Source organism: Engystomops pustulosus, chromosome 3, assembly GCF_040894005.1.
Source record: "Engystomops pustulosus chromosome 3, aEngPut4.maternal, whole genome shotgun sequence".
Classification (NCBI taxonomy): Eukaryota; Metazoa; Chordata; class Amphibia; order Anura; family Leptodactylidae; genus Engystomops; species Engystomops pustulosus.
Window position 1 is genome coordinate 19,927,320 of NC_092413.1, and position 144,179 is coordinate 20,071,498.

Below are 144,179 nucleotides of genomic sequence, written 5' to 3' on the forward strand. Positions count from 1 at the left end.
TCTCACAGCCATTGCTACAGGAATAGTCACATTTTACAATATGATGTAGAAGAATAAGAATAAAAATTAAAGGGGTTTTCCAATTTTAGAAAAAAACGGATTCATTATATAAAAAAATAAAATTTTATTTACAATTGAATTGTTTCTGCTTGCAGTCAATGTGCAGTCATCATATACATTAGAGAGAGGAATCACTCCTGCTCATGGATTCATGTAAGGACATGGCACATAGACATATGTAGGAGTAGCCCTGCCCCCCACAGTGGATGATTGTACATCATGAGTGGGAGATCTTTCTCAGTATACGGTGCCACACCAAGGGTCCATACAATATAAAAGATCTGGTAAATGTAAAGAGCACTTCCTGAGCAGATATTTATTCTACATAAAGAAATCTACCATCAATATACATCATGATAAATCAGGGACACTTACTCATAGATCCAGGCACCTTGACAATAGTAATCTTCTCCTATTTCTTCTAAAATCGACTTCTGACATTATGCTAATGAGCTAGAAGGCCTCTTGGGGTGTTACCAGAGCCCCTCTGTTCTGAAGCTTCACAGGCTGTTACACTATGTTTCCGTCTGCTCTCTCAGCACTTCCCCCATCCCTCCGCCTGCTGTAATTTAAAATATAGGGGGGGGGGGGGATAAGTGCTTCTGCATGGTTTAACAGCCTGTGAAGCTACAGCAAGGAGGAGCTCGGATAACAACACCAAGGAGCCTTCTGGCTCATAAGTATAATTTTAAAACATGATGTCCCTGGTTTATCAGGATGGATTTTGATGTAGATTTCCTTTAATGAAGATAAATACATCAGGGACAGAAAATTGTCACGATGAGCATCATAATGGGGCTCATTTACTAAGGGTCCGAATCGCGCACTTTCGTCGGGTTCCCCGACGATTTGTGGCGAATTGCACTGGGATTTTGGCGCATGCGATCGGATTTTGTCGCCCCCATGCCGGCTTGCATGCGACGGAAATTGGGGGCGTGGCCGCCTGAAAACCCGACAGATTCGGAAAAACTGCGGTATTTAAAAAAAAATTGTGTCGCTTGACAAGCATTTACAAGCACCAGGAAGAAGATGGTGAACTCCGGCGGACCTCGGCGCAGCAGCAACACCTGGTGGATATCGGGCCCACGACCTTAGTGAATCCCGGCAGGACGCAAATCCACGTCGAACAACGCGCCGCGGGATCGCGAATGGACCGGGTAAGTAAATGTGCTTCATTCTGTCCTTCTCAGAAGCAGGTGAAACTTTCGAGTCCAGCCTAGTGCTGCTGAGGTTACTAAATAGCCAAAGTGGGTCCTGTGACCCCTAACACTTTTGGCTGGCCAGAGGTTCCTAAACGCCTGGAGACCATTGTGTCGCTGGAACCTGTAGTACACTTTTTTTCTGTTACCTCTGTCTGGACCGCTAGGGCTTTTCCAGAATAGGGATAACTCACTAGTCCATGAGGTTTCCACTACTGAGACCCCCACAGATCATTAGAACGGGAGTCTGGAAAACCAGGCCCGGATTTCCCCTTTAGCACCAAAGAGATGAATAGAGCAATGGGTCACTGCATGTGCGCCCAGCTTGTCTATTTATTTTGGAGTACATCAGACACCCCCCTTACCCGTTCTTGTGATCAGTGGAACCCCCAGTTATTTCCTATCTGGAATACCACTTTAACAACACATGTCTCCCCTAGAGATCAGTGGGGTCCCAATAAGTGGTGGGACGTGGCACCAGCATCTACTGGGGGGGCATGCTTGTGACCCCAAAAATACCAAGTGTGCCTCCAGACACAGATGGCACATGTCTGTAAGTCAGACATCATAATAATACAATAGTAAAAAAAAATTGATTTTAGCTTCACCTTCAACAAAAATATGTGTATAGTCGAATTAAAAAAAAGGTATTTTTCATCTTGTGGCATGAAAAAAAAGGAAAAAAATGTTTTAATATTTTTTATTATTATACAACTGTAAATATATATATATATATATATATATATATATATATATATATATATATATATATATATATGTTAATGATTACATGACAATGAAACCAAATATACTTCAAATAGAAAAGAGGCACAGATTAATAAAATACTGATTAAACAATTAAAGTAAAAAATCAAGTAAATAACAAGTAAAATGCGCCTCAGGATGTTTTGTTTAAAAAAAAGTCGTTACCAATAAAGTTTATATAGAAAAAAAAAAAAAATATAGCAGATGGGCGTGTCTGCTTGGGCGGAGCCAGAGTAGGAGGAGGAGGCAGGAGCGGCAGGAGGAAGAGGCGCAGCCACATAACCCGCAGTAGTGTGCACGGCGTCCAGCTCCCGCAGCGGCCGCACAGCGTCCAGCGCCCCCCAGCGGCCGCACAGCGTCCAGCGCCCCCCAGCGTGCGGGGTGAATGAGAGACACTCCCCAGCTCAGCCCCATCCAGGAAGCCGCCGCATCCTGCCCGCCTGCCGCAGCCCCGCAGCACACACACAGCGCCGCCAGCCAGCAGCACAAGATGGACGGGTTCGCCGGCAGCCTGGGTGAGTGCGGCTGCATGTGCAGTGTGTACAGGTGCCGAGGCTGTCACCGGCAGACACGGGGGGAGGGGCCAGCGCTGATGTGTATACACTGGTATATAGGTGTATATACTGATGTATATATACTGTATGCATGTGTGTGTATATACTGTATATAGATGTGTACTGTACACAGACTGTGTATATACTGTATGCATGTGTGTATATAGGAGATGTGTATACTATGTAAATAGGAGGTATATACTGTACATAGACTGTATGCATGTATGTGTATACACTGTGTAGGAGATGTATATACTGTATACATGTGTGTATAGTACCTGCAGTGCGCTGTATGTACATCTCTATGATGTGTCCGCTGATAGATGCCTGTATTTAGTGTCTGCATGTTACACGTGTGTGTGCGTGCTCTGATACTTGTGTATACTGTATACATGATGTGTGCACTCTCCTACACACTGTGTATATAATGTGTATATGATTATATATTCTTGGAGAAGGCCATATGTAGTGCAGAGATGGTGTGTATATATATATATATATATATATTTACTATGATGATGTATGTAGTCTATTTATAATGTATGTACTGTATAGGTAGTGTATACATGCTTATGTTACTATAGTGTATGTATATACACACACACTGGTATGAACTGATAGGTCTGAATACACATGTACATACACTGATATAAACCCAGGAGGGGGCGCTATGTGCTGTATAACTAATGTATTACCTGGAAAGGGCTGTATGTAGTTTATCTATCTATATATCTCACACTGTATGTATACAATATCATATCACTAATATAGGTCTGTATACACTAGTTACTGTATATAAGTGAAAGTGCTGTATAGATAATGTATATGCTGGAAGATGGATATATCCTATGTAGTGTATATATGAGGTACTCACTAATATATGTGTGCTAATATGGAACCTTGAGTGGACTGTATGTAATATATATGTATATCATGTCTGTACACTTGTGTATATACCCCTGTGAGGCCTGTATGTAACATGCATGTACTTTCACACCTGATGGACATCAGTCATCCTGTTGCGCTATTACATACACGCAGACTGATACATTGTAGCAGAACCCCAGCTGTTTTCTGTACAGTCTATGCGGTGACGTTGTTTTTTTGCCACCATAATCAGTATTTGTGTTGTCCTTCTATAAGGTCACACAGCGGGAATATTTCCTATGTATTTCTGTTGGCAGTATTGTCCTGGCACGTGTCCACTCGGTGTGTGCGGGCGCCCGCCGCCGGCCTGGCACAGGGATAAAAGGGCAGGAGGCTTCTAGTGTTTAGTTTAGGATAAAAAATGGTGAAAAAAAATCTGCGCTGTGTGTATGAGCTCATATCATGTGCAGCAACGTGTCGCTCGACCGAACCATTGCCGCGCGTTCCCCTGGACTCTACGCCAATGTTCGGAGTTCTGCCGCCTTCCATCTATCTTCTACACTGGACAAATTGGGGGACAATGTGTGATCACTTGATTTAGTCAGAAATGATGTAATCACTGATGAACATTTGATGTATTATTTGTTAGGGGGTCGCCATCCCATTGTTACAATGTTTCACACAATTACCAAAGTATCAACATAAAACTTTCACGTGATGATTGTGATTGGATAAGAGCTGTAGCACAGAGGAAGATTAGAAGGACATTTTCTGTAGTTTCCATTGCCCTCAGGACATCACTAGTCTCTGCTGGGGTTCTGCTCCGCTCTCCTTCCAGTCTCTTCTACAGTTCTGTGACTGTTGTGGGTTTTTTGGCCATGACCTTGTCACCAAGGATTCCTGTGCTCTGGCCATTTCATTGTTACAATGTTTTCTGTTTCAAGGATCTGCTCTCCCCAATTTGCAGGGTGACAGGGGGCATTGTCCAGCATGAATATTGCTGGATAATTGAGTGGAGAATGCAATAAAGGAACCACAAGATGTTGAAGAAGGTTCTGATCCACACTTGTTTTCACTCTGCCCTGTAGCTGTATGAAAAGTCAGACTTCTAGAAATCGGACTTGGAACGACCAACTTCTCTTGCTATGGCTGATGGGGGTCACCCCTTTGGCCTTCACCTGGACAAAATGCTGCCGGAGGGTTTCAGTCACTTTGGAACGATGCTACATTTTTGCAAAGTCGGTGAAAACTGGAAAGTTGGGGGCCAGTTACAGATAATTACCGTATTTTTCGGACTTGCATATGAACCGTACTTACAGACAACAGCTGCCTTGAGCTGTGCACAGGTCTGCCACCTGCTGGTCATTCATCCTTATAATCAGGTGCGCCTTATAGTCCGGTGCGCCTTATATATGAACCGTACTTACAGACAACAGCTTCCCTGAACTGTGCACAGGTCTGCCACCTGCTGGTCATTCATCCTTATAATCCGGTGCGCCTTATAATCCTGTGCGCCTTTATAGTACGAAAAATACGGTCAGGAAATTGGCACCAGGTGCCAGATTAACACCAGTATCATGTGGGTACCTGAAGGTGTTATCTTATTTTGATCAGTGTTCTGTTGATGTTCAGTGTTCATTGATCTCATTTACATTTTTATTCTGTGCTTGCGAATATACACAATTTATGAAATAAGCTAAAAATACTTGTGTATTACTCATGTTGGGATATAGTTGCATAGGACGAGACTTTCAAGCGCATCTCAACAACTGAGACGAGGAGATTTGCCTTGCTGTCAGCATTGCGTTTACAAAAAACATATGCAGTAACGCAATGTTAGGCTGCATTCACACTGCCGTTGCCCGCCGTACCGTAGCACAGCAGGCAACAGCAGCGTACGGGGAGAGGAGGAGGTGAGCGCAGCTCACTCCTGCTCCTCTCCATAGGAACATATTGCTCACGGCGCCATACTATGGAAAAAGATAGGACATGTCCTATCTTTCTATGGGGTACAGTGCGGTACCGCTCCCGTTTGGCGCCGTGCGCCCATTGCCGTCTATGGGGGACGTATATAGGCCGTATATCCATCCCCCATACGGTAGTGTGAATGTAGCCTTAATGTATGCGTTAACTACATGCGTTGACACATTGGTTTTGTAAACGCAATGTTGACCGCCATGTAATAGGGCAAAAAAAAATTCCTCTTCTCGGCTGTTGTGATTCTCTTGTAACGCACCCTGGCTGCGATCTCCAGTGCGTATTAGACTACACGTGCGGGCGTCCTCTCTGCGCTGCAGGCAGTAGTAATGGATGGCGGATAATCTTCTTGGTGGTGATTTATGGTAGGAAGCCGTCTGTATACACTGTATATATTAATTTCCTGTTCTCCTCTCTATAACGTCCGCACATTGTCCCCGCTCGCACCAGTCTCGCCCTATCATTTCCCTCCATCACACCCCTACACTCTGTACAAGTACAGGACCAGGCGTTGTGCATGGTGAATGTAAGGTTCCTGACCCTAATAATCCGCTGCTGGGGCCTTACATACTGGGGGTCTTCCTATACTTCCTATATAGGTAGGTCTTCTGGCTATCACCACAGTGGGTGGGTCTTTGATTCCCCTTGTGAATGAAGCAATGTTATTCCTCCATAGACACCCCCCACCTTTTGGTTCCCGCTTGGGGATATAGATGTCACTGGATAGAACAGGAAGTTACTGTAAGACCCCATTCTGGGGGGAGAGGGGAGACGTGCGCTCAGCATATGTGACGGGTAAAGTCTGGTCATGTGGCGCCATGTATGTAGCGCGTTTACATCTGGTGACACTGGAGCATGTGCTGTGACTGCTGGTGCTGGTGTATATGGGAAGTTATAATTATCAGGTCTGATGGCGTCTCATCCTTGCCCCTATGTACACGTGCCTCAGGGAGGATGGAACCGCTGGACTAGTGACAGCACATGAGATGTAGGTGTAATCTGTGGCAGATACAGATGGAAACTTTGTGCTATAATGTAACAATGTATATAATGAGAGGAGGAGCAGGACGATTGTTACATTGTGTTCTTCTCAGAGTAGTAGTTCTCGATTCTCTTGGGTACAGTCTTTCCCAATATGTGCAAAAACGTCAGATATTTTGCCTTTCCTGCGTTTCTGAACCACCCGAGGCCTCCTAAGACCCTGAGTATTCAGACTACACTAGATCAGGGACTAAACGTGGACCGTTCACTACAGATCTAACCATCTGAAGAGTTCTTCTAGGACTACAACTCCCAGCATGCACACTTTCTTTCCTGCTCTCTGAACTCCCATGGATGTGACCGGAACATGCTGAGAGTTGTACTCTTGTAATGAATGGAGTACTGATGCTGGTTGTCATTTTTTTTATGGGTGGGAGATCTATTTTCTTGTGTAATGAAAGGGTTAATACACAAGTTGCACGTCTGCTCTGACCTCTGGATTTTCCATACTTCCTGTAGGGCTGTTCTGCTCTAAAGGGATAGATGGGGTCTATTTGGTTGGAGGTTGACCTTTGACCTGGGCTGCAGGACCCTGGATGTAGACGGGTCACATCATATCCTCTGTGAACAAGTAGAAAAACCTGGGTATGTAGATATTGCAGCTCATCCCAATGCACGTTTCTAAAAAGGAGCTGGTTGAAATCCCCTTTAAGGTAGGCCAATTCTTAAAAGGGGTTTTACATTAATAGAAACTGCATCACACCTGTGCTCCAGCTATGTCTAATATTCCAGCTCATCTCCATTGAATGGAATGGAACTTAGCTGCAATACCAAATGCCTCCTGTGGGCTGGGGTGGCGCTGTTTCTGTAAGAAAGCTGTGATGCTTCTCTGATAATACATTTGCCTGTCAGAGCTAATATGGATTATTGTATTGGTTGCTGTGTATATTCCCAGCTCACTGCCCCCAAATTCGGTTATGTGCGTGACGCCTGAGGCCACGTTCACATGTGGCATCTCACACCGTTCATCTTGCATGGCGAGGAGCTTCACCTTTTTGCATATGCCTAAACGCATGCGACTGGGAATGAGCACCGCAAATGCAAATAGGTGGTGCTGGTTACCGATCCTATTTGTTCCAGCGGGAACGCAATTTTCGATCAGGACAAGCCCCTCCCTCGTTGTGAAACGTAACTTTTTGTGCCTGAAAATCTGCGATCTAGGAAAACTTTATACTTCAATATTCTGCTGAATCCAAACCCAATGTATTGTAGGTGGGGGGCAGTAGCATGAGGCATAGGTGTGAACAGAGCCCAGTGCATCCCACACCCCTTTTTACTACATTGCCAAAAAGTGAATTCTTGCAACTTTAGTCCAAACTTTAGCGACTTAGGATGCCTATAGGTTGTGTATAAGCGGTGGCTTTATATTATCACATGGGATGTTAATAATCGCTCCGGGCTGTGTTTGCGTTTCTTCCTACTCGTCTACAGGATATCCCCCCCCCCCCCCCCCTCCTAGGTTTTATGGATCTGTCAGTACGGAGCAATTATCTGTCTCTGGCTTTACTTCAGATATCGATCTCTGTGACTTGTAAACATCAAAAACCCCCGAGTGATCATCATCGTCATTTCCAGCTCGTAATCGGAGCTCATCATTTACTCCTCTTTATCTCCGGACCTTTTCTACTCATCACTTACTGAGCGTTTGTAATAGTCTCGGCCCAATTTGAGAATTAGAAAGAAGTTGTGGGTGCAGAAAGCTGGGTGCACGGTCTAGTACCTGTGTCCTCTGCTTCCGGGACTGTATACTGAGCAGATCTATGATCCAGGATACTCCACGCCACCGTAACCTCTGCAGTTCATAAGCACAAAGGAGAGATAACGTCTTTATTTAGTTATGGTTAAAAGTTTAGGTAAAGGCAGTGTAGGGATTAGTAATAATAATAATTCCTTTATTTATATGGCGCACACAGATTACGCAGCGCTGCACAAAGCTTCAAAAATCTTTCCCTGTCCCCAATGGGGCTCACAATCTAATCAACCTCCCAGTATGTTTTGGAGTGTGGGAGGAAACCAGAGGACCCGGAGGAAACCCACACAAACACAGAGAGAACATACAAACTCTTTGCAGATGTTGACCTGGGTGGAAATTGAACCCAGGACCCCAGCGCTGCAAGGCAGAAGTGCTACCCACTCAGCCACTGTGCTGCCCTAAATAGAAAACCTTGGGTGTATTCTTGATGGTAGGTTTTCTTTAATCAACTACTTACGATGCTTTAGGAGCCTTCGAGAACCCTTTAAAGGCAACCTGCCACCAGATTTTACCGTCTCTAAACTATTAGTCCCCTCAGGTAGGGTGTAAAATGTCCTTTCTAGAATTCCCTTTTTATGTAAAATCTCACCCATTTACCTATATTAAAAAAAAAAAATCTCCTCCAAAGTCAAGCAAATATGACTCTTCTCATTGCATGAAATAACTCAAGTTTAGTGGTTGTAGGAGTATTGTCACTACTATGTTCTATAGCACCTAGAAACTTGCCTTTTTGTGTCATATTAAAGATAAGACTCTCATTTTTCAGTGCCCATCAGGCTTATGGTTCTGTGAGCTACAGAACTGGACATACAGGTAGTAACTGGATCTTTTATCTGCAGCTTGCATTCAGAACAATGTAGTTAGCTCCCTGTATCTCCAGTTAAGTAGCTTATAGAAACATGAAGGTATCCAAGCCCTATAGAAAAGAAGAAAGGGTCTATTGAAGTGACGCTGCAACTGCTAAACATGACTCATCTCATGTGAAAATGGGATGAGAAGAGTCATATTTGCTTATGACTTTTGGAGGTGATGTTTCATAGCTAAACGGGGAGATTTTACATAAAAGAAGAAATAGTAGAAAGAACATTTCATCTCCTACCTGAGGGGGGGCTAGTAGATCAGAGGGGTAAATCTTGGTGACAAATTTTGGCAAACCCATTAAGGTATTTTTTTAATTTTTTCTCCTTTGAATTTATTTTGCAAGCCTCATTTTGATGAATGGGACTGATGCCAAAAAGTTCGTTCTGATCATATAAACTGAGGCCCCGCTCCATGTATGGTGGGGTAGGTGCAGATTTTCTCTTGCTGATCTCTGGACAGATGTTGTCATAATCGGGGTGTTTTGATGCTTTATGTGGTTTTTATTAAGTCTATGTGACTGTAAATGCATAGTATGAGGAATACCCGGCCTCCAAAATGACTATATAATGAGAGCTGTCTATACCGGCGGATATAATACCGCCACTCGGTTACCACTTACTTTTATCTCATGGTGTTGATACCTGTGCATCGCCCTTGCTGTATGATGAGGTCCATACAAGACATCACATTACTGCTTTACCACCAGCATCTCATGTTACGCCTATAACCATATAACGTGCGCTAAGCCTCGGTTCTATCACTAGTGCGAAGTTCATATACTGCATTTTGTATTGTCGCCACCAGGTGGCGCTTGTTGACCTAATGTATCTTCATTGTAATGAATTACGGATCAGCACCCGTGCTGTTCTTATATACCGGTATAGAACATGGTGCGGGTGCCTGCGGTATTATAAAACCACGCAATATAATGTATAATACTGTGTAAGAGACGTCAGATTTGTATATACAGGCAGTCCCCGGGTTTCCTACAAGATTGGTTCCAAAGGGTTTGTTCTTAAGTTGAATGTGTATGTAAGTTGGAACTGTATATTTTATAATTGTAGATACAGACGAAAAAAATTTTGGCCCCAGTGACAATTGGAGTTTCAAAATTTTTTGCTGTAATGGGACCAAGGATTATCAATAAAGCTTCATTACAGACACCCTACAGCTGATCATTGCAGTCTGGGAATATAGTAACATCCAGAGAGGTCACCAGAGGTCGCAGAGGGGACCGTCTTTAACTAGGGGTCTGGTGTCCTTAAGTAGGGGGACCGCCTGTATTCCGTTGTGATTCTGTATCATCTTCTTCTAGTTATTTTGTAATGAAATATCTTTTCTCTAGGAACAGATGTCCTATTGATGTGATCCATATCAGTCTGAGACCCCTAGTTGGGGGCGCGCATCAGTTTCACGATTTTGGGACATGTCCATTCATCAATTGGCCTGTTTTACAAGACCAGTCCTCATTCAAGTGCAATACCAAACTCCACCACTATACAGTAAATGGCGCTACAAAAAAAGCAAAGAGACCGCACCGCTCTTCCAAGCACGGCTGCCTCGTCACGTAGTAAGACTGCCCCCCCCCCCCCTGCATATATGATATTGGCCATCTGTCTTAATTCTAGGTGATCAATTAAAAAAAAAATCTGTAAAAATCCTGAAAGTTAAAAAATAGAATAAGGAGCAGCCATGTGTTTCTAATCTCCTAAAGTTCATTTATCTCTTCCAGTAAAAACATGAAGGCGGTATATGGCAACGTGCAGACATAGACCCCGCACCGTTCCCGCTCCCATGTCCTGCACAAGCCAAAAACTGTCTGTGCCATTCTGTAAAAACACAAAGTTGGCAGCGCCGCATATAATTAATAATGGCGTCCGCCTCGTATAACGCAGACTGGACCGGGCTCAGCCAGACAGAACAGAGCCGGCCTTTGTGCTATAGCAATTTCTTTACATTTTCTGCTTTGGGTTCCAGCTCATTGCACTTTATGTTGGACGTCGTCTGTAGGGTTGAAAAAAAACGATACTATTATCGAGTGTGTATGTGTATCCGGAGATGGCAGTTTTGACCATACAAAGCTAAATACGGTGTTGGGTATTGTCCCTGGAGATCTGTGTCACCATCCTACCTTTGTGGGTGGTGTTGGTAGCAGTAGCACTTTGAAAAATGTATTTATATTCTAGGATTGTAGCTGGACTTGGAGCACCATAGTGCACAGGTGTGTGAGATCTCTTCACTGTACTGCTGCACAGCCCTTCCCCGTGAGTAACCGCTGCAGAATTCTGAGGCTGTGCTATGGGGGAGGTCTCACGCTAGTCCAGCTGCAATCCTGAAATATAAATGCAATTATTTTTTTCACAGTCCTGCCGTTACGAACGAATGACCTAGTGCTATGGTCACACAGATCTCGAAGGACAGTGCCCAAAATTGTCTGCAACCTTACTTGTTTAAAGGGTTTTCTCAAACTTGCTGATAGTTGGGGGTCTCGGTGATGGGATCCCCACAGAACACAAGAATGGGGGTCCCTCATGTACCCCCTTGTCGCACCACTGATATGGCCGGAGCAGTGGCTCACATATGCATGGGCTTCCCCGTTCATCTCTATGAAAGTGACAGAGATTTGTGAGCACCGTACTCAGCAATCCCCGGCAACATTCCCTTTTTAATGTGTAATCTTGCCCGTTTACCTATAAATAAAATTTCCCCCAAAGTCGGGCAAATGTGACTCTTCTCCCGTTTCCACATGAGATGAGTCAAGTTTAGTGGATGCAGGGGGAGTGTCCCTTCAGAAGTCCCTATCTTTTGTTCCATATTACCTAGAAACCTGTTGCTGGTGTCATATTAAAGATAAGACTCTCATCTTTGAGATCACAGGCTTGGGGTTCTGTGAGCAACAGAACCTGAGATACAGACAAGAAATGCAAGCTGCAGATAAAGCTTGAGTCCTCGCCTTTATTATAACGGCCTGTGTGTCCAGTTCTGTAGTGTACAGAACCAGAAGCTTGATGTGGTCTGAAAGATGGGATTCTTATCTCTAAAACAGCCCTGCAACCACTAAAAATGGCTCATCTTATGTGAAAACTGTAAGAGAAGAGTCATATTTGCCTGACTTTGTGAGATTTCACATCATTCTAATTCTAAAACGGACATTTAAGACTCCACCTGAAGGGCCAGTAGTTTAGTGGGGTAAAACCTGCTGACAGGTTCTCTTTAAAGGACAAATCTCCCTCTATAGGTTACTGTGCTGAGGCTTTCACCATGCCATGGCTTGGTATACCGTATTGTACGGACTCTGTCTTGGCCTCCATTAGTTAAACGGATAGCTGTATTCGGAAGAGTTGGGTCCGAGATGTCCTGTGAGATGTTTTTGGGCTGCTTATACCAATTTTTGAGGAAGGACAATTCCCCTTTTTGTAATGTAGCACCCAACTAACAGGACCAAGGTCCTGCAGACCTGCCTACACTCATGGGACTCCAGGAAGCCCCCCACAATATATAGTAAGCAAATGTTCTGGGTGGTCATAGCTTTAAGAAGGGGGTCCGGCATTTAAGCCCAATATCAATATTCATTTATTACAAGGCCAGTCTATATGATGTGCTGTAATTCCCTCTTGCACCTGTGGTGGCGCTGCAAGGGGACTTGATACTTAGTGCTGATCTATTCACTTCTGAGAGGTTCTGATTGTATTGGATGCGTCCGTCTCCTGTCAGATCGCGGCGTGGACCTGTGCGTGGACACGAGGAGCGATGCGTCTGGCTGGGGTCGCGCACCCGCTGATCTGTAAGCCATGTGTTTCGGCTTACTCCGACTGCCAGGGATTCCTGTCTCCGCTTTTAATGTTCTTCTTGCCAAGAATTGCACTTGCTGTTTATTTCCAAAACGTTATCATAATCGTTTTCTTCTGTCTCTGAGGTTCGTGCATTGGGCGATGTGGTCCGCTCTAGCACGGTTTCTTCTTAACTTGGGGTCTTTACACCCCCCTGTGTAACGAATGGACAGAATAAATGATAAAAAAATGTGTTTAAAGGGGGTTCTCCAGTCATAGCAAGTTAGTGGGTAGAACCTAAAATTCTAATCGGTGGGGTAAAACGGGGGTCCATTGTACCCCTGTTGCGCTTCAGCCGTCCGTGCAATTGCCAGGTGTTCCACTGATGGAAATAACCGAGCGCCGTACTTGGCAATCTTCATCAGTCCATAGAGATGTGTAGAGCAACTGGAACATGGGCGACCGGCTGCTCTCTTTATCTGGAGTGCAACAGGAGTAACAGCAGACCCCCAATCTTGAGATTTGTGGTGTTCCCACCACCGATTAGCAAGTTAAGCCCTATCTTGTACTGTAGATGGCATATAACTTGCTATGACTGAAGCAGAACCCCTTTAAGGCAGATTAGGGGAACAGGTCCTTGACGGGCAAAGCTACATAAGCTGCCAGTTCCTGGAATTTAACTACAAAATTTTTGCTGAAACGGTAATAAGATAATTTATTATCCCTTGCAGGGGAAAACAGAATGTCATGTTCCATTAAAACAAGAGAACCTACCACATCACATGCACACGCAAAGATAAAAATGTAAAAATGACATACAAAATAGATATAAAAGAAACTTTGAAACCTACAGTAATACAAATTTCTGCCAAACTTAACAACGGTCAATATAATGAATTCACAATGTACAATTCAAGCGCATGAAGTGCACGATCACCTGTGCTATAGGTGAGATGGATGGAAGTTCCTGGGCTGTACCAAGTTTGTTTGTCCCCCGCCCCTCCATCCACATGAAAGGGGATAGCAATCTGATCGGCGGAGGTCCTACTGCTGGGACCCTTGCTGATCACGAGAACGTTTGGGTCCTGTTCTCACTAATTGCTGAAGCGTCGGGTTGTAGCAAAGAGCGGTACCAGGCCGTGGAACCACCGACCACAAAAATCTTTAACATATCTCTACGTCAAATTTTTATTAGCTCTCGGAAATTTTTGTTGCCATAGGTTACCCAACATCAAGTGTTGTTTTTGGGTGTTGGGTGTATTTGTTTCGAGTTTGAGGGCTGTGGGGGAGTTTTTTTATATAGTTTTCTAAGCACCTCTTGCTCTCGGGTGCAGGTGTGAATAGGCCCTTCAGTATCGCCCGGCATGACAAGGCTGGTTCTGTAGTGGAGCACAATGTGTGGCTGAGGATTGCACGCTCTGTACTGTTTACTGTTCCACGCCATTTACAAAGAACAGGAAAACGGTGACAAGGTAAGCACAGATGGTGCCGCTGACCGCGCTGCTCCGGGATCTGGCAAACATCGTACAGCTGGGCTCCTCTGAGTAAGCAACGTCTCCCGGGCAGGGGCGTGAGGACTGTCTACAGATCTCAGTATAGAAGTAAGGGTGAAGACACACGTGGCGTTTTTAGGCCGTATTTTGGCCGTTTTTAGTGCATTTTCAGATTCTAAAAAAAAAATTGTGCGATTTTGACAGGTTTGACTAATGATCTTAATTCAAACTGCTCAAAAACCCATGCGTTTTTTAACGATCTAAAAACGCTCTACTAAAAACGGCCTAAAACCGCCACGTGTGTCTTCACCCTTACAAAGACCCCCCCCCTTCCTTGTGGGTTATAGATCATGAGTGGCCCCCCCATAGTGGTCAATGATTTTGTGGTCAATCCATGGGACGGATTGGGGCTTTCCAAGATCAGGCCATTGAAATGTTAGATACACCTCTTGTTAACCCACCAATTATCTATTTAAAGGAAACCTGTCACCAGGAGACCCCCTTTTTTGCAACCCCCCTGTCCTCATAGAGCATTGCACATACACTGCTAAACATTTTTTGTATGAAAAATCTGTATTACAGAACAAAAGATATCTTATATACTGTATTACCTTTCAATTACATGTACTGTGTGACTAGTCTAGTCGCCCCCTGGGCGGAGCTGGAGAGGAGTAGTTTCCGCCCACCCTTGGAAAACCGCTCCTCCGTGTGTGAGATTTTCAAAAGTATACACCCGCCCCCTTCTTTATTCTTCTGGCCCCTGGCTCGCCCCACCCGCACATCTCACCTACCCAGATCCCGCCCGCTGTCCTGAATTCTCGCTGACCGCCAGGCATTCTCGCGTCTGCGCGGTCAGCGTGTCTCGTACTATTCGCACGGACATGCGCAGATGAGGCGGTGCTGGTGGCAAGGTCCCTGCATCTGTCTGCGCTGGCTTGGCTACGTAGACGAGGCACCGGGAGCTACGCAAACTACGTAGCCAACCCGAGCCGGCAGCGTAGTGTGACGCACGCACAGACAGACGCAGGGACCTTGCGGCCAGCACCGCCTCATCTGTGCATGTCCGTGCACACAGTACGAGACATGCTAACCGTGCCGGTGCGAGAATTGGGTAGGTGACATGTGCAGGTGGCGAGCCAGGGGCTGAAAGAATAAAGGAGGAGGGCGGGTGAGGGGCAGGAGTATGCTTTTGAAAATCTCACACACGGAGGAGCGGTTTTCTAAGGGTGGGGGGAAACTACTCCACTTCAGCTCCGCCCAGGGGGAGACTAGACTAGTCACACAGTACATGTAATTGAAAGGTAAAATATAAGATATCTTTTGTTCTGTTATATCTTTTGGTATTTGGTAATTTACCAATATACATCTATTAATAGTTCTGCTCCACTTTCCCCATATGTAAAGTGAAGCCACCTGTCTTCAACCAGAGATTTCTGACCATAAAGTGGCCACCAATGAAGGGTCATGTGATCGGTATCTGTCCATGAGCAATCGCCCTGCCAGGACCTCATATTACTATTCATGAATACCAGCTTAAGGTCCTGGAGGATTGGTCATGGACACTTAGTGATCACATGACCCTCCATCTTATGGTCAGGAATGTCTGGCCAATTTGTAACTTGACTTATATCCTGCCCCTCACAGACATTACAAAACATGAGGTAAAGTGGCCAACCCTTTTAAATAAAAAAAAATATATGTATATATACACACTGTCCTAGATTGTAAATTCTAGCATGAACTCGTTGTTATTCCGCATTGCTCGCTGTGGGTGTCAAGCACCCGAAGACTAAGACTCCATTCATTTGACTCATTTTTCAGAAGCTGTTTATGATCTGTCTAATCACTTTTATGTTTGTTTAATGAGGATGAAAAGCCGCCCTGTGGCCTCGTATGTTTTTTTTTTTTTTTTTTTTCTGTCCTGGTTTTATAACATAAAGGGATTGGTTGAATAGTCTTTTGTCTAAAGGATTGTTTCCACCCAATGCGTTTGAATGCTGCCGCGATTGTTCCCTGTTAGTGGCCATTTCGTACAGGGGGGGATCTGGTAGTTGACTTGATGTCCTCATTGCTGGGGGGTCCAAGTGGTTGTTGCTCTATTTTAACAGGTTAGTTTGGTAGAACAACACCTTAAAGTGCATCTACCAGCAGGATGAAGGACTGTATGCAAATGAGCCTGAGGAGCTCCAGGCTCCATAGGTGTTAATGAAGCCTGGAGTGCCTCAGGCTCATTTGCATACAGGTCTTTCATCCTGGAGAGGAGAACCTGTCTTTTTAAACCCTGCAATGCTTCCTTTTTCCTGCGGGAGTGCTGCAGAGAAATCGCCCCCTTTCTTTTTAACACCAGGGAACCCTTCTACCCATCACATCCAATCTAGAACCATCAATGAGAAGGAGACAACCTATGCTCCGGGCACACTGCACAGCGGTAGGTTTGCGGTCCGTGCATAGTAGCCATGACTGGCCGATGACTGTAGGATCTTGGCTCCGTCCTGAGGATGACTGGAGGAGGGGGGAATGTTATAAATGATTTTCCTGCATTTCTTTACAGCCACATGAAAGGGACCATTCAATCTCAAAGTATTGTATTGCGTTATATTCGGCACAGTCATAAGTGATCAGTAATGTTTTTCTCTGGTCTTGAACCTTTAAAGGAAAAGTTGGTCAAAAACATTTTTTCTTTTTTTCTTTCCTGAATTTAGAAGGTAAAAATCCTTCAATGAACATGTTTAGTGCCAACTTCAACAAGGGAACAGCTGAAGGACTACTTTCTCCAATGTTCTGTCTCCTCGTCCTGATGAAGAGACTCTGAAATCTCTACTGCAGTTCACAGAGATGTATCGTATAGAAGTCAATGGAGAGGGAGGGGGGATGGAAAGTCACAGTAGCTTGGTCTTCTACCAAAAGAAGTAAACATAGGGGATGACCGTAAAGATATGGGCTAAAAAGGAAGAAAGGTTGAAAAAAAAATACATTAAGAAAATTTACACGAATTTATGTTCATTGTCCTTTGTTGGGGGTATTGGCGCATGTTACATTTGGCCAAGTCTTGTAGCATCGCATTCTGTAGGTATAAAAGCACAATCTTCTCTTTTTCAATGATCTGTTGTCCAGGGGGGGGGGGGGGGGGATTTGAAACCTCTCTAATAATTCTTTATGTATATAGCGCCTACAGATTTTTTCCCTGTCCCCATGGGGCTCACAATCTAAATAACCTAACAGTATGTTTTGGAGTGTGGGAGGAAACCGGAGGACCCGGAGGAAACCCATGCAAACACAGTGAACATACAAACTCTTTGCAGATGTTGACCTGGGTGCTACCCACTCAGCCACCGTGCTGCCCACTCTGTTATTTTTCACAGATCATTATCACGGATAGCAGTAGAAGTATATGGTTGCTCAAAAAAAAAACAAAAAACAGGTGACAAGTCAAACGGTGACAAAGTGGAAGCAAAACTGCTGAGTACTTTAGCTAATGGGGTGGTCAGTGAGGGTCCAAATGTGTTGACCCTCGCACGATACATTAGAATGGACCAAGTGATCTGGAGAACTTTTTGCTCACTTTTCGCCTCCTTTTTGATTTCCCCTTTAATATAAAACTCCCCTGTTCATTCGTACACAGCCGTCCACTAGCTGCCACCGCTCTGATTCATCTCCCGCCTCATCCCGCAGCGAGGCCTGTGTCGTAGCCCTTGTAATACAGGGAAGAAAGAGACGAGATTAAGTTACAGGATTCCTCCTGTGGAAAAAAAAAAAAAACCGAGTCCAGATGCCTCCTGAATACTTCCAGATGGAGCGAATGGTTCTGCTTTCCTCTCTTTTATTTTCAAGGATTGAATTTCCATACTTGAAGAAACGCAATTAAAAAAAAATAATTATTCATAATCCGCCCAAAATTATTTCCAAAATAATAAAAAAAGGATCAATTTTTTTTTTTTTTTTTTTTTTAGATCTAATCTGTTTCTCTTTAGGAGGATGGTTACGTAGATTATGGAAAATGGCCACCATATTCATCTGGGGCTGGATGGTGCCTTAGTGTAGATGTTGCTCCACAGGTTCCGATGCAATGGGAATTTTTTTCTCTGGCCTTCACCATTTTCGAGCAATCTGTGCTTAAAGGAAATCTGCCATCAAATCCATCGTGATAAACCAGAGACACTTACTCATAGATCCAGGCCCCGTGGTATCTTCTTTATATTTGTTATCCATGGCCTCCTTCCTTCTAAAATCAACTTGTATTGTTATACTAATGAGTCCTGAAAGGCTCTGCTGGGTGTTTCCAGAGCCCCTCAGTACAGTAGCTTTATAGGTTGTTACAGTGAGCAGAGCAGGTCTCCCCTGCACTTCCTGCTACATTACACGGGCGAGGGGAGGGTTCTGTTTTATTTCACTAGGGGTACATTCACATAGCAGTATGCCCTCTGGGCGTATGTGTCGCACCGTATTGCTGCCATTGTGTAACCCTTGGGCTACATCCACACGAACGTATGGGGGACGTATATATACGGCCGCACACGTGCGGCACTGTACCGTTTCGTTGCCCGTAGGACATGTCCTATCTTTTGATGGAATACGGTGCAGTGTGCTATGTATTCCTATGGAGAGGGGCGGGGGTGAGCAGTGCTCATCTGGTGCTCCTCTCCCCGGCGCCAATGTATGGTAAGGCAGGCATACATCGTGTGAATGTAGCCTTACCGTACCGCTCCCGTAGGGCGCCGTGCGCTCATTGCCGTCTATGGGGGACATGTATCGGCCTTATTTACGTCCCCCACACGGCCATCTGAATGTAGCCTGGGCCTCTATGTACGTGACGTTTTTCATCTGTATGCAGCACGTGTTTAACCCGTATTTTATACGTCCCTATAGACTTCTAGGGCATACGGAACTGAAATACAGGAGTATATGGTATGGTACAGTGTAAATAATGGCCATATAAATGGTTAGACATATTGGGGCAGATTTACTTACCCGGTCCATTCGCGATCCAGCGGCGCGTTCTCTGCGGTGGATTCGGGTCCGGCCGGGATTTATTAAGGTAGTTCCTCCGCCGTCCACCAGGTGGCGCGTCGCTGAAAAGCATCGGAACGCACTGCAACAAATTTTTTTTTTGTTTCAAATGCGGCGTTTTTTCCGAATCCGTCGGGTTTTCGTTCGGCCACGCCCCCGATTTCCGTCGCGTGCATGCCAGCGCCGATGCGCCACAATCCGATCACGTGCGCCAAAATCCCGGGGCAACTCAGGGAGAATAGGCGCAAATCGGAAAATATTCAGGAAAACGCGAATCGGGCCCTTAGTAAATGACCCCCATTGTTTGAAATGAATGTGGCCGTATGTAACCCATAAAAAAAGGGTACGGTATGGGTAGCATACGGTCGTGTGAATGCCTTAATCATTATAAATTATTGCTCTTAAGTTACCTATATGTACAAGATCAGTCTCTGCTATACAGTCCCCGTCCTGAGCGTAGCACACGTTAATGTGAAAGAGGCCTTATGTGTATGGATTCTCCCTCAACAGTGTGAGCTGGGGGTAAGAGGGGATGGGCATATTGAATGTTCAACATGTCTGATCCAAGGATGTAAGCCGCCACCACCAGAGATGTGGACACGCATTGGCTCTGTGTTGTGTATGTAGGGGGATTTGGGAAGAATAACTTTTGGCCGCGCTATCGTTGGTTTAGTCGCAGTTGAATGTGGATGGACCTTTGACTGTGGCCATTGTAGGACTTGGTCAGTAATTTGATGGATGGACCTGTGTCTGGCCATAAAGTGTATCAGTCACATTTCATTAAGCTATAACTTGGCCTGTACCTGAATTTTCGGTTTGGGACTACTCCAAAAAGCAGCGAGACTGTAATTATTTGTTTAGTAATTATGAGTCACCGGTTAAGAAAAGAGAAGTCTACCTGTCATAAGCCACCACTCGAGCTCGAGGAGGTCGGATGCCAGGGGTTGACATCATTTAAAAACCTTTAACACTTTTAGAAATGTCAAAGTTTTTGAGGTCAAGCCATGGTCCTGTTGAATGAGGGTCTCTATAAGGGACTTTATTAAAGCTCAACTATTGGGTACAGACTGACTGACTGCACCAAACATCAGTCAAGAGGCAAAAGTAGTGAGTTTTCCACAACGGGCTTTATTTGTATAAGATTTATTAGAATTTATGTGGAATCTATATCAAAATATATGTAAATTATGTCTGAATCTGTACCTTTTTATGAAGATTTTTCCCTTTTTGGAGTTTGGTTGTGCTGTAAATTCTGTACCAGACGTATCCTGCCATGTTACCAGTCAGCATGTGTTTTTAGTCCAGTGATTCGAGGTTCGGCCTCAGAAATCGCACAAGCTCACAGAGCAAGTTTCTTGGACCAAATTTTTTTGTGGGCAACTGGCTTAATATTTTGTAATTTCTTTATTTATTACATTCAATTATATCTTACTCAACTTCCCACTTGTCAGCAGGGAGAAAGCAAAGGGCCGCAGCAATGGAGGTCATGGGCAGGGAGAAAGCAAAGGGCCGCAGCAATGGAGGTCATGGGCAGGGAGAAAGCAAAGGGCCGCAGCAATGGAGGTCATGGGCAGGGAGAAAGCAAAGGGCCGCAGCAATGGAGGTCATGGGCAGGGAGAAGGCAAAGGGCCGCAGCAATGGAGGTCATGGGCAGGGAGAAGGCAAAGGGCCGCAGCAATGCCTGTCTCCTCCTTCTCAACTACTACAGAATGTAGGGGAAAGACCCAATTATAATGAAACTATAATGTTTATCTGATATATATATATATATTTTTTTTCTTCCATGTTTCTAAACTGATAAATAAGGAGTTAACTATCATTTTGAGTGCTGCTTGGCCTCTGTCCCATAACATGTATAAGTTTGTGTTTTTAGCAGATGTTACCTGTAAAATAAGAATAAAGGGCCTCGGGGATGCTGAGTCTGCCCTGTTAGACATGGATTGCTATGAGGGTTTTTTTTATGTGGCTCAGATAAGAGATGTGGCTGATGGGTGTACAGGTGCGCCCTGCGGGACGCGACATGCTCATGCCCAGCAGGGTGGGGGCGGCTTCTGCAATCACTAGGCTCCACCAGCAGCAGGAGATTTCTTCCTAGATGACTTTATTACAGTTTACGCCTAATTATTATCCAGGCCGTCTAACAATTCCTAAAAGTGTAACGTTGTTGGAGACCTGAACCCTAGCTAAAGGCATTGTCCCACTAAAGCCTATTTGACGTGGCACCATTTATTTATTTTATTTATTTATTTTTTCAAAACCTTAAATAAACTTTCTGGCACTGGTGGCCTAGTATCTGGTCTTTCACCTTCTCCCTTTTGCCAGGGCTTTTAAGACTCTCTGTAGACCAGGACAGGTGTAATAAAAGAAAATTCTTGCTCTGCTTTGGGTCTAGCATCACGACCATCTCTAGTTTTGTCCGTCTGTCCCTGATTCAGATCCCCGATTTTGTTCTAGGTCAACCGACAACCCTGATTTTGCTGAAGTGGATCGCTTGACCCCATCCAGCTATCCCAGTACCCAGAGGGTATTTTCAGGATTCTTGGAGTGCCCCTTTAAGAATTTTGGACCTTGTCAATCGTGGTTATGCCTACGGGGATAGGTGAGGAGCACCGGACTTCTGTTATAACCTCTCTTGTGAATATTTGTGTAGAAACCCCTTTAATATTGTCTTGGGGTGTCTATAGAACGTCTACATTTTTTTCTAAATCAAAGTTGGGTAGAAGCGACCTTCCATCCCCCCCCACCCTTCGAGGTGAGTCCCCAGCCATCATCTGTCTATGGGGATGACAATAATCAGGCAGTCTTTTATTTGATAGGTCTAAGTGATCGTCTCGTAGACACTACGGGTTTAATGCTTTTTAATTGTGTTAAATAAGAGAAATAAAGTCATCTCTGTGCTCCGGGGGTTGTAATAAATTGTCCACTTGTATCACGGCGGCTATTATGGTGCGCGGAGGCTTTTAAGCACTAGAGCCTGTTTACTTTTCAGCATCCAAAATCCTTTAGCCGAGGCTTCCCGCACTCTCAGACTGATGGATGTCACAGCCTGAAGTTCTGCAATATTACCGATCCGTCAATGAGAATACAATGTCCCGGGCGTGAGGGCCAAAAGAAACGGCCGCGAACCAATAAAATACTAGCCTGCCTTTGCGGCCTACTTTATAGTACCCACTCACTTATAATTCCATCTTTTTTTTTTCCTAGCTGCTTTCTTATAATGCGCCCCTTTCTGTTTTGCACCCCCCCACATACTAAAAGGACATCAACCACCAGGATGAAGGATTGTAAACCAGGCACACTGATATGCTGGTGTGTGCCCCCTCTGGCATTATCCGGTCTTCTTTTGGTTCCTTATACCCTGATTTTTACACAAAAATGCCTCAAGGGCTCCAGGCTCCATAGGTGTTTATGTAAATGAGCTTGAGGGGCTCCAGGCTCCATTAACGGCTACGGAGCCTCTGAGGCGCATTTGTATAATTTTAAAAAGCCTTTTTTTTGTAAAAAGCCGGGCATAAGAACCTAAAAGAAGAGCGGATCCTGCCATAGTGGCGCATACCAGTTTGTCAGTGTGCTTTGTTTACAATCCTTCATCCAGGTGGTAGATGTCTTTTAATGTAATGCAACCCATCTAAATGCCCCTAACTCTGATGAACCTAGAAAATTATCAATACTCTCCTTACTTTGTTCCCTTGCTGCAGTTCCCTCTTCTCTGCTGCGGCTCTGAGTGGAGCTGACAGCAATGTGATGACCTCATCACGGCTGCTGACTTCAGTGCCGATTCATAGTAGAGAAGAGGACTGCGTCGGAAAAAAAATACAAATTTTAACCTATTTCTTTGGTTGTGACCAATGTGGACTTCTGCTGTAGTACGACTTGCCATTTAGGAGGTCCGAAGACTATTTCTTTAGCGCTGGCTTATAGAACGACCAAAACCTTAAAGAGGACCTGTCACCCAATTTATCGGCACTAGGATAGTGCTTGATCAAACGCCGCAGTGTTAGAGTGATAGCGTTACCGGAAACCTCCGGTAACGCTGTCTAACACAGCGGCAGGGTACAGTGTAATTTTCGGACAGCTAGCAAAGCTGTCCAACGTATTCATGAGGGGCAGGGTTAGGGCGTGGCTATGGGCGGTGACTATTTAGGGGCGTGGCTATTTAGTAAGCAGCTCCTAGTGCCAAAAATTTAGGTGACAGGTCCTCTTTAATTCCTGTCAAGTAAAGGGCAACCCACAGAGGCTTGTCATTCAAAGCTCTGCTTAAACTGGGGGGTCCCGGTACTTGGACCCCATGGATCATCCCTTATTCTATGGATAGGGGGATAAAGTTTTTTTTAATTGTAAAAACCCTTTAAGAAAATGGAACTTCTCCAGTTTGGATCATCCCTTAACTAGACTGGTCCTCATCTGTATCCTCAGTAATTACTTGGGTGGGTAGTATGTGTGACCACCAATTCTATCACTATTATTGGATGGCTGAAAGGGATAGATGGCGAATATATGTAATTTATGGGTCAACACTGAGGAATTAAATTTTTTTCCCCCCCACATTTTGTTTTAGCTTTTTGTAAAGTATGAGGTTCTACTGTTGGCCGTATTCCTAATCAAGAACCTGAAGAACTAGGGGATGGCGTGTCTACCTTCCATCGCAAGATAGATTTTACTTAAGATTGTCCTTATTTTCCAGGGCTATGGCCCCGCCGTAATGATGTGAAGATGAGGCCCGATCCTATATCCTCACCTCAAAAGACTGCTACCGCCCCCTCCGCCCGAGATAATTGCGGACATCTCTCTTTAGGGGCACAGTGCCTCGAACACATGGTTCATGTTCCTGACTTTTAAGTCTGTGAGGGGAAGCAGATGTGCTCCTAACTTTAATTTGTTTATTGAAGAACTTTTATACTGGAGAATAAAGAGAAGATTTTTTTTTTTATTAAACAAAAAGATCAAAAAAATAAAATGTTGACAGCAGTTTGACTTGGCTTAAATTCTGTAAGATGCTCTACGACGCGTTGAAAAACTGCTGAAAACTTCTTCCGATGGGATGAAACGGACACTAAAATGAAGACCTAGGTGGATCTGACAGTGGGTCTGTCAAATGAATGGGGGAAAAATGTTAATATTTTGTGAATTATACTATATGGTAATCCAGGCGGTCCCCTACTTAAGGACACCCGACTTACAGACAACCCATAGTTACAGACAGACCCCTCTGACCTCTGGTGACCTCTCTGGATGTTACTATAGTCCCCGGCTGCAATGATCAGCTGTAAGGTGTCTGTAATGAAGCTTTATTGATAATCCTTGGTCCCATTACAGCAAAAAAAAACTCCAATTGTCACTGGGGCCAAAAATTTTTTGGTCTGGATCTACAGACAAAATATACAGTTTCGACTTGCATGCAAATTCAACTTAAGAACAAACCTCCGGACCCTATCTTGTACGTAACCCGAGGACTGCCTGTACATGGTACTGGTGGTCATGTAGACTACCCATGAACACCGTCGGAAACCCCATTAATCACTGAGGATACAGATGAGGACCACTCTAGTTGAGAAGGGATGATCCAAACTGGAGAACTTCCATTTTCTCAAAGGGTTTTTACTATGAAAAAATCAATTTAAGTATTTATTTTCTATACCTTTTGACTGATATAGCATCTTTCCGGCTGGAGGCAATGATCATTGTCGTAGTTAAATCCAACTTGTCTAAAATCTATAGAAATTGTTAGAAAAACCGATACCATTGAGCCTAGTTCATAGTTTGATGGGGTGGAACCTGATGCAAGGGTTTAACGAGAAGCCCTGTAATGCTCCTCCCCCTGTAGACGTAACGCATCAGGGGGAGGAGCAGAACTTCTTCTTTCATTGTCCTTCTCATTGTCTCCATAACGCAAGAATCACTTAGTGTAAGTGCTTCCTCCTGTGATGGAGATGGTTAACAATCCCTCTTTGAAGCTCGGGAGCTTCTTGGACAGTTTTAATACTTTAATGAACCTCTTCTTCCTCCTCTTCTTCTTTTTTTTTTTTTTTTTTCTTCTTCTTCCTTCCTTTTGGATGGAGACTGTCTCTTGACATGATAAAAGATGACAGATTTAGTTTGTGTATTTAGTTGTTGTCGGAGGAGACTTCTGGTGCAACTTTTTATGGATTTTGCTTTTTCAATTTTTTTTTTTTTTGTCTTCCTATAACGTCAAGTTCTGTAACATTCCCTCTTAGGGAGGATCAATATATTTTGAGAGATTTTTAAAATCTATTTTAACAATTTTCTAAAGAATCTTCTGGTGTCTTGTTGCTGAGGACCAGTTTTTCAGGTATTCTTGGACTAGTGAAAGTGATGTCTTCTAAGAAGTATAAAAACTATGTTCTGTGTAAGCAAAAGCTATGAAAGGCTGAAAACACAAAAAGGTTTTCGGGCTCTTTATTCTTCGGGAGGAGAAAATGGCCTCTTCTTACGAAATTCTTGGTGATTCTCCCTGAACACATCTTAAATTTGGGATTCTTTTTGACTGCAACAATTTTTAAGTGAAATTTAGATGACTGGTGGTACATAGTCATAGAGTGAAAATAAGTCGGCCATTTTGAACTTTCTATACAGTAGGGGGATGAAAGATCTTTTATTCTTATGTCCGGTTTGTTCATGGATAGATAAACTTTCATTGAATGTACCCAGAAGATTGTAGGGTCTTTTTAACATTATTGGTCAATTTGTACAACGTAATGCCCAAAATGGACTCACTCGGTGGTCGTTCAACCTACTACTCTCTATGTATAGGGACATCCGCATCCTTCCTAGTTCTAAATGTTATATACATTTGAGTGAATAATTGGATGAACCTTCTAATATCAACTATTTTCCTGTATTGTTATCTCCAGATTATCTCCTAATGTAAGACCTTGGAAGAAAGGCAGATCGGGCATGATGGAATCCCACATGCCCCATCCATTGTTTCAGATGATGTCAGAGACCATGATTGTTTGCCCATGCTTTTATGGTTGGCTTGTTATTTCCCAACCGTGTAAGTTCTTGGAGGAAAGGTGGATTTGTTGTTTCACCATGACTTGACCTTTTAGTCTATATGGAGATGAGCTTTTGCCCAAGCTATTGGATAGCTACTTGCCTCCCTGTCTGTTGAGAAGACCTGCATTCTCAGCTCGTCCTGTATGTATCTTGAGATCGAGAGAACCGGATTTTGATGTTTGGTGGCTTAAAGAGAACACTTCACCAACTCCATCTCTCTGCAACCTCATCATCTGTGGTGTTCACGATTACAGTTTTGGAGGGATTTTCTTCTACAGTCACTTCATCATGTTAGTTTAGATACCCAATATTCTAATTAGGGTTCCTATTGTCCATTGACTATCTGGTCCGGAGCATCCACCCACCTTTGTCATAAACTGTCTTGAAACTGATGGCCTTGAATGGCTGGAGCCATAGGAGAAATTGTGCTGGAATCGGTGGAGCAGAGCCTATTAGAGGATACAAAAAGTTAAAGGTGACTATGCTAGTTATAGATGGCAAGGGTAAGGTTTGCCTTATTTTGGGGACTAGAGCTCCTGTCAAGTTGGGTTTTATTGCGCCGTTTATCATTTCTGTAGCGGCTTAGTGAATGTTATTACACCCCGGCACGTACTCCAGCGGCGTAATATGATTCAGCAGAATGTCAGAGAGGATTCTGTACATTCTGTTGTCTTGGAAAGGCGTCTGCTCGTTTCGCTCCATACAGTAATTCACACAATGTAGGGAAGTTTAATCTTGGCGGGACATTCCCGTTATTCCAGGCCTCTCCTCCCCGGGTGACTTTGATGCCTTATTTTGGTCTTCTTCTAAAATGTTTTTGTATTGTTTAACCTTTTAGAGTGATGCTTATAGTTTGCTGTGATATTGGAAAGACTTTTGTGATGTTACTGACTTTTCCATAAGGAGGATGCTATCCCAGGAGGATATATTCACAGGTGTAAAATTGTTACAGGTATTTTTGTGACTGTCCTGTCCTGGAAAAAAAGGGATTCCTCACAAAGGAACCCAATACAAATTTCTGTTCCTAAACATATTCGAGTATACTCCTTAAATGGCACCCTTCAGGAGAATTGTATGGAAGCGGTATCTTAAAGGGAACCTGTCACCCGCGACCTCATTTTCCCTAAAGACTGGTTACAGAAGCCCATCACACCTGCAGTGCACATCTGCCTGTCTGCCTTTTCTAAGCATTTGCATTACAATATAATTGTGTGTTATAACTTACTCTTGCACCCTGACAAAATCCTGGGGTAGTCACAGGGGCTGGACTTTAGTTTGCATGCATTTCAAAAAGCAACATGTGACCTGTCTGTTACTCACTCCTCAGAGCTTGGCCCCCACCTTTGTGCTCCTGTACAGTTCCACCTCCTGCTCCTTCTCAGAGGCCACAGCCTGGTCAGCCTGACATCAGTGGGGGAGGGACAAGTTGTACAGGAGCACAAACATGGAGGCAGCCTGCAGCTCAAACGGGTCACATGTTGTTTTTTGAAATGCATCCAAAGCAAAGCCCAGCCCCTGTGACTACCCCAGGATTCTGTCAGGATGCAAGAGTAAGTTATAACACACAATTATATTGTAATGCAAATGCTTAGAAAAGGCAGAAAGGCAGATTTGTACTGCAGGTGTCATGGGCTTTTACAATCTGTTTTTTTGTGAAAAATTAGGTCCCTGGTGACCGGTTCCCTTTAATATGAGTTGGTCCAAGGTTAACCGGGGTGGGGGGTGGGAGGAAAGGGAAACCAAATTGGTAAAACCAATATGCCATTGCCTTCCCAATTACTAGGGGGAAATTGCCAAGTGCGAAGACTATTATAACCACTGTCCTTTCACACAGAGGACGTGTGGACTTCTGTTCTTGTAAACAATAGGACAAGTGGTTGAACCTTCAACAATTGTGGAAGTGGTGGCGGGAGTTCTCCACCTTCTCTAAATTGATAGCCAAGAAAGCGTGAGTTGTCTTATGTGGGTAGGGCTCGAAATTCAGTCTTCCGAATTGCAAATTGCTCCAATGGATGAAGACTCCTCCATCATCCATTTTGCTTTACAATCTTTATTTCCAATGTGTTATGGCCTAAGTTGGCCAAAATCTATCCACTGGCAATGATGCTACAGTCACCATGACCTTTTCAATTTCATTTGGTGTTGCTCTTCTGTGGTTTTCCCTGAACTGTGGCAATGATTGAGTTGGCAGCTTGTGGTTGCCATCTGACTAACATCCCTGTAGGAGCTGTCTCTCTCTTTTTTTTCGCAGTAGTCAAATTCTTCTCCTGTGGACAGTGATTGACTCGTGGTCTCTCGATCGAGTGCCCAGTGATCATTCCAGTGGGTAATTACTAAAATGTCTGCTCTAATGAGTAACACAAAGCCTCACGTTGACATGCCAAGTCTTGATTTCTTGGTTTTGGAAGTTCAACGATGAAGAGACTGTAATTTTAATTTTTTTTTTTGTGTTTTGTGGGCTGGAATGAGACAAAAGTAACTGGAGGAAACAGCATTTTGAAGCGGGGTTGGAGAAGCACCAGGCTATAGTGATAAAGGCCAGCAATAAGTAGACTCCCGCTATTGGCAGGGAACATTTGTGCTCGACTCTAAATATTCCATCAGAATTTCGATTTAACTTTATGAAACTCGAGAACTGTGAGAGTGTGATAAAAGGGGGCGGTCAGTCTCCAAAGTGTCGACTGATTTGTAGGTTACACTTCAACAGGGTCCGTATTTAGGAGTGAACCTCCCTTAAAGGGGAGGTTAACTTTTTGAGAAGCTATAGTACAATCTATAGAGTAGACTTTCACCATCTTGCATTGTTTTACCCATTTATAGATCCTAATTATGCGCTATATTAGGCTGTTCGTAAAGGAGACTATTCCCAGGACCGGCAGACTATGTCATTGTAATGTGAACAGGAGACGTCAAATTAGTTTTTGGTTTTTCCATTTTGTGGATTCTGTATTACTTGTATATATTCACTAATCTGGGCCATATGTTTGTTTTGTGTAGTGAAATTTCCACCGTTCTCGGGGTATATTACCATCGTTCTAGCAATGTCCATGGTAAACTTCATCTCCTCTTAATACATCTAGAGTTAGGACAGGAACGTGCTCACAATTTGCTTCCTTACATCCCAAAATGCAAGGTTTTTCTGAATTTTAATGTGTAAAATAAATGCTATCACATCATCAAAATTCTTTTGCCTTGGGTCTGGCATTGTTCGCTTGGCTTTCCGGAGGTAATCCCTCCTGGCTGGAGCTAGTACAGGAATCGGGGGGTTTCATGTAGATCGATATCTCTGAACCCATGATCATTTTTCAGTTTTTTTTCCTGCTTGTTTCTCAGCCGGACTATGTGTTTTTTTTTTTTTCCCTTGGACTCCATAGTAAAATACAAGCTCGAGACTGGTCTGAAGCTATTGGCCTTGGTCGCGGTTGTGTGCTGGTGCCAAATGTAACACTATCGCGCACTACTGGATAGGATTTCTAACTGCGGAGAAACCATGACAGTAGAGATTTAACACTAGATACGGGATGTCGGGATGGTATTTGCTAATTTGCCTATTCTGCGGGACACACCTGTTGAAGTTATATGTTATATCAGTGTCTGGGGACGTGAAGGGTTATTTTTGAGCAACTGCATTCATCCGGTATGCTGAGTCACCCTTACCGGCGGTGGGAGTTATCTATACGACTGCTGTGGTTGGGCAATACCTTGGTAGGGGGGAAATATCCAGAAAATCTGGCCAGAGATTCTTGGGTCATGTGATGGCGCTCTATGCAACTCTAGACCTAGGGGTTAAAAATTGAGAACAGGGCATAAGGAATTTTTTAGAAAATTGGTCAATTCTCGGTAAACCTCTATTTGGTCAGATTTCTAGATGACATGAGTAGAACTAAAAGGGGTTTTTTCGGTTACAACAGGTTATCCCCTTTACACACAGGATAGCGGCCACCTTACTTATCACAGGGGGTCTCAACGATGGGACCCCAACGGATCACGTGAACGGGGTTGTGTTGTACAAGTCATGCACCCTAAAGGAAAGGGGCGGCCGGTCACAGATTTACAGGTTGCCATGTGGTTGAATAGAGCGTCTGGGCGCGTGCACAATGTTCATTTGGCGTACAACGCACCCTCATTCTCATAATCCGTGGGTGTCCCATTATTTAGACCCAGACCCTTCAGCAAGTTGAGTAACAAGTTGAATTCTGCTGTCGGGAGCTCTTAAATGGGGTGTACATCTTTTTGGGCTTCATGCGGATGGGAATTGAACTGCAGTACTTGGGTATTGCCACTATACTGTGTTTGGAGACCCCTTTAGCCAAAAATGGTTAAGTTGCAGCAATAGGTTTTGACGCATCCTTAAAGGGGATGTCCATAATATTGAATGGGTCCTCAATATTTGACAGATGGAAACCTCCTTGGGATCAGTTATCTTTGTCGACCTCCTCCTCCTCCCGCAATCCTCGGCATCCCAATAAAAAAGTGCGCCAAATTTGTTTGATTAATTTAGTGTAAAATTACACTATCCGACTGCAGCAAAAAGTTCTCTCCCCTTAATACTTTGATATGGGAAAACTTTGATCGACTTTACACCTTAACTATCTCCGTTTGCTCCATTTTTACGCATTATAGCTTCTTAAATTGTGTCCTGTAACTCATTAACCTGCATTTTATGGATGTAGCCGTCACTATTTGTGCAGTTTTGTTTTACATCTAATGGTTTTACTGGTTGTAGAGCACATCATGCTGGATTTAGGAAGGGTCCTGCATTTTTAGGTTGCTGTGGGCTACAGCTGAAGTTGCCCTTTAGAGCCGGTCATTAGCCGCTCATAGCTGTCTGGGAGACTGGACATGCCGTCCTTGGCCAGCGCTGCCAGTGTGTTAGGTAGGGGAGGACGCGGTGTGCCACAAGTCTAGCTTTACACCCCGTTTATCATCAGATTAAATCAAAAGCTGTCAGTCTTTGTTTAGAGTGACACATTTCTAACATATGCCAGATGACCTGGAAATAACGCTCACTAATCTGTCATAGTGGCAGAGCTCAGGGCTGAATGCTAAGGAGAGAGGACATGGCGCATGCAGGCAGAGGGTGCAGCCGCACCAGGATCTCAGTCCTCACCTCAGTCCTCACCTCAGTCCTCACCTCTACTGTATCTGCAGCCGCATGGCACAGGCATCCTGTATATATGGACACAGCACTATGACATATATATATATATTAGTACAGCACAGTACTACTACTCCTACCCTGTATATATGAGCACAGCACTGTCCTGCTTCTCTTCAGAATTGTCCAACGGGTCATGCCAGAACACCTCAATTTTGCAGTCCATACAATTTGTGTTTGACCACTCCCTGTACTGTACTCCCAGACTAGCCCTGTCCTGTAGGTGGCACTAGAGAGTCGGCTTCTCTCTGTATGTCCCAGGCTCCTGGTGATGGACTTACATTATTTGTATAATACTAGGCGGCAGGAGCGATGCGAGGACATGGCGTCTGCTTTCCCGCAGGGTGAGGACACAGAGTTATGAGGAATTTTGGTCTCTGTATAGAAGAATGTAAATGTGACAGGTTAATGCCATTTGCTCCATTCCCCGGATGCCTGCGTGCTAGCACTAGCCGGGGATCAGACTTTTTCCTCTGTCTCTTGCATAAAACCGTAAAGCCATAAACCTGTCTGCTATATATATATATATATATATATATATATATTACCTGTATAGTTATGTGTACAGACCCAGGCGTCCTTATAAACGCCGTGTAAAGGGGTTGGGAATCATGGCCGCTTTCTATAGAAAACAGCGCCACACCTGACCGTTAGTATAGAAATGAATGGAGCTTTGCTGCAATACCGCGCACTACCCAGAATCAGGTGTGGCGCTGTTTTTATAAGAGATCTGTCAGATTTCTAAACTACTTTTAAGGGTTGTTTTTTGTTTTTTTTTTTCCTTACAAAATCAGAGTTGCCTTTAAATGTGAAGGTGTTGAGTTGTTATATAGATGTGTTGAGTGTCTCCATGCAGGGGTAGTATGAACCTTTTGGGGGGCAGGTTCTCCATTCCCCTCTTTGTGGTTGTACCACATTAGGGTAAAGGCATTAGCCCGATCCCCCTATGTGATTGGTGTGATCCCACTTAATTTATCCCCAATCTACAGGATTGGACAATCCCTTTTATAAGGAGTCTAACAACTGCTTTGACCATAAAAAGCTCCAGACAGTGTTTGGTATCAGTCCTGGAGGTCTGTGTACTCCTATCTTTGTGTGTTTGGTTATTAGTACAGCAGGGCTGTGAAGTATGGATTTATATTTTTGGATTGTTACTTCTCCAAGTACATTTAGTTACTTTCCTCACACTGCTGTGCCCTCTAACAGCCAGTGTTGGCTATTGGCCTGGGTGACCTGTGTAATCATGTCTTTGTAACAGCTGGATTGTAACTTCTCCAAGTGCACTTGATGCCTGTCCTCACACTGCTGGGCTCTCTGCAGCCAATCGTGGGTATCGGTCCTGGAGAGATGTGTAAGCTGACCTTTGTGTATGTTAGTAGCAGCAGGACTTTGAAATATGAATTTATATGCCCTGCAGCTTATCTGTCCTGGAGATCTGAGTAATCATACCTTTTATCTGTGTTACTAGCAGCATGACTGTGAAATATGGAGCGTATTATATTCCATAGTTTCTAAAAGAACACTGCTGTGTTCTGTGCTCTTTGTAGCCAGTGTTGGGTATTGATCCTTGAGAAGTCACTTTTGTGTGTGAATACACACCAAACGAACCTGCTCAAGACTCCTGGAGAGATGTGTAATCAGAACATAAAGTTTTTACTTTTAGTAGCAACAGGACTGTAAATTATGGATTTATATTCCAGGATTGTAGCTTCTCTAAGTGTACTGGGGGCGTGTCCTCACACTGCTGTGCTCTGTGATCTCTGCAGTCCAATGTTTGGTATTATCCCTGGAGAGAGAGAGAGATGAGATCTGTATGTTGTATGTAGCGCTAGTACTGTGAAAAATACATTTTTAATACAGGCAGCAGTGGGGGATGCGTCCTCACACTGCTGTGCTCTTAGCTCTATGCATTGAATTGCTTTACGGCACCAGTACCTCCCCCCTCCCCTCTATCCTCAGTAATATCTGTATCATTCTCCAGCAGCCATGAAGGGCTAAGGGGCTATGATATAGTTAAATGCTAAGAGCAAAGCAGTGTGAGGACACACCACCAGAGCTTGCCTTGTAATTTTAAATTCACAATCCTGCTGCTACTAACATTACACCTGATTACACGTCTCTGCCAGGGACATTACCCAACACTAGCTGCAGCTTTTCATAATCAGAACTAGTGATTGATCCCTTTAAGAATTAAAGGGATGGACCATCCTCTTGTTCCATAAGGCAGATACTGATATTTTTTGGAGAATTCCCCGTCCCTGCTTCTAGCATGTGTAAAAATCTGTCTAATGGCCCTATAGAGAGGAGCTGCATGTAGTAACCCCTTATGTGCTGCAGCACAAGCTCATTTCCTCCTCTTCGCTCTTCTGTACCTGGCTTCCTCTTGTGGTGTCAGGAAGTGGGGGGGGGGGGCAGAGCGGGAGGTATGAAGCCCCTGCTACACATGACCCTCGGGCTACGTTCACACGCGGCACATTTGACCGACGTTGCAGAAATCCCATCCTGCTCTATGGGATGGCTTTGCAGGTGCGCTGCCCCTCCTGATCTATAATCTCTCACAGTCTCGTCTTCTCGGGTTGCACCTTTAAGACGTGTTTGAAGTTGAAGAAGCTGAGTGTTTGCTGAGTCGGGGGGGGGGGGGTGTCACGTGACGCACGCCCGTCGGGTTCCTGCAGCGAGCACGCCTCTCGTTTTAGTACTTTTCAATGATTCAGTCTTAACCTTTGCTCGCAGCAGCAGCGGCGGCGGCTTCACCTCCTGCACACAGACGTCTGGCAGGACCCCGGACGACTCCTTTAAGAAAGACCTATTTATAGCCGGCGTGGATGCGACGAATCCCCCATCGGCTCCAATAACGTTTTAAAGGAATAATTCTCTGTCATCGGGATTATATCAGGATTATAATGGATTCTGCAACCCCGCTCTGCAGTGAGTACACGACCATTATCATTATCCAATTATACTCCCTGGTCATTAGTGAATTACTTCTCAAAGAGTTAATTACTGTACTGCACAGTCTTTCTCTTAAAGGGGCGGTTTGCTATTAGACACCGGCAGCGGTGGTTGTGCCTGGTATTACAGCTCATCCCAATATGTAGTAGGTTTGCTGAGCTGCACTGTACAAGTAGGGGGGGGGGCTACCTCCTTGGAGAGAGGAGTCCCCTTTAATTCTTAAAGGGGTTGTGCAGGATTCAAAAAAGATGGCGTCCTTTACAAACTGCTCAGATGTATAGTACTGTTTGGGGCATTTGGGACCGTATAGATACAAAAATGGAAAGAAACAAACTTACTTTTTTGGAATACTCACCTCCTCTTTTTTTAAAGGGATTTTCCGAAATTATTAAAATTAAAAAATAAAAGCTTTTATATAGAGGAAATTAAAAAACTGCAGTTACATCGCTCCCCATGCGTGGGCAAACATTCATTATGCACGCGAGTGATTCACTGGCCTCAACGAATCTTAGTTGATTTGTCCTAATGCAAAAGCTGAATTAACCCTCCAACACTTTTAATATGTACGGTAATCGAAAATACACCATTTAACCCATGCTTGGTACACTCGGATTCCTCTAGGCTTTTGTGGTGGGGAATAATTTTACATTCTTCGTATAATGACTGAGCTATTCACTGGCCTCAATGGATGTGCATCTAAGCTTGATCCTGAATCCTGATGCAAAATCTGCATCCGAGCCCCTACCCCTTTAAGTAATTGAAGGGACACTATGTAGCCCCCTAAGGTTATTTGGCCCACTCTCTGTACACTCCGGTCCCCTTGGCTTCTGTTGTTGGCTGCTAACGAACATTCTCCATATAAAGGCTGAGCTATTCACTGGCCTCAATGGATTGCTGGATCCTAATGCAAAATCTGGATTGGACCTGCTCCTCCCATCTATAATGGGTAATTTAGGATCTTTGTATATGGAAGGGACACTACATGGCCCCCTAAGACTTTTTGGCCGTCTGCATTCCTGCACATGTTGCTCGAAACTTCTCCCATGGCGGTGGATCGAGGGGGCTCTTGCTATACAGAAGAATTGGCGGCGTTAAAATCAGAGCCTAAGCCTCCACTCAACCTTCGTCTTTACAAGACTCTGCCTTTGGGGGGGAATTTTGGGACACCCCTCGACACATAAGTTCCGGTGAGGTGTAACGTGTACAGGCAGCTCCACGTGGGGAATGGCGAAGGGTTAATTTTCGGCTTGGACCTGCTAGGCTCTGGCTATTATTATAGGGAGCGGTACTTTTCGGTGATTTCCAGAGGTCGGGATCCCACGTGTGATCGTGTCCTGAGCAGATAAGTCAGACACGTGTAGCATTGTATAATTAACCCCTTGATATCTGTTTTCTATTTGTGCTTCTTGTATTCCTGTCGCACCCGTGACTGTGTCGTTTGCCCGATATCTTGGCTGTGACTACCGGGGGGAAAGCGTAGCCGGCGCTATAGGCCGGGCAACCCATAAAGAACTTCTCAGTTTATTGAAATCCGTTGTGCTTTTGACTTTTCTCCAGTGCATGCTGATAACTGAGAGCAATAGCTGATCGTTCTATGACGATTGGGTCTTTGATGTTCGGATCTCTGTATGATTCTCTTACAATGAGGTTCTGTTCTGCTGGAGAGAGGAGTAGGGATGACGGACAGTGGGGACAATAGATCACATTCAGACTGATTGGCATTGGCCAGGCTAAAAGTAAGTGCGCCCCCCTATAGATGTGGTCAGTATTCGTGGTCATTAGTCGGAGGAACCCCGACATTATTATCTGGGAGGCTCCGCATTGCTAAATATTCCAGAATTCCCCACTGACTCTCTATGGGTGCCATGCCATGCCCTTCAGACCCCATGCCAGCTTTCTTACCCTAATCTTGGGGTCATTGCCACCTGATGGAGCGATTTCATGGCATCTTTCAGCCCCAATGACTTTTAGTTGGAAACTTTGATATCCCTTTTATATGATAAGTATGAAGCTTCTCCTTTCAGTAATGGCCAGTGTGTTGTCCCTCTGTTATTCCTCCTGGAATTGAATGATTACGTTGCAATTTCGTGCAGGGCTGTATCTCTACACAGTCTGATACTGGTGGCACTGACTAGACCCATCTTAATGGTAATACCCTTTAAGGGTTTTCCTGACCTACCGTGTTGGTTATGAATTGGGGTCTGGTACCCCCTGACCCGTTTTGGGCCATATGGTTCAGATCATATACAGACTGCTTCACTATAGTGTATCGGTCCTGTATCATCCGTCTCATTGCAGTGAATTGAGTATGATGATATACTGTGAGTGTAGCTTCTCCAACCATTGTGTATAGTAACACTGCTGTGCTCTTGGCTCTCTGTATTGCACTTCTCCTTATCCCCTCTCCTCTGCTTTGATTGGCTGCTGTAGAATCTTTCACTCGGTGGAAAGAGGAGGAGTTTTGGAGAAGTTAAGGGCAGATTGCAAAGAGCACAGCAGTGTGAGGACCTATATCTGTTGCACCAAGTGAAGATTCAATCGGGAGAGGTGTCTGGTTCGGATTAGCTTGAGTTGTGGAGAAGTTTAGTGCAGAGTGTGAAGAGCACAGCAGTGTGAGGACATGTTTCTAGTGCACTTTTCTGCAGGGACTATCCCTTTTATAAATCTGCCTTTTTTCGGATGAGACTCTTCTTTATCCAAGTCTCCCATCCAGCTTTTCCAGCCTAACCTTTGGCAGAATCCGAAGTCTTCTGCAAGACGTCTGCAACATTTCTGCAGCTCGTTCCCACAGTTAATAGGATTTGGTTGGAGGCCATTGTTGTCTGACCTGTAACCTGGCCAGTCCGCTGGCAGAGGTTCTGAGATGAATACGGACCCCCCTTCCCCCCCTTTTTTTTGTCTCGGAGGACTTACCCTCCATTCTTGGCAGCCGCTGGGGGAATGTGCAGCACAATGAGACTTCACATGACTCGATGCCAGAGCACAGAAATATTGTAGGTATCCCGAGAAGAGGCGAAACCACGTAACGAGACGTGAAGAAGGGGCCATCTGGCACTGGAATGTGGGGGGGGGGAGTGGTCCCGGATTTAAGCAGGCGATGATGGCATGGCTATTTCCAGATCATTCCGGGCAAGCTATGCCCTGATCTGCATTTCTCAGATTGGTCTAATACCTTCTATACTGTGAGAGTGGAATGCGGCGTATGAAGACGGTTTTATGACATAAGTCACACTTGTTGTCCTGTGACCACATCTATGCGCACTGTACTATACCTACTGAATGCTACGTATACACAGTGCACAGTGATCTGTATAACAGTACCTTTGTGTATGGTGTTAGTAGCAGCAGGACTGTGAAACATTTATATTTTAGAATTGTAACATTGTAACTTCTCCAAATCCCCTGGGGGCGTGTCCTCACACTGCTGTGCTCTGCACTCTCTGCAGCCAGTCCTGGGTATTGTCCTAAGATCTGTATAACCAAATCTTTTGTGTGTGTTATTAGTAGCAGCAGGATTGTAGCTCCTCCATGTCCTCCTCAGTTTTGAGTATTGTCCCCAGAGATCTATGTAACCGTAGAGTAGTTGAAAAGGTTAAAACCAATTTGCAGGGGATCGATGGTGGTCCGACTGTCGGAACCCTCATTGATCCGGAGAACACGACCCCCAGAAATCTCGTGTCCGTATAACAGGTGACTATAGTGGTGTCAACATGTGACCACCCGTTTTTTTTATATATAGATTTCCAATGGGTGTGGCATTTGCAACCAGAGGCGGGGCTTATTTTTACCTAAATCTTACCAAAATTGGAGCGGTCATGTGATCAGCCGCTGTTGTCTTCTCTGCTGCGGGATCTGTGCTGCGCATTATGTGACCTGCAGATCTACTTTCTTTGTCTTCTTGGAAAGCCCTTCCAGGCCGGCACCTCGGGAGGGATAAGGAGTGGTCTGCTCTTAAGGAGGATGAGGTTTAAGCCGACGACCTTGATTTAAATCCCCCTGTTTGCTTTTTGTAATCTTGTCAGGTTTAAAATCCCTCCCGATGCTGCGGGCCATAAATATCGGAATGTAATCCGTCTGCACACGGGATTAGGGGGTGCGTTCAGCAGACGCTTCCTCGCAGATCGTCACCCACGCTGAGAGCAGGTTAATGTGTGACTATTTTTATTAGGATTTTTTTTTAAGGAAATCTTATTGGATCCAATTGTTTTGGATAAGGGAATAGATGCCTGTGATCTGGTGCAAATGTTTAGAGGGGCTTTCCATTATATTGATATCTTGATGCGTAGGTCAATGTTGATGGGGTCCAACATTTCGATTTTTTTTTTTTATTTTTTTTTCCCCCTCATTCCTACTAATCTGATAATTCTGGACAAGTATCCCCACAGAATATGGGGGATAATCATCTGATCGGTGAGAGTCCTACCACTGGGACCCGTCCTATGAGACACGTTTTTCTACGAGATGGGTGACTTCTGCGTTGCCGGGACTCTCCAGGCATTCCCGACTTATCCCTCTCTACACTAATGATAAATGGGGGTCAGTGATCACGTCCTCATCGTTGGGAATGGAGGATAGTAGTAAAACTTTAAAACGTAAAACTGAACCGATTGAACAGCTCCTGTATTGGCGTTATGTCGAGGTCACTGCATCTTCAGTCCTATCGAAATTGGATTTCTTGAGGTAAAGGTCAGAGACCCCTAGAAACATGGCGTATTTATTTAAATAAAACTTACCATGTGACCAGCCAATGGTTCCTTGTCACCTGGGGTTAGAACAAATCTTTCCCCGGTGACAGCTGGTCACTCGCAGTACCAGAGCTATACCGGGGTGGCAACAACTTTAGGAGGGAAACATTTTCCCGCCTAAATTTATATCTGAGGAAAACTCCAGGGATGACTATAATCCCTGGAGGTTCCCTCCTCAGGGTCAGGTCTCCATACCTTCTGGCACGTTGTGCTGATTATCTACACATGTGCATCTACTGTCGCTGTAGTTTTTGGTGTTGAGTTGTTTTCTCTCTTGCCCGGTATGGAGTTTAGGCGGAGTATTTGCTTTGCTGATGATTATATTCTCTGTACACAGTCCCCAGCGTGTGTAAACAGGAAGCAGCCGCTGCGCGGATAGGTGTATAGCACACGGCTGTCGCTGTTTACCTTGGATTTAGGATTATTTTGATGAGGTTGTGTCACAGTCATAGGCAACATTAGAGACTGTGATCTGTAATCGCTTACCTTTTGCTTCTGCTCAGCTCCTCCTGCTCTATAACATGCTGCCTGCAGATGGGACACTATGTACAATCTGCTCAGCTCCTCCTGCTCTATAACATACTGCCTGCAGATAGGACACTATGTGTAATCTGCTCAGCTCCTCCTGCTCTATAACATGCTGCCTGCAGATGGGACATAATGTACAATCTGCTCAGCCCCTCCTGCCCTATAACATGCTGCCCGCAGATGGGACACTTCAGTCCACCATAACAATAGCCACTGACAAGTATAACGTGTAATAACCCTGAAGGCCATTAGTCATTATGTCGGTCATAGTTGGTTATTACCGGTATTTACAATACTCAGTGATAAAACTGAATCGTCTAAACCAGTCTCTCCCGGTGGAGATTCATCTGAAGCCTCCCGCTGCCTGGAACCAGTTCAAAGGTTCTTTAGGAGACGGCATCAGCCGGTTATCACATTTCCAATGTAGAGGTTTTTTTCCTTCTCCCTCCTCTTCTTCAGAAGTTTATGGTTTGGCTCACATCCCTAGTCACAGTAGTATAAAGGCTCCTAAATCACCTTCCAGATAAAACCACCATGTAATAGGCCACGTTATAGCTTTTTTCAGGCATATGTTTCCTCTCTGTAATTTCGGATAAAATTCAATTGTCATCCTTATGTATAAATTTATCAGAGCTCTAGGGGCGGGGCCAAGTCTGCTGTTGCACCGTTTTTCTTTGTTGTTAGCTCCTCCCCTACATAGAATGTTTCACGTTTTCCCATTGAAACAAGTTGTGGCAAGTAGAAGGTACATTCAGTTGCACCCCCAGTGCTCCGAGAACCCACTTTGCATAGATATAAATTTTATTTTTACCCAAAAGATGTCTTCAGAACTTATTAACCATAAAGAACACATTCTTGAAGCCGGAGGACTCCCTTTAAGGCTCTTTAATGTGACTGGAGTGTGTGTACCCCCGATTTATGGCAAATTTGCTATATATAGGTCACATCAGGGGTTAAGGGGGCCTTTCCCCCTCTAATGAATGCTGGTAAAGTGATTGTAGTGCGGTTCTGGGAGTGAGGGTCCTTCATGGGGCTGATGGGAGGGGGCAGGAGACTCGGTCTTGAAATCCTCAGGTATTTGTAATTCGTGTGACGTTCCAGCAGGTCGTGTAAGGACAGCGAGCGATGCAGCTCTTACCCTCCTGCACTTGTCTGGGTTTCCTTCCTGCCGCTCTCTATGAAATGATTACTATCCTCTTCAAGGAAAACGCTCAAGAAGCTGATAAATTCTCCCAGAGGTCATTGCTCTGCCGTGGATGAGATGGTCCCGACTCTCCATTCCCGTAGTCTTATAAATCTATGGGTTCCCTGATAAATCTGCAACTAGTTCTTATAACATTAACCATCTGTGGTGTGGAGCTATGTCTAGAAGATAGCAGACAAGTTACACTTATGATGGACAACCCCTTTAAGGTCCCTTACACGTTGGAAAAACATTGCTTAAACCTGATGATTTTGGTAGAAGTGGTTGAGAGAGTTGGTTACATCTGATTTTGTTCTTTTCTAACAATTGATCACGGCGATCGAATCACTTGGCGGTGTAAGTTACAGATTGTCACACAGCTCCCCTGCAGTGGCCTCTACAGGAGAAATGAGGTATTACATGATGTCCATTCAAATTAAAATTATATTGAGCTGAAGCATTTTTCGAAAGGCCAATATGAAAGTGGGGGAAGTTATGGGGCCTATGCCGTCTTTGTGGGCCATACTCTATGCCTTTATTATGCCTTCATAGATGGCCCCAGGCACTTGATTCCTAGCGTTAAGAAATGGTAGGGGGGGGGGGGGATTCTCTATTCCTCGGCTTTAAAAATGTTTTGATTTCTGGGATCTAAAACTCTCTGATCCCAAACATTTTCCACAAAATCGCAGTAGGAACATCTTAAAGTATTTTGGGTGGATCTCCTCTTGTAATGGTTCATGTTTCCTACACAAGGAGCTGGCTCTGGGTTGGGGCATCTCCATCTACATAACGGATGGAGGCCCAAAGTCAGAAGTCCCTCAGCCTCCTCCCTCCCTCCCTCTTGGTTTACTTAACAAAATATTTCACACCCTTTCTAAGGTCAGATTAGTGGAAACGTCTTCAATGAAAGATTCCCAAACCAGTTTAGGCTGCTTTCCACCTCACGGCCGTAAGAAAACACACCTGAGGAACAAAGACGGTGTCAAATCTGTTATCGCGGCGTGACGGAGGAGGCAGGAGCCATATTTGCAGAAAGCCGATCGCCATTCAGTCCCGCGTGTCCTCGGGTTTCTCCAATAATCCTCTTTGCAGAAGATGTTGCCCGTCTTGTTGTGTAGACTGTGAGACAAGGGCGGCCCGAGCTCCTGTGTACACGGCCCTCCCGCGATATTAATGGGAGGCGTTTACTTAGTTTTACAGAGCATGGGAAAGTAACACGTGGACGAGATCTCACTACAGTGCCGAATATTTAGTTTCGTTTATTTTTATGGGTAATGGTGTTCTTAGTGTTGACCTCTCCGTCACATTCTGCAGGTGGGGGCTTGTATTTTGTAACTTTGGCAGGTTTGGAGCCCCTAGAACACCAACATGTCTTCATATAGTTGGTGAAATTTTGGGTCCTAACCCTTTTTACTTCACATCTGTCCGTTGTTGCATTCCTGAATGTTTGCAATGGAAAGGTGGTGGGGAATCTGTATAAGGCTACATTCAGACGGCCGTATTGGAGACGTATATAGGGCCGATTATACGTCCCCCATAGATGGCAATGGGCACGCGGCGCCCTACGCTCAGTACGCCTTGAAAGGATAGGACATGTCCTATCTTTTCCCGGCATACGGTGCTGTGCGTCATATATACCTATGGAGAGGGGTGGGGGTGAGCAGCGTTTACCACCTCCTCTCCCCGCACGCCGCCGTGCTGCAGTACGGCGGGCAATGGCCGTCTGAATCCAGCCTGAGGCTGCGGTCAAAGGTTGCGTTTTGAACCCGTTTTTGGCCCGTTTTTAAATGGATTGCGTTTTTGAAAACGTATCCGTTTTTGACCAGTTTTAATTAAGGTTATTGAGCAAAGTGGACAAACACTGATGCATTGTCAAAAAAACCCATGCGTTTTTTGACGGACTACTTAAAAACGGACCAAAAATGGGTTCAAAACGCAACCTTTGACCGCAGCCTTAGTCTGCTGGTTGCCTACAACCTTTGCATTGACTGTGTAATACCAGTTGGGGGCATCACTGCTGACACAGAGGCACACACCTTTGCCATGGATACAGTTGTCAAATTATTCATAAACGTCTAGTAGAAACACCAGAGGAACAATTTTACAGCGGATTCCTCCGGAGAAGATTCTGGATCGTCTTAACTGTTTAGTTACTGGATAAAGATGATGTAGGTGTTGGCGCCCCCTCTGGCGCTCCTGGATGTGACATCACGTGGGGGTAGCCTGTGGGTTGTTTGTATTTTTTTTTTCCATGATTCATCAATGATATGAACATGTCTCCCGGATTGCAGGTTTTTGGGTAGGCCGAGGAGCCCCCGCAGCGCTGCCTCATTACCCCGGCTGTCACCTGCTGCTTTGTTTGTTAAGGGAAGGCGCGTGTGTTTTTCCAGATGAGCTCGGAAGGCACATCCTGTTTTTGCATTTGTTTTTCTAGGACTGACAGGTAGCGTCGGCAGCCCAATAATCCATGGGCCGGATAACTGGTGCGACCGCCTGATGAAGTGCATCCCCACGACTATATCAGACAGTCAATGTCTGCACATTGGGGGGGACTTCTGTGGTTTCTTTAATTTTTTCAAATGCATAAAATATTTTATTACATTTTAATATGTTTTATTTTTTATTAGGGATTTGATTTCAATAGACGGTAACAGAGTGATGGTCTCCATAGCCGCCTCCATTTAAAAAAAAAAAAATTCCTGTGTGACCATGAGAAGACTTCTGCAGATTTGCAGTTTCTTGTGGTGTGTATTTGCCTGTTAAAGGGGTTGTCCTATTTTGGGTATTTTATGACATTTTCACATTTTTTGCCTTTGCACTGGAAAAATTAGCAGGTTTTATTTCCCTGCATAATATGGGGCTGCAGTTGGTGCCAGGATTCCTAGAATCATAAATGGGGGAACACGGAGGCCTCTACATAACTAATTAAGGAGCAAAGGGGGGTGGCATAACTAATAGGTGGCCTAATTAATTGAAGAGGCACGGGAGACTCAAGGACATAACTAATGCTTCACGAGGAGGGACCTAACTAATGGTGGGGGCACAGGAGATGAGGCCTAACTAATGGTGGGGGCACAGGAGATGAGGCCTAACTAATGGTGGGGGCACAGGGGAAGAGGCCTAACTAATGGTGGGGGCACAGGGGAAGAGGCCTAACTAATGGTGGGGGCACAGGGGAAGAGGCCTAACTAATGGTGGGGGCCCAGGGGAAGAGGCCTAACTAATGGTGGGGGCCCAGGGGAAGAGGCCTAACTAATGGTGGGGGCCCAGGGGATGAGGCATAACTAATGGGGGAGAAAAGGGGACGAGGCATAACTAATGGTGGAGACACGAGGAGGGACCTAACTAATGGTGGGGGCCCAGGGGAAGAGGCCTAACTAATGGTGGGGGCCCAGGGGAAGAGGCCTAACTAATGGTGGGGGCCCAGGGGAAGAGGCCTAACTAATGGTGGGGGCACAGGGGATGAGGCATAACTAATGGGGGAGAAAAGGGGACGAGGCATAACTAATGGTGGAGACACGAGGAGGGACCTAACTAATGGGGGGGGGGGGCACAGGGGACGAGGCCTAACTATAGGTGGGGGCACAGGGGACAAGGCCTAACTATAGGTGGGGGCACAGGGGACGAGGCCTAACTATTGAAATACAACAGCCACTCATAATCTATAAGGGGATTACTACCTAATGAGTGTTACACGGGTTCAAAAATCTGCTTTGTGCTCCTTTTATATAGTTGAGCTTTGAGACGCTTGTCCTTCTTCTTCAGGCTCAGCACTTGGCAGATCTCTCCTGCCTCCACACCTTGCTGCAGAAGGGGTTAAGGGAATTTTTTTAATTTTTTTTTTTTTTTGCTGCTTATGCAATCTTTAATGTTTTTTTTTTTCTTGCAGGAGCGGCAGCGCTCACCCCCTCGGGCTGTTTTTCTTTCTGTCTCTCTCTCATTCCCAGGAGGATTGGTGGTGAGATAATGGGCAGGGCCAGATTTTAATCATTATAGAAGGAAGGAAAAAAAAAAAAACCTGTTGCTTTTCTTTTCACTTCATTTGAGATTTGTTGACAAAAGAGAAGAGCGCGGCGCTGCCAAGACTGTGCGGCCGCCCGCTCGCTGCCAGGGTGCCTCTTAAAACTTACAATATCTCCTTGGCAGGAGTTTTCTAAGAAAATGATGGTGTGAATTATATGGAAAATTGCCTGGACCCCGGGGCCGTGTCACCGCGCTGCGAAGTAAATTATATAACTGGCGTGCGCGTCTCATCTGACAGGGCATTCCATTCTATTCATAGCTGGCGAATCTTCTTACAGGCATGTACACAAATAATTTGTTGGGTTCAAGGGGGGGGGGGGGGGGGGACGTCCTTCCTATAAAGGTACCGGACCTTTAACGCCAGCAGAAGAGGCCTGGATCTTACTACAGGGGGTTAATCAAATGATCGTCCCCTAAAGGGATATTTTATGAAATGGTCCATGCTGACTATTGACCATGTTGGGTATTGGCCCTGGAGGGATGTGTAATAATACCTTTTCTTTTACATTGTATGTAGCAGCCGACAGAAAAATTTGATACATTGAATGCTTGTCCTCACACTGCTGTGCTCTTGGCTCTTCGTTTAGCTCCTCCCCTTTCTGCTAGTAGTATACCGACTACTTGGGGAGTTCTCAATTTTTTTTTTCTCTTCGAATAATATCATAAAGTTTCAAAAACTTTTAGGCCCTCATCACACTTGTTGGATTTGGTGCAGATTTTGAATAAAATTTAAATAAACCCTCAGAGGGAATCATGTTTTACCCCTTTAAACTACTAACACCCTCAAGTAGGGGGTAAAATGTCCTTCCTAGAATTTCCTTTTTTATGTAAAATCTCATCCAAAGTCATGTGAAAATTAGCAGAGAGGAGTCCTGAGAGGAGTCAACTTTAGAGGCTGCAGGGGCAGTGCCAATTCAGTTGCCCCTTTGTTCAGTTCTATAGAACCCATAAACATGCTGCTGAATCTCCTCTTTCAGATCGCATCAGGCTTGTAGTTCTGTCATCTAAAAGGTGCTAAAGACCTTATTGGAAATGTGAGATGCCCAAAAAAATTGTATTCCTATTTTTTTATTATAACCGTTTGTATCTCCACTCCTGTAGATCACAGTACCACAAGCCTGATGTGATCTGAAAGATGAGACTATTATCTTTAAAATGATACCATGTTTTGTCTAAAGTGACATCCCCCCCCCCCTGTAGATTCAAAACTTTACTCATCTCTGACAAATATGACTCTTCTCTGCCAATATGGGGGAGTTTTTATATAGTAAGGGTGATATAGTAAGGACATTTCTCACCCTACCTGGTAGTTTATGAAGTTAAAATCTGGTGACGGGTTTGTTTGTCAGATTATTTGGGCACATACACAGGACATCATGATCATAGTATATTGTTCTTTACTATCCTATCCCTGGATCTGTCAATGGATTGTGAGTGGTTCGGAGTTGTGCGCCCCCTTCAGCTATGGGTTGGACCCCCACCACTATATTAATGCCCTGGAGCTGTGGGACTTCTGGAGGGAGCAATGTTTTCCCTGTGAAATCCTCAGCCTTCTTCACTATGGAGCCCCCTGTTATTACTGGCTTCTGGAGGGGCCGTGTGGGAGCGGGGAGGGTCCTCCGCACTGACCTGAAGAGGTATGTGGGAATGTACAAATATCGCAGTATATAACCTCCCATCGCTCAGGGATTGTTTTGACATGGAAGCGAATTCCTGCTGCCAGCTGCTCGTAAAAAGAAGCAGATACCAAACAGAGAACACATGGAGAGACGATCCAGCATCAGCAGGCACATGATCCCCCTTCACCAGGCACAAGGAAGCCCCCTCCCCGCTCCTCCGCCAGCCACAATATAGGGGGGTCTGACCGCACTTGTTCTATTGATTAGGGGGTCTGGCGGTAACGGTTATAAATCACCCCCCGACATATAAATATCAGAAAGTCGTAAAGTTGCGTCCTTGGATCGTCCTTCTCTGTCAAATTCAGAATTCATTCACTTCACACGTTATTCTTATACTCGGTGTATGACTATTATTCGGGCACATTATGGCGGTATTATGTAGTCTGTAGTATTATCTGGTCGCTGAGCATTGGATGTAAAGAGGACTTATTGAAGTGTTGTACTAGGACTGTAATGTACTATTACTATTCTTTATTTAGGCAGTGTATGGCCATATTATTTGGGAACTATATGGTGGTATTCTGCAGTCTGTCGATTTAGTCACCGGGGTGCTGTATATTCATTATTTGGAATTGTGAGCACTGTAAGGTGCTATTTGTATAAGCGCTGGAGTTCTGGGTTCGAATCCCACCCAGGTCAACATCTGCAAAGAGTTTGTATGTTCTTTCCGTGTTTGCGTGGGTTTTCTCCGGGTCCTTCGGTTTCCTCCCACACCCCAAAAACTTACTGGTAGGTTCAGGGGCGTAACTTTAGGGGTTGCAGAGGTTGCGGTCACACCCGGGCCCAAGAGGTTTAGGGGGCCCATATGTTGTCACTTTCCCATATGAGAAGACTATTACTATAAACCATACATTATAGTCGGGGGGGCCTGGCACAGACTTTGCATTGGGGCCCATCAGCTTCTAGTTACACCACTGGGTAGGTTGTTAAGATTGTGAGCCCCATGGGGACAGGGACCAATTTGGCAAGCTTTGTGCAGCGCTGCGTAATCTGTAGGCGCTATGTAAATAATAATAATTATTATGGTCTGTATTTAATTTATTCCTAATATTGTGGACGTAAGCGTTATGGGGTATAATCCTAGTATTGTGGATGTAAGCGTTATGGGGTCTGCAATTGTAGGAACATTTGGACATCTGAAGTATTGCACAGCTTATGTGTGTACTGGATGGCAGCGTTATTTCACTATGATTTCATGATTTGGTAACTGGATAGCTGGTTTTATTTGGGCAGTTCTTGGGAGTTCATGGGAGTTTTTGTCATTGTAAATTGGATCTATTCAGATTTTCTATAAGACTGCGAGCGGCCATATTGGTTATCGCCCAGTTTCCCTGCTCATTTCTTTAGTGCAGCGTCTTATTATATATGCTGACAAGTAAGACATTTGAGGACTTGAGGCGATGTCTGTGCAGTATGATTTTCCTTTGATCACATACTCCTTCCATCTATCTACATACTGTACAAGACATAACACTTGAGTCAGTGAAAAACTTCTGTGAGGAGACTCTGAGAGGGATGATCCCTGTCCCAAACTCCTCCGCTACTCCATTTTAATGCAATAGTCTGAGGTAAAATCTAAGCACCATGACTCCAGGCATGTCGCCAAAGAGAGATGAGGGGTCTGGTGTACTACATGTCCCAGCATAGTCCTCTGAATACCAACTATATTGCTTACAAGTACAGCAGAGCTCGGTCTCTCCAATAATGCACCTCCCCTTGAAGGCTGCGGCCTCCATTACTATAAATTGGCAGTAAACGTAAAAGTGACACCTACACCGGGGCTTAGCGCATCAATATTTAATATGTGAAGGAAAATATTTCTCTAATGTATAATGTGTGTATTTTTAACAGTAATATAGACCTACATTATTTCTTTCATATCATTTTTCACCCCGATGTAGTTCTGATGAGTTTGCAATTTGGAATAAATCATGGTTTTTATTAAGGGAGACCTATAGGTTTTATGGTTTTCTGACACACATGCAGATTTGCTTTTTTAAGGGTTTTTATGTGGCTTTTGAAGCCAAAGCCGGTGTGGGGTCACTGATTCTTTCTCTTTTTGTAGGATCCGCACTTGATTTTGACTTCAAAAACTGTGTTAAGCCAGGGACACGCATGTCGGTTGTTGATGTGGAGCCGCAGCTTAAATGCAAATTCTGTCAAATTGGGTTTTGGGGTTGTAGATGCCTACGTGGATTGGTAAAATTTACACAGATGTGTCCATATTGCATCTGTTCATCATTTTGTTTTTGTTTCCCCCCCAAAAAATGTATAGTTTTCAAAATTCACAAGGCAATATACACCCAGTACCACAGTATCATATGAGGAAAAAAAAACGGACTGCGTATGGCCGGTGCCACACGTGTTTCACCGGCGGCTCGTTCCCGATTGCAGGCATTTCCATAGAAACACCGATGCGATCGGGCCGAGGCCCGCCCCGGTGGGCGCGACTTTGTCTGCGTTTGCAAGCGCAGACAAAGCGCCACGTGTGGCGCCGGCCTATGGGTGTCATCCGCTGAGGGCTTCATGCTGCCGATCGAAGGGTTATTTGTTGAAAGGTGCCATAGGGACTGTAGTCTCCCATCTACAAGAGAACTCTGAGATGTATCAATGTGGGTGGTGTCACACGTGGCGTTTTTCCTATTTATCTTAAGATAATTGGAAAAACCGGACAAAAACTGTCAAACGGAGGCGTTTTCAAAAATGCATGCATTTTTAAAACACATGCGGTTTTTAATGGGCTGAAAATGCATGCTTATAACACAGGTTCAAAACGCCATATGTGAATTGGTGCACGTTTTTTAAATTTTTTTTAACAACTCATTTGACCTCGTTTTACTTAAAAAGGCGAACCCACAATGAAAACACATTGGGGCACATTTACTTACCCAGTCCAGTCACTATCCCGCGGCGCATTGTCCGATGCCGATTCGGGTCTGCCGGGATTCACTAAGGTCGTGCGCCCGTTCTCCAGTAGGTGTCGCTGCTGCAGCGAGGCCCGCCGGAGTTCACCTGCTTCTTCCTAGTGCATGTGAGTGCTTGATCTTGCGACACAATACGTTTTTTAAATTCCGCCGTTTTTCCGAAATCTATCTGGTTGTCCGACGGCCACACCCCCGATTTCTGTCACGTGAAAGCCGGCGCCGGTGTGGCACAATCCGATCGCGTACGCCAAAAACCTGGGGGAACTTGGCGAAAAACTGCGCAAATCGGAAATATCCAGGAAACCCGATGGAATCAGGACCCTTAGTAAATGAGTCCCATTGTGTATAAAACCTTCTCAATGCAAAATTAGGTAGAAACGCACTGGGTACTGCTACATCTCCTTATGTTGGTACAAAAAATAAATTGTCAACTTTTAATTTTTACATTTTTTTTTTTTTTTTTTTTTGTAACTAGAATTGTGTATTTTTCTGCGTTCCCCGGAGAGGAGCGGTTTGGGGGGGGGGGGGGGTATATTTTCATGTAGTAAGGGAAAGGCATTTGCTTGTCAGGATGACTGTGTGTGTGCCTGGACTCCTGACATTTGACTCTCATTACTAGATTTGCCTGTCTCCTCCTCCCCGTCCAGCCTCTCGCTGTCTCTCGCTTGAGCGGAGCACAGAGGAAACGGGCAGGGCAAGCGGGTGTCTTCTCCAGCCTTTCTTTGTGCCAATACAGAAGTGCTTTGTGGTAGGCCATCTGGGCCGAGAGGATTTCCTCACAATTCAAAGTATGACGTCCGTGGCGGCGCGCTGGGATTTGCTGTGAAGCTTTTGGACGTTGTGAGGAAACGTTGACAAATTCGCCTTTAGGACGTGTGAACTAGGTGCCAGGATGGAAGCCAGCCTGCCTGACCTCACGCCTGCGGGGTTTTCCTCCACACTCGGGAACCTGAGCAATGGTAACTGTTATTATTAGCAGCGCGTACATGTAGCAGAGCCGAGTGTGTCATTGAGCCCCCGTGACAAACTCTTTTCTGCTGAATGTAAAATTCATGGAATCTCTAGTTTTACGGATTTGTAGTTTTATTTACAATCCCACATTCTCCAGACCCCGGCAGAGCTTGGAGTATGGTCGTGGCGGGGGTTGGTGAGACGTAGCAGAGCTGTGTTTACAGTGGAAGGAAGTTTGTCTTGTGTCACTGCAGATATTGCGCACGGCCGGGCTCTTGCATCAGGTGCTCGGTGTATGGAGGGTGACACATAGGACGGGGGCACCTCCATGCATCGCGCTATATTTAGACGACTTTCGTAAACAGCAGCGATAAGTGCACGGGGCAGGGCTGGTGTATGTATATTGGTCTTATTAGAATCCACTGTCCCTCTTACTGTGTATCGGAGATAGTCAGCAAGCTGGTAACAATAAAACAGGAGTAACAATAAAGCTTCACTAGACACCTGTGATGACTGTTACAGCTGATTATTGTTGCCCACGGCAATACAGGCGGTCCCCTACTTAAGGACACCCGACTTACAGACAACCCATAGTTACAGACGGACCCCTCTGCCCACTGTGACCTCTGGTGAAGCTCTCTGGATGCTTTAAAATAGTCCCAGATTGCAATAATCAGCTTAAAATTGTCTGCAATGAAGCTTTATTGATAATTCTTGGTCCTATTACAGCAAAAAAATTTGAAACTCCAATTGTCACTGGGGCAAAAAAAAAAATTGTCGGGAACTACAATGATAAAATATACAGTTTCGACTTACATACAAATTCAACTTAAGAACAAACCTACAGTCCCTATCTTGTATGTAACCCGGGGACTGCCTGTAGTACATTGAATTACCAAAATCCAGAGGTCCGTTTGTCAAAAAGGGGTAGTCTGTAAGTCGGGTGTTCTTAAGTAGGAGACTGCCTGTATATATTGGGCATTTTAGAATCCGTCAGAAACGGTCAACAAGCTGCCATCCACACACCTAGTGTATGTGTAGGTGTCACTGATCAAATTAGAATACTGCATGCGCTTACTTTGTATTGGAGACAGTCAGCAAGCTGCTGTGCACATCCTTCATAATTATATTTATGTATGGATAGTAAATGTATCTCTGGTCGGGCATATTAGAATCCGTTATGTGCTGCCCACTTGCTAATATATATCGGAGACCATCTGCAAGCTGCCCCCTACATCCTTCATAATTCTAAGCATGTGTAGAAAATGTTTCCCCTAAATCCCTTCCTCATCCAATCTCTTCCCTTCCTTGGTTGAACTTGATGGACAGGTGTCTTTTTTCAACCATATAAACTATGAAATATACACCATATAAACTATCAACAATTGGGCATATTAGAATCCAGCATGCGCTATCCCACTTACCATGTATTGGAGACCATCAGCAAGAAGCCATGCTAATGGGATCCTTTTTAATAATTGCCATCAATGTCTGCAGGATCAGTGTAACACATACATCCGGATTCACTCATTGTCCAATTTTGTAGAAATCCGTTTCGATTCCAATGCACAACATTGCGTCGCTCCAGACTCCGCGAAGAAATTCTTCAAAAACTAGAGGATGCTCCATAAATAATCCATCCCCCAATAAGAGATCCATCCCCCAGAAATATTCGATGTACGGGAGGATTGTATGGATGGCCGCCCAATGGTATCATGCATAGGATCTTACATAGACTAAGAAGGGACAATGTTTTTGGGAATGCAGTTTTTAGTTCCTCTGTTATTCCTCTTAAATCTATAATCCTTTTAATAACAATTGGGTGCGGAAGGATTATTCATGGAGTCTGTAATCTTTTGCTATTGTTTCATATGACGGCTATTGCTCTGTAATGTCTTGTTTTATTTGTATACATTGCCCAGAATCTGTACAGCGCTACAGACTCTGATGGCGCTATATAAATAAAGATTATTAATAACAATTGAGTGGCAGCTTATTGAGCTTGTGTCCCCCGTATAGTCTGACTCTATCCAATCGTTCTTGCAGACTTGCAGAACGATGATAATTCCTAAATTTCCAGTGGGAATAACAGAGGAATATGACAATTTTGTTTTCAATGGGAAAGATCAAAATTGTTTTCCTGTTTTAAAAACTTTTGAATTTAGTAAAATAAAACTTGTCAGAAGACCCAAAGCCTTCAATGATCTAATTTTTGTGCCTTCCTGCTGTGATCCTTGGAACGATCCCTTTTTGTTTAGCGACTCCATGAAATGTTGTGAGGGGTCTGTACATCCGTGTCCTGTGGGTGACGATATTGTGACCTCTGTACGGCCGCCCCCCCCCCCTTGTGCTCCATTCATTTGCTGTCATCGTGCAGACCTTTTAGCCCGGGCACACAGTGTGCCAACTGCATAGCCGCTTGTATTGTGCCCATGTGGCCCCGTCCATCACCGGTGGAGCACGGCTCTCGCCCCTCTGATGTGAGGACTGGGCTGAATCCCTTAAACCCTCTGAGCTTTATTTCTGGAGGAGATCATGACAGACGGGATCTCTGACAACAGGACAAAGGCCATAAATCAGCCCCATCAAGGGGGTCAGAGAGATCACCCCGACACTTGCCCTACATTCCATCATAAACTTTTGGATCTCCCATTCGCAACATTGTTCTGAAAACTTTTGCAACTTTCTGCGATACTTTGTATCTGTTTTTCAGAATCTCTGTAGCCTGGAAACATTGTAGGATTGGGGTACTCTTTGCTTTGCTCTATACAGTGTTCCAGAAACTTAAAAAAAGTTCCCTGTCTAGTTTTATGAACTTGAACGTCGCAGCACATCAATAGATGGAATTTGACCCTTCTCCTAAAGTGTTTCTTACAGATCATGTCTATATTTTTGCCTGTAGTGTAATCATTCTACAGGAAAACAAAAAACTTGCACTGTGTTCCTCTGTTATTCCTCCAAGAACTCTATTGATAGACTGTATAGGGACACGCCCCAGAAGCTATTAATCTAACAATGTCCAATCAGTGCTGACACTGCATGGTCACGCCCACAGCTAGTAACCACCGGTTTGTTATGGGAAATTTCTTAGAGGAATAAAAGAGGAACAGTGTAGTCAGAGGTTGTAATAAAAAAATAATAATAATAAAAACTTTAATACAGCACCTCGGAATCTGATGGTGCAATGCAAATTAAGTCATGATAATATTATAAATGCAATATAAAAAAAACTATTTTTTTTTTTTATTGGCAAATCCAAGCATTTACTAATCATTTATATGAGCGGGGGTTCAGGACTATATGCAAGAGCGACTTTATATTCCAGGATTATATTCTCTTTTAAGTGAGGAGTTTCCTCACACTGCTGTGATCTGTGCTTTCTCCAGTTAGTGTTCGGTAATGTCCCTGGAGTGTTGTGCAATCATTCCTTTGAGTATGTTGGTAGTAGCAGCAGGACTGTGCAGGGTCAATTTTTATATTCCATCATTGTGGCTTCTTCAAGTGTATTGTAAGGAGTGTCCTCACACTGCTGTGCTCTCTGCATCCAGTGTTCACTAATGTCCCTTGAGTGCTGTGTAGCTATACCTTTATGTATGTTGGCACTAGCAACAGGACTGTGCAAGATTGTTTTATATTCCAGCATTGTAGCTTCTCGAAGTGTCTTATAAGGAGTCTCCTCACACTGCTGTGCTCTCTGAAGCCAGTGTTGTCCTTTTGTCCTTACACTGCTGTGCTCTCTGAAGCAATTGTTGTTCCTAGAGTGTTGTGTAATCGTCATGTTTTTAGTAGCAGTTGGTCTCTGAAAGTTTCATTTATACTCCCATCTTCTTCAATTGCATGCTGGGCATATCCTCACACTGCTGTGCGCCTGGCTATCTGATTTTATCTGTATCAGTGGTGAGCATTGCTTTGAGAGAAGCCTGCTACAGTTTTCACTCGGAGTAGAGTGAAGGGGGTCAATGGAGCCGCACAATACAGGGGGCACAGCAGTGTGAGGACATGGCACTCGTGCATCAAGACCAGCTACAATCCTGGAATATGATTCCACATCACACGGTTTAGAGAGAGTATTACATTGAGTAGTTGGGAATCCTTGTGGGTATAATTCTGTACAGTTAGGACATGCTACACTGCTGGTGCACACAAAGGAAGGAAGTGGTGGGTGGCGATTGGTGCGCTGATATCAGCAGAGCCGCGCCATTCAGAAACTCCACGTGTCTTATTATTCACTAGTTCTGCTGATTGATGGCGGCTTAACCGTAACCTGACAGAAAGCTGCTTATAACTGCGTCGGGATCATGTGGCCCGGCTGCTAAAAATAATCCCTAAAGAGAACCTATCGCCTCTGCTACCTCACCTGTTGTAGTACATATGTCAGTTCTTCATTAAATCACCATTAGGCTTATTTTACTATATTGCTGCCTTTTTGTTCCTCCATTATTCATCCTCGAAATTTCTGCATCATACCTAAAGGGGAACCTGTCACCAGATTTTACCCTCTTAAACCACCAGCCCCCTCCGGCAGGGGATGAAATGTCCTTTCTAGAATTTCCTGTTTTATGTGAAATCTCACCCGTTTACCAATAAACAATCTCCTTCAATGTCTGGCAACTATGACTCTTTTCCTCTTGCCATTTGCACGAGATGAGTCATGTTTACTGGTTGCAGGGGTAGTGTTGAGAAGCCCCCCCCCCCATCTTCTGTTATATAGCATCTAGATACTTTGCTTTTTGTGTCATATTAAAGACAAGAATCTCATCTTACCAATAGCATCCAGCTGTGCGCTACAGAATCAGAGATGCAGACAGTTAAAAGATCCAGTTTCCACCTATTTTTATCTGCATCTCACATTTACGATTATGAGTTTAGCTGTCTGCGTCCCTGGTTCTGTAGCTCACAAAAGCACAAGCCTGATGTCATCTGAAAGATGAGATTCGTATCTTTAATATGACATCAGCGGCATGTGTTTTTTTTTGTTGTTGTTGCTATTGAGCAGAGGGTAGGGGCTTCTGAATTGGTGCAAAGCCCTGCAGCCTCTCAACTTATCTCATGTGAAAATGAGGTGAGAAGAGTCATATTTTAATATAACTTTAGCGGACTTTTTATAGGTGAGATTTCACATTGTTCTAGGAAGTGCATTACATACACTGGGTAGTATCTATCAACGATTATGGAACACACCAGTGGAAAGTCTTTTCACTGTTCACTTCCTTCTGTAAAAGGGTCAAACCTAGTTTAAACCCCCTGGGATTTGGAGCAGAAGAATATATTTGGATATCCGTAACTTGCCAAAGCGACCTTTTTCTAGTGTAGAAACTCCATTTGGTTTCTAAACACTCCCAGTTGGGCTTGAAATATTGGTGGTTCTGGTCCTAGTGACCTGGCTTGTTTATGTCACAAGGGCTTGCTGAGGCTACAGGATTTGGGAACAACATTTTGTATTTTTGGGGGACTGAATGTTGCAAAAATGCCCAGACTCTGAACTCGAATGGTTTTGACACTCTCATGGATTGGCAGCAGGTGTCCTGCACTTTCATAGACACAGACTTAGGTGTGGCAGTAGGTGTACTCAACTGGTTCCTGAACAATCATAGACGCGCAATGGATTGTTGGGAAGTGTGGTTGACTGGTTCCTCCATTCTCATAGACATGACATGGTAAGAGGTGTGCTTGATTGTTTCCTGTACCATCATTGATACTAAATTGAGTGGCAGGAGTTGTGCTTGACTGTTTTCTCCACACTCATACACACGAAATGAAGCGAAGCTCAATTGGTGCCTACAGGAGGTGTGATCGACTTGTTCCTGCACTCTCATAGAAAGGGAATGGAAAGGAGGTGTGCTCAACTGGTGCCTCCTCTCTCATAGACGCAGAATGGAGTGGCAGGAGGTGTGCTCAACTGGTGCCTCCTCTCTCATAGACGCAGAATGGAGTGGCAGGAGGTGTGCTCAACTGGTGCCTCCTCTCTCATAGACACAGAATGGAGTGGCAGGAGGTGTGCTCAACTGGTGCCTCCTCTCTCATAGACGCAGAATGGAGTGGCAGGAGGTGTGCTCAACTGGTGCCTCCTCTCTCATAGACGCAGAATGGAGTGGCAGGAGGTGTGCTCAACTGGTGCCTCCTCTCTCATAGATGCAGAATGGAGTGGCAGGAGGTGTGCTCAACTGGTGCCTCCTCTCTCATAGACGCAAAATGGAGTGGCAGGAGGTGTGCTCAACTGGTGCCTGCTCTCTCATAGACGCAGAATGGAGTGGCAGGAGGTGTGCTCAACTGGTGCCTCCTCTCATATAGACACAGAATGGAGTGGCAGGAGGTGTGCTCAACTGGTGCCTCCTCTCTCATAGACACAGAATGGAGTGGCAGGAGGTGTGCTCAACTGGTGCCTCCTCTCTCATAGACGCATAATGGAGTGGCAGGAGGGTGTGCTCAACTGGTGCCTCCTCTCATATAGACACAGAATGGAGTGGCAGGAGGGTGTGCTCAACTGGTGCCTCCTCTCTCATAGACGCAGAATGGAGTGGCAGGAGGGTGTGCTCAACTGGTGCCTGCTCTCTCATAGACGCATAATGGAGTGGCAGGAGGGTGTGCTCAACTGGTGCCTCCTCTCATATAGACACAGAATGGAGTGGCAGGAGGTGTGCTCAACTGGTGCCTCCTCTCTCATAGACGCAGAATGGAGTGGCAGGAGGTGTGCTCAACTGGTGCCTCCTCTCTCATAGACACAGAATGGAGTGGCAGGAGGTGTGCTCAACTGGTGCCTCCTCTCTCATAGACGCAGAATGGAGTGGCAGGAGGTGTGCTCAACTGGTGCCTCCTCTCTCATAGACGCAGAATGGAGTGGCAGGAGGTGTGCTCAACTGGTGCCTCCTCTCTCATAGATGCAGAATGGAGTGGCAGGAGGTGTGCTCAACTGGTGCCTCCTCTCTCATAGACGCAGAATGGAGTGGCAGGAGGTGTGCTCAACTGGTGCCTCCTCTCTCATAGATGCAGAATGGAGTGGCAGGAGGTGTGCTCAACTGGTGCATCCTCTCTCATAGACACAGAATGGAGTGGCAGGAGGTGTGCTCAACTGGTGCCTTCTCTCTCATAGACACAGAATGGAGTGGCAGGAGTAGGTAGCCCCCATTCTTGTGATCTACAGAGGCCCCATGGGCACCTCTAGGCAGACTGTTCTCCCCATATCTTGTGAAAAGAGGGTTAATAGTTAAATAAGGAACAAAACTTTTTTTTATGTTTTTAGTTTCTTGGAAATAAATGGTGGGTTCCTAGAAAGCGGCGATTTCTACATATAACCGAATAGTTGAGATAAAGCTGTGATTGTAGGGGGAGATATTTCCTCATCGTGGATGACTTCCCGGCACTGATCCAAGTGAAATGTGCCGGGGTCAGCGGCTTTTACTTCTATGAAATTCTAGTGTAAAGGGTCAAATAAAGTACATAGAAAATATTGTAGGGAATAGTGAATCCCCCAGAAGCTTGTGGGGGGGGGGGGGTGGTACATTTTGTTTTCTCTGCTGTCGCTGATGGTCATTAGATGTCAAATTCTTCCAACTAAATTGAGCAATTTGGGTAATTGCTTAGAAATTTGATTCCCATATAGATGAGGTGGTAACGCTGAGCACCAGCTTCACTTTCGTGGGGTCCTGTTGCCTCTCTGGACATGTCCGCATCTCTCATGATATGGCAATTCCTCTCCAAGAACTGGAGTAATGATTATAGACTCGGACATTTTTAAGGTGAACCCCACCCCTTGTTGTCTGGACGTAATGTGGAGCCATCTGTGCACCTTGGATATTGAGATCTTGTGTAGGGCTGGTGCCATGGGCCTGTTATTCCAGCTGTCCACCCCTGTCCCGGAGGCTGAGGGGGGAGGCGCTGAATGCGTCTGTCTATCCCTAGTGATGGTGGGAAATAATTACAGCTCATTAAAGGGATGACCTGGGTGTTTATGGTCCAGATGTTGTCTGAGGCTCCAGCTTATCACAGATGGTAGGGAGCCTTGGGGAATCTTATCACTTGCTGTGTACAAGTCTAGTCCTATGTTATTAGTCGTGACTGACTTGTTGCGGTAGGGATTGTCGCCAGCTATCGGCCCAAACAAGCAAATCGTATGCTCTATGTGGAGCTCTTCGCCCTCTACTGACTTCAAATATTTTGGTGTGATGAGTGTTTTCATCAGTTTCCATTTTGTAATAGGAGCTTAATTTTGGCATGCAGTGCTCCCTGAGGAAAACCATATGCAAATTACTGTAATACAGGAAGTATCAAGTCTTCCGACTTGCAGGGATATAACCACAGAACCACAGGGGTAGCAGATCTAGAAGCTTCAATGGGGCCCATTGTGTGTGTGTGTGTGTGTGTGTGTGTGTGTGTGTGTGTGTGTGTGTGTGTGTGTGTGTGTGTGCTCTATGTATATACTGCATGTGTTTGTATAGTACTCTTTGTATATGTGTCTATTATGTATGTATATGTGGTGTGTATGTATGTTTATGGAAAATGTGGTGTGTATCTACTGTATGTATATGCTGTGTGTGTATATACTGCATGGGTGTATATGGTAATGAATGTATGTGTTTACATGCTGTATGTATGAATAGGTAGTGTGTATCTACTGTATGTATATTTATGCTGTGTGTGTGTGTGTGGTATTTATTTGCAGTATGTATATAAATGTGGGGGTGTGTATATGAGTGCATAAATGTGTAAGATTTGTAATATGTATTTTTTTTCTTATGGGGCCACATTGAAAAGTCTGCCATAGGGCTTAGCCGTTCCTGGTGATGCCCCTGCTGACTGGTAACTTCTTTTGGAGACCCCGTTTCTTGTTCTTGGTAGAAATTGTCCTCTATTCTATTTTGTTGACCCTTTTTGGTATCTTTTTTTTTTGGTATATCCAAGGTATCAGTAGCCGGTTAATAAAAACAAATTGGTCTTCTGCAAAAGTGCCTGGAAAAAGTGGTTTCCATAGGTATATACATCCATACGTGTATATATAGAGATGCCTGTGTGTCTCAGCAGAGAGGAGCTCACACCGTGGTCTGCTTAGACTTTCATTTCAATGGAGCCCAAAACCTAGGAGAAAAGTTTTCTCTTTCGCATCAGTGTGTGGGTGTTCTTGGCTTGTAGGGGTTGTACTCGGATATTATATCTTCACCTTTCCCTATCTACGAGGCAAACAACTGGTACAATTATATCTCAAATATTTGACTTCCATCTTCCTCATTCATGATTACGTTTTGCAAGTCCCCTAATAAAAAGCCTTAAACCTCTTGTCACTCGGCCCGATCCATAAAGCTGTAGAGTAAGATGCCGGTAGGTGTCGGGGCTTGTCCGCTCCTTTGTTACATTCTTTTTTCTAGAAGACTCCGAATGGTTTCCTGTGTGTGTGACACTCCGAGAGGGGAAGGAGTGGAGTCTGCACAGGCCTTGTGGTTGGAGGCCCCGATACCTGATATCCCGACCTGCGAGACGTCACAGACGTCCTGGCTTCTATCACTCCTGAAGTCTACGCTATACCTGAGTATACAGCGCATGGGACTGTAACTACAGTGGGTGCACCTCTTTAAAGGGGTTCCCCACTTCTACAATGGTTGTGGCCCAGTATGAGATACAAATGTAACGATTTCTGCCTCTTAATACTTCTCAGGTCCGGCCCCTCTACTATAGTTGTTCCTGGAAGTCTCTACAGTGATGCCAGTCATTGACATAAGAAGTCTCCCCCTCTTCATGCCCGTATTATCGAGATCAGTGATTGGCTGAAGCAGTCACATGGCTATATTGTAAATGGGCACCAGGAGAGACTTCACAGGATAAGGGATAACAATCTGGTGGGGGTCACAGCATCACAAGAATAGGAGTCCCATTCTCACTAATTGATGCAGGGACAGGTCGAGCATACATACTGCCACTCCATTCAATATTATGGCATAGTCAGAATTTGCTAAGCACAGCTCTCGGCATCTCCGCTACTCTCATAGTACTTTCCTATCTCACTCATTTAATGCTCGACCTGTCAATCCAAGTAGTGGAAAAGGATGCCGATTCTTGAGGAGTGACGGATCGACCATCCATAATACTTGTCCGTTCAATACTCCTGTGAGTGCTGGAAATTGCCGAGCACAGCATTCTGCTATATATTGCACTCTGATTTACAAATGTTGAGTGGTGCGGCAGTATGCATGCTCGACCTGTCACGTCTTCAATTAGTTAAAATCGGGATGCCGGTTCTTGAAGAGTGACAGGTCAAACAACCATGCTGCTGCTCCATTCAATATTGCATGAGTGCTGAAAAATGCTGAGCGCAGCCCACTGCTATCTGTATCGCTCTTATTTACGGTCTATAAGAGTGGCAACGATCAGCAAATTTTAATACCCCCGGTAGTGTTGAGTGAAGCGGCAGTAGGTGTGCCTGACCTGTCACTTCATCAATTAGTGAAAACACAAGGTTACTTCTTGAGAAGTGACCAATCCAGTATCCATACTACTGCTCCATTCAATACTCCACGAGTGATGGAAATTGCTGAACACGGCTCTCGGCTAACTCTGGCCATTCCGGTCATTGTCTATCAAATTGCTGGAGATGTTGAGTACTGTGCTCTGCAATTTCTGACTCTCCCTTTAGTATTGAATGGAGCAGCAGTATGTATGCTCGACCGGATGCTCAATCAGTTAATGAGAATGTGACCTCTATTCTCATGATTGGTGTAAGTCCTAGCGGTTGGACCCCCATCGATCAGATTGTTACCCCCAAACCTTCGTGGTCAAATGTGGTCCAAAATTCATTGTGCCCTTGGTGTACTCTCTGGTCTTCTAATACGTGAGCATTTGGCGACCCCTTTTGCAATTCAAGTCACGTGGTGTTTTGCTTTCCTCTTCGAGGGCTGTATAAGAGCAGCTCATTTGCTCCTCTGTATCACTTTCCCTGGTCTTCTATGGAGTGCGAGTCCCCAGCATCCGTTCTGGATGGGTGATATGTGACCGGAGCATTGGGTTGCACATAGCGAGAGGCGCAGAACATTCCTGCACAGGAGATAACATCTCGGCCTAACCCTTACGTGAGCTCCATGTGTGTCTGGGATTTTGTGCGCCGCTCTTGTGTTGCATGGAATCTCCCCCCCCACCCTAAATCTTTAGGGTTAGATTGGCAGACGGCTTAGAGGCGGCTTTGCTCCCGTTTCCCCCGGATCATGGTGACGCGTTTACAATTACACGTCGTGATTGATGGAACTTTTGTCTCGCTCTTGTCTACGTAAACAACTAAACACGTGAAATACTTGTCAAGACGCTGAGATTACCGCCGAGGGAGTCGGTGTGATAATCTATTAGCTTTCTACTGACGGATACAATTTTCCCAAAATCTCAAAATTATTCAAAAATTTTGGAGAGCCACATGATCTCTCCCAGCCTATCACGGTGACCTTTTTGAGTATGTGATTGACCATGTGACGACATAGAACCAGAAAGCGATGTTTGTTTTGCAGCAGTCGCTTTATAAGGCACTTTTTAGGGAAGTGACTACACTTGCTTATAAAACACTAGGAAGGCGTCGCATTACTGGGGAACTCTGGGATGTTTTGGATCATTCGCGATAGGTGGAGAGCTTAAGAGTAGAGATGAGCAGCCAATCGGACAGCTTTGCACCCCTAGCAACTAGGCATGGCTGTTATTGGCCAGTTGTTAACCTGGTGGACACACCTTGCCAATCACGGCCATGCCTAGTTGCTTAGGGCGTAAAGCTGTCTCATTGGCTGGTCTTCAGTCCATCAAGCAACACGTTTTGGTTAAGCTGAGCAGCCGCGCGGTGGACTCGGTGTCCAAAGTTTGGGTCCACCCATCTCTCTATCTTGAAATGATGTAGCGTTGGGTGCTGAGATGGCGTCCTCTATAAGAGCAATGATAGTTTTGATGCAAACACTCTTCTTGTAAAGGGTTGTTTGTTTTTGATAATCCCACGTGATGATGACGGGCTTCTCCTGCTGACCAGTGATTGCTTAACATACAGTAATAAACTGCAATGTGTGGAAAACTGCTATCTACAGCACTCCCACAGGCAATATGAGGAACTGCACATGTGCAGTCCTCCAGTAAGACAAACTGTGACATGTAGAAGAGGGGACGATTCTCCATCAACTCAAGATACTCGTGTAATGTTGCAGTCTGTTTATCTCTAGAACCATGTCTGTATTATTAAAGGAGTTGTCCCAAGTTTTTAAATGATCTCCTAGGCACAGGATGGGGAATAACTAGGTGATCGCTGAGATTACAACTACTGAGACCCCCACTGATTATGGTAATAGAACCCCTGAGCTAACCAGCCAGGTATCGATTGTCCATCAATAAATAAATCCTGAAATGCCCCTTTAAGGACCAGATAAGCAGCTACAAATGTAGACCGTGTTGGGTATGATGCATTGTACTACACAACCTATACATTGTGGAGCTACTACAAATCCCAGCATGCCCCATCTTAATCTTCTATGTAATAGTCTCTCTGTATTAGTTTACATTGTCTGTCTGTGCACATGTTCCAATACGTCTTGGTGACACACACGTATACGTTGCGGTCTGGGAGTTCGGCTGACGTCTCCGTTCCATCTGCACCACGCGGAAGCTCTGTATATTTTTAATTTGGTGTTAAATACACATACATTATATTATTAACATACCTAGGCCGAGAAATCCACATCTGTGCAGCCCTAATTGGGCTGATGCGGAGATAATTCCTCTATATACTTTGTCTTCACCCGTAAAGGTTCTCTTTACTTTGGCAGCGTCCGCTCAGTCTCCAGCGTGGAAGACGTAAGTCGCGGGCGGCGTTAGTACAGCTGCAGCAGCCGCCATATGAATGGCTTTCTGTAACGGCGTCTGCTGCGGAGAAGAGATTTTTCCACCAATTACCCAACATTTGATATCTTGACTTTTTCCAGCACCGGTGACCCCGAGCCTAGTCCTTGGGGTTGATGGGTGTTTCTTATTCAGTTTATTTTATAGTAGAAACATAACATCGGGTGGAGGGACAATGATTGGTTGTATTAAAACTAAGTAGTTGGACTATTTTGCTGCTTACATGCTCTTCTTTACTGGACTGCCTGCTCATTATTAGGATTTCCTGATAACCAGGTGGATACTTAGTTTCCTATTTGAATATACAGTGGTAAAGTGCTTCTGCAGCACCCCCGCAGGCGAAATGAGGAATTACACGTGGACAGTCCTCCAAAGAGACACACTGATACAGCTAGAATAGGTCCCCAAACTAGAGGCGTTTCCCTTTAATTGTAGAGTTGGCTAACAATTCGTGGTTATCTGGGGTCTCTAGAACCAGGCCTGCAGTATTAAAGGGGTTGTCCCCAATTTTTACGTTTTCTCTTATTCACAGGATGGGGAATACTAGGTGATCAGTGACTGCAGAGACCCCCATTGATCATGAAAATGGGGCTCCATGATTTGGTGGAAGAAAATCCAGCACTTACTAATGGGTGGAGTGGCAGGACCAGCATGTGCCAATCCAATCAGATGGATCACAGCGCTTGTCTATCTCCGACCACCCCCATAGACAGTGTATGGAGCCGGAGAGTGGATGCTTGTCCTTCCGCTTCACCCATAAGAGAGAATGGGATTCCTCTTCTACAAACTAAAGGGGTCTGGTTCTTATGATAAGTGGGGGTCCCAGCTCTCAGGCCTTAGCCGATCTCCTAGTTATCTCCTATCCTCTGGATTGGAGTTTAAGTAAACACTTGGGACAACCCCTTTAAGAAAAGCCTTTAACCAGCTTCGACGGTTTGCCTTAAAAGATTTTGGACCACTACTTCCTTTTTTGTAGTCCCTACTAATAAACTCTCAGGTGGGCGTTCCAGGCTGACCGTTTGAGACCGCCCCTTTTACAATCGAGAGCCTAATTAGCATATCTGGCGCTAAAAATAGTAAGACCGATTGCTCCGGAATGGTGGGGGCTAGAGAAAAATTTTCAACTGCGCAGAAATCGGTGGCGTCTATTAATGGATGCATAGAAGTGGTGGATAGGGTGCCTTTAAGTGCCTTGGGTCATTGACCTCCTCTGCTCCCTGATAGTTGTCATGTGACAAGTGACTCTGCTATAAATCGTGATGGTCATAAATTGCTCCTGTATCGGGACACTGGGCCAATGCGGCCAATCGTCTTCTCAGATTTCCATTATTTCCTAAATGTACCATAAAACAAAGTCTCAGGTCTCAGCATTAATTGGACTTGCAGAAGTGGAGTCCGGGGTAGTCTGGATGCAGAAGCTGTCCCCCCCCCCCCTCGTACCTCCGCACCGCGCCAAGTCTCCTCTGCTAATCTATGGCTTAAGTGGCCAAGCAGATTCTTGGATTCCCTGCAAAATCCTTCTTCTCCTCCAGTCGTCTCGTAGATCGGGGCCATGTGTCTCGCCGGCAGATATTTTATTTTAGGTTCATGATTGGGATGTGCAGTAAATGAGTAATCGGTGAATTCCTGCTATAAAACCTGTCGCTATATTCTCCTTAGAGGAGCCATGAAATGTGCGTTCATGGAAATATATATCCCATGTACATACAGCTCCATCTCTACACATATATGTGTATGTATAGAGATGGAGCTGTATATACAGGGGGTATATATATATGTGTGTGTATGTATAGAGATGGAGCTGTATATACAGGGGGTATATATATATATATATATGTGTGTGTATGTATAGAGATGGAGCTGTATATACAGGGGGTATATATATATTATATATGTGTGTGTATGTATAGAGATGGAGCTGTATATACACGGGGTATATATATGTATGTATGTGTGTGTATGTATAGAGGTGAAGCTGTATATACAGGGGGTATATATATGTGTGTGTATGTATAGAGATGGAGCTGTATATACAGGGGGTATATATATGTGTGTGTATGTATAGAGATGGAGCTGTATATACAGGGGGTATATATGTGTGTGTATGTATAGAGATGGAGCTGTATATACAGGGGGTATATATATGTGTGTGTATGTATAGAGATGGAGCTGTATATACAGGGGGTATATATATGTGTGTGTATGTATAGAGATGGAGCTGTATATACAGGGGGTATATATATGTGTGTGTATGTATAGAGATGGAGCTGTATATACAGGGGGTATATATGTGTGTGTATGTATAGAGATGGAGCTGTATATACAGGGGGTATATATATGTGTGTGTATGTATAGAGATGGAGCTGTATATACAGGGGGTATATATATGTATGTGTGTGTATGTATAGAGATGGAGCTGTATATACAGGGGGTATATATATGTATGTGTATGTATAGAGATGGAGCTGTATATACAGGGGGTATATATATGTGTGTGTGTATGTATAGAGATGGAGCTGTATATACAGGGGGTATATATATGTATGTCTGTGTATGTATAGAGATGGAGCTGTATATACAGGGGGTATATATATGTGTGTGTATGTATAGAGATGGAGCTGTATATACAGGGGGTATATATATGTGTGTGTATGTATAGAGATGGAGCTGTATATACAGGGGGTATATATATGTGTGTGTATGTATAGAGATGGAGCTGTATATACAGGGGGTATATATATGTATGTGTGTGTATGTATAGAGATGGAGCTGTATATACAGGGGGTATATATATGTGTGTGTATGTATAGAGATGGAGCTGTATATACAGGGGGTATATATGTGTGTGTATGTATAGAGATGGAGCTGTATATACAGGGGGTATATGTATGTGTGTGTGTGTGTATAGAGATGGAGCTGTATATACAGGGGGTATATGTATGTGTGTGTATGTATAGAGATGGAGCTGTATATACAGGGGGTATATATATGTGTGTGTATGTATAGAGATGGAGCTGTATATACAGGGGGTATATGTATGTGTGTGTATGTATAGAGATGGAGCTGTATATACAGGGGGTATATGTATGTGTGTGTATGTATAGAGATGGAGCTGTATATATATATGTGTGTGTATGTATAGAGATGGAGCTGTATATACAGGGGGTATATATGTGTGTGTATGTATAGAGATGGAGCTGTATATACAGGGGGTATATATATGTGTGTGTATGTATAGAGATGGAGCGGTATATACAGGGGGAAATACATGTGTATGTATAGAGATGGAGCTGTATATACAGGGGGTATATATATATATGTGTGTGTGTATGTATATAGATGGAGCTGTATATACAGGGGGTATATATATGTGTGTATGTATAGAGATGGAGCTGTATATACAGGGGGAAATACATGTGTATGTATAGAGATGGAGCTGTATATACAGGGGGTATATATATGTGTGTGTGTATGTATAGAGAAGGAGCTGTATATACAGGGGGGATATATGTGTATGTATAGATATACACACATCCCCTGTATACACCTCTATGTATATAGCGGGAGCTGTATATACACTATGAGCCCTGATCTGAGTTGTGACATTGCACCTTCTCTTTATCATAACATTCTATATATTCTTGTGTTGCAGATGATAGTATTTCTGCGGCTAGTACGTGCGATGTGCAGGATCGCCTGTCCGCCCTGGAGCTGAGGGTCCAGCAGCAGGAGGATGAAATCACCGTCCTGAAAGCCGCCTTGGCCGATGTCCTCAGACGCCTGGCAATCTCCGAGGATCAAGTGGCGACTGTCCGAAAAGCGCCCCCTAGTAAAGGTAATTGTTGTGCTGTATAAATCTATAGGTACGGTCGCATAAAAGATCAGAAACAGCACCGCTCCTGTTTACAGGCTGAATTGGGTATTGCAGTCTGTTCATGTGAACGGGGTTGAGCCACGTTACGATCACGTTTAGGTTTGTAAGAATGAGGTGGGATTCAATGGTTTCTGTAATATTCCCTTCCTGTTTGGATCTAATTTTGTACAGGCTGCATTTCCTCTTCCTCTCTGGTTCTTATTTCCTTAGGGATCTAATGTCTGGATAGGAAGTATCGGCCATAAAATCCTAGACCTTGCAGAAATGACTATTCTAAGAAGTCCCAGGGGGCAACGGGGGTGACTGTGTCCCACCGGCTTCACTTCGCTGTGCCCATAGCTGTATAGTAGCCCTCCTTCTGCTTCAGCCATGTGACTAATACAGGTCCAGCTCCCCAACACCTCATGTTGTAGTGGGCAGACCTCGACATTGCAACAGCAGTGTATTACATGGTAACTATTGACATAAGTGCATGTACAGCATTTTACAGGAATGAGACATTTAGTCAATTTTCACTAAACTTTATGGAGGGAATTGTTAATACGGATCATCCTGCGCCTTAATAATAATAGCAGTCTGTCCGCTATAGAGAGAACAACGCTATTCCTTTGTTTATATAGCGCACACAGATTACACAGCGCTGCACAGAGCTTGTCAAATCAGTCCCTATCCCCAATGGGGCTCACAATCTAATCAACCTACCAGTATGTTTTGGAGTGTGGGAGGAAACCGGAGGACCCGGAGGAAACCCACGCAAATACGGAGAGAACATACAAACTCTTTGCAGATGTTGACCCTGGGACTTGAACCCAGGTCACCAGCAGTGCAAGGCTGTAATGCTAACCAATGAGCCACCTTCATGGCTGTTTCATGATAATGTAGACAACTGATTGATTAAAACCCACCAATGTGGTAATGTGGTCCTACTGTTTTGATATACCAGTATCGCCACACAGCAGTATGTCGGTGTGCTTGGTTTATAGTCCTTCATCCTGGTGGTAGATGTCCTGGTGTTAGGATTCCTAAACCTAGAAATGATATAGCTATAGAAAGATAGCCCTGCCCACTTGTCAGTCTGCAATAGGGGAGTGTGTCAGTGTAGATTAGGATCTAAAGTGGGGTCACCAGGATGTATAGGACAAGGACTGTTGTGGTTGGGACACATTTAATTTATTTATTTATTTTCTAAATATATTAAAGCTATAATAATTAATCCGAAAAAATATAATAAATATTTAAAATAATAATCTATCATGTATAAAGATCATAGTGAAATCATTAAGTTGATTCTTTTTCTTAATTGAATCCCACCCCCCCCCTTCTCTTTGCCTAAATATAATCATTACCCTTAATTACATTTCTGTAATAATAGCAGAACCCATTCCGTATTATAATTGTGCATTCCCCTCCTTTGATCTCGCACAATCGTTGGCTCCCGTCCTCCTCCCCAAACACTGGATCTCGTTTTACAGTCATTTCACATCTGGTTTGCGGAGCCCCAGCCAAAAAGATAAAGCGTCCCATTTTTCAGACTGTTTACCCCCCCTGGTAATTGACACATGATGTGACAGCGGCAGGAACAGAACCGGCCCAGGTGATTGATCTCTTGTTTGCTTTGGAGCCTCCATTGATTTTCTTAAGAGTCTTTTTGGTCTCGCTGGAACAAAGATGTCTTTGTGGTGGAGGTGTCATGGCGGATTAGAGTCTGGAGGAGACCCAAGAGAAGTGTAATGATTAAATTACAGCCATTATCACGTTCTAGACGAGCCGCGCTGGAGATTCCCAATATCTTCCATCCTACAGAGATATAAAATATCCCCCCCCCAGAAATCACTGCCAGAATAGGGGGTGCCAAGAGATGTCAGCCCCTGCCGATCCCCAGCTATTAGAGGGGTTGTCCATTTTTTTGGCAAATATATGTAAATTTTATACAATTTTCTAATATACTTTTGGTATGGGTTCCTTTATGTTTTCTGTATCTCTGCTTGCTGTCATTCTAAAGGTAGGTTCTTTATTTACTTCCTGTGGATAGAAGTTCATCCCTGGTCGTGTGTTTCCATCCAGGGGCACGGCTCGTTATATATCACACAGCATTGGTGATATAACGAGCCAGGGATAGAAGAGGTCGTGCACCTGTGTGACATCACATGACCAGGGATATAAGGGGCCGTGCACCCGTGTGACATCACATGACCAGGGATATAAGGGGCTGTGCACCTGTGTGACATCACATAACCGGGGGGATATAGCGAGCCGTGCACCTGTGACATCACATGATCAGGGATATAATGAGCCGTGCACCTGTGTGACATCACATGACCAGGGATATAACGAGCCGTGCACCTGTGTGTCATCACATTCTCAGGGATATAATGAGCTGTGCACCTGTGTGACATCACATGACCAGGGATATAAGGGGCCGGGCACCCGTGTGACATCACATGACCAGGGATATAAGGGGCCGTGCACCCGTGTGACATCACATGACCAGGGATATAAGGGGCTGTGCACCTGTGTGACATCACATAACCGGGGATATAGCGAGCCGTGCACCTGTGACATCACATGATCAGGGATATAATGAGCCATGCACCTGTGTGACATCACATGACCAGGGATATAACGAGCCGTGCACCTGTGTGTCATCACATGATCAGGGAAATAAGGGGCCGTGCACCTGTGTGACATCACATGACCAGGGATATAATGAGCTGTGCACCTGTGTGACATCACATGACCAGGGATATAATGAGCCGTGCACCTGTGTGACATCACAAGACCAGGGATATAACGAGCCGTGCACCTGTGTGACATCACATGACCAGGGATATAAGGGGCTGTGCACCTGTGTGACATCACATAACCGGGGATATAGCGAGCCGTGCACCTGTGACATCACATGATCAGGGATATAATGAGCCGTGCACCTGTGTGACATCACATGACCAGGGATATAACGAGCCGTGCACCTGTGTGTCATCACATGATCAGGGAAATAAGGGGCCGTGCACCTGTGTGACATCACATGACCAGGGATATAAGGAGCTGTGCACCTGTGTGACATCACATGACCAGGGATATAATGAGCCGTGCACCTGTGTGACATCACAAGACCAGGGATATAACGAGCCGTGCACCTGTGTGACATCACATGATCGGGGAAAAAAGGGGCCGTGCACCTGTGTGACATCACATGATCAGGGAAATAAGGGGCCGTGCACCTGTGACATCACATGACCAGGGGTAGATTTCTACCCACTGGATGTTAACAGTCAAAGGGGGACATTTATAATACACCAGTGCATCATGTTCCGGTATATGATATAGGCCCGCACCTCCACCTCGCCGGATACATCAGAGGGCCCCGGCTGCGCTGGCAGCGTTATAGAAGTCGTAGTTGGTGTAGTTATACAATTTTCGAGTACATTTCCTGTGTCAGTTCCTCATGGTTTTCTAGATCTCTGCAGAAAGTTATATTGGAAATATTTGCTAAAACAGGACAACCCCCGTTACAGTGAGTGGTCCTTAATGAAGCAAATGCACAGGGACCACCCACCCGGCAGTAGTGAGCATAATTAACCTGTTAAGTGCTGAACTGAGTGTCCAGAAACGGTGGGGGCTGGAGGAAATATTCCAGCTAGGCTGGAATCTGAGAAGGGAACCTAGTAAAGGGTCTAAGAGATGGAGCTGATAAAACATCCCCTTTTAGATGTGTTTACCGAGTAATAACTGGTTATATTTGATGCTTTCTTTTAGGCTTCACTGTGCGCCCATGTCGTTTTTGTGGGTCTTAAATAATAATTAGATGGCCGCCACTGGTATACGTTAAAAAAAACCCAAAACATATATATATTCTTTTTTTTAGGTCCACCCACGCTCCGTGAAGCCCATTCTATACCTTGTATAACCAATGGGGGTGCTGGAACCAGAAAGCCAACTCACACTGGATCAGTGGCTAGAAAAGATACGCTGGCGTCCGCGGCCAAAAGGTAACAATTCTAACCACTAGGAATGTGAAAAATACATTTATATGTGGACAGATATATCCTGGTGAAGATATCCCTTTAAACCCTTAAAAGGGTTTTCCCACAAACACAAGTTGAGTAGTTGTATCACATGTTTCTTGCGATGTCTAATAACAAGCTCCATCCAGAAGTTCAGGGGGGTCCTGGATGTTTATCTGCTTCAGCCAATCCGTGGCTTCCCTGGGCCCTGAGACGACACGCCTGACTTCCGAGGAATCGACGTCTCGTGGTTTGAGGAGGCCATGGATTGGCAAAAGCAGGTCTCATGACCCCCCAGCACAGGTCCAACTGACCCGAGGGACTGATCTGAACCAGGAGCCTCCAAGAATTCCCTGCAAAATCATTTTTGATGAAGTTGGAGACCTTTTTTATAGATTTTAATTTTGTCTTTTCTTTTAATTGTATTCACATTCTTTGAATTTATTCTTGCAGTAGTACCGAGAAAAAGAAAGAGAAACCTCCAGGCGTCAAAGAGGAATCAAATGAGCAAAATCAAATAAACCGAGCGTCTCCCTCATCTCCCCATCCTCCCCCACAACCTGCTCAGTCACACAGGCAGGAGGGCAGGACCCCGACCGCCAGCAAAAGGTCTCATTGTCTTCTGTGCGCTTAGGGCATCGCTGGCAGGAGCTGCAATGATATCTCTCTATAGCTTCACAGTTATGATTTTGTTGTTCTGATTTATTTTACTTTTAATTTTTTTTATTTTTTTGTTGGTGGTTTAATTTCTAAAAATGATTATGCAACAAATTTATAGTGAGAAATTAAGATCTATAATTGGGGGGGGGGTTATGTGGCAAAATATCCATCCACTAATATTCTATAGATGAATAGGGGACTTTTTTTTTCTTTCTGGGACTTCAGCGATCAGCAGAATGGGGACTGTAATTCTGACCTAAAGTGGGTGTTTGTTATACACAGGATAGTGGATAACTTGCTGATTTGGTGGGATTCCAGTGGTAGGATCTTCATGGATCACTAGAATGGGGGTCCGCGTTACCTCAAAATGAATAGAGAAGTTGTTTCCTCTCTGTTCATCTCACTGGCTCTTATGGAGATAATTGAGCGTATTACACAGCTACTCCCGTCAGTGCAATAAACAGTAAATAGAGCGACATCGCGCATGCTCGATCTTCCACTCCATTTATTTAGGGTTCAACAGACCCCTGTACTGGTGATCGGTTAGGGTTCCACCACTCGGTCCCCCCTGTAGTCTGCAGGTCCCTTGATCCACCCACTAAGAGGTCTTTGCAGGTCCCTTGGTCCACCCTGTAAGCGGTCCCGGACGTCCCTTGGTCCACCAATTCTTGGAAGAATGTCAAAAAACATGTTTTAAAAATATCAGTAATCCTTACCCTAAAAGGTCTTCCCCGATGTCTTTCAGGGTATCCCCCTAGCCTCTCCAGACCCGTGCATAAAAGCATTGAATGGGATTGAGAAAAGATGGAAGCTCCTTTCCAAAAAAGGCTCCACTCTTATCTATGGCCTGTGTCTACTTCTCTAGTCAATGTAGCCAAGCTGCAGTGCTCTGCATGGCCAGTGGGCAAGAGTGGCGCCATTTCTATAAGTGACATCTATGAAGAAGAGCTTCGTCAGTCTGCAGAACGGCTTGAAATCTGTTGCCGTTTTGAGGGACAGGACAATAAGTTTTTGTATTCTTGTCCAAGTCTTTCCTTTAGTCCTCTGCTTCTCTGCCAAGTCCCAGAGTATTTATTTTAATAGTAAACTCTCTTAGAATGGGTTGATCACTCATTAATAACTCATATATTTTAACCCACGACTGATTTTGGGTGATTAATCAATTAGCATTAATAATCCGCCCCCTTACTTGGCTCTGAGCGGAGGCGGCCATGGCGGAGCACTTACCACCAAGTGTTATGTCAGAGCTTGTTGGGAATGATATCTGAAACGTCTTTAACACACAGATGGGATGATAAAACGCCGGCACAATCACATACAACCTCAATTATACATTGTGCTTTAGTGTTAGCAGTTTTTTTTGTATTCTAGAAAGCTTCAAGGGGTTGGCCACTAATATAAACTTTTGGACACTCTCTTAATAGCTTGCGTTCAGACATTGCCTATACACATGGTTTACATTCCATTAACATTAAGGTTACACTGTGTTTGCATAAGCAGAAGTTAAGCACAACGCAGCAATGTGGTCTCCCATATTTTACGTAAGTTGACAAAGTCCAGCTGCAGGACTCGGGACTTCCTGTGACGTCCCGTGTCCTGCTGCTGGGAATGGAGGGGGCTGTGCAGTCACAACTGTATGTACACCACCTCAGTCATGGCCTCAAACGGTGGTTGTTTGGAGATGCGGATGTTCTTGACACCCCTGTCCAAACACTTGTATGGAAGTGGTTATCATGGAGGGGGTGCTGCACACTAATGACTGCACGGCCTCCTCCATCCACCTGGTCCACCTCACAGGAAGGTCCAAGTCCTGCTGCCCAGGCGTCACGTTACCTGCAACTCCTGTAGGCTATGCAGAAACAAAGTACCGTATAATATGAAAAACCCCTTATTAATAATAAGACCTTATAGTTACCCTGGTAAAGATGTGTATAATTGGCCATTCTACCTATAATAAAGAATAGTGTTTATTTTTTATCTCCCTCTTTTTTTATTCTTTGATCTAAAAATAATCTGATCACATCTTGTCCTGCTGTGTAATGAGATGTCATCAATGGGGAACATGGACACAAGTGTCACCAAAGGGGAAATGAAGAATTAATTGGGGTTACTTGAAGTCAGTCATCTGTCTGTCCAACACATGGATGTGTAGGCCCTTCAAAACATGCATGCCGAGCTGAGCGTTCATGGTTTTTGGAGTTGGAGGTTCAAAGAGATGGTTTCTGGACTGCTCCCTGTTTTGTGTTTGGTATCCTTACAGTAGCGGCCCAGGAGATCTGTAGAGACATACCTTGGTGCATTTTAGTAGTGACAACTCTGCTGCTCTTGCAAGGGCTCTGGGTGGGTCTTTTAACCTGAAGAGCATTCTGCTCTTTGAACTGAGCTGTACCACTGCCCCTCCCCTCTTCTAGTTGTAGTAGCTGTATCAGGATTTTGATTGGATTCTTACAGGAGACACAGGAGCTGAGGGGAGGGGCTGCAGAACAGTTCATTGTAAAGAGCAGAAAGCTCTTCAGGCTAAAAGACCCACCCAGAGCACTTAAAGGAGTGAGAATCCTCGATTTATAAATTCATTTTGCAGTCTTTCGGCCACTTACTTACACACACAAAGGTATAGTTACACATCTCTCCAGGGCCGGTACCTTCCACTGTCTGCAGTAATATTATGGTCAAAATTCCTGAGGAATCCCATTAAAAGCAATTTGGTGAATATCTTCCCAATATTGAAGGGATGGGATATCCACTTTGTCGCAACAGTCATCAGAGATTATCCTCCCAATCTCAATATTCACAAAATCTGATGGTATATGGAGACGCTGAGGGCTTGTATCTTCTGAGGAGGCTTTTTATCTGTAGTATTTTAACATTTTTATTAATTTTAAACTTTTTTTATTTTTTATTTTTCCCCTTCCTTCTCATATCGTTGCAGCTCCTGCCACAGGTTGATGCTTTCATAAATTTTTTTTTTTGCACCCTCCTGTTCTAAAAATTGACCCCTTCTAATCCTCGCTTGGTTGTCAGCTCTTTTCTGCTTGTGTGATTTCACACATCTGTCAGACTAATCCCCTACTAAGTAGACACCAAACAACAGCTTGACGCAGCTTGAGGTCTCCAGCTTTACGCTTCATGGGAAGGAGGCAAATCATTGGCGAGGCGCATGTTCTTGTGGTGGTCGCTGAGTCTGCTTGTTTCTCCTGTTACATCTGTTTTGTGGTTTTCTGTCACTTGCTGGGACTTGTTGTCCTTATTAACTATTTGTTCTCTTTTCCCTTTTCAAACTTACCCAGGTTTATTGGTTCTTCTGTTAAAGGGAACCTGACTTTTTTAACCAGTAAACTACCTGCTCCCTCGGGGTATGAGAGATCCTTTTAAGCATTCCTTTTTTAATGTTCGAAATTACCCTTTTACCTACAAAAATAAAACCCCATCAGGTCATATGTAAATGAGCTGAGAAGAGTCGCAGGAAAAGTCACTTTTTGCCTCAGAGTTGTTACCTTGAGAGGTTGATGCTTGAAACGCAGCTCCATAGCATCCAGTTTTAAAATCTAAAAATCTAGTCTGGTTTCTGCACAGCTCCCGAATGGAGTGCAGCTGTTTGTGTGTAGATGGATGGATGTCGCGGAGCTGTGTGCACATGCGTGGATGGATGTAGCGGAGCTGTGTGCACATGCGTGGATGGATGTAGCGGAGCTGTGTGCACATGCGTGGATGGATGTAGCGGAGCTGTGTGCACATGCGTGGATGGATGTAGCGGAGCTGTGTGCACATGCGTGGATGGATGTAGCGGAGCTGTGTGCACATGCGTGGATGGATGTAGCGGAGCTGTGTGCACATGCGTGGATGGATGTAGCGGAGCTGTGTGCACATGCGTGGATGGATGTAGCGGAGCTGTGTGCACATGCGTGGATGGATGGATGTAGCGGAGCTGTGTGCGCATGCGTGGATGGATGGATGTAGCTGAGCTGTGTGCGCATGTGTGGATGGATGGATGTAGGAGAGCCCTGTGCGCATGTGTAGGAGGATGGAGGTAGCGGAGTTGTTTGGGGTGGATGGATGTAGTGCAGCTGTGTGCACATGTGTAGGTGGATGGAGGTAGCGGGGTTGTGTGGCTTGGATGGATGTAGTGCGGCTGTTTGCGCACGTGTAGGTGGATGGAGGTAGCAGAGTTGTGTGGGGTTGCGTGTAGCGTGGCTGTGTGTGCATGTGTAGATAGATGTAGTGACTAAAGCTGTGAAGCTGTGTGTACGTATGGATGGTTCTAGCGGAGCTGTGTGCGCTTTGCTTTTGTCGGAGGAAACTGGGAGGTTTTTTTTTTTTTTTGAATGGTGTCAAATATATTTTTCCTTTTTTTTTTTTTTTTTTACCACATCTAAATCTGGGGTGCGACTTAAAGACTGAAAAATATAGTAAGTGGAATGTTAAAAAGGATATCTTATTCCCTACCGGTTATTACTGGTGAAAATGCTGGTGACTGGTTCTCTTCTAGCAGAACCCCTCAGTGTGGATGGCCTGTTCTATGTCCACTCACATGTTCTTTTTAAAAGCGATTTTGCTTTTTTTTTTGGCCTGAAATCTCCAGAGATATTGGACTGAAGAGGATCCGGGAGCTTTGCTGGGTCTCCGTTGGCCATGTCTCTGCTTTGCTGTATTCACCTGTTCTGCATGGACTTGTAGTAACCAGCTTTTCCTTCTTCCAGCGTGGTCTCTATTAATCCTCTTCACGTTCCGTCCTCTCACGGAATGTTGGCTATTATAAATAAGGTTATTTCATTTCTTAATTCCTGCTTTTTTTTTTTTCTTTTTAGTGTAAAACGAATCTCCAGTGTAGACAAGTCACACAACGCGTGGGACAATTCTGATGAGGGTCGAAACAGACTCATGAGAGCGGCTTCCACGTCAAAGTTAACTTCTAAGTCGAGCAAACCTTCCGAGAAGTAAGTATTCACTCATGAGGTTATCCAGAATCCAGCTGGGTGCTGATAACAAGGAACCATCTACCCAGATCATCTTTCTGTGCTGGTGGCCTCCTCCGCCTTTTGTAGAAGGGTCATTGGTTTGGCTTATAATTATCTTCATTCATATTCTATGTGTGTGTGTGTGTGTGTATATGTATGTGTGTGTATATGTATGTGTGTGTATATGTATGTGTGTGTGTATGTATGTGTGTGTGTATATATGTGTGTATATGTGTGTGTGTATATATGTGTGTGTGTGTGTATATATGTGTGTGTATATGTATGGATGGATTAAATTAGAGAGAGAGAGATTGTGGTCATGTGTCTAATTGGGTTCTAAAGCTGGTTATGTAGTTGTATAGTCAGTGTGCACCAGCCATGAGGCGAGTTGAGTCTCTCTCCTCAGACGGCACCACTTGCGGCAAGAGTGGGGGCAGGTCCTGACACTTAAAAATGGTAACCCTACTAAAGACATACTTGTATATTTCTACTGCATGGGGTGGGGTGGAGCGACATGCCTTAGGCAGCAGAGATTTTTGGTACACCTCTGTTCATAGTGATTGGACACCTTGAAATACAACATGCCTGACTATTTGATGTTAGGAGGAAAAATAGATTCCCCCATAGTTTATTGAATGGTTCAGCCAACATTAAAGGCGTCTTCTAAAACTCCTGGAAAAACTTTCTTTGCAGTAGGGGTGACAAAATAAAGTTTATCCCCGTGCTCCAGATCTCGTTTACAGTGTCGTGGGCGTCTTTTGCTTTGCCTGCACTGGAAGGGCTTTTGACCACGAGACCCAGTGCGGCCAATAAGTGGCTTCAGTGGACCCTGGGATGTCACATGAGACTTGGGGAGCCCATGACTTTTGGACCCGTTGGCAGCGCGGAAGGACTAGAGGATATCATGATGCTGGTGCTAGAGCAGGGTTAGTATCCCAGCCCCTTAGAGGAGGGGGGTGGGGATTCTAATATTCCTAGAAATTTCCTTTTAATCTATTGTATGTTCCAGCATTGTGTGTAATGTATGTGTACCATCCATGTGTGTGCATCTGTATGTGTAATGTATGTATGTGTTTATCTGTATGTGTAATGTGTGCATATCGTATGTGTGGTGTATGTATGTATGTGTGTAGTGTGTATATCTGTGTGTGTGTGTAGCATGTGTGTGTGTCTTTGTATTGGTTTCACAATTTTATCATTTTTTTTTCTTCCACCACTAAATGACTGAAGATATTCACCCCGAGCACCTTGCTCGCTACTTCTTCATGCTGCACCCAGCTACTTTACCATCTGTAACGTTCAAGTAATGCCCAATTATTTTTGTTTTCAGGCATAAAGATATTGTCGTCAGCCCAGGTAAAAAAAAAAACAAAAACAAAAAACCTTACTCAGACTGTGCAGTTCTTCTTTTTTTTTTTTTTTTTTTTTTTTTTTTTTTTTTTTTTTTACACCATTGTGGTTACTTCTTTTCTTGTAACTTTAACCAGCAGTATCACGTTTCTTTTAGTTTTCTTTTCTGCCATAAGACACGTTGTAATGCACAGATCCGTGACTCATGATGTGTGTTTTGATTAATTGTCCATTTTTATATAAATTTAAAAAAAAAAAAAAAAAGTAGCCGCACGATTACATGCTAAACAGACTGAAGCAATGACTCGAGATTAAGTTGTTTTACTTCTGTCTCAAAACCAGCCAAAATGTCGACCAGAGAAAAAAACAGCCAAGGTAAGATTCAGCTCGGGACTGTGCAGCTTGGCCCTTTCCACTTTTATAACTTCTTTTGATCTTGCATTCTTTTGCATCTAAATCAAAAATATAATCTTTGGCATGAAGACTTTGTGTACTGCTATCTTTGAGAGGGATACCTTCCGTCTTCTGATGCCTACAATACCTGCTTGAACACAGTGACCGGCAGTGATAGTCCTGATTACCCTGCCCAGACACAAAGATTAACAGTTAGAATCCTGACTACTCCGCCCACACACAGTGATTGGCAGAGAGAGGCCTGATTACTCCACCCACACACAGTGATTGGCAGAGAGAGGCCTGATTACTCCACCCATACACAGTGATTGGCAGAGAGAGGCCTGATTACTCCACCCACACACAGTGATTGGCAGAGAGAGGCCTGATTACTCCACCCACACACAGTGATTGGCAGAGAGAGGCCTGATTACTCCACCCACACACAGTGATTGGCAGAGAGAGGCCTGATTACTCCACCCACACACAGTGATTGGCAGAGAGAGGCCTGATTACTCCACCCACACACAGTGATTGGCAGAGAGAGGCCTGATTACTCCACCCACACACAGTGATTGGCAGAGAGAGGCCTGATTACTCCACCCACACACAGTGATTGGCAGAGAGAGGCCTGATTACTCCACCCACACACAGTGATTGGCAGAGAGAGGCCTGATTACTCCACCCACACACAGTGATCGGCAGAGAGAGGCCTGATTATTCCACCCACACACAGTGATCGGCAGAGAGAGGCCTGATTACTCCACCCACACACAGTGATCGGCAGAGAGAGGCCTGATTACTCCACCCACACACGGTGATTGGCAGAGAGTCCTGACTACCCGAGCAAGGTGGCCTTAATTAGGTGACGTCTTTGCAAGGAGAACTTACTCCCTGATTACCCTTCCAACACAGTGTGTGTGGGAGTAATCAGGACTTTTCCTGCCAGTGATTGACAGTGAGTCCTGTTTAACCCCACCCATACACGATTACCCCGGCAGCATAGTGACAGTCTTGATTAACCCTCCCACACGTAGTGATTGACATGGAGAGTTCTGATTACCCCACCCACAGAATTTTTTTTTTTTTAAATGCCCCTTTAATAATGCAGACCTCTAGATGATTTCCTCCCCTTTTCTCGGGCTGTTAACGCTTTGGCTTCCTGCTGGCTTCACTGACAGAAAAAAATAAACTCTTCTGAAATTGCTGCAAAATCTTCTCTCTAATCTTCCTGCAAACTCTGCTTTAGCATGCAATCTCCCTAATCTGTGCATGCCTTTTTATGCATGTTCAATGGTATCCATCATGAAATTTCATACAGTCGAAAGCTGACGCGGGCGAACACGAGAACATGCGTCCGCGCAGCCCTCGCAGGCGGTCACTACTGTGCATATGGAGTGGAGACCTACATTTTTTTTTTAATATATTTTCTGTACTTTTTTGGCTACATGGTTCTAGCAGTGTGTAGACTTTAGTGATAGAACTAGTAGCGATCAGTGTGTTTGTCCTATAGATAGGATCTAGATCCTAGAATATCTGACTTTATAGTGTAAAGAATATTTTAAATGACTTAAATTCTATGATGTGCCAATACTAGAAGTGAACAAAGTTTGCCCTTGAAGTAATGTGAGCGAATGGGGTTGCTGCACAAAAAAGCTGAACACAGAAAAAAATTTTGAAAAATTTTAAATAATCAATTTTATTTTTTAAAATGGTTAATATATAGGGTTGTGACTGCAGCAATCGCCACAATCACTTTAACTAAATATGACTCCGCTATCTATGACCATACAACGAGAGTTGTAGATACAATTAGGCTTGGACTTCGAGTCGATTTTAACTTAAAGGGAACCAGTCATCAGCTATTGACCTAATAAACAACAACCAGAATATTGTCAAGCAGCGTAACACCTTCTAGTTATTTTCTCTTTCATGGCCCAGTGTGGTGGCATCATCCAGAAAATCAATTTTGAAGTGAGATGTAAATCAAGGAGGAGAAGAGTTTAACACTGAAGTCAGGGTGGGGAGCTCTGAACACCTCCTCCTCTATGATCTCCTCTATGATCTTGATAGTGATGTCTCTGGGTGCAGGACCATCAATTACAGTGATGGGGCTTTCTAAGGAAGAGAGAGCTTGACTTCAGTGTTAAACTCTCCGCCTCCTTGACTTTATAAAAGCAATTGACATCTCATTTCAAAGTAGATTTTCTCGATGATGCCACCGCACTGGGCCATGAAAGAAACCTGTTCTGGAAGGTGTTCAACTGCTTGACAACATACTGGTAGCGGCTTATTAGGTCAATTTCTGCTGCCAGGTTCCCTTTAGCATTGGTGTCTGATATAGAGGGGAGTTGATCAGTTCAAAGCCTATAGTTTGTGTAAGGGTTTCTCTTGTCATAACAATAGGCAATCGCTTAGGTTTCCATCATTGGGACACCCCGATCTCTAGAATGTGGGGTTCTTGTGATTCCCTCTTTGAATGAAGCGGTGGCTTCCCATTTGCAGAAATTTTGCAAAGCTACCTACCATTAATAATTCTTCAGTATGGTAGTTTAATAGTAGTTGATGGTTGGGGTTGCATCAATTGACTGCTATAAAATTGTATTCCGGAGTATATTCTCCTCTCTAGACTGAGATGAGTGCGTGATCTAGAATCTATAATTATTGCAGCACTGCTTCCTCGCTTTATGGCTTTATGCTTAGCAGTAAGATCACACAGTCCTCCATTGCTGGATCGGAGACGTCTCGCCGATTTCTGTTATGTCTGGTCTGTGTCTGTCTGGTAAATCGCTTGGCTGAAGGAGAACAAAGAATTTTGCAGATTTTTAATATCACCACAAATATTTCTTTCATGTTCCCTGGTATAAAATAAGAAGTACAATTTCCCTTTTGTTTAAACGTTCTATATAAAACGTCGTTGACATGGCAGCTCCAGATGGTGTCCGGTTATGCTGTAAACACACCTGGGAGCAGTTATTTTCCAGTCAATATATAATATAAAAAGTAGCACAAAGCTGAAAGATGTTTGGCGCATGCAGCAGAAATGTATAAAATGAGAAGACAACGTTAGCGTAGGAAAACGAAGAAGGGTCATCCTGGGGCACATGTCCGTGGCAGGCAGTGTCTCGCAACGATGAATCATTCCATTACGCTTTCTTATGGCTTCCAGTGATTGGCTATCATTGTCACATGACCCGATGTAGGACCCTTCGATTCACCGATTCAACCACATTTTTTTCTTTCAACTTCATTGTTACAGTGAATTTGGTCATGTTGATTATGCTTCCTGCTATCTTCTTTAGTCTCTTTACTCTCAGATGGGTGGTCCTCGGTGGTCTCTGACTGAATTAGTGATAGAAGCCAGTATAAGCCAAGGTGATCCCTCCACCTCCAGTGATAGAAGCCTATGAGTGTAAGCCAAGATGAGGAGACGCTGGAGGTGATCTCTCCACCTCCAGTGATAGAAGCCTATGAGTGTAAGCCAAGATGAGGAGACGCTGGCGGTGATCCCTCCACCTCCAGTGATAGAAGCCTATGAGTGTAAGCCAATATGAGGAGACGGTGGAGGTGATCCCTCCACCACCAGTGATAGAAGCCTATGAGTGTAAGCCAAGATGAGGAGACGCTGGAGGTGATCCCTCCACCTCCAGTGATAGAAGCCTGTGAGTGTAAGCCAAGATGAAGAGACGGAGGTGATCTCTCCACCACCAGTGATAGAAGCCTATGAGTGTAAGCCAAGATGAGGAGACGCTGGAGGTGATCTCTCCACCTCCAGTGATAGAAGCCTATGAGTGTAAGCCAAGATGAGGAGACGCTGGAGGTGATCTCTCCACCACCAGTGATAGAAGCCTGTGAGTGTAAGCCAAGATGAGGAGACGGTGGAGGTGATCTCTCCACCACCAGTGATAGAAGCCTATGAGTGTAAGCCAAGATGAGGAGACGGTGGAGGTGATCTCTCCACCACCAGTGATAGAAGCCTATGAGTGTAAGCCAAGATGAGGAGACGGAGGTGATCTCTCCACCACCAGTGATAGAAGCCTATGAGTGTAAGCCAAGATGAGGACACGGTGGAGGTGATCTCTCCACCTCCAGTGATAGAAGCCTATGAGTGTAAGCCAAGATGAGGAGACGCTGGAGGTGATCTCTCCACCACCAGTGATAGAAGCCTATGAGTGTAAGCCAAGATGAGGAGACGGTGGAGGTGATCTCTCCACCACCAGTGATAGAAGCCTATGAGTGTAAGCCAAGATGAGGAGACGCTGGAGGTGATCTCTCCACCACCAGTGATAGAAGCCTATGAGTGTAAGCCAAGATGAGGAGACGCTGGAGGTGATCTCTCCACCACCAGTGATAGAAGCCTATGAGTGTAAGCCAAGATGAGGAGACGGTGGAGGTGATCTCTCCACCACCAGTGATAGAAGCCTATGAGTGTAAGCCAAGATGAGGAGACGGTGGAGGTGATCCCTCCACCACCAGTGATAGAAGCCTATGAGTGTAAGCCAAGATGAGGAGACGCTGGCGGTGATCTCTCCACCTCCAGTGATAGAAGCCTATGAGTGTAAGCCAAGATGAGGAGACGGTGGAGGTGATCCCTCCACCACCAGTGATAGAAGCCTATGAGTGTAAGCCAAGATGAGGAGACGGTGGAGGTGATCCCTCCACCACCAGTGATAGAAGCCTATGAGTGTAAGCCAAGATGAGGAGACGCTGGTGGTGATCTCTCCACCACCAGTGATAAGTTTTAAAATTCTGAACCCTAAGAAACACACTGTAATTGTCCAATCAGGTATAGCGGAATTTATTAAATGAAAACGGAGCACCGGTTGGTTTCTATAGACAAGTCAAGGTTTTGTTATTGAAGCCCTTAGAAACCGATTTATGGAAACCGATTGCCAAAAGAAACCAATCACAATGCAGCTTTCATGTTCCCAAAGAAGTTTATTTAGTACAGGCTGAATTATGACTGGGTGCTAAGGGCAACACGTTCAGTTTGATTTGCAATATTATTTATCAAAACTATGGGGGGGGGATTTATCACATGTTTCTTAAAACAGAACTGTTCTAGTTGCCCATATCAACCAATCATTTTTCCACAGCTGTTTATAAATTTAAAGCTGAAATTGGATTGGTTTCCATGAGCAACTAGAACAGCTTTACCTCAGAAACTTGATGATAAATCCCCCTCTATGACTCAACTTCCCTCAATTTTATCAAAATTGCCTGAGGTAAAAACTGTGGACCATGGAAACCAATCACAGCTTAGCTTTCATTTTATAATTGGCTGTGGGAAAATGAAAGTTGTGCTCTGATTGGTCGCAACTGGAAAAGTGCTGCTCTCATACGTTTCTGCCAAATCTCCCTCATGTAATTGTTTACATTGGTCAACAAGGCAATTTTTTCTGTCAGACCTTCTGTCAGGAAAAAATACCACAAAAATTCTGTGAAAGTAACGCTCACAAAACATTAGTGTGACCAAGGCTTTATTAGATAGGGTTTTTACGTGACTAACCAGGACTCCTTGGTATTTTCCATATTTCATGAGCAATGAGTCAAATAACAGGCCTTGCGATGATATATTACACACCTCACGTCCACTAGTGTATTATATTACTAGTAATACCAGAAATATTCCCAACAATCCTGATGACATCTCAAGGCATCGAGTCCTCGAACCAAAATTTATAAGCCATAAAACATATTTATAATGTCTTACCTCATATAGGGAGACATTAATAGGAATGTTCTTTCATGCGTTTTATTATTTCTTATATTCGATAATGTTTTTAGCCCGGTGATTAGTTAAACAGAAGGCGCAAGCCATTAAAGAGTATTCACAGCTCTTTTTTATAGTCTTACCAGAAACTTGCTTAACTTCAATTTAGCTCAAATTTTGGCCATATTTTTTACTTTATGATTTGGGGGAGGAGTAGGGGGTAATCTGGACAATGCTAATGCCTGTTATTTGAAGGGACCTCAAAAGTTAAAGGAAGGTCCCAAGAAGTGAGAGATCAGTTGAAGTCTTTAGTTTTACTACAGCGCCACCTCAGGTTAATCCAAGTATTACATAGTTCTCTTGTACTGGAATCTCCATATTATACAGTGGCATCGTAGATCCTCTAGATCCCAACACACTTCCAGGTGTCCCCTGGCTCAGTACAGGACTATTCAGACACCAGCATGCCTTTTATTCTGGCTCCCGATCCAATTCTGCTAACAAGGTGATGATGAAAAGGTGCTTGGGCTGGTGAATTGTGTCCACTTGGACCCCTTTTCCTCAAATTTCGGACATGAGACGTTAAGCAAATTTTAGGTATTTCTGATTTACTAGGTGCACTGCTGGTGGCCAAAGAAAACTCAACTCACTGGACCCATGGCACCTTAAAGGGGGTTTCCCACAAACTAAAGTTAGGCCCTATCCACAGGATAGGGCCTAACTTGCTGATCAGTGGGAGTCTCAGTGCTGAGACTCCCACAGATCGTAAAAACAAGGGGTCTGTTGGACTCCTCACTGCCCCTCAGACTAATGGATTAATGGAGCGGAACTGTCATGTGCTGCCGATGTCTCCATTAGTCTGACGGAGCGACGAGAGGTCAGACGGACCCCTCGTTTTCGAGATCTGTGGTGCTCTTAGCACTGAGACCCCCACTGATCAGTAAATTAGAGCCCGATCCCGTGGATAGGGCCTAACTTTAGTTTGTGGGAAAACAATTGGTGGATGTCCAATTCTGGGACCCCACTAATAACGAGAGCAGTCTCTCCAATTTGAATGGAGCATCCAGCCTCTTCAGTACCTTGGGAGCATCTTTAAACTCCTGAGCACAGCTCTGGTATCTCCTATATCTTCATATAACAGATGGGAGTTGGGAGATCTGAAGTTTATTACATTCCCGTCAAATTGAATGGAGTGGCAGGCTGCTTGGTCAACCTGTAGCTCCATCACTTAGAGAGAACAGGACTCCGTTATCGGTGGAGCACTTTGTACAACCCACTCTACATCCCAAAGACATACAGGAGGTTTAGTGGTCCAAAACCACCTTTAATTAAAAACGTGAACAATATTCCATTTTTCAATACTTCATCTGATGATACCACTTAATGGCATCTCATTGACCCTTTACTAAAGGGTTAGGACTCCTGAGGGTGTAAGTACATACAGTGCTGCCCCGGTGACCTCCTATTAGCTCATTGTAGCCGAGTTATTTTCTGAGGCTGTGAAATATCAGAAGATGGTGTAAAGAATAACACCCAGTTACCATTAGTGTGAGACGTGTTGGAAAATTCCAAGTCTGCTCTCGACGTTTGTTCTGCGATAATATTTGCTTTTGTTCCATATGAAGAGTCTATGGGGAGCGCAGAATCTAAATATTTCAATGTTCTCAGCTCCGCTACCCTATTATTAACCCCATAGAGCAATTCTCCAGCTTTCTCTCTGTTCACATCCTCTTAGATCTGTCTAATATTTTCATTTGCAGCTGGTTGCAGAACATCTCCCCCACTACCCCTCTACACCGAGTATTACCAGCAATTCGGTCATTCACCTCTGCATGTTGACTGCTCTCTCGAGGAAGTCAATCTGGCTCTTACAATGGCTGACCTGATCTCCAGCCGTTTCACCTTTAAGGCCACATAGCGGAATGTACATGTTTTTCATTGACTGACGCCATGCGGAATCTTCTTGTCTTGTTTCTGTAGAAGGAGAATACATTAAGATGTTTATGAGAGGCCGACCAATCACAATGTTCATTCCTTCGGACGTGGAGAACTATGAAGACATAAGAACGGAGCTGCCACCTGAGAAGTTAAAACTGGAGTGGGTGTATCCTTTTGTCTGACGTTGTGATGTACTTAATTTAAGGTGGGACTGAATCTGCCTGAAGAACGTGGTGTATTATTAGGAAAAGTATTTGTAAGGAGTCGTTTTCTTTTGCGTTTTTTTTTTTTTGTTCTCAAGGTGTTTAGGCCACCACCAGAGATGTCCGGCTGTACTTTACTCTCCAGTTATCTTTTTAAGAACACTTAGCACGTGTAAGATTGGTTTAGGCTGGTGTGTGCTTTCCAAGAACCATGTTACACGTGCTGGCCTCGATCCCTGGATGGACAAATCAGCCAAAATCACTTGATCATCTACTCCGTCAGATGGCCAGCACATGGTCCATGTTTCTCAGACGGAAGTTGGTCCTCTGAAACTATATGAACATTCAAGAAAGAGATGTCACTAGTAGAGATGAGCAGACCCTCTACGTTCTAGGTCGGGTTCTTCCCAATTCGGCATATATAATTTGCCAGGGGCTACCTTTGTTACCCAGTTGTCCATTTGCAGGATTGGCTGTTAGTCTAACCCGTACACATTACCTGATTTGGCATATGGACAAATTTGGACGTCCACTCATCTCTAATCACTAGTAATTGGTCAAGGTCCATGACGTGAACAGAAGACGTCAACCTTATAGAGCCACTACTTGGCCTTACTCTTTTTTTTTTTAGTTGCCTGAAAATATCTTCTTTTGAATAACGTGGTGGTTACACCTTCATGGTATTCCTAGAATAAGCCATTTGATTGGTGAAGCCCTCCCCGCCACACCAAATAATCAGTGATTGGATTGAAGCAGGACTCCATCATTTAGTGCATCTGTCAGGTGGTAGGACTCTCGTGGAGGTGAAGGGGTGTCCTGCAGTGTGGATGGACTGTAAAAACCTTAGTTTCTTTCTAACCGTAGGCCCAACTGCACTGAGCCGGTGCTTTGGGCTGTCGAACCGTCACAGATTAACTACTAATATCCTATGAAAATGTGGTTCTAATCGTGCCCAGGAAACCCCTTTAATGTCTAACAGACTGACAGAAGGATCCCCACGTTGCACTGTGTTTCTATGACCCCTACGGTCATTGATTGAAGTCATAGTTGACCTCCACTTTCTTCAGTCTCCTAAGTACAGTGAGGAGAAAAGTTGGACTTGGGATCCACGATCTAGACATACATTGGAGCCATTGTGTTCCCATTGATCAAATGTCAATCGTAGGAAAACTTTCAATTGTTATGTTTTATTTAGGGAGCAAAGTTATTCAACAACCAAGTGAACCAGTAGCTGCCTCGTTCTAATAACTGGCTGCACAACTTTTAGCGGTAAGAATTGTAGCCCAACTCATCCTAAAATTTGATATCTCTACATAACAGAAAATGTAGAACTTGATACGTCTGGGAGAATGAAATTGGGTCACATAATTTCTGAGAAAATTCCCACCCTGTACTGTAACTTCTCAGACTTCATTCACCTTAACGGCACGTGATAAAGATACGGTTATCGTGGAAGAGACTGTCGCGCTAATGTTTACCTCCTCCCTACCGGAGAAATTGTATATTTCATTGCGTCTGTCGTCGTACTGTTCAACTACGAGGAGAGAACTCAGCGACATTATCTGGGTCACACAGATTGCGTTAAATGGTAAGAACAACCAGTGTGGGAGCAGCCGTGTTTTTCTAGATGCCCCTTTTGAAGGGCAGTTTTTGTCTTATGATTATGTGTTTGTATCAATCATTGAAATCCTTTCCTTCCTTTTCCCGGGTGCAGCATCGCTCTCCATCCAGACAAAATCAGAATCGCCACAGGACAGATTGCAGGAGTGGACAAGGATGGAAGGGTAAAGACCACCCCCTCAAAACTAAAAGGGGATGGGGCAAATTTATCATACGCTGGGGCTAATTGCCGTGATTAATCTGGCCCAATGTGTCTTTTCTGAATAAAGTCGGGCAGTCCGCGTGTCATTTACTGCATCTAATGCCAGTTGATATAAGGCTGTCTAGTCTAAGTTTGCCCATCTATGTGTTGACACCCCAAAAATGCATTCTAAAACATTCTGTGACCATTGTAGGTCCAATCACCTGGACCTGCACATCAAAACTAACTTTCATCTTCTGACAATAGTTTTATAAAATAGCTTCAAGACCTATAACCTATTTTTGCTTTGTATTTTGTGCAGCCTCTACAACCTCACGTTAGAGTCTGGGACTCGGTTAGCCTATCCACGTTGCAAGTCATCGGCCTTGGAACCTTCGAGCGTGGAGTTGGATGCCTGGATTTTTCCAAAGCGGTAATATTTACTGATACAGTTTGTATACGGTTTGTCAAGCCAGTGGAATAATTTGATCATTGGTGGTCTGGACGGCTTGTCATGGGTGGGAGGGGATCGTAGGAGGTAACATAGTTGACTGATTTTGGTTTAGGAAACAAAGCATCCACATTATGTAACATGACTATGTAATATGACTTGATGGGACCCCTACTAATCACAAGAACAGGGGCCCCGTTCTCTATAATGAATTTGCTTCATTCAAAACTATGGAACCAACCTACTCACTCCATCAATTAATGGCCCGGACCCTGATTCTGATGATCTGTGTCGGACCACAACCAATCAGATTGTTGTCCCAAATCCCCTTTATCACTGATATGGTTTTGTTGTGTTTTAGGACTCTGGGGTACATTTGGCAGTGATTGATGACTCCAATGAACATATGCTAACTGTATGGGACTGGCAAAAGAAGTCAAAAGTCGCTGAAATAAAGGTAATTTATTTATAAATAAAATCCAACTTTTTTATATTTTTTATTATAAATTAGTTTTATTTTATTGTATATTTCTGTCCGATATTCGGCAAAGCCTAAAATTGACAGAAACCAATAACATGGCATAGCCCTGCCACCGGCCTCAAGCATTGAGCTTCAAAGAAGATGCCGCTTTCTTATAATAAAATTCAAAACTTAGAGATGAGGTTTTATATTTCAGATTTTTTTTGCTCCAGCATAGAAAGCGTGAGACGGAGCCGGCCGGGCCTTGTGTTCATTCAGGACAATTGCCACATGTATGAGCGGCTGCTGACTACATTACCAGCTATTCCCATTAGTGTCAGGATCAGGTCTTTCCTGTCACACACAAGTGCAAATGATTTATCAAAATGTTCTTCTGCATTTCTGAACATGATTTTCTCCTTAAAAGCTGCAGCTTTCGCCCAGAGGGTGGAACACAGTGTAGATTTTTTTTTTTTTTTTTATCTTGGACAACATTTCAGATGTTCAGATTTAGTTTTGCCAAAAATAAAATCTTTGTTTAATGACATTTGAACAAAAGAAAACCTGCTGCAGAATTAAAGGAACATTTAATCTCATAAGAACTGAAAAAATATGTATGTGTATATTCTCTGGCCCGATGTTTTTAATAATTTTTTTAATTTTAATTCTTGTAAAGATTTTGTCTTGGATAAATATATGAAGAAATATTGTAAACTTCTCCTCATCCCTTTTTCTAGTTGCCTCCCCTCACTTCTTTTCCTCCCCTCACTTCTTCTCCTCCCCTCACTTCTTCTCCTCCCCTCACTTCTTCTTCTTCTTCTTCTCCTCCCCTCACTACTTCTTCTTCTTCTTCTTCTTCTCCTCCCCTCACTACTTCTTCTTCTTCTTCTCCTTCTTCTCCTTCTTCTCCTTCTTCTCCTTCTTCTCCTTCTTCTCCTTCTTCTCCTTCTTCTCCTTCTTCTCCTTCTTCTCCTTCTTCTCCTTCTTCTCCTTCTTCTCCTTCTTCTCCTTCTTCTCCTTCTTCTCCTTCTTCTCCTTCTTCTCCTTCTTCTCCTTCTTCTCCTTCTTCTCCTTCTTCTCCTTCTTCTCCTTCTTCTCCTTCTTCTCCTTCTTCTCCTCCTCCTCCTCCTCCTCCTCCTCCTCCTCCTCCTCGAGCTTTAACAGAAACTGTGCCTCCCCGTTGTAATATATTATGTGTAATGTCTATATAAATACTGTTATAACATATACTTTGTAATTATCTGTGTCTCACAGACTACAAATGAGGTGGTCCTGGCTGTAGAATTCCATCCCACCGATGCCAACACCATAGTTACCTGTGGAAAGTCTCACATATTTTTCTGGACCTGGAGTGGAAACTCGCTGGCAAGAAAACAGGGGATTTTTGGGGTAAGAATTATATGAACCCCATAACGGAAAATATTGCCCATATGTCCGAAAAGCCACTTTTATGCCATCACATAAAAAATGTTAATAAAAAGTGATCAAAAAGCTGTACAGTCCTCAAAATGCTAGCAGTGAAAACGTCTTACACAGATCTGTACACCAAAGTATGAGAAAGGTGTTCGCGCCAGAAGATGGCAAAACAACCTTTTTGTTTTTTTTTTTTTTGTGCACAGTGGGCCACATTTACTTACCCGTCTGGAGGAGTTCACAGAAAGTGCATTGTCCGAGCAGAATGCACTGTTCTGGATTCACTAAGATTGTGCACCCGATATCCTGCATGTGTCGCTTGCCCGTTCAGGTCCGACAGAGTTCACCTTCTTCTTCTTGGTGCAAGTGAAAACTTGCGCTCAGTCCGAATCAGTCGGATCATCCGACAGCCGTGCCACAATCCGATCGTGTGCGACACAATCCCCCCAAAATGCAATTAAACCTGTATAAATTTGGTATCACAGTAATCGGACTGAACCAAAGAATAAAGTACATGTATCATGGGGAGCGCACAGTGAAAGCCATAAAAACTGAGACCACAAGAAAGGGACGCATATGCGTTTTTTTTTCTCCAGCTTTCCAGTACACGGCATGGAATAAAAGTTACTGGGAAGTCAAATTGGTTACTCAGACAATCAGCTCTGTACATGGAAAAAGGTGGGGAGAAAAAATGAACGAAAAAAGGCTGCGAAAGGAAGGCATTAATAAAAGATTTTCAGCGATATCCGCCCCTACAACAACATTGGCTAAGCATCAAAATCATGCAGGATAAGGGGATAATAACCTGATTGGTGAGAGTCTCTCTAGGAATTCGGAGAATTGGGGTCCCATTCTTACTTAATGGGTGGAGCAGCAGATTTCCCCGCTCTGTTAATTTGTATGGGAATGTTGGAAATTACTGACCAAAATCTCTAGTGATTGTGATAAACCAGCTATATGTGTCCTACCCATCAAGCATCACGCCCCGGAGTTAGGCTGCATTCACACTATAGTATGGGGGACGTATATACGGCCGACGTATATGCGTTTGATATACGTCCCCCATACACTTCTATGGGCTCGCGGCACCGTACCTGTCCTATCTTTTCCCGTATTACGGCGCCGCGGCCATACATCGCTATGGAGAGGGGCGGGGATGAGCTGCGCTCACCTCCTCCTCCTCTCCCCGCCTGCCGTGTGCCCGCCGTGCTATGGTGCGGCGGGCTCACGGCAGTGTGCATGCAGCCTTAGGCGGACCTAAAGTTCGGGTTTGCTCAACTCTACCTATAACCTGTGAGGGCAAAATCTGTTGTTCATCGTATCAATCATTTCTAGTATTGGTAACTATTTTTGTCACAGAATTTTAAAATGAACAATGCCCAGAACCTTTGTAACAAAAAAAAAAACCCACCCTAAAAACGGCCTTCGATTGTTCCCTCACTACTAATATGTTTTCCTTTGCAGAAATACGAGAAACCAAAGTTTGTACAGTGCTTGGCCTTTTTACCCAACGGAGATGTTCTTGCCGGAGATTCTGGTGGAGTCATGTTAATATGGAGCAAAACTCCTGTGGAATCCACGGCGGGTAAAGGAGTAAAAGGTAAGGCCTGTCCGCCCCCACCACCTTCTCATGTATTCACACGCAGCAGATTACAGAGACTACCCCCAGTTAGATCCGCTGTAATCCGTGTACGACATCGTGGCCAACAACAAGCGTTCACACCTGCGCTACTCTATGAGTAAGTGGAGGGTTCCTGCTGCCACCAAGAGGGTTCAGTTAAACAAAAACACGCCAGGTTTCCATCGCACAGCATAGCCCTAATGCAAGGGCGCGGTGATATCATAGACATTTTCCTGGATGTTTCTGGCTTTTCCCTCGGCCACTCCTAACATTTTAATTACTTCTTAATCCCTGCTTGGCATCCAGCTAAATGTCTCCATAATTGTCCTGAGAGCTCAGCTTATTATCTCTCCAGCACTGAGTCATTAGGTGTATTCCCCGCTCCGAATATCATTAATATGCCTGGCACACGCGGCACCTCTCTCCTCATGCAGAGGCTTCACCTGGTGAGTGATCTCGCACCTATGGAAAAGTATTCACCTCCCCTTGTTGGACGACTTCTTATAACATGTTACTACTATGACAGAAGAGGATGAGGAGGTTGTATAGTATTTTTAGACTTCTGGTCTATGATATTTTAATTTCTTATTCCATTATAACTGATTAACGGGGGGTCTACGGATCCTGATATAGGGGTCACTAAGCTTACTGATTGAATGGAATGGCGGTGGGGCATGCGTGCTGTCCGGAAATCTTTTACTACTCCGAAAAGCGCTGGATTTTGCTTCTATGTGGCAGATCATTAAAGGAAATCTACCATCAAAATCCATCATGATAAACCAGGGAAACTTACTCATAGATCCAGGCACCGGGACTGTGACTGTTATCCATGGCCTCCTTCCTTCTAAAAATAAGCATTTAAAATGATGCTAATTAACCTGAATTGCTCCTGGGGGTTGTTACCAGAACCCCTCTGTGCTGTTTCTTCCCAAGCAGTTACACTGTGTGGAGCTCTTCTCTGTTCCTCTGATATTATGTAGGGGAGGGGGAAGTACTGAGGAAGCATGAAGAGGGCGAGACAGTATATCAGGCTGTGAGGCTACAACAGAGAGATGCTCTGGTAATGCCTCCCAGAGACCTTCAAACTCATTATCATAATTTTACAAGTTTATTTTAGAAAGAAGGAGGCCATGGATAACAAATTTAAGAAGATTACCAAAGAGATATAGACTGTACCTCCTCAATGATAAGACACTTGTCTGTTATCCTGCAGGTAGGGCACAATTTCTATGTCATGATACAACCACTTTGACTACAATTAAAACCAATGCACTGGAACTACTACTCCCAGCAGCCAGATTTGCAGGTTAGCAACAGCTACAGAGCCACTAGTTGCAGACCACGGCAGAACACTTGGGTTTGATAACTGGTAGCAGTCTTGAGTTGGTGAATAGTTTTGGTGGAAAAAGATTGAAGTCACGTCACTTGCACCCTGCCGTCATGTTTGTGGGGTACTAATGCCTTCTAGTGGGAATCCGCTTATTTTATATTCCATTTAGAATGTCGGCATCCAAGGGGTTAAAAGCCCAGGATCCGAGGAAAGAGGAGTGAAGAATAAGGTCTTCTGTGGCGATCTGGCGTTGGAATACCACACTGTGCGGTCTGTGGACCTTTTGTGGGGTCCTGTATAAAGAGAGATCATGCAGCTTGGAATGAAACCTCACAAACTTTACAGGATGTGACACAATTTTTTGGAAAAGTTACTCCCTGCTATGCTAGGAAGGTATCGGATCACAGTAGAATGCAGGTGGTAATGTGCTGCAGGGCGAGACCAATAATGAGGTGTATGAATTATAGCAAAACGAGAGGTCCGAGATCCATTTAACGTCCCCAAAATAGAGCAAGGGACCACCCAGCGGCAGGAGATAACCATTACCCAGCATATTGCAATGCACAGGCTTAAAGAGCTCGGAGAGAATCCCCTAATCACATTGCTGTAATCATATCAGTCGGATTTGGAACAATCAATCCCTTTCTCATTATTGGCATTGAACTCCCTAATCTGCCTCGCCATCTTCTCCTTTCACCACAAGAACATTTGGCCACCGGAGCGGAGTGAGAACGCCAGGGCTCGGGGGGCACAGGGGCGCGGGCAGCGGTCGGGCCATTAGTCAGATCCAGAGGAATTTTCAGAATGCCAGCACTTCCTGTTTTTGCTCTGCATTCCTTAGAATCATAACTCTGTAAAACCTAAGGTTCAGTGGGGTTTTTTTTTTTCTTTTCCCAGATCTCCCAGGATTTCAATTTTAATAGTAATTTAATCAAGAAATGGCAAACAAAACGTAAACCCATTGTTTCAAGACTCCGGAAATTAACACAATAAGGAGGGAATGGAGGGAAAGTTGTTTGTCTCAGTTCTGGGTCAGATGTAGAGGTCATGTCCTGGATTTAGTGTTCTGTTCTGTAGTAATCACAGGGAGACTCTTGTGTGGCCACGTTTCTTCGTATAGTGGGGAAATCTGACTGACAGGAACTGGTTATATTAAGGCTGCATTCACACTGCCATATGACGGCAATGGGCGCACAGCGCCGTACGGATCGGTGCAGAACACGTGCGACACCATACTGTTCGTAGCCAAGAGAAAGATGGGACATGTCATATCCTTCCCCGGAATACAGCGCCGTGCCCCATGTTTCTCTATGGAGAGGGGCGGGGGTGAGCCCACCGCGCTACGGTACGGTGGGCACGTTGGTGTCAATATAGCCTATAGAAAATACATTATCTGTGATTTTCTATGGAAAGAGAATAACTACTAGTGATGGCTCCGAGCAGTAGTTTACCCAGAACCTCCATTAATTACATGACTCACCCCGCGAATGTCACATAAGTAATTAGAGCTTCCTAGTTATTTCTACCAATTACAGCCGCAAAGAATAAATCATCATTTTTCTTAATTTTTTTTTTTTTTAAATTTCTGCCTGAAGCTGAACATCAGCGAGTCCTGGCAGCCAGGAAGACGTTGTGCTGCGTCAGCATTAAAATCTTGCAGAACATTTCATTAGTTGGAAGTTATATTGATTTTCCATCTCTTCGTGTTGCTTTGATCTTGTCCTCACCGGAACGTTGACTATCCTGTGGGAGATCCATTAGAGAGGTGGGGAGGTCTTGCGCAATGCTTTATGGGAAAATTATGCAAATTTGACTCTTCAATTTGAACTATATAAATGCAATTAACATAATTTTATCGAAAGTTTATTAACAGCAAAGTTCCATTTGTGATGAGGCCTATTCCTGTATTATATGCCTCGTTAGGTTTGTGATAACGATTTACACCTGCCCTGATAAAGTATCAGCTTAAATTTACTTTTGTCTGGCAATATATCAAAATGTTTTTGTTTTTTTTCCCCACCAGGCGTCTACCAAATAAGCAAACAAATCAAAGCTCACGATGGCAGCGTGTTCACTCTGTGTCAGATGCGGAACGGCATGCTGCTCACCGGAGGCGGGAAAGACCGGAAAGTCATACTGTGGGATCATAACCTCAACCCAGAGAGGGAGATTGAGGTAAGACCAAACGTCTCTTCTGCTACATGATGGGTTTTGTATACGGGCAGTGATGCTAGGGTATCGTATTGGCGGGTCGTATTCAAGAATATATTGTATTGGAGGGTGGGGCTGGAGGCTGGTTGTGCACACGGTGTTGGGGGCTGGAGGCTGGTTGTGCGCACGGTGTTGGGGGCTGGAGGCTGGTTGTGCGCACGGTGTTGGGGGCTGGAGGCTGGTTGTGCGCACGGTGTTGGGGGCTGGAGGCTGGTTGTGCGCACGGTGTTGGGGGCTGGAGGCTGGTTGTGCGCACGGTGTTGGGGGCTGGAGGCTGGTTGTGCGCACGGTGTTGGGGGCTGGAGGCTGGTTGTGCGCACGGTGTTGGGGGCTGGAGGCTGGTTGTGCGCACGGTGTTGGGGGCTGGAGGCTGGTTGGGCGCACGGTGTTGGGGGCTGGAGGCTGTTGGGGGCTGGAGGCTGTTGGGGGCTGGAGGCTGTTGGGGGCTGGAGGCTGGTTGGGCGCACGGTGTTGGGGGGTGGTGGAGGCTGGTTGGGCGCACGGTGTTGGGGGGTGGTGGAGGCTGGTTGGGCGCACGGTGTTGGGGGGTGGTGGAGGCTGGTTGGGCGCACGGTGTTGGGGGGTGGTGGAGGCTGGTTGGGCGCACGGTGTTGGGGGGTGGTGGAGGCTGGTTGGGCGCACGGTGTTGGGGGGTGGTGGAGGCTGGTTGGGCGCACGGTGTTGGGGGGTGGTGGAGGCTGGTTGGGCGCACGGTGTTGGGGGGTGGTGGAGGCTGGTTGGGCGCACGGTGTTGGGGGGTGGTGGAGGCTGGTTGGGCGCACGGTGTTGGGGGGTGGTGGAGGCTGGTTGGGCGCACGGTGTTGGGGGGTGGTGGAGGCTGGTTGGGCGCACGGTGTTGGGGGGTGGTGGAGGCTGGTCCTGGTTGTGCGGCATTATTGAAGATTATATGTAGCAGAGGGTAGGATTTTGGTTGGGTTCCATATGTGTATTTTCTCATAATTAAATCCTACATTTTATCACACTTTTGCCTTTTACTTCATTAATTCTTTTCTCATAATCCCCGGGTTGTTTTTTTTTTGGGCGTCACAGTAAAACATCTTTCAGCCATTACATAAACACTTTGCAGCCAAAAGCTTACACTCTGTGTAATCATAAGAGGCTTTTCTGCGGATGAGTAAATGACCTACTTACAGAGTTTGGAAATTACTTTTTGGAAATCGTGTTAATCATCAGCTACATGTGGTCCTGCTCCCTGTACAGCTTCATACACGCTCACATGCATGTTAGTCCCGGCCTGTACATCCTATAGGGGGCACTGCCAACCAGATCCCCCTTCCACTTGTTGCCATGTGAATATCATAGCGGGGTCTGAGAAGAGGAGAGGTGCCGGATTACACTGCTTTTTACATTGAATTAACAAAATGCATGCATTAAGGGAATGCATTTGTTAACGCTATGTTAACAGCTATGTAATCGGGCAAATATCCACAGATGTTCTGATGCGTTTGAAAATGCATGCGTTACTGCCACGTGTGAACACACTCTTAAACATGTCAATAGTGCTCAGATGATTGCCAGGTGGTTCCAGTCCCATTGTGTCATTAATTACCTTACAGTAAACTATTGTAGCCTTATATCCTAGTTGAGCCCCATCTTGGGTTGAAGCAGGATCTCCCGTAAGTGCTGCGTCTATCCTTATTCCTGGAGCCTTATGCCGCGTGTACTTGTACAGAAGACGCGGAAGTCGTCCATCCCGAACCTTAACCAGATATCGGCGGCGTGTACCTCCTATTTATACCCCGTGTGACACTAATAATAACTGAAGATGTGACCCGGGTCGTGTAATTATCTCCTGTGATAGATGACGGCAGATGTTCTCTGCTCCGAGATCCATTAATGTGATGGATGATCTATGGTGTACGCCGCCTCGTACTATGGGAAGAGCACTTTATAGCAGGCGGCTGTGTATAGATTCTATTTAGTAAAAGAAAGGAAACCATTTTCCCGATAATTGACATATTTAAAGGGACGTGATCCTCAACATGAAACATGGGTGTTTAATCACTGCCACCTAGTGGCCAAACTGTGCAAAACTTTCATTAGGAGGCCAATGCTGTAAAGTGTTCTCTTTTATTTTATGGTTGATTTGATGCAAGTTTTTTTTTTAATTTTGAACTTTTTTTCTAGGTTCCGGATCAGTATGGCACCATCCGGGCCGTAGCAGAGGGTAAAACTGACCAGTTTCTGATCGGCACATCAAGGAACTTTGTTCTTCGAGGAACCTTCAATGATGGTTTCCAGGTTGAAGTTCAAGTAAGTGCTGCCTCTTCTGCTTTATATCTCAGTATTAAGCCCTTCCTTATAAGGAACCTAATGAAATACATTCCTATAAAACTGTAGGGTCACACAGATGAACTCTGGGGACTGGCAACGCACCCCTTCAAAGATCTTCTCTTAACATGTGCCCAGGACAAGCAGGTCTGTCTGTGGAACTCTGTAGACCACACACTGGAGTGGACCAGACTTCTAGATGTAAGTTCATTTTACTAGAAGGTCATTTACAAATAACCTACTTCCCTTAATCCGCAAAAGATGGACAACCCCTTTAATTCTTCTCCTCTTCTTCAGACTATAATGTGGATAGTAACTGAGTAATTGGAATGTTTTGTTTTTCCAGGAACCTGGACACTGTGCAGACTTCCATCCAAGTGGAATAGTTGTAGCTATTGGGACACATTCTGGAAGGTAATAAAGGGAAATGTTGGCTTGTGGCTTATTGGATGTTGCCTTTAACCCCTTTGTGCACCATGACGGACTATAACATAGTGCTGTGGGGGCTGGTATGGAGAGAGCTTCCGGGCTGTGCTCTCTCCATACACAGCGGGTGTCGGATGTAGAATAGAGCCGGACACCCACCTCTAACTTCCACAATCGGTTCACCTACTGGGTGCAGCTGCCATATCCGACTGCAGCACCTGACAGAGCTGGCAATGGGCACGGCCATCTTGGAAGGCTGATTGACGCCCCTTGACATCATCAGAGGGCGCGATCAGTTGCCATCGTAGTATTGCAGTATATAAAGTGACCCTCCAGGGTTAAAGTAATAGTAAAAAAAAAAAAAAAAAAATATTTAATGATAATAGGTCCCATATCGATATAAATTTAAACGCCAGCGTGTACTGCAAAAAGAAAAGCACACCTTACATACATGTTATTAGTCTGTTTGCTCTTCTCTACCTTGTATAACACAGGACATATTTGTCGTCTTTTCTAGATGGTTTGTCCTAGATGCCGAGACGAGAGACCTGGTTTCCATACACACGGATGGCAATGAGCAGCTCTCGGTGATGCGATACTCAGTCGGTGAGTGACTCCGTACAGTAAGTGATTGGTGACTGTCACATCTCCACTTCGGGACTTCATTCCCAGAATATTTAGATAAGGTCTACAGTATGAGAAGCCTTCAAAGGAAAAAACTGCTAAACAGTGCAGTAAACATAAAAAAACAAAAATGCCTTACCTAAAAGGGCTATTCTGTTTGGGAGACATCATAGCAGCGAGTCACCAGCTCCACGACCATGAGAAATTAGAGCCTGAAAGGGAGAAAACTGCTAAAAAATGCTGTATATACAAATTGAAAGATGACACACATTAAAGGGGTTTTCCTACACCGCGTTAGCTATAAAGAGATAGAGGCGGTCCCCTACTTAAGGACACCTGACTTACAGACGACCCCTAGTTAAAGACAGACCCCTCTGCTCCCTGTGACCTCTGGTGAAGCTCTCTGGATGTTACTATAGTCGCAGACTGCACTGATCAGCTGTAAGGTGTCTGTAATGAAGCTTTATTGATGATCCTTGGTGCAACTACGGTAAAAAAAAAAATTTTGAAACTCCAATTGTCACTGGCACAAAAAAAAAATTTTTGGCTGGAGCTACAATGATAAAATATACAGTTCCGACTTGCAATCAAATTCAACTTAAGAACAAACCTATGGAACCTATCCTGTACATTTCCCGGGTACTGACTGTAAATAGAGCAGCATGGACATGACCGGCCATCTGCTACTCTCATCTCGGGGAGGGATGAGGGGTCTGCTGGTGGTACCTCGGACCCCATTGGACTCCCTGCTCTTGTGATCTGTGGAGGTCTCTTCACTGAGACCCCCACCGATCATTTAATTAGGCTCTATCCTGTGGATGGGGCCTATCTTGTTTTGTGGAAAAAACCCTTAAAGGGAATATTTAATTAAGGAGCCGATCGCCTATTCCTTAGATAATAAACAAAAGATTGGTTGGGGTCTGCCACCAAAACCCCCTTCCCCGTGCCATTTTAAAGTAGTCACTGCTCTCGCTTGTTGTCCTGTACAGTCATTGACTTACAAATACTAGGGTAAGATTGATCTTTAAATCCTGTTTTCTCCCATAGACGGAGCCCTCCTTGCCGTGGGGTCACATGATAATTTTATTTACCTCTACAATGTCTCAGAAAATGGAAGAAAATACAGCAGATACGGAAAGTGCACTGTAAGTAATGTAAAAAAAACGAAGGGGAAAGAAAGTGTAAATTCTACTTCTTTCCCCATTATTGTCCATTGGTCCTAAACCTTCATGATGAAATGTCTTCTTGCTAAATCAGTTTGTAGCCTACAGATCCATCAGATTACATAGTAGTCTATGGGAGGGGAGAGTAAAGGCACAGGCACAGACAAAGGCATCTGGTGTTAAAGGAAATCTACCATTTGATTTGATGCGTTATAAAGCAAACATACCTTGAGAATGCTGAAGCTACATTGATGCAGGGTCATATCTTGGTTAATCCCGGAGCGGAGTGGTTTTGCTGAAAAAACAATTATAACATTCAGGAACTTGGGAAAGCTGGGTCAGCATGGCTGCCTAGATCAACACATTACACATTGAGCTTGTAATTACAAATGGTGGTTAGTCAAGCATTGACTAATCAACTGAGCTGGGTCACTCATACACAGCAGCTGGGGAATGGTGCAGCAATTGATTATTCTGTCTGGCAGGGAGAACAGTGATTGCATCCTCATCTGCTGCAGAGAAAAACTCACATGCTAGGAGAAGCCCTGAAGGAGCCATAGAAGGGACAAAGCTTTATTATCATAATGTTATCTCTGTTTTATCAGCAAAACCACTCAGCTCAGGGATTAAACAAGATATGTTCCTGCATCCGTGTAGCTACAGCATTCTCAAGGTATGTTTGCTTCACAATGCATCAAATCAAATGGTAGGTTTCCTTTAAATAGGAAGTTTCTATCTAGCCCCATATGCTTTATTCACATTAATATTGCTCGGTACCTATGTGATACCGCTGATGCTAGTAAGAGAGTATTGGAGCTCCAGTCACCGACTCCAAGAGGGGAAAACTGTGAACCGAATCTGCAGAGGGGAAAACTGCTAAACAGTGCAGAATATCAACTCCAGTCAAGTAATGAAGTAGTGTTATTCCTCAGCTACACTCACTTTGACACTATGTTCAAAAGGACACAGATGTAAAAATCACTGCCATTTATCCCCTTCAAACCCTTATATTGTAGCTACTATGACATGGAAGTCTATGGAGGGGGAAGAGGGGATGCAACTTGTTTCTGTAGTCCTAAAATAATTGTGATCTTTATCCCCAATCTTAATATATTTCCTTTTTATTTGCAGGGACATTCCAGTTACATTACACACCTCGACTGGTCACCAGATAACAAATACATAATGTCAAACTCAGGAGACTATGAAATATTATACTGTGAGTATCGAGAGGTAGAAAGGGGCACGTTTTTTTACGCTCAATTTGTCTTACGGGTTTTTGGCGGCTCATCTTGAGTACCAGGATTCCTATTAACTATTGAGGCTTGTGTGAGGTTTATGGATTACGTGTAATAACCCAGCGCTCTATATCCTTCTGTGTGTTTGTCTCTCTCTAGGGGACATTCCAAGTGGTTGTAAATTAATTCGGAATCGTTCAGACTGCAAAGACATTGACTGGGCCACGTACACGTGTGTGCTGGGATTCCACGTATTCGGTCAGTGATGATGTAATGTGTTAATATGTATCATGTTTCCATCTCAAAATAATCAGAATGGAGTATACAGGAGCCGGTCAATGGTTGATTCTTTGACACAGCCGTATATTATACGTGACACCAGGTCATTCATTATGAATTCCAAGGAGGTTTTTATTTCAATCTGCATTTCTGTATTTCATGTAAAATCTCGAGTTTTCCCTTTTGTGTGAGTGTTTTTTTTTTTTATTTCTCAAAACTGCTGTTGTGTAATATAATCTGTTCGTCCCACCAGGCGTGTGGCCCGAGGGATCTGATGGCACGGATATTAACGCTTTAGTCCGATCTCACAACAGGAAGGTTATTGCTTTGGCAGATGACTTCTGTAAAGTCCATTTATTTCAGTATCCCTGCTCCAAACCAAAGGTAAGTGCAACCCCATAGACATTAAAACTTAGGACACCATTCACACCTGCGTAACGAAGGTCTTTTCTTCACCATTTGTTCACTTTTTTTTTTTAAACAATGAGACACGCCCCAGATTTAGTAGTAAAAAAAATATATATATTATATTTGACACCAGTTTAAAGATTCCCTATTGGTCACAAGCAAAGCACACATAGCCCTGCTACAACCATTCTCGCACACAGCTCTACATCACCCGTTCATGCAGGCGCGTGCAAAGCCCTGTGGCGACCGGCCTCGTGTGCGTAGCCGCTATTGTGGACGTGCGCACAGCCCTACTACTCTGGTCCCATCCCCTGTTGGGACTTAAAGGGTTTAAGGAGCTTGCAGTGATGCAGGAAGCATGTCCCCACAGTAATACTCTTGGCAGGACGACCAGGAGAGATAGTAGCGCAGAGTCTCTGCTCTCCGAGATCAGTTGAAGCGCTGATTAAGCGATTCACCTCTGCACTACTATTTCTCTCCAGGCACACTATCTCCAGGACAATGGTCAGGAGGGTCTGGCAGTGCTTCATCCTCCCCACTTTTGGACTATAAGATGCAGACACTTTCTGTGTGTCTCTTTTATAGTCCAAAAAACACTACTATAAAAATTTTCAGAAATATTTAGGGGCATTTCAGGTGATGTAAGAGAGGAGACTGTCCCCTGTTTGTGACCAGAAAAAAAGGGCTAAAAAACTCTTGTAAGGTGTCAAAAAATTCTACCATATCAACCACTTTCTATATAGGCTGTCTGGCTATATACTAGAGGGGGGCGGGCTGTCTGGCTATATACTAGAGGGGGGCGGGCTGTCTGGCTATATACTAGAGGGGGGCGGGCTGTCTGGCTATATACTAGAGGGGGGCGGGCTGTCTGGCTATATACTAGAGGGGGGCGGGCTGTCTGGCTATATACTAGAGGGGGGCGGGCTGTCTGGCTATATACTAGAGGGGGGCGGGCTGTCTGGCTATATACTAGAGGGGGGCGGGCTGTCTGGCTATATACTAGAGGGGGGCGGGCTGTCTGGCTATATACTAGAGGGGGGCGGGCTGTCTGGCTATATACTAGAGGGGGGCGGGCTGTCTGGCTATATACTAGAGGGGGGCGGGCTGTCTGGCTATATACTAGAGGGGGGCGGGCTGTCTGGCTATATACTAGAGGGGGGCGGGCTGTCTGGCTATATACTAGAGGGGGGCGGGCTGTCTGGCTATATACTAGAGGGGGGCGGGCTGTCTGGCTATATACTAGAGGGGGGCGGGCTGTCTGGCTATATACTAGAGGGGGGCGGGCTGTCTGGCTATATACTAGAGGGGGGCGGGCTGTCTGGCTATATACTAGAGGGGGGCGGGCTGTCTGGCTATATACTAGAGGGGGGCGGGCTGTCTGGCTATATACTAGAGGGGGGCGGGCTGTCTGGCTATATACTAGAGGGGGGCGGGCTGTCTGGCTATATACTAGAGGGGGGCGGGCTGTCTGGCTATATACTAGAGGGGGGCGGGCTGTCTGGCTATATACTAGAGGGGGGCGGGCTGTCTGGCTATATACTAGAGGGGGGCGGGCTGTCTGGCTATATACTAGAGGGGGGCGGGCTGTCTGGCTATATACTAGAGGGGGGCGGGCTGTCTGGCTATATACTAGAGGGGGGCGGGCTGTCTGGCTATATACTAGAGGGGGGCGGGCTGTCTGGCTATATACTAGAGGGGGGCGGGCTGTCTGGCTATATACTAGAGGGGGGCGGGCTGTCTGGCTATATACTAGAGGGGGGCGGGCTGTCTGGCTATATACTAGAGGGGGGCGGGCTGTCTGGCTATATACTAGAGGGGGGCGGGCTGTCTGGCTATATACTAGAGGGGTTGTGACAAATTCATTTCCCACCCTCAGCTTCTACTCGAGTTTTATATCGTCCTGAAAGTCCGTTCAGTCTTCCACTCAGTGTGCACCATTACCCAAACCTCAGGATTCTCACTTGCATTGGTCTTGGTTAATCTGTTGATTTGGCAAACTCCATATTCATACATTAATTTTAGGGGGTTTTTTAGAACAAATTTTTTCCAGTCTTAGTTTTTTTGTAATGACTTTTTCTGTTTTTGTTTGCCAGGCTCCGAGTCACAAGTACAGCGCTCACAGCAGTCACGTTACCAATGTTAGCTTTACCCATAGTGATGGCCACCTGGTCTCAACAGGAGGGAAGGACATGAGCATCATGCAGTGGAGACTGATAGAAAAAGTTTCACACTCCCAAACCGATAATACGGTAGAAGTAAGTGCCGCCAACACACCGACGGCAACAGAGAAGGTTGTGCAGGAAATTTCCCCTACCTCCGACCCACAACCCACCAATGAGGAAACCCTTCCACCTGTAGAGTCTCCCCTACCAACAGAAGATGCTGGAGAAGAAATCCCAGAGGGCACAGAGTACCACAACGAGGTGCAAAGTGAAGAGAGCAGCCAAGGACCTGTGGAGGAGAACGGTCAAGAAGCCTCTAGTGAAATAAACGAGGAGTCAACCGATTCTCCGACCCTAGAGGACACCCAGGGAGAAGATTCACCGGTGTCTTAACAGCGTCGGGTTTAGCTGTTCGTAACTTTTTTCTATTTCTTTTGTTTTTTGTACCTGGTGTGTGAGCTTTCGTTACGGGAAGAGGGTTTAACTAGCAGGAGAATATTTGGCTGGAATACGACACCAAAATTTGTGTGATGTAGGCTCCGGGGGGTAACTGTACACGAGCTCCAGAACAAGCCAAAGCTGGAAGAAGATGATGGACATCAAAGAGTTCTACAAAAACATCCAACCTCTATGAAAGAACTGATGTCACAAAGTGGTTTGTTGTACATAATTTTTTTTTTTTTTGTAGGGTCAAACTGGGTCAATAAAGTTTAAAAATATTGAATAGTTAAAGCAAACATAGAAGACCTATAGACGAGCGATTGACTAAGGTGCATAAAAGGCCAAAGGCTGATCCACTGTGGATTATTTTTCAGGTAAATAACAAAATCCGAACCTGGGCTCGAACTTCTGAGCGACTTTGGTCGAAATTATGCAAATTTTTCATACCGTTTTATGATGTTTGCCCTAAGTGCTGCTACCTACCTTTTTTTAAGGACTGTTTTATTGCCTATAACAACTACTTAGCAGCTTATTTAAATAAGATCTCGCTTTATTCTGACCAAGCAAATTATTTTTTTTTTTTTTAGAAACTTTTTGGATTTTTTTTGTTTTTTTTCTTTCTGATCCTGGTTTCATATATTGCATGTCTTTTCACCAAGGTGAAATTGGGATTTGGGAGGAAAAAAAACGCGTTCTGAGTGCAGTAGGATTATAATTTAATCACCTTTTTAATTAATTCACTGATGATGGTGCTTGGCATTTCTACTTTTTTTTTTTTTTTTTTTTATAGACTTTAGATTAGTTTATTAGAATTTTTTTTTCTTTTCATTTTTCGTACAACCAAATCGATTCATGGGGAAATCTTTAGAAAAAAAAAAAAATGTGTTTTTTCTTTGTGAATATTTAAAAAAAAAAAAAAAAAAAAAGACTGTTTTATGTAATTTTGTTCATACTTTTAGAAGATTTTTTTTTTTTTCATGCACAAGTCTTAAGTGTGCAAGGGTTTACATCATTGCGCCATTCCGAAGTGCATCTAAAAATGTCATTCCCTTTCCAGTATCTTCTCAGGAGAATTGCTACGGATAAAAAGGGGGTCATTAGAGGAGAACCAGGGGGGTCTTCGCCCCCCCAAAGGACGTCACATACACAAAAACCGATTTACAGTGAAAGTATATGGCGAAATGTTTCTGTATGTGTCTATAGATTCTATTTGTCTATCTCTGTACATGTATGCGCCTATGGGAAAACCGTACGCGTACATTTATCAAAAAGATTCTACACAAACGTATTCTCTAGTTTACAGTGGTCCTCAAAAAAAAAATTCCTCAATTTTGAGGAAACAAGAAAAAAACAAAAATCTCATTCCAAACAAGACTGCGTATTTGAAATGCTGTGCCTACTAAAATTTTTTTTTTTTTTTTTTTTTGGAAACTACATTTTTTGCCTTTTTTTTTTTTTTTTTTTTAAATTTTCAATACGCAACAGTTTGGAAATAAAATAAATAACAGTTCCTGTGACTGCAGACGAAAAATAAAATAACCCGCAGGTGACGGTGACTGTTTATTGAAAAAAAAATGATTATATCTAATAAAATATGTGATTTATGGATGGAAAGTGTTTTAACGATGTAACTTGTAGGTGTTTCAGGTTCAAAAAAATTTGTGAAAGAAATCTGAATCGGAGTGTTTCATGTGAAGATGTTTTGAGCCATTTCTATCTCATGCATTCCTGTCTCGCGACAGTAAATTGTTTTTTTTTTTTTTGACATATAAAAACTAAATAAATTCGTACTATATATGTGGATGTGTCTTTATGCATTTCCCTTTTTATAGTTTGTATATTTTTGTCTTGACATGGCAATGAGAGTGGTGATTAACACTGGGCTTAAAGGGCATCTACCACCAGGATGAAAGACTGTATGCAAATGAGCCTGAGGGGCTCCAGGCTCCATAGGTATTAATGGAGCCTGGAGCCCCTCAGGCTCATTTGCATACAGTCCTTTATCCTGGTGGTAGATGCCCTTGGAAGGAAGGATGCACGCCCCTCTATTCATTTCTATAGCACCTAGAAGCATGCTGCTGGTGTCATATTCAAGATAAGAATCCCATGTTTCATATAATAGTAGGATCCACAGAACCAGAGATGCAGCTAGTTGGACATTGGTGGGAACTGGATCTTTAGCCACAGTTCTCATTCCCAACTATTAGTTTGAATGTATCCCTGGTTTTGTAGATCATAGAACCACAAGCCTGATGCTACCTGAAAGATGAGAATCTTATCTCTGATATGACTAGATACTTATAGAACTGATTTGTCTAAATAATTCTCACCCCATTGAGCTAATCCACCTGTGGTAATCTTCTTATGTTTGTTTTCCATGGCCTTCCTTCTAAAATCTACCTTTATAATTAAGCTAATTATTGTTCTCAGGAAGTTGTTACCAGATCCCCTCCGTGCTGTAGCTTTACAGGCTGTTACTGTCTATCCTTTTCCTTCAGGCTGATGTATTCTCACACATTGGGAGGGAGAAATTGCTCCTGCACAGTGTAACGGCATGTAAAGCAGCAGCACCTAAGTTTCCCCCCACCTTAGCACAACTGGCTCATAAGCATAATTTTAAAATATGATAACAATATAAGATGATTACCACAGTCACAGTGTCTGCATCTATGAGTAGTTGTTTATCATGATGGATTTAGATAGTATGTGGGCAACCCCCTTAATGAGAATTCCCTAGTTGGCTTGAGGAAGAGGTATTGAATTTTGAAGAGGATTGTGACTATACCTTTAAGGGGGTTGTCCTGTATGTTATATAGATGACATATCATAGGATTTCAGATCCTGGACCATGCATACCTTAAAGCAGAGGTGGCACTCTGGGCACCCAGGCCATTGCCCCAGCATAGAGTTTACCGGACTGGACTCGAAGGCAAGACTTGTCCTGCAGTTTCAGGGAACTGAAGAGTTGCCTTCTGTGCAGGAACTGAAGGTTTGCCATCACTTAGGGCTTTGCCCATGAAAGAAAGTTTTTTTTAAATTTTAAACCCCCTTGTGGTTTCAATAAACATGATTTCTAACCCCCTTACTTTACTATTTTAGAGAGTTTTATTGCTCTTTTTGGTCTTCTCACACAGTGATGGTCAGCACAAAATTGAGCAGTGCCGACGGGCACTAGCTAAGTAGACACTTCATGAGTTCTTTGCTATAAGATGCTGTGTGCTGACAATGTACTTAGATTATCAAGGTACAGGGTTTATCTACACTTTTATTAAGCTTCTGAACATTCTACTAGTATCTGACACACAGAAAAAGATGAGACAAATCGGAGACATGAGATGGATATAACACAGAATGAAACATTCAGTTCTGCTAACTCACCTATAACACACACTGTCAGGTCTGCTATGTGCCCCCCTCCCCTTGGATCCAGAGCTTATCTTGTCCGCACTGCTGCTGGACAGGAAGTGCCTCTGCCTCCTGCCCCTCCACCTGCAGTACATGAAGAGAAGCTATTCATGAGAAGAACAACACCAGGACTGATAGAGACATGTTGGAATTATATCTGTGAAATGCTGCATGTTTGTTATTAAAAGTGAATTATAGAATGTGATATTTTGTTACCCCAAGTATTAGCTGGGGTAACAAAATTAGCTGTAACTTTAGTGTTCCTTAAAAGGGTTATTCCTCCCACAAAGACAGTATTCTTAAATAAGAATACTGTCTTTGTGGGAGGAATACCCCTTTTAAGGAACATTAAAGTTACAGCTAATTTTGTATAATGCATGGTGCAGGGCCTGAAGGTATAATTCAATGTATCAGCTGTGACCGGAGTGCTCCTTTAAAGGAAACCTACCACTTAATAATAAACCCCCTATCGCTAAATCATTTATATTAAAATTTGTCTCGACGCACCGCTGTAGGGCATGGCGCACCAAGGGCGCGCCCGATTCTGAAGTGCCGGAGATCCGGTGACGTCACTGAGTTCTCCGGAACGCTCGCGCCTGTGCAACTTCGCACGGCATGTTTCCCCGTGCGAAGTTGCGCCGGCGCGAGTGTGCCGGAGAACTCGGTGATGTCACCGGATCTCCGGCACTTCAGAATGGGCCGCGCGCATGGTGCGCGGAGACTAATTTTAATATAAATTATAATTCAGCGATAGGGGGTTTATTTTATTAATGAAAATAAGCTCCAGCTCACCCAGAGCTAGTGCCATGTATCTGTGTCTTAGAACTACCACTTTTAAGTGGTAGGTTTCCTTTAATATCTGTGAGACTTTGGTATCGACCTACTACCAATACATTCATCTGTTCTGGTCTTCATTGAAGCAGATGTCTTTGCTCGGTATTGGGGTGGGTTCTGATAGCTGATCAGTGCCGGGGCCGAGGCCTCCACCCTTCCATCTCCATTAGTCAGATATTGGTTTATCCTGAGAATTGGTCACCTATATGGAATTCAGAACAAACATTGACACTATTGTGTTCTATATACTGTATGTTGACTGGTTTTCAATACCAGGTATAGCCTACAGGTAAGAGTGGCGCTGTCTCTGCTCAATAAGAAAAAAGTAGTACTTCAAGTAAGAGATGAGACCTTACAGCTACTGTGCCCATAGTCTCATATTATCCATAAACTGTCATCTCTCATTGTCCTCCAGTCGGGGGGGGGGGGGGGGGGGTATTCCATAGCCTGAGCTTGGACCTTGGACACCTCTTACGAATTATGGACATCTAGAGACTCCAGCTAACCCTCTGGCCGGTAGTCCGCCTTGTATTTCTTGGCCATAATGTAGAGCAGGGGTCAGGAACCTTTTTGCCTAAAAGAGCCATGAACGCCACATATTTTAAAATGTTATTCCGTAAAAGCCGACCATATGCACATGCCCCCCAGTAGATAGGTAGTCCCAGTGTCACGGTGCCCCTGCGATCTACGTCTAAAATCGCAGGCATTCTCCCTGGCGGCGCCCCCTTTCCGAGTTCACTTAACTCATCACTTTCTGGCTCCCATCCTACGTGGCCAACGCGCCGGCACTCGCAGATTTAAAGAGCGTGCCGCTGATTGGCCTTGCCCACTTCCCAGGTTCCTATAAAGACCGGCGGCTCCCAGCAATCCCCACTGGATATTAGTGCTTCATGCCTATGAGGAAGCTTTCCCCAGTTTTTCCTTCCCAAGTGTTGACCTCCTGTTGTGACCCCGGAGCTTTTCCTGATTCTGCTCCTTCGCTGCCAGCCCTGACGTCTTGCTCCATCCTTGACCTTGCATTATTGCCGCCTGCCGTGACCGTCTGCCTGTTCCTGACCACGAGACTACCTAGTGATCCTGTACCTCGACTTTGGCTGCCACCGTGGACAAGTCGCGACTGTGGAACGACCTGGTGGTACCACGCTGCAGCAAGACCATACTGCTTTGCAGTGGGTTCTGGTGAAGACCATCATTGTAGTGGTCCAGGTAGGTAGCCACAGCACATGCTTCCCAGTATATAGGTAGCCACAGCACATACTCCCAGTAAATAGGTAGCCACAGCACATACTCCCAGTAAATAGGTAGCCACAGCACATACTCCCAGTAAATAGGTAGCCACAGCACATACTCCCAGTAAATAGGTAGCCACAGCACATGCCCGCCAGTGTATAGATAGCCTCAGCACATGCTTCCCAGTATATAGGTATCCACGGCACATACTCCCAGTAGATAGGTAGCCACAGCACATACTCCCAGTGGATAGGTAGCCACAGCACATACTCCCAGTGGATAGGTAGCCACAGCACATACTCCCAGTGGATAGGTAGCCACAGCATATGTCCCCACTATATAGGTAGCCACAGCACATAATCCCAGTAGATAGGTTGCCACAACAACAACAAAAAATAAATATTCACCCACCCCCCCACCCCCCCAAGCCTGATTGTCATCGCTCCCATGCTCTTCTCTTTGACCCAGGCTCAGGCGATGGCAGCAATGGCGCCTGGGACGTACAGAGGACACAGGCAGTGGTAACATTGCTGCCTGTGTCTGGTGATCAGTCTAAGACACACAGCAGCCATCACTATGTATTAAAGATCTGTCTGAGAGCCAGATGCAGCCAACAAAAGAGCCACATCTGGCTCCCGAGCCATAGGTTCCCTATCCCTGATGTAGAGTATCTGGAAGTGACTTGATCAGTAATAACAATAACTAAAGAATCTTTTGCTGAGGTCATAACTTGCTGAAACTTTCCCCATGGTGAGCGTGTAGTAAGTCATTGGTTACTGCACAAGGTGTGTAATAGGATTAGATAGAATCTGGATGTCTGAGGGTGGAGTCTCGCTCCGCTGACTCTGCCGGCATGTTCTTGGGTGGGAGATGTTAAGGAACAAGGTATTTACATGGGCAGGTGTAATGGGTTCATGTGTTTTATTAAAAAGGTTTTACCATGAAAGAAAGTTCTGAAATTCTAATCCCAAAGTGATGTTTACACAATAAAGATAATTTTTAATGCTTTACTTTACAGTTTTACTCAGTTTTATTGCTTTTTTTTTATTTATTTATTTGCTCCTATCACTCAGTGATGGTCAGTGTAAGATTCCAAAGTGTGGGCGGGACTCTCTAAGCAAACACTTCATGATTCTCTGTGCTATGAGATGTTCTGTGCTTACAATGTGCTTAGATTATCAGTGTACAGGGTTTATCTATTCTTTTATTTAGCTTCTAAATCTGACGCATAGAAAGAGTGATGGCTATAAGACATAATGACACACTCTGCTCTGCTACCTATCCTATTAAACAGTCTCCACTGCTATGCCCCCTCCCCTTGGATCCAGAGCTTATCTTGTCTGTAGAGCTGCTGCTGGACTGGAAGTGCCTGTGTCTGTAGTTGTCTTTGCCGCCCGTCCCTAACGCTGCAGTACTTGGGAATCTACCTGAGCCTCCGAGTTCTACCTGAGCCCTGGGAGCCTCAGAGTTGCTTAACCCCTTCACGCTCAGTGACGGATATATCCGCCACGGAGCCATGAAGGGTGTATGAAGAGGGCTCATGAGCTGAGCCCTCTTCATACTGAGATGGGCTTTGCTGCATATTGCAGCAAAGACGCATAGCTATCACCCGCAGTCAGTGCTTGCACTAATCGTGGGTGTTAACCTGTTGTGTGCCGCTAGCAAAGTCGCCACCATCTTACCTCCGATCGTTGCTCCCCGATCGTTCCTAACGTATATGGTAGGAACGATCGGACCATCTAGGGTTAATGTACCCTAGAGGGTCTAAGACATAGTGCAGAAAAAAAAAAAAAGTTTAAATAATGTAAAAAATGTATAAAATATTAAAAGTTCAAATCACCCCCCTTTCCCTAGATTTCCAGGTTGCTTGCATTCTTTGTTTGCTTAGCATAATATTCTGCTAAGTATAATAATATTCTGAGAAGTATGAAACTGCAGTTTGACATTGAATGGATATAACATCAAACTCTCTTCTCTTCCAAAGGTATATATCTCTGATTGCTGAATCATTTTTCACCCATCTACTGTGTCTTTAAATCCAGTCTCACTCTCTGCAATGGTATATATCTCTGATTGCCCTAGTATTGCATGTGTCTGTTTCTTTCTGTAACATTTGACCCTTTTCTGTCTTACCTGATTTAATGTTCATCTATGCCCCTCAATGAATTTGTTTTTCTCTGTTCAGAACTTGATCCACATGTGTTAAGTGTCCTAGATTAATTGTTTTACGAGCTAAATGAGGGCCTGGTCTCTTGTCTTCTCTGGGTATAAATTTAGTGATAGTATAGGATGCTTGCATTCCAGGTTGCTTGCATTCTTTGTTTGCTTAGCATAATATTCTGCTAAGTATAATAATATTCTGAGAAGTATGAAACTGCAGTTTGACATTGAATGGATATAACATCAAACTCTCTTCTCTTCCAAAGGTATATATCTCTGATTGCTGAATCATTTTTCACCCATCTACTGTGTCTTTAAATCCAGTCTCACTCTCTGCAATGGTATATATCTCTGATTGCCCTAGTATTGCATGTGTCTGTTTCTTTCTGTAACATTTGACCCTTTTCTGTCTTACCTGATTTAATGTTCATCTATGCCCCTCAATGAATTTGTTTTTCTCTGTTCAGAACTTGATCCACATGTGTTAAGTGTCCTAGATTAATTGTTTTACGAGCTAAATGAGGGCCTGGTCTCTTGTCTTCTCTGGGTATAAATTTAGTGATAGTATAGGATGCTTGCATTCCAGGTTGCTTGCATTCTTTGTTTGCTTAGCATAATATTCTGCTAAGTATAATAATATTCTGAGAAGTATGAAACTGCAGTTTGACATTGAATGGATATAACATCAAACTCTCTTCTCTTCCAAAGGTATATATCTCTGATTGCTGAATCATTTTTCACCCATCTACTGTGTCTTTAAATCCAGTCTCACTCTCTGCAATGGTATATATCTCTGATTGCCCTAGTATTGCATGTGTCTGTTTCTTTCTGTAACATTTGACCCTTTTCTGTCTTACCTGATTTAATGTTCATCTATGCCCCTCAATGAATTTGTTTTTCTCTGTTCAGAACTTGATCCACATGTGTTAAGTGTCCTAGATTAATTGTTTTACGAGCTAAATGAGGGCCTGGTCTCTTGTCTTCTCTGGGTATAAATTTAGTGATAGTATAGGATGCTTGCATTCCAGGTTGCTTGCATTCTTTGTTTGCTTAGCATAATATTCTGCTAAGTATAATAATATTCTGAGAAGTATGAAACTGCAGTTTGACATTGAATGGATATAACATCAAACTCTCTTCTCTTCCAAAGGTATATATCTCTGATTGCTGAATCATTTTTCACCCATCTACTGTGTCTTTAAATCCAGTCTCACTCTCTGCAATGGTATATATCTCTGATTGCCCTAGTATTGCATGTGTCTGTTTCTTTCTGTAACATTTGACCCTTTTCTGTCTTACCTGATTTAATGTTCATCTATGCCCCTCAATGAATTTGTTTTTCTCTGTTCAGAACTTGATCCACATGTGTTAAGTGTCCTAGATTAATTGTTTTACGAGCTAAATGAGGGCCTGGTCTCTTGTCTTCTCTGGGTATAAATTTAGTGATAGTATAGGATGCTTGCATTCCAGGTTGCTTGCATTCTTTGTTTGCTTAGCATAATATTCTGCTAAGTATAATAATATTCTGAGAAGTATGAAACTGCAGTTTGACATTGAATGGATATAACATCAAACTCTCTTCTCTTCCAAAGGTATATATCTCTGATTGCTGAATCATTTTTCACCCATCTACTGTGTCTTTAAATCCAGTCTCACTCTCTGCAATGGTATATATCTCTGATTGCCCTAGTATTGCATGTGTCTGTTTCTTTCTGTAACATTTGACCCTTTTCTGTCTTACCTGATTTAATGTTCATCTATGCCCCTCAATGAATTTGTTTTTCTCTGTTCAGAACTTGATCCACATGTGTTAAGTGTCCTAGATTAATTGTTTTACGAGCTAAATGAGGGCCTGGTCTCTTGTCTTCTCTGGGTATAAATTTAGTGATAGTATAGGATGCTTGCATTCCAGGTTGCTTGCATTCTTTGTTTGCTTAGCATAATATTCTGCTAAGTATAATAATATTCTGAGAAGTATGAAACTGCAGTTTGACATTGAATGGATATAACATCAAACTCTCTTCTCTTCCAAAGGTATATATCTCTGATTGCTGAATCATTTTTCACCCATCTACTGTGTCTTTAAATCCAGTCTCACTCTCTGCAATGGTATATATCTCTGATTGCCCTAGTATTGCATGTGTCTGTTTCTTTCTGTAACATTTGACCCTTTTCTGTCTTACCTGATTTAATGTTCATCTATGCCCCTCAATGAATTTGTTTTTCTCTGTTCAGAACTTGATCCACATGTGTTAAGTGTCCTAGATTAATTGTTTTACGAGCTAAATGAGGGCCTGGTCTCTTGTCTTCTCTGGGTATAAATTTAGTGATAGTATAGGATGCTTGCATTCCAGGTTGCTTGCATTCTTTGTTTGCTTAGCATAATATTCTGCTAAGTATAATAATATTCTGAGAAGTATGAAACTGCAGTTTGACATTGAATGGATATAACATCAAACTCTCTTCTCTTCCAAAGGTATATATCTCTGATTGCTGAATCATTTTTCACCCATCTACTGTGTCTTTAAATCCAGTCTCACTCTCTGCAATGGTATATATCTCTGATTGCCCTAGTATTGCATGTGTCTGTTTCTTTCTGTAACATTTGACCCTTTTCTGTCTTACCTGATTTAATGTTCATCTATGCCCCTCAATGAATTTGTTTTTCTCTGTTCAGAACTTGATCCACATGTGTTAAGTGTCCTAGATTAATTGTTTTACGAGCTAAATGAGGGCCTGGTCTCTTGTCTTCTCTGGGTATAAATTTAGTGATAGTATAGGATGCTTGCATTCCAGGTTGCTTGCATTCTTTGTTTGCTTAGCATAATATTCTGCTAAGTATAATAATATTCTGAGAAGTATGAAACTGCAGTTTGACATTGAATGGATATAACATCAAACTCTCTTCTCTTCCAAAGGTATATATCTCTGATTGCTGAATCATTTTTCACCCATCTACTGTGTCTTTAAATCCAGTCTCACTCTCTGCAATGGTATATATCTCTGATTGCCCTAGTATTGCATGTGTCTGTTTCTTTCTGTAACATTTGACCCTTTTCTGTCTTACCTGATTTAATGTTCATCTATGCCCCTCAATGAATTTGTTTTTCTCTGTTCAGAACTTGATCCACATGTGTTAAGTGTCCTAGATTAATTGTTTTACGAGCTAAATGAGGGCCTGGTCTCTTGTCTTCTCTGGGTATAAATTTAGTGATAGTATAGGATGCTTGCATTCCAGGTTGCTTGCATTCTTTGTTTGCTTAGCATAATATTCTGCTAAGTATAATAATATTCTGAGAAGTATGAAACTGCAGTTTGACATTGAATGGATATAACATCAAACTCTCTTCTCTTCCAAAGGTATATATCTCTGATTGCTGAATCATTTTTCACCCATCTACTGTGTCTTTAAATCCAGTCTCACTCTCTGCAATGGTATATATCTCTGATTGCCCTAGTATTGCATGTGTCTGTTTCTTTCTGTAACATTTGACCCTTTTCTGTCTTACCTGATTTAATGTTCATCTATGCCCCTCAATGAATTTGTTTTTCTCTGTTCAGAACTTGATCCACATGTGTTAAGTGTCCTAGATTAATTGTTTTACGAGCTAAATGAGGGCCTGGTCTCTTGTCTTCTCTGGGTATAAATTTAGTGATAGTATAGGATGCTTGCATTCCAGGTTGCTTGCATTCTTTGTTTGCTTAGCATAATATTCTGCTAAGTATAATAATATTCTGAGAAGTATGAAACTGCAGTTTGACATTGAATGGATATAACATCAAACTCTCTTCTCTTCCAAAGGTATATATCTCTGATTGCTGAATCATTTTTCACCCATCTACTGTGTCTTTAAATCCAGTCTCACTCTCTGCAATGGTATATATCTCTGATTGCCCTAGTATTGCATGTGTCTGTTTCTTTCTGTAACATTTGACCCTTTTCTGTCTTACCTGATTTAATGTTCATCTATGCCCCTCAATGAATTTGTTTTTCTCTGTTCAGAACTTGATCCACATGTGTTAAGTGTCCTAGATTAATTGTTTTACGAGCTAAATGAGGGCCTGGTCTCTTGTCTTCTCTGGGTATAAATTTAGTGATAGTATAGGATGCTTGCATTCCAGGTTGCTTGCATTCTTTGTTTGCTTAGCATAATATTCTGCTAAGTATAATAATATTCTGAGAAGTATGAAACTGCAGTTTGACATTGAATGGATATAACATCAAACTCTCTTCTCTTCCAAAGGTATATATCTCTGATTGCTGAATCATTTTTCACCCATCTACTGTGTCTTTAAATCCAGTCTCACTCTCTGCAATGGTATATATCTCTGATTGCCCTAGTATTGCATGTGTCTGTTTCTTTCTGTAACATTTGACCCTTTTCTGTCTTACCTGATTTAATGTTCATCTATGCCCCTCAATGAATTTGTTTTTCTCTGTTCAGAACTTGATCCACATGTGTTAAGTGTCCTAGATTAATTGTTTTACGAGCTAAATGAGGGCCTGGTCTCTTGTCTTCTCTGGGTATAAATTTAGTGATAGTATAGGATGCTTGCATTCCAGGTTGCTTGCATTCTTTGTTTGCTTAGCATAATATTCTGCTAAGTATAATAATATTCTGAGAAGTATGAAACTGCAGTTTGACATTGAATGGATATAACATCAAACTCTCTTCTCTTCCAAAGGTATATATCTCTGATTGCTGAATCATTTTTCACCCATCTACTGTGTCTTTAAATCCAGTCTCACTCTCTGCAATGGTATATATCTCTGATTGCCCTAGTATTGCATGTGTCTGTTTCTTTCTGTAACATTTGACCCTTTTCTGTCTTACCTGATTTAATGTTCATCTATGCCCCTCAATGAATTTGTTTTTCTCTGTTCAGAACTTGATCCACATGTGTTAAGTGTCCTAGATTAATTGTTTTACGAGCTAAATGAGGGCCTGGTCTCTTGTCTTCTCTGGGTATAAATTTAGTGATAGTATAGGATGCTTGCATTCCAGGTTGCTTGCATTCTTTGTTTGCTTAGCATAATATTCTGCTAAGTATAATAATATTCTGAGAAGTATGAAACTGCAGTTTGACATTGAATGGATATAACATCAAACTCTCTTCTCTTCCAAAGGTATATATCTCTGATTGCTGAATCATTTTTCACCCATCTACTGTGTCTTTAAATCCAGTCTCACTCTCTGCAATGGTATATATCTCTGATTGCCCTAGTATTGCATGTGTCTGTTTCTTTCTGTAACATTTGACCCTTTTCTGTCTTACCTGATTTAATGTTCATCTATGCCCCTCAATGAATTTGTTTTTCTCTGTTCAGAACTTGATCCACATGTGTTAAGTGTCCTAGATTAATTGTTTTACGAGCTAAATGAGGGCCTGGTCTCTTGTCTTCTCTGGGTATAAATTTAGTGATAGTATAGGATGCTTGCATTCCAGGTTGCTTGCATTCTTTGTTTGCTTAGCATAATATTCTGCTAAGTATAATAATATTCTGAGAAGTATGAAACTGCAGTTTGACATTGAATGGATATAACATCAAACTCTCTTCTCTTCCAAAGGTATATATCTCTGATTGCTGAATCATTTTTCACCCATCTACTGTGTCTTTAAATCCAGTCTCACTCTCTGCAATGGTATATATCTCTGATTGCCCTAGTATTGCATGTGTCTGTTTCTTTCTGTAACATTTGACCCTTTTCTGTCTTACCTGATTTAATGTTCATCTATGCCCCTCAATGAATTTGTTTTTCTCTGTTCAGAACTTGATCCACATGTGTTAAGTGTCCTAGATTAATTGTTTTACGAGCTAAATGAGGGCCTGGTCTCTTGTCTTCTCTGGGTATAAATTTAGTGATAGTATAGGATGCTTGCATTCCAGGTTGCTTGCATTCTTTGTTTGCTTAGCATAATATTCTGCTAAGTATAATAATATTCTGAGAAGTATGAAACTGCAGTTTGACATTGAATGGATATAACATCAAACTCTCTTCTCTTCCAAAGGTATATATCTCTGATTGCTGAATCATTTTTCACCCATCTACTGTGTCTTTAAATCCAGTCTCACTCTCTGCAATGGTATATATCTCTGATTGCCCTAGTATTGCATGTGTCTGTTTCTTTCTGTAACATTTGACCCTTTTCTGTCTTACCTGATTTAATGTTCATCTATGCCCCTCAATGAATTTGTTTTTCTCTGTTCAGAACTTGATCCACATGTGTTAAGTGTCCTAGATTAATTGTTTTACGAGCTAAATGAGGGCCTGGTCTCTTGTCTTCTCTGGGTATAAATTTAGTGATAGTATAGGATGCTTGCATTCCAGGTTGCTTGCATTCTTTGTTTGCTTAGCATAATATTCTGCTAAGTATAATAATATTCTGAGAAGTATGAAACTGCAGTTTGACATTGAATGGATATAACATCAAACTCTCTTCTCTTCCAAAGGTATATATCTCTGATTGCTGAATCATTTTTCACCCATCTACTGTGTCTTTAAATCCAGTCTCACTCTCTGCAATGGTATATATCTCTGATTGCCCTAGTATTGCATGTGTCTGTTTCTTTCTGTAACATTTGACCCTTTTCTGTCTTACCTGATTTAATGTTCATCTATGCCCCTCAATGAATTTGTTTTTCTCTGTTCAGAACTTGATCCACATGTGTTAAGTGTCCTAGATTAATTGTTTTACGAGCTAAATGAGGGCCTGGTCTCTTGTCTTCTCTGGGTATAAATTTAGTGATAGTATAGGATGCTTGCATTCCAGGTTGCTTGCATTCTTTGTTTGCTTAGCATAATATTCTGCTAAGTATAATAATATTCTGAGAAGTATGAAACTGCAGTTTGACATTGAATGGATATAACATCAAACTCTCTTCTCTTCCAAAGGTATATATCTCTGATTGCTGAATCATTTTTCACCCATCTACTGTGTCTTTAAATCCAGTCTCACTCTCTGCAATGGTATATATCTCTGATTGCCCTAGTATTGCATGTGTCTGTTTCTTTCTGTAACATTTGACCCTTTTCTGTCTTACCTGATTTAATGTTCATCTATGCCCCTCAATGAATTTGTTTTTCTCTGTTCAGAACTTGATCCACATGTGTTAAGTGTCCTAGATTAATTGTTTTACGAGCTAAATGAGGGCCTGGTCTCTTGTCTTCTCTGGGTATAAATTTAGTGATAGTATAGGATGCTTGCATTCCAGGTTGCTTGCATTCTTTGTTTGCTTAGCATAATATTCTGCTAAGTATAATAATATTCTGAGAAGTATGAAACTGCAGTTTGACATTGAATGGATATAACATCAAACTCTCTTCTCTTCCAAAGGTATATATCTCTGATTGCTGAATCATTTTTCACCCATCTACTGTGTCTTTAAATCCAGTCTCACTCTCTGCAATGGTATATATCTCTGATTGCCCTAGTATTGCATGTGTCTGTTTCTTTCTGTAACATTTGACCCTTTTCTGTCTTACCTGATTTAATGTTCATCTATGCCCCTCAATGAATTTGTTTTTCTCTGTTCAGAACTTGATCCACATGTGTTAAGTGTCCTAGATTAATTGTTTTACGAGCTAAATGAGGGCCTGGTCTCTTGTCTTCTCTGGGTATAAATTTAGTGATAGTATAGGATGCTTGCATTCCAGGTTGCTTGCATTCTTTGTTTGCTTAGCATAATATTCTGCTAAGTATAATAATATTCTGAGAAGTATGAAACTGCAGTTTGACATTGAATGGATATAACATCAAACTCTCTTCTCTTCCAAAGGTATATATCTCTGATTGCTGAATCATTTTTCACCCATCTACTGTGTCTTTAAATCCAGTCTCACTCTCTGCAATGGTATATATCTCTGATTGCCCTAGTATTGCATGTGTCTGTTTCTTTCTGTAACATTTGACCCTTTTCTGTCTTACCTGATTTAATGTTCATCTATGCCCCTCAATGAATTTGTTTTTCTCTGTTCAGAACTTGATCCACATGTGTTAAGTGTCCTAGATTAATTGTTTTACGAGCTAAATGAGGGCCTGGTCTCTTGTCTTCTCTGGGTATAAATTTAGTGATAGTATAGGATGCTTGCATTCCAGGTTGCTTGCATTCTTTGTTTGCTTAGCATAATATTCTGCTAAGTATAATAATATTCTGAGAAGTATGAAACTGCAGTTTGACATTGAATGGATATAACATCAAACTCTCTTCTCTTCCAAAGGTATATATCTCTGATTGCTGAATCATTTTTCACCCATCTACTGTGTCTTTAAATCCAGTCTCACTCTCTGCAATGGTATATATCTCTGATTGCCCTAGTATTGCATGTGTCTGTTTCTTTCTGTAACATTTGACCCTTTTCTGTCTTACCTGATTTAATGTTCATCTATGCCCCTCAATGAATTTGTTTTTCTCTGTTCAGAACTTGATCCACATGTGTTAAGTGTCCTAGATTAATTGTTTTACGAGCTAAATGAGGGCCTGGTCTCTTGTCTTCTCTGGGTATAAATTTAGTGATAGTATAGGATGCTTGCATTCCAGGTTGCTTGCATTCTTTGTTTGCTTAGCATAATATTCTGCTAAGTATAATAATATTCTGAGAAGTATGAAACTGCAGTTTGACATTGAATGGATATAACATCAAACTCTCTTCTCTTCCAAAGGTATATATCTCTGATTGCTGAATCATTTTTCACCCATCTACTGTGTCTTTAAATCCAGTCTCACTCTCTGCAATGGTATATATCTCTGATTGCCCTAGTATTGCATGTGTCTGTTTCTTTCTGTAACATTTGACCCTTTTCTGTCTTACCTGATTTAATGTTCATCTATGCCCCTCAATGAATTTGTTTTTCTCTGTTCAGAACTTGATCCACATGTGTTAAGTGTCCTAGATTAATTGTTTTACGAGCTAAATGAGGGCCTGGTCTCTTGTCTTCTCTGGGTATAAATTTAGTGATAGTATAGGATGCTTGCATTCCAGGTTGCTTGCATTCTTTGTTTGCTTAGCATAATATTCTGCTAAGTATAATAATATTCTGAGAAGTATGAAACTGCAGTTTGACATTGAATGGATATAACATCAAACTCTCTTCTCTTCCAAAGGTATATATCTCTGATTGCTGAATCATTTTTCACCCATCTACTGTGTCTTTAAATCCAGTCTCACTCTCTGCAATGGTATATATCTCTGATTGCCCTAGTATTGCATGTGTCTGTTTCTTTCTGTAACATTTGACCCTTTTCTGTCTTACCTGATTTAATGTTCATCTATGCCCCTCAATGAATTTGTTTTTCTCTGTTCAGAACTTGATCCACATGTGTTAAGTGTCCTAGATTAATTGTTTTACGAGCTAAATGAGGGCCTGGTCTCTTGTCTTCTCTGGGTATAAATTTAGTGATAGTATAGGATGCTTGCATTCCAGGTTGCTTGCATTCTTTGTTTGCTTAGCATAATATTCTGCTAAGTATAATAATATTCTGAGAAGTATGAAACTGCAGTTTGACATTGAATGGATATAACATCAAACTCTCTTCTCTTCCAAAGGTATATATCTCTGATTGCTGAATCATTTTTCACCCATCTACTGTGTCTTTAAATCCAGTCTCACTCTCTGCAATGGTATATATCTCTGATTGCCCTAGTATTGCATGTGTCTGTTTCTTTCTGTAACATTTGACCCTTTTCTGTCTTACCTGATTTAATGTTCATCTATGCCCCTCAATGAATTTGTTTTTCTCTGTTCAGAACTTGATCCACATGTGTTAAGTGTCCTAGATTAATTGTTTTACGAGCTAAATGAGGGCCTGGTCTCTTGTCTTCTCTGGGTATAAATTTAGTGATAGTATAGGATGCTTGCATTCCAGGTTGCTTGCATTCTTTGTTTGCTTAGCATAATATTCTGCTAAGTATAATAATATTCTGAGAAGTATGAAACTGCAGTTTGACATTGAATGGATATAACATCAAACTCTCTTCTCTTCCAAAGGTATATATCTCTGATTGCTGAATCATTTTTCACCCATCTACTGTGTCTTTAAATCCAGTCTCACTCTCTGCAATGGTATATATCTCTGATTGCCCTAGTATTGCATGTGTCTGTTTCTTTCTGTAACATTTGACCCTTTTCTGTCTTACCTGATTTAATGTTCATCTATGCCCCTCAATGAATTTGTTTTTCTCTGTTCAGAACTTGATCCACATGTGTTAAGTGTCCTAGATTAATTGTTTTACGAGCTAAATGAGGGCCTGGTCTCTTGTCTTCTCTGGGTATAAATTTAGTGATAGTATAGGATGCTTGCATTCCAGGTTGCTTGCATTCTTTGTTTGCTTAGCATAATATTCTGCTAAGTATAATAATATTCTGAGAAGTATGAAACTGCAGTTTGACATTGAATGGATATAACATCAAACTCTCTTCTCTTCCAAAGGTATATATCTCTGATTGCTGAATCATTTTTCACCCATCTACTGTGTCTTTAAATCCAGTCTCACTCTCTGCAATGGTATATATCTCTGATTGCCCTAGTATTGCATGTGTCTGTTTCTTTCTGTAACATTTGACCCTTTTCTGTCTTACCTGATTTAATGTTCATCTATGCCCCTCAATGAATTTGTTTTTCTCTGTTCAGAACTTGATCCACATGTGTTAAGTGTCCTAGATTAATTGTTTTACGAGCTAAATGAGGGCCTGGTCTCTTGTCTTCTCTGGGTATAAATTTAGTGATAGTATAGGATGCTTGCATTCCAGGTTGCTTGCATTCTTTGTTTGCTTAGCATAATATTCTGCTAAGTATAATAATATTCTGAGAAGTATGAAACTGCAGTTTGACATTGAATGGATATAACATCAAACTCTCTTCTCTTCCAAAGGTATATATCTCTGATTGCTGAATCATTTTTCACCCATCTACTGTGTCTTTAAATCCAGTCTCACTCTCTGCAATGGTATATATCTCTGATTGCCCTAGTATTGCATGTGTCTGTTTCTTTCTGTAACATTTGACCCTTTTCTGTCTTACCTGATTTAATGTTCATCTATGCCCCTCAATGAATTTGTTTTTCTCTGTTCAGAACTTGATCCACATGTGTTAAGTGTCCTAGATTAATTGTTTTACGAGCTAAATGAGGGCCTGGTCTCTTGTCTTCTCTGGGTATAAATTTAGTGATAGTATAGGATGCTTGCATTCCAGGTTGCTTGCATTCTTTGTTTGCTTAGCATAATATTCTGCTAAGTATAATAATATTCTGAGAAGTATGAAACTGCAGTTTGACATTGAATGGATATAACATCAAACTCTCTTCTCTTCCAAAGGTATATATCTCTGATTGCTGAATCATTTTTCACCCATCTACTGTGTCTTTAAATCCAGTCTCACTCTCTGCAATGGTATATATCTCTGATTGCCCTAGTATTGCATGTGTCTGTTTCTTTCTGTAACATTTGACCCTTTTCTGTCTTACCTGATTTAATGTTCATCTATGCCCCTCAATGAATTTGTTTTTCTCTGTTCAGAACTTGATCCACATGTGTTAAGTGTCCTAGATTAATTGTTTTACGAGCTAAATGAGGGCCTGGTCTCTTGTCTTCTCTGGGTATAAATTTAGTGATAGTATAGGATGCTTGCATTCCAGGTTGCTTGCATTCTTTGTTTGCTTAGCATAATATTCTGCTAAGTATAATAATATTCTGAGAAGTATGAAACTGCAGTTTGACATTGAATGGATATAACATCAAACTCTCTTCTCTTCCAAAGGTATATATCTCTGATTGCTGAATCATTTTTCACCCATCTACTGTGTCTTTAAATCCAGTCTCACTCTCTGCAATGGTATATATCTCTGATTGCCCTAGTATTGCATGTGTCTGTTTCTTTCTGTAACATTTGACCCTTTTCTGTCTTACCTGATTTAATGTTCATCTATGCCCCTCAATGAATTTGTTTTTCTCTGTTCAGAACTTGATCCACATGTGTTAAGTGTCCTAGATTAATTGTTTTACGAGCTAAATGAGGGCCTGGTCTCTTGTCTTCTCTGGGTATAAATTTAGTGATAGTATAGGATGCTTGCATTCCAGGTTGCTTGCATTCTTTGTTTGCTTAGCATAATATTCTGCTAAGTATAATAATATTCTGAGAAGTATGAAACTGCAGTTTGACATTGAATGGATATAACATCAAACTCTCTTCTCTTCCAAAGGTATATATCTCTGATTGCTGAATCATTTTTCACCCATCTACTGTGTCTTTAAATCCAGTCTCACTCTCTGCAATGGTATATATCTCTGATTGCCCTAGTATTGCATGTGTCTGTTTCTTTCTGTAACATTTGACCCTTTTCTGTCTTACCTGATTTAATGTTCATCTATGCCCCTCAATGAATTTGTTTTTCTCTGTTCAGAACTTGATCCACATGTGTTAAGTGTCCTAGATTAATTGTTTTACGAGCTAAATGAGGGCCTGGTCTCTTGTCTTCTCTGGGTATAAATTTAGTGATAGTATAGGATGCTTGCATTCCAGGTTGCTTGCATTCTTTGTTTGCTTAGCATAATATTCTGCTAAGTATAATAATATTCTGAGAAGTATGAAACTGCAGTTTGACATTGAATGGATATAACATCAAACTCTCTTCTCTTCCAAAGGTATATATCTCTGATTGCTGAATCATTTTTCACCCATCTACTGTGTCTTTAAATCCAGTCTCACTCTCTGCAATGGTATATATCTCTGATTGCCCTAGTATTGCATGTGTCTGTTTCTTTCTGTAACATTTGACCCTTTTCTGTCTTACCTGATTTAATGTTCATCTATGCCCCTCAATGAATTTGTTTTTCTCTGTTCAGAACTTGATCCACATGTGTTAAGTGTCCTAGATTAATTGTTTTACGAGCTAAATGAGGGCCTGGTCTCTTGTCTTCTCTGGGTATAAATTTAGTGATAGTATAGGATGCTTGCATTCCAGGTTGCTTGCATTCTTTGTTTGCTTAGCATAATATTCTGCTAAGTATAATAATATTCTGAGAAGTATGAAACTGCAGTTTGACATTGCAGTTAGACAGGGCAGGAGACAGGTAAGATAGCAGAGAAAAAAGAACAATTATGTTTGTCTCAAAATGTTTTCCATTTTCTCCCTGTTTGCCATGGTTGGTTTACTTGCCTTCCGTCCATCTATTCCACCAGTACCAACTATCCATATCAATGCCTCCCTTCTTCACTCACCTTTCTTTTCCACTCACACACTCTATACGTTATGTAACCAGACTAACTTATCACAGTCTTCTGCCGTGAAGCAAGAAATAACTTCTTATAAATCTCTGCAGCATCTTTTGTCTCTTTTCTTTCTCCTTCTGCTTGCTGCAGGGGACATCTCCTAACCCAGGTCCACCTTCTGCTTATTTTAACCCTTCACACAGAAACCCTGCTAACCTTATAAAGATTCAGTGTATCCCCTCTTCTCCTCCTCCACCCGTAACCCCTTTTAAATGTGCCCTATGGAACGCCCGCTCTGTGTGTAATAAACTAGAATCAGTTCATGACCTCTTTCTTTCTAAGTCTTTTGACATGCTTGCCATTACGGAAACATGGATCCAGCAGGATGTCTCCGCCTCCGTTGCAGCATTGTCTTATGGCGGTTTACACTTTTCGCACTGTTCCAGACCAGAGAATAGGCAGGGAGGTGGGGTAGGCATACTCCTCTCTCCACAATGCACTTTCCAGGTCATTCCTCCTGTACCTTCCCTTACTTTCCCATCTTTTGAGGTCCACACCCTCAGACTTTTCCGCCCATTCTCTCTTCGTGTGGCTGTAGTATACCGTCCTCCTGGCTCACCCTATCAGTTTCTTGACCACTTTGCCTCTTGGCTCTCTCACTTTTTATCCTGTGACATTGCAACCATCATCATGGGAGACTTCAACATCCCTGTTAACACTCCCATTTCCCCTCCTGCCTCTCAGCTCTTAGCACTAACTACTTCTCTAGGTCTTTCACAACTCTGCGATTCCCCCACTCATAGTGAGGGAAACATCCTCGATTTGGTCTTCTCTCGACCATCTTCAATATCTGATTTTACCAATTCCTCCTTTCCACTTTCAGACCATAATCTCCTTTCTTTTACTCTCAATAATCCTTCTCATTCTCAGAATCCTTCCACCCATCACTCATACCGGAACCCACGTGCAATAGATACTCATAAACTCACAGAAAACTTACAGTCTGCACTGTCCCCCATCTCCTCTTTCACCTGTCCTAACCTGGCTACTAACCACTATAATCACACTGTCAGAAGCGCCCTAGATGAGATGGCACCACTCACTATCCGAAATTTTCAACACACACGCAGGCAACCTTGGCACACTGAACAAACTCGTTTCCTTCGGCAGTGCTCCAGGATTGCTGAACGTCTGTGGAGAAAATCGCGCACATCTGCAGACTTTCTACACTTCAAATTTATGCTAAAAACTTATAACTCTGCCCTTCACCTTGCTAAACAGGTCTATTTTACTAATCTCATATCTTCTCTCTCTAACAACCCCAAAAGGCTCTTTGATACCCTTCACTCCTTACTAACACCAAAGGTGCAGCCACCTGTCACAGACCTTGGGGCTGAAGATCTGGCCGCCTATTTTAAGGATAAAATTGATTGTATCCGCCAGGAAATAATTGCTCAATCCACTCACCCCTCCAATCCCCTTCCCTCCCATACCTTATCTTGTTCACTCTCTTCCTTTGAGCCAGTCACAGAGGAAGAAGTGTCCCGGCTCCTTTCCTCTGCTCGCCCTACTACCTGCATCAGTGACCCCATCCCCTCACATCTGGTACAGTCTCTCTCCCCAGCAGTCACTTCTCACCTAACTAAAATTTTCAATCTCTCTCTCTCTTCTGGTGTCGTCCCCTCTTCTTTCAAGCATGCTATTGTTACCCCTTTACTAAAGAAACCTTCACTGGACCCATCCAATGCTACTAACTACCGACCAGTTTCTAACCTCCCTTTCATCTCCAAACTCCTGGAACGCTTGGTCTATTCTCGACTAACCCGCTATCTCTCAGCTAACTCCCTCCTTGACCCCCTACAATCTGGTTTCCGCTCTATGTATTCCACTGAAACTGCTCTTTCTAAAGTCTCCAATGATCTCCTCACTGCAAAATCCAAAGGTGACTATTCTCTCCTCATTCTCCTGGATCTATCGGCAGCGTTCGATACTGCGGACCACCAGCTCCTCCTTAGGATGCTTCACTCTATTGGCCTAAAGGACACTGCACTCTCTTGGTTTTCTTCCTATCTCTCTGACCGCACTTTCAGTGTCTCCTTTTCTGGATCTTTCTCTTCTCATCTTCCTCTCAGTGTCGGGGTTCCTCAGGGATCAGTCCTAGGTCCTCTTCTCTTCTCTCTCTATACTGCCCCCATTGGACAAACCATCAGCAGATTTGGTTTCCAGTATCATCTTTATGCTGATGACACCCAGCTGTATACTTCTGCACGTAACATCACCCCTGCCTTACTCCAGAACACTAGTGACTGTCTCTCTGCTGTCTCTAACATCATGTCCTCTCTCTTCTTGAAACTTAATCTTTCTAAGACTGAACTTCTTGTCTTTCCACCATCTACTAACCTAACCACCCCTGATCTCTCCATCTCGGTCTGTGGGATCACTATAGCACCGAGGCAGCAGGCCCGCTGTCTTGGGGTTGTGCTGGACTCTGACCTCTCTTTTTCACCATATATTCAATCTATTGCTCGCTCTTGCCGGATGCATCTCAGAAACATCTCCAGAATCCGGCCGTTTCTGACATTTGAAACTTCTAAAATGCTAATTGTTGCACTTATTCACTCTCGACTAGACTACTGTAACTCCCTACTAATTGGTCTTCCACTCTCTAAACTCTCTCCTCTTCAATCTATTCTTAATGCAGCAGCCAGGCTCGTCTTTCAGGCCAAACGCTACACGGATGCCTCCAGTTTGTGCCAATCACTGCACTGGCTACCTGTCTCCTTCCGTATTCACTTTAAAATAATAACCCTCATCCACAAAGCTCTGAATAATGCTGCACCTCCCTATCTCTCTTCTCTCATCTCAGTCTATCGCCCTTCCCGTGCTCTTCGATCTGCCAGTGACATTAGATTAATCTCTACCTTAATTCGAACCTCCCATGCACGTCTCCAGGACTTCTCCCGAGTTGCACCAATTCTCTGGAATGCCCTTCCCCAGACTCTGAGACTAATACCCACCCTCCAAAGCTTCAAACGTGCTCTTAAAACCCATCTCTTTAGGCAAGCCTATCACACTCGCTAACTGCATGAAATGTCAACTCTCCCTTTACTAATCCATCCTATGTACTATCCTATCTGTTATCTGGCAAACAACTGATATATACCAAGCTCCAGGCTTCTCTGCAGTCTTTTTCACCTAGGACCCTGTAAATAAGATGGCGGCTGATGGCTGGTTCAAGCAGCAACATCGTTGTTTAGTAAATTATTTATTAAATTATTTTATATTGTTCCCTTATAAAGAATGGCTGGACCATTATACAACCTCTTGTGTCACCCCCTCATCCTCATAGTCTGTAAGCTCTTGTGAGCAGGGCCCTCACTCCTATTGTTCCATATGACTGTTTGTTCTTTGTAGTGTAATATAGTTGTATATGTCCCCTATGATTTGTAAAGCGCTACGTAATTTGATGGCGCTATATAAATAAAGATTATTATTATTATTATTAACTAATATAAAACATAATAAACAGTAAAAATCACAAACACATTAGGTATCGCTGCATCCCAAAATGCCCGATCTATCAAAATATAAAAACGGTTATAACCGGCGGTGACCTCCGAGACGGAAATGGCACCCAAATGTACGAAATTACAACTTTTTACATGACATAAAAAATGTAATAAAATATTATCAAAATGTTGCACAGTCCTCAAAATGGTAGCAATGAAAATGGCTCACTTTGCAAAAAATGACACCGCACACAGCTCCGTGCACCAAAGGCAGGCTGCAAGGCAGAAGTGCTGCCCACTCAGCCACCATGCCGCCCTGATATACCAGGATGATAAAGGGAGGGACTAACAGATAAAAATACACTTGCTGTTCTTTCTGCTTTCCAAAAGGTGGTTGGGCTGACACCTTGGAGGCCAAGTCAATACCTAGATTCTTTGTTATGTTCCTTAGAACATTCCTGATGGTATATGGTGTGATTCTGGTCCACTCTTCTTCCAGTCACTGCCACATTTCTGTGACTGTAAAATTTTCACCAAGAATTTTCCAGAGGTTTTCTATTGGATTTAGATCAGAGTTCTGGGTTGGCCATTAAATTGTTTCAATGAACTGCTTTAGGGTGATGGTGTTTTGAACGCGTTTTTGGTCCGTTTTTAAGCAGTCCATCCAAAAACGCATGCGTTTTGACCACTTTTAATTAAGAGAATTAGTAAAACCTGTCAAACTGATGTGTTTTAAAAAAAAAAAAACGGACCAAAAACGGGTTCAAAACGCCATGTGTGGCATCACCCTTAATGTGTGAGAGGGAACATTGTCCTGCATGAAAATTGCTGACTGAGTGGAGAATGCAAGGAAGGAACCACATGATGTTGAAGAAGATACAAACTTGCATTCACTCTGCCATGTAGCTGTATGATTGGTCCATCTCCTGCTGCAGAAAACATTCCCCAAATCATGACACTTCCTCTGCCACCTTTTACTGACATTATTTGCACACTTTGGGTTCAGTCTTTCCCTGGTTAGTTGGCGAACATAATGTTTCCTCATCAGATCTAAATAAATGAAACTTGTTTTAATTACTAAAATGAGCTGTAGACCACTTCTCCTCTGTCCACACAATCTGCTCCTCTGCAGAGGCGAGTGTAGCCTCTTGTTTAGTCAAGAGGTTTAGTCACTGCAGAGTGGGCTTTCTGTCTGAATGATTTTAAACGTCAAGACCCTGTATGACAAAACATATCCTCACCCTGTTCGGTCCTCAATGGGTGAGCAATTTCAGCCGCAGTGTTATAAAAAAAAAAAAATTAATCCTTCTTTAAAATTTTATTCGTGTCATCTTTATTGGAAATATAAACCCTCTACAATATCTTATGTAAACAGCAGGTGGCGCCAAAGCACCAGCAGAAGTGTGGATCTGAGGAAATTTAAATTGGAGGCTCCATACAAGGAACACAGGACGCGCCTTATACCCAGTAAAGGATTTTACAGGCATAAAGGGATGTTCTTGTTTCAGCCACCAATTATGTTAATTTTTTTTTTTTTCTTAATCCTACAATTTCCTAGTTTATTTTTTTACATGATTCTGTAGTCTCCTTGGTTTGTAAGACCTCTGCTTGCTGTCAGTCATTGCAGAAAAAACTCCAACCTGCTGATTTGATGGATGGACAGGTGCAGGAGCGGTTACCATACAGATATGGGAGTGATGTGTTATAATGAGCCGCGCACCTGGGTTATTATTCTCCTTCTCTATTAATAGGATGGTCCCGGCGGACCCACTGCGTCTCGCACATCTGCCCCCCTGTCCCAGTTGATGGTAAAGTAGAGCACCCAGTTATCCGCTGATATGGCTGCCTGTCCTTAATCACTTATCCACAGGATATTGAGTACAAGCTGCTCCCCTGGGGGCTAATCCAGATATGTCAATCACAAATCAAAGGGAACCGGTACCAGAGTGGAGGAAGGTGCCCCCCACCTTTTACTGAGTACAGACTGCAGCAAGTACTTAGTTACTGTCCTGCCACATATTACATGCTTGGCTTTATGACCATGTTCCATCAGGCCTCATTCACACAGCGCAGTTTTTGACTATAAAAGGTCCACCTGTACTTCACCTTTTAATATATTACGGACTACCGGGTCTTTGTTCACTATGTGGGGTATGAACGCCTTGTTCTTGCAACGTCAAGCTATTCAGACCAAATATTCAGACGACACAGTGCACCGCTAGGTCCAGGGTCAGAGCGTCTGCCTCTAACCAATCCTGAGAATTGGCCATCAATAAAAAAAAAAGTCTGGACAACACCTTTAATAAGCTTATCGTTGGTGGACGCACATGCTCAGTTACTCTCTTCACAGCCCAGTTTCGGCATAGTGATCCTGTGCTCACTACAGAGCAGCCAAAAGAAATACATTCTTGCCCTGCTTGTCGGGACAGGAGCAGAGGCTTCTGTCCTGACAAACAGGCCAAGAATCTATTTCTTCAGTATAAAGCCGTCTAGTTAAGAAGTCTCCGCCTACTATGGACTAAATAGGGGGGACTGAGTCAGTCCATAATTCAGTACAAGTTTTATTATTTAAGCTGAGATCCCCCTCTAGTGGTGGCTGCAAGAATCAAGAATTTTAACATTGATCTCCATGATCTGAATCGTGCTCTTTCTGCCGGGGATTGTTCATCACCATATAATTCTTCTTGCTTCAAGTATAACTTTTAGTCTCTCAGCAACCTCCAAATAAGACATTGAATTGAAAATGTGATGCAAAAATGAGGCAATTTCCATGATTTCCGGTGTTTCCCTGTATTTATTTTTACGCATTTTCAAGGCTGAGGAGACGCACACGATATATTTGATATGGATATGAATTTGGGTTTCGCAGCGGGGCTTCACCGCATTTACATGGCATTAATGGCGGCTTCTGTATAACAACCGCAAATGTGACAATAAACAGTGTCAGACGCGCGGGAGATAAACGCCGCTCTTAATTTCCCATAAATTATACGAGTTTGCGTTATTTTTTCTCTCTCGGTATAGTAATGTTGTGACTGAAAATACAGAGTAAATACATCGGCTGTCAGAGCGGCCGCCAATACAGGAGCGCGGGAGAGATGTATTATTTACACCGCACGTTACTGCCTCATGTAAGTTTAATTGTGCATAATCAATGGCGACGCTCGGCCCCTCCGTGCATAATAATACACCGAATGCCGGAATTGTTAGTAGCTACAATTTGTATTAGGAGACACAGAGTGCGGTACCCTGTAATTTATAATATGGGGGAGATTTATCAGACGTATCTGAGGTAAAACTTTTCTAGTTGCACATGGAAACCAATCAGAGCTCAGCTTTCATTTTATAAACAGCTGTGGGAGAATGAAAGCTGAGCTCTGATTGGTTTCCATTGGTAACTAGAACAGTTTTACCTCAGACACTTCTGATAAACCTCCCCCATTATGTGAATAATATATAGACGGGATTGCCATTATGTTGGTGCCCATATAGTGCTTAAAGGGGTTTTGTACTCCTTGTGTAGAGTAGGGAGAAAGAAATAGAAAATATAATGGGGCACCATTTACTTACCTGTCCCGTTGGCGCCGCCGATCTGGAATGTCCAACGAGGATTCACTGAGTGCGTGTCCAATTCCCTGCATGTGTCACTTCCCCGCTCAGGTCCGCCGGAGTTCATCTTCTTCCTGGTGCATGTGAGTGCTGATCTTGCGACACAATTTGGTTTTTAAATTCCGCGGTTTCTCCGAATTAGTCGGGTAGTCTGACATACACCCCCCCCCCCCGTCGCATGCAAGCGGCCGCCGATGCAACACAATCTGATCGCGTGTGCCGAAAAACCTGGGGCAATTCAGGGCAAAATGGTAAAAAGTCAGGAAACCTGACAAAAATGCGGTGTTCGGACCCCAATGTACCCCAATGTGTACAAACCTCCTCCTGTTCTACGCTCCTGTGTTTTAGCTCCCGATCTCGATGACCCAGCAATGTCAGGCAGTAGTGGATTATAATATAGGCAGTTTGGGCTGTAGCCTGGGGCCCAAGCCATCTAGGGAGTCCATGGCCACCAAAACCACCCACCAAATTTTATACTGAGAAGGACCTTCACCCACCCATTTCCATCACCTTCACCAACCCCAAATATTTCCATCCCCTGTAAGATATCACTTAGTAAATTCTGACTACAAAAGAATCATCAATCTAGCATCTACCATTCCTGAGCCGTCAATGGTATCATTTTTTGACTCTCTATTGTTAATTGGGCGGGGCCAGGCTTACTATTCTAGCCTAGGATCACCCATGTTGCATCAGCGAACGTAATTAGCATAGTTTTAAGGTAGTCACAGTACTTAATATGCTAATTAGGCTTTCATATGGGTGGTCCTGGGTTGGACCAGTCTACAAGCTCCTCCTATCTGGCAATATAAATTGGAAAATAATGAGACAGATTTCTCGGGAATGATGGGAACTACACAGTATTATTTTATCATTTTAGTTACGGTTCTCCCTGAGTCATTGCTTGCCGATTCCTGACCTTACATCAACTCCTTAACCAACTAAATGTGTATGAGTACAGGATCTGACTACACCGGTCATGTTTGTAGTCTGTTACCACAGTGATAGATAGTTCTGCTATCATTCTTTAATTCTATTTCTCTTGTATTTGAATTTTACTAGGAAACTATAAAATATATTATAGAAAGTTTTGCTGAGGATCATGTTGCGGTCACTTCCCAGGATGACATAATTGTACACAGAGGAGGTCCTATACACAACAGCAGGTATTATTGAGCCGTGTCTCCGCAGGGATCCAGCACACCCAGGAAGTTTTCTGCCCGGATTTATTGATTCCCGATCCGGCTTCCTTCATCCTGTAAATCACCGGTGGATATTTTGAGAAAGTGATGGCAAAGCTGGCGGTCCATCCCTCCTCCGAAAGAAAGCTAAACTGTTGTTCTCCGAGCACCAGGAAGGAATGTCACCTAAGGACAGTGACAACACAAGACGCTCAGCCTCGTCTTCCCCCGAGAGCCGGCTATCCGTAAAAAAAAGGATATTAATTGAACATGACTGTTTTCATGAAAACAAACATCTGCTCACAAGTGGAGGCTCTGCCGATAGGAAATACTACCGGTCTAATGATACTTTATACCCTTGTTTAACCTGTCAGCTCTTGGGTGCCCTACAAGACCATGGGGCACGTTTATCTTACAATGGCGCTAAGTGCGCCTGCGCTCTGCCTATAGCGTGTAGCTGTTTGCGTTCCCCTATCAGCGCAGCGATGTGCTGCACTGTCACCCCCTGAGATTTATCAGGAGTCCAGAGCCGGATAGATCCGGTGAGTGCCAGGGGGCCAGCGTATGATGGTGCCCCTGCCCCATGGCAGAGCAGTGCATCGCTACAACGCTATGGAATGTTCTACACCAGGTACAGGATCTGACTACACCGAGTATGTTTGTAGTCTGTTACCACAGCAATAGTAATGCTTAGTAGCTGAATATTCTGTCACTTTAATTCTATTTCATTTGTGTTCGAATTTTACTAGGAAACTACCCTCCTGCTGGGGGGCTCTTGATGGAACCGGTGAGTGCCAGAGGGCCCGGCTTATGATGGTGCCCCCACTAGTGATGGGAAGTCCGGCTCTTCTTAGTGATCTGGCTCATTAGGCTCCGCTCACTAAGAAGAGCCGGCTCTTCTGGCTCCTGAACGGCTCCCCATTAAATATATAATAGGGAGACGCAGGCCAGTCAGACTCCCCACATCACACCACTTGTAATTTTATTGCTGTTTAGGGGCAGGGTTTAGTGAGCCATCAGCTCACAGACGGGAGTCGGCTCACTAGCTCACCCATCACTAGCCTCCTAATCTGCATAAGTTTTATAACTCTTTATTTCTGTGATCAGGGGATATAGAGTAATAAAAGACATCCTTCTTACTAGGACATATCTACCATCACTAAGCCGATGGTAAATGTCCCTCAAATGAGATCTACCATCAGAATCCATCATGATAAACCAGGGACACTTACCCATCGATCCAGGCACCAAGACTTCAATAACAAATATAAGAAGATCCCCACAGCCCCTGTGCCTGGATCTAGGAGTAATATCATGATGGTGGATTTGCTTTAAAGGGGCTGAATTTGTTCCCCCACACCCCCCCCCTCCCCCATGTGGCGGCCCTGGACGTGGGGTGAATAAATGGCTCATACAGAATCCAGAGCCAGGAAGCGCAGTAATCGTATTACGTCTACGGCACATTCTGCTGCGTTTCACGAAAGCCAATTAGCAGATAATTAAAGGGGAGCAGAACGCGCCGTGTACAGCCGCTCATTGGCCGCATCTGTTCTGTTACTTGTTCTTTGCTTCGAGAAACTTAATTGGAAGACAAATTTTAATGTCTGTTTTTTCAACCAAATTCTGGAATAGTCTAATGTGATGAAAGTAGCCGGGCACCGAACACATCCCCGAGGAGGTGGGAGCCCTGGAGATCCGTGGAATCAGACCTGTGTGTGTTGTTAGCATCTGTATTCCAGGATTGTAGCTTACTTAAAGGGATTGTCCATTTTGATATGGTTGTGTAATGAAAAGTTATACAATTTTCCAATATACTTTCTGTATCAATTCCTTTACTGTATTCAGGATCTCTGCTTGCTGTCATTCTATAGATAGCTTCTCTGTTTAGATCTAGTGGATAGAGATCTGTCCATGGTGATGTGATGGGCGCGCAGGTACACGGGGCGTTATTACCACAGAGATTCAAGATAATCACAGCTTGAGCATGTCCATCATATCCACTGGATCTAAACAGAGAAGCTTTCTAAAGAATGACAGCAAGCAGAGATCTTGCGGAATAGGGGGAGATTTATCATCAAGTGTCTGAGGTAATACTGTTCTAGTTGCCCATGGAAACCAATCAGAGCTCAGCTTTAATTTTATAAACAGCTGTGGGGAGATGAAAGCTGAGCTCTGATTGGTTGCCATGGGCAACTAGAAGAGTTCTGCTCTAAGAGACTTATGACCAATCTCCCCCATAGAGAGTATACATACTTTACCTTATACAAACCATGTCAACTATTTACGGAGAATGTAACAGCCTGTGAAAAAACATTATGGAAGGGCTTCGGTATCAACCCCCAATAGCCTTTTTGACTCATTAGCATAATTTTAAAAGTTGATTTTAGAAGGAAGGCCATGGATAACAAATACAAGAAGATTAGCACAGTTCCGGTGCCTGGATCTATGAGTAATGTCCCTGGTTTATCACGATGGATTTTGATGGTAGATTTTCTTCAGTGCATGTCACGTTTAAGTTTACATTGCGTTTACATGGCATGTGTAACATTGTGTTTTTGTAAGCGCAGTGTAAACGCAATGTTAACTAAATATTAGCAGAATGTTTACACAGTGTATGAGCACATCTAGATGAGCATAGAGAGATCGCACACTGTCTGCCACTGATTGGACAGTATAAGAGAATATTAGCATAAAACACACACCTCCAGCTCCTCCTCTCGGACAGAACATAGATTAGAATGGTCAGATACCAGGACTGATATCTCTGCAACTGTGGGGGCTAGAAAGAAAATTCAAAGTGCTACAGAATCTGTGTAGCAGCCCCTACATAATAATCTTCACATGTGTGAGGTGGGGAAAAAGTCCTCTTTAAGTTAGCTTTTATAACCTGCTCGAGGCAGTAGCTCAGTCAGGACGTGCAGGAGAGGGAGGGGGAATGACTCTGTAGAGAGTATGTAAGGCATGAAACAGGCAGAGTCTATCCTCCATTGACTCCCCTCCATTACTGGGATGGGACACAAGGAAGGTAAGTTGTGTGTGTAATGTATGTAACTATATGTGAGTAATGTGCATATCATAACTGTCCTATACAGGCAGTCCCTAGGTTACATACAAGATCCGTTCTGCAGGTTGAACCGTTGTATGTAAGTCGGAACTGTATATTTTATCATTGTAACCCCAGACAGAATTTTTTTGGTCTCTGTGATAATCGGATTTTAAAAATGTTGGATTGTCATAAGAACCAGGAGTAACAATAAAGCTTCATTACACAGGCCTGTGATATCTGTTATAGCTGATTATTGTAGCCTAGGGCTAAAGTACAGCAAATTACCAATATCCAGAGGTCCGTTTGTAACTAGGGGTCGTCTGTAAATGGGGTGTTCTTAAGTAGGGGACCGCCTGTGTATTAATGCACTGGAGCTGCACTATATATGGGGTGATCCGTATTTTTGTGATTATTACGCTGCACAGAATGTTATATGGCGGACAGGTCTTCCTTCTGGTCAGTGAGGAAAGGGTTACACCATGTGCTTTTCTTCTGCATGTGGAGCACAGTATGAATAATTCTGGTAGCTCTCACCTATGCAAACACTGGATCTCGTGCATGAATAAAAATGGCATAAATGTGGAAAATATATTACTTGTGGTCCGGCGCACCCCTGACTCATATACATCATGTCATGGCCGCCTGAGTAACCGGCTCCAGGAATTATAGACCTATAACTACAGCTACACGAGGCTTCAACTCACTGACAGCAAGAGAAAAGTCATATTTATAGAATTATAATTTATAGTTATAATTATTGTGAATGATCGCATCATTCTATGTGCGCCTATGGATAGGGGATAATTTTAGGTGCAAATCAGATTTTTTTTTTTTTCGTCACAAATCAATCGCTTTTGTCATGTAGAACAACTTTGCCTATTATCATGATTCTCTATATGCAGTATTTTCTTTGCTATCCTCCTGAGTTTAACATATCCCTGCAGTAGCTATGTTCCTTGGCTATGCTGGTTATCCCTGTGAGACCATATAGTGATTACATAACAGATATGGTTGGAGAAAGGGGAGGGGCTTCTCACTCTGGAGGGTGGGGGACGTCATGTGATGCTCTTTGTGTGCATCTAGCAGGTGAGGTTTATCTGTGCAGATCTGTGGATGCAGATGTCTCCTACGGAGAATAGCGAGTAGAAGGGGTCCCCTATTCACAGTCAGTCACTCCATTCGAGTCTTTGATTCTGCAGAGCTTTCTCCGTCTCTCTCTGTAATTCAAGCCATGTCATAGACTTCTCTATCCCTCACCCACCTTCTGCTTTTTGGACCCTTTCTTCACAGCAGGGAAGCTGTGAACCTTTAATGCTTCCACAGCACAGACTATACAATTCATGTAACAATTTCACTGCTGGTTTCTACTACTTATTCCATGCTCCTTCATCCATGCTGCCAGGCTAGTTCTGTATGTATACACTATGCAGAGCTCAGTGGATATACTTCTAGAAATATCACTGGATTTGCTGCGAAATTACTTAGCAGTGGAACTGGGATAGGGGAAGGGGTGATAGACCTCATCATATTCATTAAAGCGCAGACATGTAAACAAAAAATCAAGGAGAAGTATCAGAACTGCAGAATCACTTGAATGATGAACATTCATGGATTAATATTGAGGCAGTAAAGGCATATGGGCAACTTTTGTAAACCAAACCCCTTTACAGAACACAAGGAATTGTGGAAACTGTGGGCATTTGACTCAGCTTCAGGGCAAAGACAGATAGAGGTCACGTTCCGCCAACTTCACTGTTGCAGTAGAAGATTTCTGATGAGCAGCTTCTATAACAATATGAACAATGTTCTGTTTGTTTTAAAGGGGGGATTACATTTGACAATTTGGCAAAATCATTATGAAATTGAAGCTAAATGTTAACTAATCGGTACAAACCCTTTAAGACCAGGGATACCCATTTTCATGGGGGTCCAAGTTATCAGATCTTCAGCTGCTCAAAATTTATCTCCTAAGCTATATTTATGGACCAGCCCCTTAATTTAGACACAAATAGCGTGACAATTACTGAGGTGTTGACTTCCAGCAGCCTTAAAGGGGTTGTTTGAGTTTAACAATTGACCACTCATCCTTAGGAAATTTGGGTTCGACAGGAATCTATCAACGTACTGATTGGTTGCCTGAAGCGGTATTTTCGCCTATGTGGGCGTAGCTTCCTCTTCATGGGCCAGTGATTCAGCGCCCATTACTGGTGTTTCCTGTGTTTACCACAATCCCTTTAATGAGATGAGCTGCAATACCAGGAACAACCACTGTGGGGACAGGAAAAATAAAAGTTAAGCGCTAAAGCAATAAAAAAAATTTATTAAAAAATGCAATTAAGCGGAAAAATCTGAAAACGAGATGCAGAGAGAACATTTTGTGTGACCTCTCCAGGACCTGCTCTTCAGTTTCTTATTTGAGTCTAATTCCTCCAAGTCTCACATCTGAGGAAGATGATTACTCTGAGGATAATTCAATCCAATTTCCGAGATGAGCGTCTTACGGGGTCATTTTATTTACTGTTCATTTGGAGGATGAAAAGTCAGTTTAGTTTTAGATGAAAACGGTATTTATCACCCGAATCATAACAACAGCCCCCCCCCCCGTAATGTTATCCGGAATTTACCAAATGTAATTGTCACCGAACGGGGGGGGTTCACGGGTGCATTGGGGTATTTTATGCTAGCATTTTTGTGTGGGACTAGCATTGTTGACGTTGACAATGTCGATTAGGATAACTGTGGACAAAATGGAGTTTTAAGGGAACCTGTCAGCAGAAATTGACCCAATAAACCACTCCCAGTTTGTTGTCAAGCATCCTAACACATTCCAGATCATCTCTTTGGTGACCCTATAATCCATAATGAATTTTTATGACTTTATGGGCATCATCCAATAAATCAATTTTAAGGTGATTAAATTCACAGTGATGGAAACTTTAACACTGAAGTCAAGCTCTCTCTGTCGTAGAAGTCAGAACGCCCCCTCTGTTGTCACTGACAGCATCCACTGGACTTCTGCAGAGCCGGGTACTATGATGGATGCAAAGACATCAATCACATTGAAGGGTCCCTCTGAAATGAGGAGAGCTTGACTTCAGTGCTGAGCTCTCTCTGCCTCCATGATTTTTAAACCAATTTACACCTTACTTCTTCAAAGTTGATTTTCCATCTGATAGCATCACGCTGGACAATTAATGGAAACATGATCTGGATGGTGTAAAACCAATTGATAACATACTGGTAATGGGTTATTAGGTCAATTTCTACTGACAGGTTCCCTTTAAAGAATTCAGGAAGGATTGGGGGTAAGCATCCCGTTTCTCCCTGATTCCTCTAAGTTTTCAGAACATTCCGTAAGAATAAGCTGGATTTTTGGAACCCCAAGCAATGACATGGGTTGAATTATGGGTAGCGCCTCCCCTGGTGGTAATGTTCATGGTGAAATCTGGTAAAGTCAATAAGGTCCAGCATCTCCCATGGTGGCATCTTAGGGCTTGAGTCAATATGAGCAGTTGGCACACCAAGATCTGACCCTAAAAACACTCTACACTCTTCTACCCGCACTTGTTGCCAATGTCCCAAGAATTAGTGACGGTTAGGAGGCAGAATGAGAATCAGACTACATCGGGGATGTTTGTAGTCAGCAACCAGGGGAATGCATGGCTCTGCATGGCAGCTGTAGACACAACTCCGAAGAATTTATTTAAAAAAAACTCTATTGGAAAAGTTACCAAATTTTTCATTTCTGATATTCCTGAGATAATTAATTGCCCATAAGGATATAGATTATACTATAATATAATATATCATACGGCTCACAGTAAGGAAATGCCGGATTTCTGCGCTATTTTTAGATTTGTCTTCTTATTGGCGAATGCAGATGGACAGGACGGGGGAGAACAAAGTCCAATCAGTCAAATTAATGAATTGTGATCGGACTCCCTCAGGACTTTGATGAACAATTCCTCCGCCTTCGTTAATTTCACATTAACCAGTTTGATGCCGATCTATTTGCCATTCTCTCTCATTCCCTCGTTGGCTTTATGTTGTCTAATTGTACTATTGTCCATACTGGAGGCGCAAGCGCATCTGCTACACAGTGCATGGAGATGGAGATTTCCCTGAATGTTGTTGGGTCTTTAACAGCTAATTGGTTGGGTTTCCAGATATCATGGTGCTAATCCTGTCATAAGTATGGATGCCCAATAATATGGAATAACCCTTTAAGCACCTGTGAGTAAACTGAGCATGTACTGTCCTTTCATGGCCCAGTGTTTTGGCATCATCCCAAAAATCAACTTTGAAGTGAGATGTAATTTGGTTGTATAAAGTCACAGAGGCGGAGACTTTATCACTGAAGTCAAGCTCTCCCTGCTTTAGGCCTCTTCCACACTTGCATTGCAGATCACGTCAGAGTCTGATCAGGGTGCGATCAGTGAAAAACGCACATTTTGCATCAGAGTGCAATCAGTTTTCAGTCAGAGTTTGTTCAGTGTCTCAGTTTTTCACGCGCGTTTTCAATGCAATTTCAATGCATTTTTCATGTGCAGATAATGCGCGATAAATGGACTCAGGACTGAGCTCTATCTTTTCTATGGCAATTGCTGCGTGAAAAACGCATTGCACTTGCGTGTGTCTCAGAGTGCAATGCGTTTTTGATGCATCTCCATAGACTTGTATGGTGCGTTTTTTACGCGCGTGACTTGCAAAAGTAGAGCATGTCAAGATTTAAACGCGCGTTAAAAAAAACGTGCTTGTGTGCATGAAAAAAAAAGCAAGTCTGAAAAGACCCATTGGTTACAATGGGTCAGAGTGCAATGAAAGTTCTGCATGTCAAAAGCACGCGCAGAAAACGCGCATGAAAAACGCAAGTGTGAAAGGGGCCTTAGACTACCCCCTCTGTTGTGATTGACGACATGCACCAGATTTATGGAGAACCGGTTACTGAAGTCCCTGAATGCAAAGACATCGATAACATTGGAGGGTGCATTCTGAAATGAAGAGAGCTTGACTTCAGTGCTGAGTGCTCCGCCTCCATGACTTTAAACCACCGATTTACATCTCACTTCAAAGTTGATTTTCCAGATGATGGCGCCACACTGGACCATTAGAAGAAACATCATCTTCAGGTGCAAACCCAATTGATCACATACTGGAAAGGGTTTATTGGGGCAGTTTCTGCTGACAGGTTCCCTTTAAAGCAAAGTTGGACTGGATGGACCTGCACCTTCTTCCAACCTCATCAACTATGACACTATGGAACGGATCAGCGTCCAATATTTTGTATATTTTACATTGCGGAGAGAGAGACATCGAGGGTGTATGGTATGAGGACGAGACATATGTATAGGTTAAAGAAAAAAGATGGGAGAAGAGGTGATTTAAGGAACTCGTGGTCTAATCAGTCGTCCTCCTTCATGCACAGTGGGATATCACTCATGGATGTATACAGCTCAGCGGGGAAGAGGCAGTTAGAGGGTTTTTCATCAAAAACTAGAAGAATCTGTAATTTCCGTCCACACCTGCACATGATTTTCATTACAGTAATAACTAAATGACACAAAATGAAATCAAAACGTATCAATCCGTCCCTCCAATCACTGCAAAAGCTGCAGCTGAACTCTACATCGTACATTAACCCTTTAAAGGAGATCTGTCATCGAAATCTATCATGAAAAACCAGGGACATTACTCATAGATCCAGGCACCGTGATTGTGGGAATCTTCTTATATTTGTTTCTAAAATCAACTTTGAAAATTATGCAAAAGAGCTTGACGGGTTCCTGTGAGTGTTACCTAAGCCTCTCCTTACCAGGCTGTTACACTGTCTCCCATCTGCTCCCTCGGCACTTACCCCCTCCCTCTGCCTGAAGTAATCTTACCGCTGCACAAGAAGTGCACAGTGTAACAGCCTATGAATCTGCAGCATGGCTATGGCTTGGCTATGGTAACACTCTCAGGATCCCTTCAGGCTCATTAGCATAATTTTAAAAGTTGCTTTTTGATGGAAGGAGGCCATGGATAAGAAATATAAGAAGATTACCAATTCAAAACAGAATTGTATGGATTACAACAAAAATCAGACCCAAACATTCCAAAATCCTCTATTTCATGATGTCATCACCAGATCTTTCATGAACTTCTTGCCACTGGTACTGACCTGCTCCTAGGTTTCTTGTCACACATGGTGGGCTATCTGCTGGCTGCCCCTTTGTGGTGGAGAATGGATGAAGAGGTGTCCACACATCTACCTTCACAAGAACCTCCCAAACCCCAGACGGATACATCCAATTTCCTGGGCGTCGCCTACAACCACAGGAAACAGTATTAGACTCCACCTATTACTGATAAGTCATCATTCCAACCTGTGACTGGCTGGTTGGACAATCCTAGTACTCACTGGGGCAGATTTACTTACCCGGTCCATTTGCGATCCAGCGGCACGTTCTCTGCGGTGGATTTGGGTCCGGCCTGGATTCACTAAGGTAGTTCCTCATACGTCCACCAGGTGGCGTTGCTGCGCTGAAGTCCGCCGAGGCCCGCCGGAATGCACTAAAGTTCACCGGCTTATTCCTGGTGAAGGTAAGCGCGAGTCCAGCGACACTATTTTTTATTTTAAATGCAGCATTTTTTTTCCGAATCCGTCGGGTTTTTCGTCGACCCCCGATTTCCGTTGCGTGCATGCCAGTGCTGATGCGCCACAATCCGATCGCGTGCGCCAAAATCCCGGGGCAATACAGGGAAATTCAGCGCAAATCGGAATCGCGTCGGGAAAACGTGAATCGGGCCCTTAGTAAATGACCCCCACTGTCTTGTTTTGGACTTGCCCAGGAAGTTGAGTGAGGCAGGATAGGGAGCATCAGTAGCGGCCCCCTGTAGAGCACCTCTGCATGGAATTTATTTAAGGGAAAGTGAAATATTCAGGTATAAAGGTCGCTGCTCCTGTAACCATACAGTACATGTCAGGGAATTTGTCAGCACATGTTTAATTCTCCTGTAGCGCCCCCACAGGTGAAGTGAGGTATTACCTAGTTCCTATATTTATCAATGTAAAGTAAATGTTTTTTTTTGTGTAAAGGGATCTTCTAAATCAAACAACCCCTTTAAGTCATAATAAGGTAGGACAGGTTTGCAGTACATTACCGTCTCCTTATCCCGTGCAGCGTTTATGTTGTCAAGGAGATGCTGCTATTTTTATCTGTGCTTGGGGTTTTCATGTCCTTGGTTAAAAAAAC

At 43.5% G+C, this 144,179-nt stretch overlaps 1 protein-coding gene across 1 annotated transcript; it reads left to right on the forward strand.

The window, feature by feature from the left end:
• The first annotated feature begins 2,266 nt into the window (after window positions 1-2,266).
• On the forward strand, window positions 2,267-106,557 carry EML4 (EMAP like 4). Its single transcript, XM_072140252.1, has 24 exons — window positions 2,267-2,539; window positions 67,003-67,185; window positions 71,090-71,213; window positions 71,682-71,837; window positions 76,694-76,822; window positions 78,174-78,199; window positions 78,536-78,568; window positions 86,280-86,403; window positions 87,879-88,028; window positions 88,155-88,224; window positions 88,564-88,674; window positions 89,054-89,149; window positions 90,407-90,541; window positions 92,030-92,165; window positions 95,540-95,691; window positions 97,876-98,001; window positions 98,089-98,220; window positions 98,366-98,433; window positions 98,963-99,051; window positions 100,117-100,214; window positions 101,364-101,451; window positions 101,630-101,728; window positions 102,003-102,133; window positions 104,251-106,557. The coding sequence occupies exons 1-24, from the start codon at window positions 2,410-2,412 to the stop codon at window positions 104,710-104,712; spliced, it is 3,048 nt and encodes a 1,015-aa protein (XP_071996353.1). The 5' UTR covers window positions 2,267-2,409; the 3' UTR covers window positions 104,713-106,557.
• Window positions 106,558-144,179: the final 37,622 nt, after the last annotated feature.

What these genes read in the sequence shown, in the direction of transcription:
- EML4 (XM_072140252.1), top strand. Translation starts at nt 2,410, where the DNA reads ATGAGAGACACTCCCCAGCTCAGCCCCATCCAGGAAGCCGCCGCATCC. An exon ending in CTGGCGTCCGCGGCCAAAAG is followed by an intron (nt 71,214 to 71,681) that starts GTAACAATTCTA and finishes TTATTCTTGCAG; the next exon opens with TAGTACCGAGAAAAAGAAAG. An exon ending in GCCTGGATTTTTCCAAAGCG is followed by an intron (nt 88,675 to 89,053) that starts GTAATATTTACT and finishes GTTGTGTTTTAG; the next exon opens with GACTCTGGGGTACATTTGGC.